A 141,162-nucleotide genomic window follows, 5' to 3' on the forward strand; every position below is an offset into this window, starting at 1 on the left:
CTTTTACTTCTACAAACAGCAACATTACTCTGATTACTCTCTCACACTCAATCAACGCTCCGTTGCCTGGCACTCTGCAGTCTTGTTTGAGACGATATGCAATTTTTTAGCAGAAAAACGAGCAGAAAACGGTTTCATGTGTACAAGTGAAAGGCCTTTTTTTGATGCCTACGGCGTTTTTAAGCAGCGGGAGAAGACCGTACGTCCAACCTAGAGATGCGTCACTCAGGAGTGATCCGGATCTTTTGAGCCGCTCTTTTTGAAGAGCGAGTGAACCGTACGTGGCTCAGTAAAAGTGAGCGGCGGTTCTTTTGGAGAAAGGGAGCCCCTTCTCGCCCGCTCAGTGATCCGTATCGAACGGGGCGAGCACAGCAAACCATGGAGGAAGAGAGTTTCATACAGGAAGAGCCGGGCTCTTTGCGCCAGCTATTGCCGGCGCGAGAAAGCAACTCCACTGCCGGGCCAGCTGGGGCTAATTTTCCAAATTCCTCCAGCGCGCCCCCTAGCTGTTGTGGGAGCAGACAATTCGAGTCAGGAGAACCGGATGCAGTTTTGACCCGTTCTTCGGCTCTTCCGGCTCTTCCGCTCAGTTACTGAGCCGAAGAGCCGAAGAACGCCTCAAAAGATCCTTGTCTTTGGGGCAAGTTTCGCGCCATCTGTTATAGGCGTAAGAAAGCAACTGCCCTGCCTGGCCGGGGCAGTTGCTCAGTGGGGCTAATTTTCCAAATTCCTCCAGCGCCTCCTGTCGTGGGAGCAGACAGTCCAGGTAAGGAGAGCTGGTTCTTTTGAGTCGTTCTTCGGCCCTTCTGACCCGCTCTTTTCGAGAGCCGCTCTTCGCGAAGCAGATCTTCTGAGGCACCATTTGGGAACAGCGGTTGAGAGACCGCGGCGGCCGTGGCGGTGAATGACAGATCGGGAAGCCGCAATGGCAGCAATGAACGAACTGCATCTGTATTTTCAAAGTAATAGGAAAATAAACTCCTGTGACCATATGATTCACCACAGCTACATTTGTGCGTTCAGCTTTTGTCCGAGTCAGGAACGAGCCGGATCTTCTCAACCGCTCAGTTCAGCGGCGATCTTGGCTCCCGGCGGTTCTTTGGCAGAGCAGCTCTCCTAAGAACCGCCGTTCAGTGGCTGCTCGCTCGATTAGAGAATCATGCTGAGCATGGCTTTGAACGAGTCGTGTCGGCACGTTCCGGTAGAGTTATTAGAGGTGTATCGGCCGACCCAGCTGGGTCTTGTGTGCAACTTTCGCGTCATCTATTATCACTGCCAAATAGCGGACCCGTCTTGATCGAATAAACTGAACAAAGTGTTGTTCACCACCACAATTTAAAAATTAGTTTCTTGTATCATGTTTTCCAGAATCATTTTTTCTGGCGTCACAGCTCACTAGTAGAGATCATATTTGTGAGGTTATAAAGTTGACAAAAAATTGCATTTTTTTCTTTTTATGTATCGACCGAGAGTGATCCTGAAATACCACTGACACATAAAAACTTTTGTAATGATGGTGAGGCCAACATATTTTCAGTACAAATGCACCGGATGTTGTTACCAAATAAATGACTCAATAATAATTTAGATTATGCATGCCTAATAATTTAGATTATGCATGCTTAACACAGGTTACAGACCTAAATGAACCGCTGAACCGTTCAAATGAACCGGTTCACTGCAGTGAACTGAGCCAACTGAGCCGTTCTGAGCCGCTCACTGAAATGAGCCGCTTTGCCCATCTCTAGTCCAACCAGCTCAAGTGCTTTCTCGGCAATTATTTTTCACCAAGGGCTGCTCAGGAAATAGAAATTCTTTTTCCCGCTTTGAAATTTTATGCTGTCAGCCAGAAGACGTAGCCGTGCATGCAGCCTAAAACTAGCCAGAACAGAAGCACGTTTTTTGGCCAGAAAGCCAGGAACTGGTTGCCCGCTTGGAGGCTACGCATCGCGCAAGCAGCGCAAGCAAGTGTAGTCTGCTTGGTGCGGAAGCTGGGGATATTGCGAAATCAACAAATTGTTGCTGGGGTTGAACCAATTACATACTAGGCTCATTTATAGTGACAGACAAGGTCACTGGTCGATGTCTGTCCCTGAAACGTGATGTGGAATGTCTGCTTTCCTGGGCGCGCGAAATATTGTAACTAAGGCTTTCTCCATCAGGCCGTGTGAATGCCTTTTTAGGGCAGCCACGGCACAAGCAATTCCGCCGCCCAATAAGCCTGTCGTCCGCGCTATTCACCTTTCAGGTACAAGAACTTTCCTAGCGGATTACTGTTGCGCTGAAATGCTGTATAGTGCTACACGAAAGCCCGCCGCTGAACAAGTGCTGCAATAGAGTCACCTAAAGCTGTTTTCTAGCCTCTTAGTTCTTTCCAAAACTTGCGCCTGGAACCGGCTGGTGACTTCAGATATTCGCTTGTGCAGCTCTATTTCGAATGGGAGACGAAAAAGACGTCAAGGACATGACTGAAAAGGACTGGCGCGACAAGCTCACACCTGATCAATTTTACATTTGTCGCCAAAGGGGCACAGAACCTGTAAGTGCGCACTTTTGACTCTTCTCGGTGCAAGGCTTTAGTACAACCTCAGCCTTAGTTTATAGAAGCACACGTTGTGTTTCTCAGCTTTTCAGTCCATTCCATCTTGGGATTTGAACGTTTTTCCCGAGTGTTAACGCTTGCTTTTAAGCCGAAAATGCGACGATGCTTGTTGGGCGTGGTTACCTCTGGCGCGCGCTGTTCTGTTGGTTCTCCATGAACGCGTCATTCACTGGGCTGCGCAAACGCTGAGCGTCTCCGATTGCTACAGCGGTTGCTTAACCTTGTGCTTGTAGGGTTGTGCTGTCGCGTGTTGTCTTGTCACTGCAGCCTTGTTTTTTTCTACACTAACTTGCAGGCCTACAGGGGCCGGTGGGTCAACCATAAAGCAAAGGGCACATACACGTGTATTGCCTGTGACGCTGACTTGTTCAGGTGGGTATTTCACCACGTTGCCCGTTGTAAAGCGATTTCTCTAGCATATCTTCTACAACTGATGTTTGTTAGCCTTGACTACAAGCGCCGAGTGCTTAAAGAACCATCAATTATCGGTTGCACAGTACAGACCTTGATGCACATGCATGTATTGCACCAGTCCTGCTGACAACTCCCCAGATGCACTAAATTGCTGATGGCAATTGCTCATCGTGGCAAACTCTTGTAACATCTCAGTAAAACAAAAACATTTTCTTGCCCCTTACTATCTCAACTACCGCACTGTAAGATGGCATGGCTTAAATTAATTGTATCGTCATCCTTGGGACAGGAAAGAAACATTTTTCACAAGAACTACTGTGATGACATACATTTGTACTGTGAATAGAAGTAAAGCTTGCTGGACGAGCGAATGGCTGTTTGATGCCATGGTTAGAGGTTCAGAAAAGGGACAACGCAGCAAAGCAGAGGGAACCGGGCTGCACCTTGCCTGCTTTCTTGTGCTTTGAATAAGTACTAATGGCCTAGCAGAGAACACACACACACGGTGTAAACCGAATGGGCAGTGTCAGCAACAAATAAACAATTGATACCGTTCACTACTTCTGGAAAAATTTGTGTCCCGCATAGTCACTAGCACTGTGGCCAGTCTATCTGCTGTGCTGTGGTTTGTACCATGTAACTTTTTTTGGTTATTTCGTTGCGCTTCTGAAATATCTGACTAGACAATCTAGAGGTTAGAGTGTACAGGCTGTGCAGAAACATTTCATCGGAGACGCCTTATTTTGACCATAGCACGAAGTAATGCACATGTTTAAAACAGGTCAGATTTATTTGTTAGGCTTGCTCTAAGTACAACTTGCACCAAGTTTGTCATTCCAGAATGATAATGATTGGTAATGCAGAAAAGACAAAAAAAAAGCCGCCACCTGCAAGTAGCCTTCACCTACAGGCACTGTGTGGATGAGTTGCTCGCTGGTTGCTACGTAAAGGGGAGAATTTTCTCAGGCACAACCATGTCATTGCTGTTCACAAGCTTGGTGTCAACTTGGTGAGCTGGCTTGCTCTGTTAACTGGTGAAGTTTTGCACTTTATCCACTCTATGGCTTTCTTGGTGACAAGGTGAACTGTCATTGTTTTTCCAACATAGTAGTGATTCTGCGGTACTGTGTACGCGAAAGTATTTAGCCTATGTGCATTGTCAGTAAAACCAGCAGTGTGTGCGTGTGTGTGCGTGTACGTGTGCGCGCGCGCGCACTGCAAACAGTTACCAATCGCCTAGCACAGTGTTTGTTATCATGCCCGAGGATGTGCTGCGAGACAGCAAAAGAATGTCTGGCACAGATGTTTACCGTCCAGCACGTTTGTCACCTCACCTAAGGGAAGTAGATTCCACGTGGCATACCAGTCGTCTACATTTCTTTAAGCCAGCCTTGTAGCAAGGAAAGCAATTTCTTCAGCTTTCTCAGGACAGTGTTTTCTAACTGCATTTCGTTACTAGAGGTGTGCAACAACAGGCACTGTGACTGCTCCTGATGGCACCTGCTGCGCTTCTTTACTACCTTTTTATTTGAACCTGCATGAGTGGGAATACTTGCTGTAGTTGTACTCTAATCTCAATTGCATGCTGTGGCGGGAAGGAGGAGTAGGTTGCCGAAGGTGTGTGAACTTGTGCGTGCTTTTTTTTTTTTTTCTCTCTCTCTCTCTTTAGCTCTGAACACAAATTTGTCTCAAATTGTGGCTGGCCATCCTTCTTCATGGCGTTGGGTACAGTCGATGGAGACGAGTCTCACTCGAACATCTTGCGGAAAGAGGACACATCACATGGCATGGTACGAACAGAAGTTTGCTGCAAAAAGGTAAATTATGGTTCCTATCCCTTTACTGAATGTTTGTGTGCGTGTGTGTGTGTGTGTGTGTCTCGATAAATGGAACACTTTAAAAATTTTTCCTGAGCGAACCGCTGCTCCGTTCACGCTCAAGCTTCACATGGAAGTCGCATTTTGTGGTCTATTTAGTTTGAAGCTGGGAGCAACGATGTTATTTGTCAGGTTAGTCTGAAAATAAATGAAAACAACTTTCACCTATTGGAAAACTGCAGCCAATTTCGATGTGCATGCTCATCTTGGAACGACGGCGCCACCTGGGAAATGCAAAACAAAACACCTGATGGCAATTCACGGTAGGAAGGAGCCAAATGAGGTAGCAGACGATCAGAAAATCATTTCTGTCGATAGTTTATGATATCCAGAAATAGTTACGTAAGAGCTCAAACGAATCATGATAGAAGTGTTCCCACAGCTCATCATTGTCAGTACTAGTCATCTGGTTTTGTCATCATTGTTAATACCAGTCATCTGGTTTCAGATTGACTGTCGTCTGCTGTGCCAGGTTACCCCGCTTTCCGAAATAAGGCTCACGATTCTTTGTTCACGTTTGTTGCCTTGTTCTTGTTTTACTTTTGTTATTCTGTGCGCGCGTGTCTGTGCTTGTGACATGGCATCACGAGATCATTCACAGCAGACGAAAAGGCAACCATGTTTGGTACTGATGCTGCATGACCTCGAATAAGGCTTTTTGGTACTTCAGAAGGACAGGTGGTACGAGGGAAGTCTTGCAGCATTATCTGCAAGTAAAAGTGCGAGTAAAACATATCAAACAGGAGCACTTGCATGTATCAAAGGAAGCAACATTCCTGGAAGGAATCCTTTTCTGCAAAAAGGAAAAGATAAAGAAGCAAGTAGGTTACGCAGGGAAAAAAAAACATTGCAAGGAAATAAAAAAATGATAACATCTGTGGAAGAGGTGACTATGTGTACGCAACTGGGTGAAAAAGAAAAAAGAAATCAAGGCACCATTTTAAAGGCCAACTGCACTCAAAATTTCGACCTCTTGAAAACCTTATTTTTGTATAGTCTGTCTGAAAAGACTCCAGGATACAGAATATGACAGCTCAAATACGCGTATCTACGCCGCTAACTACTGTCAAACCGGGTGTTGACACCACCCGATTCTCAACGATGGTGTCGACAGAGTTGTTATTAATCGCACTCACATTGGAGTCGAGGCATTACTTTGCGTTCGGCGGGCTCGAGCTTGGAATGTCCAACCCATATTATGGGCTTAGCACGGACAATTACCGCCATCCCGCGGAGCCCGACGTAACCAGACGGTGCACTCACATGGTTGCCTGCATGCGTGCCTCGCTACTGAATACAGGCTATACATTGTGGGGTTTATCCTTTATCCTGGGGTTTATCCTGGGGTTTATCCTGGGTTTATCCTGGGTTTATCCTGGGGTTTATCCTAAAAGCGGCAGCCGCTTTTCTGATGGAGGCGAAAAGCAAAAACGCCCGTGTGTACGAGATTTCGGCGCACATTAAAGATCCCCAGGTGGTCAAAATTAATCCGGAGCCCTCCACTACGGCGCACCTCATCGCCTGCGTTGCGTCGGCGCGTTAAACCCTACAATCGCATCGCATCGTTCTTTACTAGCTGCTACACTACACTACATCACTACTCTTGCACAGTACTGAACTGCGGAGAGACTGCCCACCACGGGGTCGAGCAAGCCACGGCTCTCGCCGCACATACGCCAGTCACTCCAAAGGAAAGTGATAACTTTCATAGTACAGCCCAGCCCGGCATTGGGCAGCAGTTGGCGTCCGTTTGCGTATGCCGACGCGACACTCGCTGAAGTAAGAGAAGGGGGGCTCACGATGGCCGCTATACATTGCAAGCCTCGGGGCTCGACCAGGCGGCATCGGCGCTCGTCCGCTGACCTTAGACGGCACAAGCCGTCGCCGCACGGATGCGGGTCAACCCGCCAAAGATGGATAATGCTGGGAGGCTCACTGGGCGTCCTATATAACGGACTAATGCAATTACAGCATGCACAAATCAACACAGTGGGTGCCGTGATTCTATGCATGTAGGGAACAATGGCCATTGCAACAAAGGCCAAGACTAGCCAAATGCATGGCGTACCGTGTGCTGCGCGTCCGAAGGTCTCCTGGATCGCTTGCGCACGTCCCGAGTCGCCCCCATAGGGAAAGGAGGGAGGCGTGCAGGGATCACCCTCACCCCGCTATGAAAGAGAGCATTGCCAGCACCTCCATGCCCTGAGAGGGGTGGTTCGTGCCCCCACAACTTGAAGGTGCACAAATTTTTTCATTTCCGGCAGCCACGATCTGAGTTTCAGTGAAGGGCCACAGAGCGATGCCTTTGTACCATTCCTTTCCCTCTGATGTCCAATCTGTGTCCTATGTCCATGGCAATGTCTTTATGTCTGCTTCAAGATGAGCCGATTGCTCCAGTTTTGCACATGTTTTCTCCTCGGATCTGATCAATTTTTTGGAGCATTTTTCTGCTGTTTTGGTACTGTCAGTAGCACTGACCTTATGTTAGAATGATGATGGAAGAAACAAATTATTGAAGGAACCATATTGAGTTACAATAGGTCACCACATGGGGAACACATGCGCATTTACTAGCACATTGGGCGTCAGCGTAATGCCGTATGTGTTGGCGGTACGAAAGGAATGCTGCAAAAGCATTGCCCTGCAGCACTTTACTGGCAGCCTGAGCACAGCTGCCAAAAGGGAGAAAATGTTGGTGCCTGCGAGTACACAAGGATATCCATGCGCACCGCATTAGTCTCGACAGCAGGCGCTGCACCTCCAGAGTGCGCAGCGGTGGCTTTCGCCACACGCTTGCATGGTCCGGCAAATCGCATCTCCGTCTCTACGCATATCCTCCCCATTGCTTTTCGCAATAAACACGTTTACTCTCTTTCTCTCTCTCTCTACGCATATTGATGTGGAGCATTGTTGGCAGATGTTTCAGGTCCCTAAACCACTCCTGGTTATACACTATACAATTACATTTTCTAATGGGCAGTTTGCTTCTGTTTTTTATTTTGTTTCATTGATAGAAAATTACAAGCTTTGTGTCGCATTTAATTCATTGAATTGCTTATAACTACGTCGGCTGCAGTTTGCCTGTGCTTATTTCTTGTTCTTATTTATCACTGCAGTGAACACTTGTAATTCCTGCATTGTGCGCCAGTGCTGTCTTATGTTATACATTAATAAGCAAGAAAACTTGTCGCAGCATGAATGCTGAGCTCACGGCCATGTCTAGTTCAACATGTATCTGGTAGCAGCTGTCTACTTGTTCAGACTCTGTAGTCAGTTGAAACTTGGTTTTTTTATAGCTGTCTGAAAACTTCCCCAGAAAGCAATAATAAGAGCAGCTGTAGTTGTATCCTTCCTGGTGAGTGTTACATGTATTTCTTACCAATCTTTTCAGTGCAACTCCCATCTGGGCCATGTGTTCAATGATGGACCTCTCCCAACGCGCCTTCGCTTTTGCATCAACAGCATAGCACTCAACTTCAGGCCAGCACCTAAGTGAAGACTGCTACAGTCAGCGTTAACCAAGCAATAGAAATCCACTTCACTTATAGACTGAAAGACCGCCGATTTTTAGCCAGGAATCTCTGAAGTGTCCACCATGCACCACTCTTATTTACTTGTTTACTGCTAGTACATTAGTTATGACACACGTCTGAGAGTGTTAAATTCTTTGTACAATTGCCTTTGCTCTTGTAGGCAAACTGACTAATTGTAGCAACCAGGGATCTAAATATAACACGAGATTTCAGTAAAGTATCGCACAAAATATGCAAGTGCGGGGTGTTGAAAAGGTCTTTGCATGAACTTGCCACTGGGAAGGTGAGGTATTTGGACCTTAAAGGGACACTGGAGTGAATTGTAAACATTGTCTAATTGCCTTGTAGGGCGCCCCAGCCATGTTCTGATTCATAGGCATCTTTAAAGTGAAAAACGCATTCAAAAGTGGCATTTCTCTCATTTGCCGACGTCAACCGTGACAACACACTGGCAAGACCGAGGGTATAAATTTAGTGAATTGCGGGCATGTTTAACCTGTAGAACCTGTGTGCAAATGAGCAAGAGATCAATTTTAACTATGAAACAGGTGGAAATGGAAATTTGAAGGCTTAAATAGTGTTAAAACACATTCCAAGCCTGTGTGACATCATTACAGTAGTTCGTTGTGGCAGCCGCAAGTGGCGAATGGTCTTTTTCCCTCTGCTGTTCATTACGGATAAACTACTGTACCAGATTTCCTTTCAGTAGTCAAATAATGAACTCCATGGGTTAAACTGCACAATGCAGTCACAAATAAGACTGGCAAATTCACTTCGGTGTCCCCTAAAGGATGCAGATTCAAGGTTTTAAGGTACAGATTACAGCTGTGAGTTACGGCTTTTGACAGCTGATATCGCTGCACCTCTTGTAGCTTATGCAACCTGTGGCACCATCTTTATTAAAAAGATGCCGAAACTCCTTTGAATTTATTTAAGGGGCCATGAAGACAAAATGCAACCTTCATCAATTAAAAAAAAAAACTAGCCTTTGGTAACTCACTCAGTTCTAGTCCAACCACGGAAGTCATTTTTTATAACCGAAAAAAATGCATAAAATGCAGTAAAAGTTCGTTAATTCAAACATCAATAATTTGAATTATGGATGATTTGAACTATGATTTGGTCCAGCCTGGATCTATAAAACTCTGTATAAAAAAGCTTGTTAATTCAAGTCAAGTGTAAGTGGGTTCAGTCGTGGATAGTGTAAACTACCCGCCGCGGTGGCTCAGTGGTTAAGGCGTTGCGCTGCTGACCACGAGGTCGCAGGTTCGATTCTCGGCTGCGGCGGCCGCTTTTCTGATGGAGGCGAAAAGCAAAAACGCCTGTGTGTACGAGATTTTGGCACACGTTAAAGGTCCCCAGGTGGTCCAAATTAATCCGGAGCCCTCCACTTCAGCGCGCCTCAACGCCTGCGTTGCATCGGCGCGTTAAACCCTAAAATCAAATCACCGGCGGCGTGGCGCTTGACAAGCAGCCAGAGTAATGCACCCTATGCACGAAGCTGCAATGGAAGGTAAAAATCGGGTAAAACCGATCTAGAACCTCCATGGCGTACGTTTTGGTAGGCACACACTATGTGGATTCAATCAGTGCGAGGGCAGTGTTGTATGGTGTGCTGACAGATGAGCACATCATTTCTCAGGAGAGGCGCAGAACCTGTAGCTGCCAGAGTCGGGGAGGAGGAGAGGGATGAAGCACCAGTGCGGCCATCCGCTCGTAAGTCACGGCCGGATGGGATGCTGCCCTTCTCATCTTCACTTATGTGAAGAGGAGATTTTCCATCACATTTGCTCATAATGGCAAAATGTGCTGGCTATTGCCTTCAAGGACAAAAGGCAGACTGCTATCCTGCACTTTTTCGAGCATAAAAGTATCGACATGCCCTACTACTTCCAAATTGCAGTGTACTTTTGTCATTCTTCACTTTCATTAGTTTGTACTTTCATTAATTGAACTGAAATGGCATCCCATTGCAGTCCGAATTAATGAGCTGTTGCTGTATTGAAAAACTTCGAAATTTTGCGCTATACGATGTCAGCAGTAGTGCAACAGCAGGAGCAGTGATGCATTAGAGGCCAGCAGTAAAAACATAGTGATGATTGTGCTCACTGCTTGTTAGCATTCATGTGGACAACAGTCAGACAGAATTGGAGGCCACTACAATCGAACAGGCGTGTTTTTTTGTTGGCAGCTTTGGTCGGCAGCTGCCAATCAATCGTACAAGCAAGGTTCTGTCTGTGGTGTCATGGGGACCTCGCCAAAAAGCGGCAGGGTAGATTTGTTTGAAGTTCGTGGTGAAATTGGTATCATCATAATCGAGACAGGGCAGTTGTTTTAATGAACCAGACTTGTATTTTGTCTTCATGGCCCCCTTAAAGCCTCGCATATATGTGAAAAACTTCCGTCCCCCGGTGACCAAGCTTGTCGCTTATAGGCATAGTTAGGTGTCCTATTCATGTTTCTTGTTTGTTGATTTGCTTGGTAATGCATTAGATTCTTCTCGTCTGGCCTGTGTTATTTATTGCTCTGTCAGTTGTGAGCACATCGGATGATGTGCAGCCAAGGAATGCAAGGGTAGGTAGAGTGAGCGAAAGAAGGGGTACAGGGTGGTTCAAGAAGCCCGAGACTTGTGGCACTTTCCAGTGGGGTAACAGGAGCTGAGACCGGAGACGCCAGCATGTTGACCAGTCAGGGCAAAGTATAGGCGAAACAAAAAGTAAACGGAGCAATGTTCGGATTTTGAGGGGATTTCTCCGCCATGTGCCTAACCAGCAACCTCGAAGTGACTTTCTGAGAAAGTCATTCTGAAATAAAATCTGCCCGAAAAGACTATGCTGGCAGCCGCATAAAATAGAAATTATTCTAATTTCACGAAGCCGTGCTCCGTTTACGCTTTGTTGCACCTGTACATGTTTGCCATCGCTTGCAGGAGCATCTCACTACTGCTGTGCACCCAGTGGAAAGGGCACTGCCAGTGTGTCCTTCCTGCACCGACGTCACTGGAATTTCATCAGCCCTTGCATGTATCGTTTCTTTTATTTTGTTCCTTCGACGAGAGTTCCAAGTTGAGGTGTTGTCCCCCGGTGTATGCATTTTGGTTTTGAAAACCACTGCTTTTAGATTTCCAGCCAGCTGGTACTTCGAGCTTTTAATTTATTTCGAAGCCATAATGTGCTTCCCAGAACACATTTGCGACTGCTGATGTTTAGAGGTCAGTGTCATCTACATGTGATGTACAGCTTCTTCTCAACTTCATCTATGCCAACTGAGGTGTCTCGTGGGTGTGTCTGTATATATGTGAAGAAAAAAAAAAAAAGCAATGAACCATTTATTTCATATGTCGAAAAACTTCTGCAGGCCTGCTCATGACCTGTGGTGCATTGTGATGTTTATTGCAACCTGTGCTGTAGTATCAGTCAGTGGTTTTTTTCTTTTTTGCTAGCTAAGCACTGAAGTATTGTTGGCAAAGTACCGAATTGAACTTTTCCTTTTTTTTTTTTTTAAGGAATGAAAAGGGTGGATTGCTTTCATAACAATGCAAATGCAAAGGCTCTCTATTGTATACACTTTTGATACAAGAAATCTTGCCCATGAAGACAGTGGTTTTATGCAATGTGGTTTCATCTAGTTGTGCAGTGTAGCTGACAAGTATGTCTGTTCATTCTGAATTTCTAAAGGAGCAGTGACACCAAACACAACGCCAAAAAATTGAGACAGGAATGGAATGTGTACATCAACTATGCTTTGAGCATGTCCATCTTGGAGTCGAGAGTTTAAGTAAGTTGTGAAACTTTGAGATGCATGACAATGCCACAATTGAAAAACAGTGAAACAGTAGCAGCAATTAACCTCCTGTTACCATAGAGTTTGATACACGAGGCAGAAAAGAAAAAAACATGTTTAGCAGTTACCGCTGGCATGTTGCCATCTACACAAATACACAAAAACTGGAACTCCAAAAACAAAGCTGCAAGCGACTGCATTTCAGAGTCTGTAGAACGATGGTGTCTGTCACCATCAGACTTCAGTACGCACACACACACACACACACATGTGCGCACAGAAAAACAAAACTTTTAACAACAGTTAGCAACACATCGCACCTTTGTATCACAACGCGTCTCTCCCAAGATGGCCATAATACAGCCACCTGGCTCCGAACTTGAAGAAGCGGGCACCTCTTTCGGGTGATGGCTGCATGGCCCCACCACATATAATTTCTATGCATGCCCCCTGTGGTGCTTATTGAAAGACGTGGGGAAAAAAGAAACTGAAATGGCCTTTCCCTAGCTCACTCACAATGCGGGCCTGCAGGTTCCATCCAGAGGTGAAGTGCTTACCGCACCAGACACCATACCGGCCTTCTGCCACTGTGTAGCTTGACGGGACGAGGTTTCGGGTCCCGTACGTGGAAAAATGGTGGTGTTGGTTGTGTGTAACCAAGGTTAGCCACTTATCGAAATAGAGCAAAAAAAAAAAAGGGTGCACACGGCTGGCATAAAACTAGTGACCGACCCGTACATCACAAAACTCTTCATTTGACATGTCAACTCCCACCGCGCACTTTCTTGAATTGCTTTCAACACATGCCAAGTGGGAGATGTGGGGAGCCGCTTGAAAATGGCCTATGCAATAAGGATAAGACCTGGATGCTCTAGAGTGAAAGCAGCAGCAATACACCAGGGGCAACAGGGCGCCGCCTACCTCAATAAGTGTACTAAAGTGTGCTATATCAAATATCGTCCGCAAAGAATTATCATTGAAAAATAGTGGGACATCAACAGCTCTTGCTGCAAGTGGTGTTTCCTTGGAGGACATCGCTCCGAATCCCTGCCACAGCACCTTTTTTCCAGTCAAAAAATGAGAATTCTTGTGTGTGACAAGATTCCGGTGCATGTTAAAGGGCCCCAGGTGGTATAAATTGGTACATTAGCTGTCTGCTGTGGCATGCCTCGTAGTCCTGGTGCAGCTTTGGTGCAGAAAGCAGCCCTAATTTGAATTTGAACCTAGCATCAACTTAGGGTGACTGCTCCTGAATGCTTTCAGTGTCTCCTCCGAACTATGGTAGTCAAAATCTGTTCAAAAATACATGATGCTGATAATCACTGAAAGGCATCTGCATATTGCTGAAGGGCAACAACTGCAAATCGTATTTATTTTTAGCCATTGAATTTTGGTGTCAGTGCTCCTTTAAAAATTCTCTTCATTACGGAAGAATACAAAGCTACATTTTTTTTTTTTTGTCGCTGCAACGTATGAAAAAACTAACAAAAGCAAGGATACTGCAAAACTTGTGGCACATAGTTTATTTGGATTAAAAATGTGTTCTGTTTTTTTAAATACGATAATGTGGCATGAGTTAAAGGTGGTAAGCATCAAAGGCAAAATGTTTCTGAACTTGCTGTGAAAAAGAATAAAGGTATTGTTCCGTGGCACATACTGTACAGCTACCATTGTGATGTCTTCTTGCACTCACTTAAAAAGGCTGTCATCGTATCGAAGCGAAAAAAAATAGTCTTTATTCTCGTGCATGAAATGCAAGGTATTTGGATGCAGAGGCATGTGCCAAGAGAGGAGAAGCCACAACATGCAATGGTATGGCAATGCCTCTAATAGTCTACAGTGTCTGTAGAGATGAAAAGGCTGCTCAAAACCACAGTTTACTTTCCTGTTTCGGAGATGCCACCGTAGAAACGTATTTGTCTAATGTGCTGGTTTTCAGTTGCCTGTAGCCTAGAGCACCATGGGGGAGTGCGGGTGGCAGAATAAATACTAATTATTACCACCGTGACACAAACTTGCCCACTTTTATATACAGAAGAAACATTAGAAAATTGAAGTGGAATATTGCTGCATTTGCCAAATTTGTCAGTCTCACTTCACTTATGAATGATTCATTTGTAAGCACTCTTGGAACAGTTTGATTCGTACTGGTTTTAAAAATAACGGGAACACACTTTCGAAGCTGTAATTTCTGCCCATTGCATGTCTTGTATGAACCGTGTGGTTGGCCAAATTTGCGACCACCAAGTAGCATTATGTTGTTTATAATTGCGTGATGTTGCTCAAAGCTTGGATAAAGCCTTGCTGGCTTTTGGTTACAGCAAGAAAGAAATTTCACTGCACGTCTGCTACGGAACTACGGGCACGAGATAACAGAGTGAACCATGCACTAGAACAAACTGACGTCTGATTTTATTGTTTCTCACTCATGGCAGATAATGCAATGAAACGAATGCAAGCTACAAAGTGCAGTGGTGACAAGGCAGAAGTTAAAGGGACACTGAAGGCAGAAGGACTTCTTGGTTTGCACCCTTGAAAGCTGTTTGGCTTTTGTTTGCTTTGTTTGTTTAGAAATAATAATTAAAGCTGTCAACTTTCTCTTTGTTTTCTTCCCCATTTTGCGTGACACAAAAGATCACATTGCACATCATGAAGACGGACTGCCTACAAAGTCATCAGGCATTTCCAGCAGGGGAATCTTGAACCCAGGAGAAGCAATAAAAACCACTCATGCGATTTTCTAGCGCAGCAGCTGGTGGTTAGCTGATTGTGCCAGTAATCACAAGAGATTTTCCCCTGGTTGTCATATATAAACACGGACTATGAAAAGGGACTATAGCGCTAGCAGCATTCACTCGCAGTCTTACCGACTAGTTACAACTACGCAAAACATGGTACTGAAACAAATCTTGCCAGCAGTTCTAGTAAAAAACAAACTTTTTTTTTAATTACTGGAGCTTAAGTCTGCTCGTGTGATTTAAATGTGAATGTATTATGGCAATGGGGATTGGTTAGTCGGTCGTGAGCAGGGTTCTCCCCGTAAATTTTCGAGAAGTGGACATATTGAGAACGGCGGAAGGCAGGGCAAAAAAAATTTAAGAATTTAAAATTTTCATCTCAAAAACTGAGCACCTCTTGTCAAATACCAGTCAAATATTTTGATGCCGCAGCGTGGTGAAAAGTGAATGCTCATAAAAGAATGCGGCAAGAGCCAGCATCGACTTCGAGATTTGCATACAGCTGGCAATCTGAGACTTCAAAGCCACTTGCTCAGACTCCGTTTCATGTAACCAGGTGGCGGGGAAGGCGGCCACTGGCATTGCCTTTGCGCAGTGGCCATTCTTAGTTCCTCAGGCCCACATTTCAAACGGGTGGGTCAGCAGTGGGCGGCCTCCAAAAGGTCGCCCACTGCTGGTTGGGTAAGCGGAGTAGTGAGCGGCATTTCCACCGTCACCCACCATGAAGAGAATCCTGGCCGTGAGCAACTGATGGTAGCCGCAGTCTTCGCTGGCCAATCTGTCTGAGTGTACATCTGTGGGTGGGTGCGTTGTGGTTGCAGCCAGATGACAGTTGGTGGATCAGACAGCAATGCTTCGGTTCCTAGATGGGTACAAACCCGGCACTTCCGGTGTGATGCAGAATGTTAAACGTGTTGATGTGTCGTGCAAGTGGAAACATTCTTCCCGCAGATGTCATACGTCCGATAATTGTACTTTTTAGGAGTCACTTGCTCACTCTTATGGCCAGGATTTATTAATGTTTCTACATGCGTGGTGTTCCCATGTCCTTTATCTTTTTTGCTTGTACTACTGCACCTTTAATAAAGGCCTGCAAATAACCAAAATAAGAGGCCAATATGAAACAAATCATACAGTTGATACGTATGTAATTTTTGTGCTCATCAAATTATGACAATGCACAACAAAAATTGAAGCATCCTACACAACGCTGAAACAGAGATGCAATGGAGATATTACAGTTCATTGTGTTGCTGCAGCGGTTTCACACTTTCTAAGAAACTAACGAGCAAAGACTCTTAGGAAGCATCAATTAGGCTTTCTTTTCACCTTGAAATATTTATTAGAAAGATAACTCTGAGCTTCTACTTACAATTATATTTGAATTAAACCTCTTTATAAATAAGGCTCTGAAGCTAGCAAAGCTTTTGAATAACACAACAGCAGAAAAATTAAACTGATCTCTTAATGTTTCCTAAGATCAGTAAGATTCCACCATTACGAGTTTATACCAACTGCAGGACAAATGCCCACCACTCCTAAATATATTCTTTGTGCATGAATTTTTTTTTTATCTGACATCTCCATCAAGTTACCTGCCTTCCCCACTTCCAGTACCATAGTTTGATAGCCCTTCTGTTACTTGTTTGGTTCGCCTGATGATCAGTCCTCCACATTACATGCGCAGCCCAAGTCCACTTCTCTCCTTTGATTTGAGCTAGGGTGTCTGCCACCCGAGTTTGTTCCTCCACAACGCTGTTTTCTGTCCCCAAGTGTCACTCAGTCATAGCATCCTTTTTTAAACATAGCATATTTGACCTGGGAGTGCGCATTGGTTGTACACCTTACTGTTATGTGACAAAGGTAGCCTACTGGCCATAACTTGAGAGTGCTTTGTTGAATACACCCCAGCCTTATTTATGACTTAGTTCTTTCTCATGATTAGGTTCAGCACTGACAATGGCTAGCTATATTTATCCAGCTATTCTTTATTTTATTACTTAGGCGGCAGGGGAGGCTTTGTGCGATACCTGTTTACGTATATGTTTAACTGTAATATGTTTAACTGCACTTTCCGAGTTTCATTCCTAAAGCAGTCCTTGCAGGTCTTCTCCAGACTTGCTAAACAAGACAAGGTTGCCCGGAAATTCCAAGTAGCTCAAACATTCTCCATTTACTTGTATCCCCTACTTAACTCCCTCTGGGCAGGCTGTAAATTTTGGAGGGATGGTGTCTCCTTGGCTAAATCTTTTCCTTAGACGGGCCCTTGCACTCTTGTGAAGGAAAGCACTGTACGGCTTCTGCATACATCCTTCAAGAGCCTCATAAAAGTATCTACTCCCTATTATGGTGGTGGTGTCCACAAATTTTAATGGCTGCATAAATTATGCTTACCATAAATTTTTGTACCAAATTTTCTTCTCGTGTCCTTCGGGTGCAGTGCAATAGCTGCATGTCGAAGCTGAGTTAAATGTGTATGCATTGCAAAGGCAAATATTACTTTGGGACTCCTGCATTTTTTTTTTGTACATCCATCTAAGATGAAAAAAATTCACCACATTGTTCGTTCTAAGCCAATGGCACTGTGCTACTTTAGATTACTACTCTACTGTTTGGGGAACATTTCACTCTAGTACCCGAAACAAAGAGTTATGCATATTCATCGTAATGAAGGGAAAAGGTGCACTGATAACAAATTATATATACACTTTTGGACTTTCACAAAGTCAAGTGTAGCTAGAGACTACAGGAAAACATCGAAGCTGACTTGGTGGCCTGAAACGGCCAAGGGGCCAAACTGGTTTGCGAGGGCCGGGGCCAGTTGCAATAAGGTATCCAGAGACTTGATTTGGCCTACTGCCCTGAGTTGAAGATACCTGACCTTAATTTTCTCTCCAAATTAAAAGCAGGAGTTTAAAGACCCAGACATGCTATGGAAGCAAAGGCAGTTCAATCTGCGCAAGAAAATGCCCAATCGAGGAGAAAAGGAAAGGAGCCCTTTTTTTTTTTGTCATATACATTGTACTCGCGGCAGTAAAAGCGGCTAGACATATCACACAACTATTGTAACAGCTGAACAGCCACTCAAGCTAGCACAATGAACTCGATAGCTTGTCATGCCGGTGCCATTAGATGCCTTCACTATGCTTAGACTAATGTGCCTACACCAGTTAAGGGTTTCATCCAACGTGTAAGACCAGGCTGCCTTGCAACAGCTTTTCAGAGTGTGGCATTTCAAAGATGTGGCTAGGGAAGGATTAACCAGCTGTTTGCATATTCTACATTACAGAGAAAGCTCATCAATTACACATCATTTGTTTGTAATTTGGATAATTCCAAGTGACCACCCCAATCTGGTCACTCCTTTGTGTTGATAAGCCCATAATCTCTGATGAAAACAGGTGATCGTAATTGAGCATCACTGTGCATGGGTGCATTTCTTTTACCATGGCACCAGGAAACGTTACAATCACCTGCAGATATCACATGCATAAAAGAATGGTCCAGCACAAAGAGAACGAGAACTGCTGTTTCATGAACTGCTGTCTCCTCTTCTGTGTCCCGTTTCAAGCGCTACTTACGATGAATCAAAACCAACTAGCCCGGCTGTCAATTTTACGGAATATTGTTAGCCTGGAATCAAATCACGGTGGCAACTGCATGGCTTGTGCATCGGGATGAAAATCTGGTACTCCTGTGATTATGTAATCAGAGGCTTCTGAGATTAGAAACATAAACCCAGAAGTTGCTCGAATTTAAAGCGCAAAAATTTAGACGGTACGAACGGGACAAGGACAGGCGCTGCCCAGAAAGGACAAGTTGCTGCCAAGAAACCAGTGGAAGCATTTAACGACAATAGTGAATAAAAGGAAAAAATTCCCATTTGAACCTCGACCACCCCCACTAAAAGTTGAATATTTGACTGCTTTATGCCAAACAAGCATTTTTGCTCTGCTTTCATTATTGTGAATGTTATTTAATGCAAGCTCTTTTTGCACCTCATGGGTATTGATTAACAAGCTTTTACTGTACAATTATAGCACAGCTGAAAACACAGGCAATGTGCGTATCAAGTGCATTTTATTTATAATGCCTGTAGGTATTGCAACATCGCTACTGCAGCCATCTAAAGCTAACACTATGCATTTCATCAAATTGTAAAGTTGTGCGATTCAGTTGCAGACTGTGGATGGTGAGCAATGTGACCCAATTCTCAGCATTTCCCCCAAAAATTCAAATACGTGATACCAGTTTTTTAGGAGCACAGTACCAATCCACACTAGGGCGATGGGGCATTCATAGAAAGAAAAACTGGCACACTGTCACCATGTCACCACAAACAATTCTTTTCGATAAGTGGGAGCTCGTATTGTGGCTAGGTAGTTCCTGCACCTGGCTGAGGAGAATGTTTCTTAGACCCTCACCTTGCAGGGGTCCATGAGATGCATATTGCTCGACTCATTGCATCAACCTACAGTGCACCAACTTTGACCAGTGCAATTTCAATGGAGCCGTGTAGATGCAGCTGTACCCCTGGCAGCCCAGTCTTTGATCCTGCTGTAAAGCTTATCTGTCAACACAGCCTTTGGAACGGCCACCACACTGGTTTATTAAATTAAGTTTCACGGGGTATCTGCCTAGTCTTACCACCAGTGGTTAACAGTGCGCGGCTTCAACCAGTGTCCTAGCAGAGTCGCACTAATTTCCATCACCTGTACTCTCAATTCACTGTTTAGGCTCAGGCCAGGGCCTGCTTTAGATGGGCAAAGCTTAGCAGTTACGACATTTGCAGAAGTTTGAAACAATGGGGATATCCTGGCTTGCACTGCAAAGTTTTCAAAGTTTTCATAAGGATCTCCAAGATGCAAATGAGCGGGTGCACATTTTAAGTGTGATGAGAATAATTTCTTGTTCGCACTCGGAATGCACCTAAATAGGATTATCCACCACCACCACCTCCCTCCACCCCCCAAGCCCCCACTTCTGAAATTTTGAGTGCCTGAGTCATGACGGAAAAATTCCCTGGCTCGAGTACAGGTAACTAGAACACTAAAAGATCAGTATATAAAAACTGGTTGTTGATCATAAACTGTTAGTCGACATGCACAGTGAAACGCCCGTTGTAGCATCAGAACAGTATTTGCCATTCACATCACACCAATATTGGTTAGGAAAAATGTAGACCAAAGTTTCTCACTCAGAAGCCAAAGTAATATGCACGAAACAATTTCCTCCCAATATATAATCATAGGGCAACTGCATATGCTGTGTGTTAGCTAATCTCAAACATGGCACCTTTCTGTTATAATTTACGAAATGCAATGAAAGCCTCACTCTGTTCATTGGCTAATGTTATATCTATTTTCCACATGGTGGAAGAGGCTTTATTGGAAAAGAGCTCACACATGCCTTGAGCAGACTGTCTTTTCTTTTGTCTTTTTTTCAGACAGACGTGGCAAAAAAAGGCCTGCTGAATTGTGCACGTTTTCAGCTTAGCTGGACACAATGTCATAGGTCCTCTGTGAAGGCACGTGGAAAACGAAGGACATATGTGGATCTAGGGTAGATAATTTTCCGACAGCTGGCGCAGACCGGATATTAGAAAAACCTTCATACACCCAGCAGGTATATCTCTGGCACCGACGATTGACTGCTGTGAAATGCCAGCTTTGCTTTCAATGTCACTGTGTTGCCTAGTGCTGTCATGTACATCACATGTGGAAAATACGGTCGAGAGAGTGGAAAAATTAGACCACAAACTAGTTTTAGATGTCCAATGGGTAAAGGTGTCCCCACCATGTGAAGCCTCTGCTGTGCCATCATCCTGACACGTTAAACTGCCTGGATACTGTTTACATTTTAGCTCATCATCGCAGCGTGGTGCGTACAGGGCTAAGGAATGGGAGAACAGGATGAGTGCTGAACTTCAACTCAAAGCTTTATTGGAGCAGCACAAAATACATAGCCAGCTTACCTAAACAGCAAAAGAAAAAATTCAACAGCAAAAACCACCTACGAGGAGCACAGTCTTACGAAGCACTCACATCAAAATAGGCAACCTCTGCAACCAGAATGGATAGGAATGGTGCGGTAACGCACGAGTCCACATGTTTTGTACGTGGTAGGCTTCAACCACCTCCCGTCATCTTTCAGCACCCTGTCGGAACAATATTGTGGTGTCACTGAAGGCCGGAGCACAGCCTCTAGGCTGACACCAAGTCAGAGCAAGGCTCGCCTTCTGTCTTTGCGCAGTGTGGCAAAAAAGAAAGCCAGAGCAGGGTGTGCACATTGGGCCCAGCCTTAAGTTGGCAAGGGAAAGGGACAAGATGCTAGTGTATTTTAAAAGATCTACAAACAGATATTCAATTGATTCTTGGGGGTTTCATAAACAGCCTACGATTCCAACCTTGTGACCCCTTATGACATTTTTACAGACATTTATCATGTACTTACTTACCTTGCAAGTAAACTTCCAACTTAATGTGTTGCTTGCTGCATATACACACACCACACACGTCTTTTTTTTTTTTTCCTTATGCTGTAGCCTTTTAAATTCCCTGCGCCCAAGCAACCAGGTCGAAAAACCATGTTCGACTTATATGCCCAAGGAAGGCGGCAAGATGTGACTAATGTGTCTACTGGAAGTACTCAAGTGGAGAAGCGTAGTTGCCAACTACTTTTTCACTCAGACGTGCACTGTATGCACTCACTGGTTAGCCAGAGCCCCTGGAGCAAGTTTCATTCTCTGGTTCACCCGCTTGAAAGCACCAGAAGAAAAATCAATCCTAAAGCCTACTATGTCTAATAAAATATGCATCCGACATATATTCACACATTGCTTTTTAACAAGATGAGAAAAGGGGGCACGTGGCTGCATGTAAGAGGCGCACACCTGGTTAAGGGGGCAGACTGGTCTTAGAGCTATATTTTTTATTTACCAACCAATTTTAATGAAACTGCACTGCATTATAGAGTTTTTTGTGCTGATTTCAAATCTCCTATTAGATTTTTTGTAAGCTTATTATATTTTTAGTTAATTAATGATTAATTGCCATTATTTTGGGACACAGTTGCAAAATAACCACTCCATGCAGAATGGCAATTACCACGTGGCTAGGCAGACAAATGACTAAAGAATACAACATAGGAAGAACTTTTTTGATTTAGCTATTTTTGGTCGTTTTACAACACAGGGAACTTCGCTTCTCCCGCGCTCTGCCAGAAATGGCTCGCAGGTGGTGCCAATTGAACACAATAATAATTTTCCAAAGCCTCCATTTAAAAAAATTGTTTCCTATATTGTATTCTCCACACATTTTGGTATCAGAAGCAAAAAGAACTAAAGTTGTACCTGCTCTGTGTGCCAAGATATCTGAGGATGAAATGCTAGCTTTGCATTGCAAGAAAAGTGCCATTTCACCATCGAATTCTGCGCCAACTGAGCTGTAGAGTGCACTTTAAAATGCTATTATAATATAATAACAACAAAATATGATGCCTTTTGATGAGGAAATTTACAGGCTGTTAGAAAAATGGCCGTGGAGGCCAAAAATTCCATTTTTGAGAAAACGCTTTTTTTGACCGTTTGTCGGCCCCAAAGACCCAACTGCCCCCTTAAGACGGCAAAAATATTAACTTCCCTTAGAGGTCTGCAGTTGAATTTGCTAAATATGCAGTCACGAGATAGAAAAGGAAACAATAAATGCCTGCACTGCACTGATTACAGACCGGATTTTAGGCAAATGCCTATTTTGTTCCTTGCATTCCTATCGCAGCAATTTAATATTTGAGCATGAGTTAGAGGTTAAGACGGGCTTTTATGGTGTTTTTATGGTGCCTTAAATGCCTATTTTCAAAATGGGCACCTACATGAACACTATTTCGCCTCAATTTTCATTTTCGAGCGCAGTCTGAGACGTTACCGGGCAACATTGACGTCTAAACTCTGTGGGATGCAATTTAGTCCCCTAGTTCAACCAACTCCCTGAAAACAACCGCAGAGAGCCATCACGGGAAGGAAAAGTGAAGAGCCAAAGAAATAAAAAATGTGATGTTCACGCTGTTGTTGTGTTGTTTGTAATTTACTTTTGTGCCTCATTCAAGAAGTTGCCGTACCCCTTTCGTCAGAGCCTATCGTCACACATTGGGGAACATGGCAAGTAACTGTTCAGCATTAACTGCTATTTTTTTAACATCAAGGCCGTGATCAACGGCTTTTCAGGTGACGAGAATGCTGCAGTCGGGAGGACTCAAGCTGTCCTCTCTCTGGGTAGCCTCCAAGGAGACCTCACATACTTTTGCATCAACTTTACATTCCTCGTAAACACTATCAAGAAACTTGAAAGTTCAGGAGAAACACTACATATGAATATTGCATAAAATCTTCATGCACAGTACAGAATCACTGCCGTTTCTGAAGGACCAAAAACCAAAAAAGCATGTGCGATGTTACAACAGGTCTGGGACAAGAATGACGGATTTTCTGTCCTTAAAGAAGTTTCAGGAGTCTTTGCTTGTGAGAACTCTAGGATTCTAGTGTTGATCAAGCCATCGAATGTTCCCAAGTACAACAATGCTCCCAAGTGATTCTTAGACAGTGATTCTTAGACGACATTCCGCATGCTCTCCGCCAAACAGATTTCTTCAAACGTGCAGCCGCATCCTCATTTCTCCATCGTGTGCATAGCAAATGCAATTCTATTTCCAATGCAACAGTTCAGCATCCAATACGCTCTTGAATGCAGACCATCTCTATATTTTATAGTGCTTATATTTATGACATAGGAGGCCGAAACCGTTGTTTTTTGTGCCTATTTTTGGCACCTAAAACGCTTTTTTAATGCCTAAAAATCCTACCTCTAGTAATGATGCAAGCCAGCGAGTGAGAACTCCACACAGTTGGCATGTCCCAGTCACACAATTTTTAACTCATTATTTTACACTTGATGCAACTAAATTTTTTCCTGCCACAATATTCACACGAACCGCATGATACCAGGGAAGGAATAAGTCAACACCTTCACTCCCCTTCTCCGCCCTACAAGAATCAGAGTTGTCACACTTGTGGGGGCAGAATCTGTGAAGCAGGATTATAAAGTACAGTGAAACCTCGTTAAACTGTACCTAACAGGGACGCGAAGAAAGTACGTACTAACCGGCACTACAGTTTATCCGAATGCATTAGGTTAAAGAGAAACTGAACCGGGGATTCGGCTTAACAATGTATAAAAAGAAACTACAGCTTATTAGGGTATGGTTTAACAAGATTGCACTGTAAATAAAGAATGGGTGACAATTTACGAGCCGATTCTGGTGGCTCTTCCCAAGCTCCAAAGTCAGTTTATAGCATCAAATTGTTGCAGGTTCCGATCACAACACGTGGCAGGCTTACTGGTGATGACTTGGACAGCTTTGCTGAAGTTATCAGGTTTGATGGTTGTGGGAACGAACCTTCTTGAAATGTGAAAGCGATTAAACTGCATTTGTTTATTTTTCCATGTGGGCTACAAGTTGGCTTTTCTTTAAAGTTTGCTTCAGTTTATATGGCAGCTACTCGCACATATTAAGACAGCCACAGCGGTTCAATGATGAAAAATAATGTATCTGGCTTGTGCTCACGCGCATCTGGCATTGACAGACAAGCAGTTTTACCACCTCAGAAATGTGTGACTAGTATGATCGCCACACGATGGAGTTAAATGCATTTTACCGAACCAATCCAGTGAAAACTCTAGACTGGTCTGAAAGCTGTCCTGCGGGGGTTTCATGTCATTGCTCTCAAAACTTTTTCAGCATTTGGGAATAAAGCATGCAACTCGTTTAACTGTAATGACACTTAGCCAACACTATTTCAGCAATGCAAAATGCTATTAAAATGCAAAAATTTTCACAAAATTTTCACACTGGGAAGGTCGGCTTATATACCAGAAAATATGGTACTCGCGTCACACAAACGTCTTACGAATTCAGCTTCGATGCTTGAGCTCTCCTAAGCTCTTGAACTCTTAAACGCATAACGCCACTGAACATCACATAGCACAAGGGTCTCCCAGCTAACCAAACATGAATGACACGAAGAAAACATTTCTGTCTTCATTCGATGAACTTTTTCTTTTCCCTACGTAACAACGGGCACAAGCGTACATCTGAGTCCTTCTCACAGGTAGCTTTCTCAAGCCACTATCTTGCTCACCTCCTTCCTGCCTGGGGAAGACTTTTCGAACACGTCATCCACACTCGACTGCCTGCACACCTTGAAGAACACTCTCTTTCCCCCCAACCTCATAGCATAGCTCATAGCCCATAGGCTTCCGCCCAGGGCCGTAATCACGGAGGAAAGAAACTTGCAGCGCTTGTAGCACTTGTAGCGTTGTAGCCGTTGTAGCTGCTTGGAAAAATAGCCCAAGACCCCGCACTCATGAAAAAAAGTAGCAAACGTTTACGAAGCATTTAATAAAAACAGGGTTTTTCACAATTCCACACTTTGTTCATGAAAATAACAACCAAAATAAAGATGGTTTCGGCAAATACAAAGCGTTTGACCACAGGTGACGCCAGCGTCCTGCCGCCGCTTACCCAGACGCGATGGCGCTTGAATGGCTAGGGGCGCTTGGTGTTTACAGCATTATTGGCCACTGCAAGGAAAATTTGTGTGATGCAGCCGCGAAAGACATGACCGCGTGACTCGGACGGACTGTGCGTGAGGAAGGCGGCCAGGCGCAATCAGGCATTATGATCACCCTGTCGAAGAAACTGAAGCAGAGCTCGCAAAATAACAATACCGAAGCTGTGCAGAGCTTGGTGCCCGAGGCTGCCGGAGCCGTGCGCCGTGCCTCGGTCAGGGACAAGTTGCTTGTGCGCGAAGTGCAGGAGATGGAAGCCAATCTGCCGAGCACGTGTGCGCTCAAGTTTGAAGACCCGGACGTGCTTCACCGCTTCGATCTCGTCATCACGCCCGAAGAGGGCTACTGGCAGGGCGGACGCTTCGTTTTTCTAGTGGAGGTTCCCGAAGACTACAACATGGTTCCCCCCAAGGTGAAGTGCATGACCCGGCTCTGGCACCCGAACATTAACGAGGAAGGCAACGTCTGCCTGAGCCTTCTGCGCGAAAGCTCCATCGATGGCATGGGCTGGGCGCCGACGCGGACTCTCAAGGAAATCGTTTGGGGCTTGAACGCGCTTTTCACTGACTTGCTCAATTTCGACGACCCTCTGGACAACGAGGCTGCCGAACACTACCAGAGGGACAAAGAAGGCTTCAAAGCCAAAGTGCGCGAATACGTACTGAGCTACGCCAAGCGGTAAAGCGCTCGTGACGGCGCGCACTGCGATCTGGTTGCCGTGGCCGTAGCCAGGCTGTTCGCCGCTGCGCTGATGCTGTTCTGAGCTACGCCAAGCGTTTGTGGTGACACCCGGTCCTGGGCACGAGCCCGTGGCCGCGATTGTGGCATCGGGCTCGTCCCCCTCCCCCTCGCCCCGTGCTGTGCGTTTAGACCTGCATCAATCCGCCTATGGACTTCTCGAGAAAGTACAAACGAAGTCTGCACCAGCACGGCCTCAAGAATAAAGCTATCTTATAATTGTCTGCTGTTTCAAGTATGGCTTGGAACTGTGGGCACAGCCCTACGCTTAAGCGGCATAAATGGCTTTCCGGGATTTTTTTTTTCTTTTTTTTTTTCCACTTGTGTGATAAAAGAAATTGTGCATATTCGTTGGTCCGTGTGTTTTTCAGGGGGTGGAGGGGCTGGCGGGTTCAAGCATCTGCCAGTTTGCAGCTCGAATGCGGATCCAATGAACTGTAGAGCAGTAGCGTCATCGATTGGCCTAGTTGGTATTCCATGGTTCGTACAGTTCAGCGCAAAAAATGGACAGGGACTGCGAAAAGACAGGCTATTATCACCAGGGATTTATACACACCCCCCTAACACCCCCCCAAAATCTAAATTCTGCATAAACCCCTGATGATCACCCTGTAAAGCGCGCTCGTGTCGTGTGTTTTCGCAGTCCTTGTTTAGCAGTAGCGCGAAGCACGATATGGCAAGTGCCACTGCAGTGAAGAATGAACTTTATTTTGCCAAAGATTGGGGGTTAGGGAAGGTGGGAGCACTCCTCAGTTCTCCCTGTCAGACGGCGGCCAGGAGTCCTTGGGTTCTGGCGACGTCTTCGGCCATCTGGGCTGTGCAGTGACGGCGATTGAATGCTGACGGTACCATAATGGCTTGAGAGACAAAAGGATATGCGACCGTAGCAATCAACAAGCGATTTCACACACAGTTTGGTCTTTCGTTTAGCCGTGCTTGTGCCAACACAACAGTGGCGTAGCCTGGGGGGGGGTTGGGGGATAAATCCACCCTTCCCGACGTTGCTTTTTTTATGAAGAATGCTTTGGGTAAACGTGTTTAAAATGTACTGATGACTTCCTGGAATATATATATATATATATATATATATATATATATATATATATATATATAGTCTGAAAAGATAAAAACTCACACAGAGCGCGAAAAAAATCAGGTTAGTAGAGACAGACAAACGAGAAAGACGTAGAAAATAGAAATAAGTTTACTGACGTTCGTCAGTAAACTTATTTCTATTTTCTACGTCTTTCTCGTTTGTCTCTGTCTCTACTAACCTTATATATATATATCCCCACACACACAACAAAATAAATTTCGGGCTACGCCACTGCAACACAACTATGACCGTAAGACGATTTCATCCACGGATGCATTGATACAGGTCATCCCACCTCATCTAGTCCAGTGTTCACTTTACGACAACGGTCGATTTTTTCTTCGTTGCTGACCGCCGGCCTAGTGCAAGACATACGGCACAGTGCAAAGTAGAGCCACTAAATAAGCTACGCTGGTTCTAGTGCAAAGCTAACTGGGACAACACCGAGCAGAACGGCAGCGCCACCGTATCTCTACAAACTGCGAAATCTGAATCGTGATTTGTGACGTACGGTTATAGTGCCTTATTCTAGGCACTATAGTATGGTAGGGTTGGGTTTTTTGCATCATGCATTGAAATTTCAGTGCACGTAGAGTCGTGCATTGAGCCCGCAATCTCGAAAGGCCCGAACTAGAGCCACTATATAATCTAGTAGTTCTAACTTGGACATCGACCCACATACTGGCCCATGCCCAAAAGGGGTGATTGGCCCGTTCGCATGACTTTCTCATTTTTCTTTTCTACCTTCGTTTTTCTTTTTCTGTTCCCTGACAGCAACAGCAATCCAGCTTTGCCTCTATGTGATTGTTGCATCTGTAACAGAATTAGCTTATGTGAGGACTAGGGCTCGTCGTAAATGCAATATTCCGCGCGCATTTGGGCATTCAGTACCACGCGAGATTTGGAGGCGAAGGTTGGATCGCGCACCTCCAGGTGCCGCCACCGGTTCTGAGTGCTTACCACGGTGCTTACACATTGAATATAGTGTACTATATACATTGAAGCATAGAGTTAATACTACTGACATAGAAGAAATAGTTTCTGGACTTGTTTTACAAAAACCACAAAAGACAGACAAAAACTGACATGGTGAAATGCTCTTTGCGCAATTAGTCCATTCTTGCAGAAGGACGGTTCCCGCCCGAGACGCGAAATGAAGTTACGTTTTTTTTTAATTGCTCTGCGAGGTCCAATTTACTCTCTCTAGCGGCAAAGCAAACTCGCAAAAAAAGCGGGAAAAATAAAATAGAACCGGTAAAAACTCTGTAAAAAGACTGGCCTTCCGTCATTTATTGCGTAAGCGATATTTCTTTACTCGAAGAGGAAATCCGTCCGTCCATCCATCACGTATGAAGAATCGCTATAAACAAATTAATGTGGTATTCAATAAAGACGTATATTTAAGAAATTTTGCGGGTACGTACGACGTACCTTTAGACACAACGTTCAATAAAAGGCGCTGGGAGTTCATACTTTCAGTATAGTGTACTAGAATTCTAGTACACTATACTTTCAGACTGCTCATACTGCCCTTAGAAAATGTCTTTCCATCAATACATATGTGTATAATAGTAAAGCCGACTTTAAAGGTGAAGAAATTTAATAAAATGTCTTATAGGACCTTCCCACTTGAATTTCAGGCACCGTATATATTAAAAAGCGTCGAAACTTAGGCTGGGTGCGTTACTGAAGGCATGAAAACAGCGCGACGGACGCACGCACGTTCGCACTTCTTTTTTGTGTGTGTTTCCACTAGCCTGCATTCTCTTGCTTTCATTTGGGTGGTTCTGAAAAAGGCCGCAGCGGCTGCGTTCACTATTTTCCAGCCCAGTCCAGTCCAGTCCAATCCAGAGGCGTAAAATCAAAACGACATATCTTTGCGCTGTTTGCCCCAGTTGGCCTTGCGCCATTATAATACCATCATCATTAAAACAATATATTAAGGTCACATAAGGTCTTTATACTTCCGCCACAGCGCTTCGTCACGTCTCTGGCGCAAAAAAAGAAAAAGGATCGGAAATTACTAGGCCCAGCGTGCGACTTCACTAAAAATATATGATGCGATTTTTTTTTTTGCCATGCAAGACGTCCGGCGTGCTCCAGCTCGACTGTCTACAGTTAAAGATACCCTGCAACACTGCTGATAAACGCTTTCACTTCTTCCTTCGGGCCTGGGCGCACTTCGAAAGCTGTAGTCATCGCCAGCGCAGACTGATTGTCACGGCGGCGGAATTCGCTCATCGCAGCAGACGCGTCTAGTTCCTGTTTTACTTTTGTTGCGATTTTTCTAAGTGGCCATCAGATGCGTTTGTTGCTGCAACTGCTAGAATGAAGCCAGCCAATACCCGTGATATGTAGTGAGTGACGTCACTCAAGCTCGCAAATAATGCCAGATCGAGAAAGAGAGAAAAAAAAATTTCGAGCCAGTTTTTGAGTTATCTGGTGGGCGTACGGTAGTAACATTCGGCTTTAATACTTTGGGGACACTTAACGCAAAGTACGGTGCGTGCTTGTTGACTTCGTTCTGAAAGCACCGCAGATTTCGAAAAAAAAAAAAAAAGTTGAACGAATGTTGCTGGTGGTAGACACCTTCGCTTATTTGTTATAATCGCAACTGCATGGTTGTTGCTTAGATATGTTTACCCGGAACCCGGAGCAAGAATATATATATACAGGAGGCGAAACGGCCCATTGCGGCGAGCGGGCGAGCGACCAGATAAAGGTCACAATAAAGAATAACGCAGACTGCGAAGCTTCGTAGCTGCGACATGCTGCGACGGCGAAGGAGTGGGTAGCGGCATCCGATAAACGAAATGATAGCGGACGCAATTCATTCCGGGGCTGTGCAGTGAAATGCCGATCGCGGCGGCCGCGTAGTTTCTTCTCCCGTGACATATCACCATCATCATCAACAGCCTATTTAGATCCACTGCAGGACTATAGTGCCTAGAATATTCTAGGCACTATAGCAGGACGAAGGCTTTACCCATTGACCTCCATCCGCTTCTGTCCCGCGCTGCCCGAGTCCATTCTTTGCCTCCGAATTTTCTTATTTCGTCTCTCCATCGAGTTAAGGGCCCTCCCCGTCTTCTATAGTCCCGTCTTTCGGTGTCCATTGTGTTGCCTTTATAATCCACCTGTTGTCAGTTCATTGCTCTACATGGCCAGCCCAAGTCCATTTTCTTAACTTGAACTATGATATCTTCTATTCGAGTTTGCTCCCCAACCCAGGTTGCTCGTTTTCTGTCCCTAAGCGTTACTCCTGACATTATTCGCTCCATATGGCACGTTGGGAGGACCTAAGTTTGCTTTCTAGTTGCTTAGTAACGCGCCAAGTTTCTGCTCCGTATGTCATCGTCGGCAGAATGCATTGGTTGAATGCCTTTCTTTTTAGGGAAAGAAGTAGCTTACTTTTCATTAGTTGCGAGTGCTTGCCGAATGCACTCCAACCCATTCCTATTCTGCGCCATATTTATTTCTCGCGGTCGGGATCAGCACTGACCGTCTGGCCAAGGTAGTTACATTGTTCTACTTGTTCCAGTTGTTCTACTTGTTGACCTATGCTGAAAAAGACGCGTTCAGCATGTTTATTTATCATTACTTTAGTTTTATACCCACCCGCCGCGGAGGCTCAGTGGCTAAGTCGTTGTGCTGCTGAGCACGAGGTCGCGAGTTCGATTCCCGGCCGCGGCGGCCGCTTTTCTTATGGAGGCGAAAAGCGAAAACGCCCGTGTGTTCGTGATATCGGCGCGCGTTAAAGATCCCCAGCTAGTCAAAATTAATCCGGAGCCTTCCACTACGGCGCTTCTCGTCGCCTGTGTAGCATCGGTGCGTTAACTCATAATCAGTCGATCACTGTAATTTTTATTCATATTTATCTTTAGCCCCACAGTGAAGCTCTCTGGTTGTAGTTCTCCAATTGTAGTTCTCCAAGATTGCAGTTCTCCAAGAGAGAGAGAGAGAAATAAGGGTGAGCAGTCAAGAAAACCTCGGAAAGCAAAGGGGAGGATGTGGTAGGTCATTGAAACAGATCAAGAATTTGGAAAGAAAGAAAGAAAGGGGAGAAAAAATGCCCGCCGGGTGGGACCCAAACCCACGACCCCCAGAATACCGGTCTGGTGCGATGACCACTATGCTACCGCCGGGGCTATTTTCCCCTCCACTTTCTGGGGTATTTATGTTCAGGTATTTTTGTTTCCTGCGTTTGGGGGTGGTAGCCAGCGCCACTCGGACTACTCGGGGTGAAGGGGACCTTCTTTTTAGCCCCCGGGCCGTGACTCGAGTGTCTACGACATGTCGAGAGTGGTCGACCAGCGTTGAACCCTCTTAAGATCCCTATGGTCCCTATGGCACCAAGACTGCAAGAACAGAGGCCCTCGCTGTGCATGTAGCGAATCAGAATGGGAAATGAGGGACTCGTTTAATTAAGACAAAAATAAGGGTTGGCAGTCAAGTTCTGGCAGTCTTGGTGCCATATCATTTTTGGTGCCATTTTGCTATCAGATGCCGAGTTTGCTTTCTTGGATAAGGGCTGATAAAATGTACCGTGCTTCTTTCGGAGTATGAACACGTGCGGTTTGGTTGTATGCAGTGTTTTTGGTGGTTGTTCCCCGTGACTGTACAAGATATTGTAGATTGTACCGTACGTTTGTGTTGGCGGTGGCTTAGATTGTGTGTATATATTTGTGTGTTTTGACGATTAAACGTTTCAGTTGCTAGTAGCGCTTCGTCCCGTTGTCTTTCTTGTCCAAGTTTTGTTTTTGCGCTTGTCCAAGTTTTGTTTTTACTTAACTTAATATATATATATATATATATATATATATATATATATATATATATATATATATTAAGGTAAGTAAAGACAGAGACACACGAGAAAAACATTAACAAAATGAAGTTTACTGACGATTCATCCGGAGGACCAGTCTTCATCGGAGTATATATTCTTACTGAAGGAATATTTATGGGGAACACATGGCAGCGCTCGTCGTCGTCATTGTGAGCCATACCGTTGGAAGCCACTGGCCTACGCAACCGCAAACCACAAACCTAGTCCTGCGGGGTCCGCTGTGCGACCCACTCGTCGCATACAGCGAGTCAGCGCTCAGAAGTCTCTCTTATTGTCTATCAGAACAGATGACTCAACAGCAGCGTGATGTCACTCAAAATATCTCGGGTTACGATTCAACTAAGAAATCGAACGCGCCGCCGCGGAAAGCGGCACCCACAATTGCACCGTACAGCCGGCAACGGCAAAGAAGTAACTCTCCGATTTTGGGGCTATTCTTTTTTTTTTTTTTTCCTGAGCAGAAATCACGCGTCTGCTATCATCGACGATTTGTTTAATGCTTAAATACAGTTATTTGGCTGCAAGCACACTTTGGTCCGGGAAAAAAAGTATCGGACCTATTAGGCACGACTGAAGCCATTGCCCGATTAAATAATCAATCACGAAATTGCGATTGAAGTGCAACTGGCGGCACTAATTTACTACCGCCGCGTTTACTGCATATGCGTGAGATACTATACGCCCACAACTCGCTAGCACCCCGCTATTTGACATTGGAACAACCGACATGTATGCATTTGGCGCTGCCATTTTTTCTCCGTAACTTTGTGCTTATTACTTACAAAATCGCAGTTATTTGTTGACCTTCGACATGCTTGCTTTCACATCCGTGAGTGTGCCTGCCCAGATTAATCGATGAAATATAGGCCTGTGATTTGACAGAGTTCGACGCTGGGAACAGTACCACGCTGGCCCGGATACCTATGCCAAGAACGCTCTTTCGCACCGAAAAGAGGCTCCTGCCATCTTCAGATATATAAGGTACGTATAGCTGCTTGTTTCTCAATGCCGGCGCTGACGATGCTGCACTGCCACCCTCGCAGCGCGTACGTCGGACGAAAAGCTTCCCGGTCTTTACCCTCCTCGTCTGGCGAGCGCGGGAGAAGCCCATCGACGTGTCCAGCGATGAGTCAGACGTAAAGGGCGGGCCGTCTGCCCGCGGCGCCGACGGGGCGCGCGCAGTTTGAATCGATTCATGAGGGCCGGTTGAGCGGCCTTTGGAGACGCGCGGTCGACTGAGGTCAGCCTCCCGCCGGCACCAACCGGGCTGAACCCGACATGCGAGTGTGCAGTTACGTTGCGCAGGCTGTACAAACCGGGATAGTACGAGGAGCAGTTGACTCCTCCGTGCAGTTAATTCGTATTGGACATACCGAAATTCAACGTATACTGAAACATTTCAGTGACGTGAAATACAAATCAAGGGAGTTACAACTCTGAAAAATAAAAGTTACAGCGTCCTTTTTAATCCCACCACGTGCAAAATAAAAGTTTCTGCTGCTACTACTACTACAGCGTCCAATCTCAGTGCACCAAAGTGCCGCTCGGAAGCCAGCTGGATTGTTCAAAATTTCACAGCAAAAATAGCGTTTGTCGTCACCTGGTGCCCGAGACCGGCACCCACCGCCTGTTATGAACAGCCGCTTTACCATTTGATAACCAGACAGATAGCCGCTGGAAGCGGGAGAGCGAATTTTCTATTAGAAACGAGAACCGTGGTTATACACGAATAAAATCAGGAAAAATTCCGGAGGTGCATGGATCAAAATTTCGGAAAAAAAAAAAAATTATAACGCCAGTTGAGTGCTATCAAATGCCGCACGCATTCAAATTTTCGCGTGCAGAGAAAAAGCTATTCTCGCCCGGTACTCGATAGTCTCAATTAGAAGGACAAATCTTGGGCAGTGAGATTAGATATGCTTCCGGCTCTTATACGGCTTTTACGGCTTTATTGGACTGCGCGTGCTTGGTGGTGGTGAAACATCTTCATTAAGCTATCAAGGGAAGTTGAAAGGGATGTGGTCAGCCTCCTGTGTCCAGGAAGCCGCGAGCCTGCGCCGAACCTAGGGCTCGTTGCACCGGGGCGAGCTGATGCTCCGGCGCCGAGCTGGTCAGCGCAGACTCCCACTGCTCAAGGGAAGGGGAGTGAACGGGGCGGGGGACATGAACACACGACTTGGTAGGAGGTTGTGAGAGGGGTGTCACATTGGGGGCAGCTGTGGGGAAGAAGGGACGGAGATATGTGGGAGAGGATAGCATGGTTGTAGAAAGTTTCTGTTTGTAGACGCCGATATATGTGCGCTTGGTGGTTGGAGAGACCGAGGTGTGGGGGAGGGTATGTTCTTCTGGTGTATGTGTGTAGTGCGCGAGGAGAGAGCTGTTGGTACAATCCGGTGTCCTTAACATACATGTCCTTAAAACGCTTATACTCTTACACTCTTTACAAAACGCCGAGTTCCACACTTCAGTGGGACTAAATTGAGCCACGCCAAGCTGTCTCTTTTCCGGAGTTCGATATAGCTCTTATCAGACGTCATATCTTATCAGTGCTTTACGCGGGTGGACCGCTTATGAGCGAGTACGCACATTGTAGCTCACGTGCAGGTTGAACTCATTCATATTATCCTTTATTGAATTATTTATTTTAAAGAATCTGTTAAAATTAAAGCTGTAACTCTTACGCAATGCGATGCCTGCGTCACTTGCAGGTCTTGGAAGCCTTAGAAACGCGTACACTCGCAGTAATTATTTGCGCAGTTATTTAAAATGTGGGCGTAGGAGCTCTAATAATGATACTTATCAAATATTTCAAAACGCAAGAACAGCCATCATGCTTGTCAGTCCTTTGAAAGAGCATAATTGAAAAGTGCAAATCATATCACTTTCCGGGAATCAAAATGTAGCGAACAAAAGTGGGGGGTGGGTGGATAGGGGGAGGAGAAAGACAGAAAAGGGGAAAAAGGACCTATTGATCCGCGAATACTATATCTTTTTTTTTTACCTTACAAGCCATACTGGGAAATTGATAGGGACGTGCCTCTTGACGTATGGCGTGGGCGGTCTTTTTTCATCCACGTGTAATGGTTATGGCAGTGGGCATTCAGCGCATGCCGCTCTTCTACAGCGTGTCTGCTGCGTGTGCGACAGCATGTTGCGGTAGTAGCGTTTTCGACAGACGTGGAATGCAGTAGCATATCTACGGGCACGTTATGCAGGCATCACTAAAAAAACATCTGTAGGTGCAATTTAGTCCAGAGCCTGCAGGCGCACATCGTACTGGCTATAGCCGTTTCTCCAAGTCGTAAAACTCCAAATTCGATTGCTACTTCCGTATTCCCGGCGGAGAAAAAGAATTTATTATACAGATCCAAGGTCCCCACGCGAGCTGCACAGCAAAGCCAGGTAGTAATTAACGTAATTGCGCTATCACGCGGGCCTGAAAGTTCGCGAACGGCAGCCTGCCGTCGCTTCTTGTTCGCCGCGGCTGGTCATCCTGTTTGAAACTTTCAGTCGCGGGACTTGCGATGCGAGCTCGTGACTTGTCTCTGGCGACCGTGTAAACGGCACTCACGTGTCGGATTCGATGCGGGTGGCTCATACGTAGAAAAATTTTCGTCTCGCTTTCTTTCTCGCTCCCACTCCCCCGTTCCTAAACGCGGATAAAGGCGAAGTAATTATGGCGACCTTTCGCAGCGCTGAACGCGCGGGAAACCTTGCGCATGCTGCAGCTCTCCTCCTTTCCGAGTCGGTGGGTGGGGATAGCAACATGCCATCTGTGCGTGCCAATTTCAGGCGTGCACGCAGAGCTCTGAGCGAGCGGAACTACGAGAACTACAGAGCCTTTGTAGACTCCGCATTAGGTGTATTATGAAGAACAAGAGAACGAGAGGACTCAAGGCGGGTCGCCAACAAAAAGTCACTCGCGATCTTCCCAATGCTCCACTCACAAAAAAGTTTGGGGCCTCCTATCATCGTGGGTTTATCGCCTCAATGGATGGCCACATTGTGTGAGCATGTAAACCGAGATCCAATGAAAGAAGAGATGAACCTGTTCATTGTTCGCATAATTTGTTTACAGCGACAGTTGTCGGTATTTTTATGAGGGGGTACCTACACCGGCCGTTACATTGTCATCGGTCTGAACCGGTCACGCATACCTGTAGGTCTCGCAGTGAACAACACAGGTATATCCATACCACGCTTGCCAAACTGCATCACCAAGCAGAACCGGGGACGTGGGCATTTACAGCGACGCAACTATAACCAACACAGCCATATTAGGAAGCGTTTATGATGAGTTTTACCCAACACTCTGGGGAGCATTCACTGTCACCACTATACAACCGAAACGGGATCCACCAGAGCTAAGCTACACCTCTCACGCTATAATCTGTAGGGACATTAGCTGAACACAGTCCGAACACAAACCGAAGTTAAAATATACGGTGATAACGCACCCGCATTACAATACACACGCAACCACAATCCAGCAAGCCTCTTGACCCGCACCATTCACACTGGTGGCAGAAGCTGACCGATCTCTGCGGAATCCTCATCTTCACAAAATGCACCCTGCACAACAGCTCCGACAACGAGGCAGCTCGTGACATGGCATCTGCAGTCAATCAATCCCTGATGATGATGAACAACTTTATTTTGTGCGGAACTAAGAAAGGGAGGGCATGGAGTGAGAGATTCCAGAAGCGCCTCCCACCCTCTGATAGTGACCCGTAGCATTTAGCTCAGGCGGCGTCTGAGGCTAGACAATCCATCCTTCCAGGAACCCGTTGCCTCTTTGGGTGCCAACGCATATACTATAGGGAGGAGAACTCATTGAAAAAGTTGGCAATGAAAACTTAAAGGAAGCACCGCTTGATCAGAACAACACATCCCTTTGGACATCCCGCAGAGCCTGCAGTCCTCTACAAATCGACGACTGGCTACGCCAACACCCCATACATTAAGACACATGGGAGCAGGTCCGGCGCATTTGAAAAAAGAAAAAAGGACGGACGGCACTACTCTCACCCACCAACTTTCGCCGTCGCCGTCGCTCGAGGACTCACGATCCGAGCGGACCCCAGCCTCGTCCTCTACCACGGGGACAGATCCCCCAGGGATAGACTGATAATGTTCAATGATTTCGCCACTTATTACCGCCTCTTCCGCCGTAAATATCTCCCCACACATCTTGGGCTGACTCATGCACAAGAAAGCACCTGGCGACATCTGCAAATCCACACTCTCCTTTGCAGGGCGGTACTTTACCACATTCACCCCTCCCTGTATACCCTTCACTTGTCCCGCATGTAGTATCCGTGCCACAGTCACCCACTCCGTGTGGGGCTGCCCTCTTGACCCCTTCCTTTCATCACCTCTGACGAGCAGTGGGAGGGAGCGCTGGGTAGCTTTGACCCGGGAGTTCAAGCCTCCCGCGAGGCCGCTATCGTCGCCGCCAGGCTTTCGCCGGCGGCCACCCCGTTACCGGAACTCATTCAGTCTCAATAAAAGTTTTTTTTTTCTCTCTCTCTCTCTCCCCTGCAAGGATGTCTGACGAGAGAATGAACTCACTCTGCCGGTCACCATGTGACGAGGAGTACGCGTCTGATGCTCAGCTTTTTCCTGAAGCAGTGAATAGAACAATGCAAGTTACAATACAAAATAGAAATACACTAACAATTAAGTGCGAGGGGCAACCTTAATGAAAATAATGCGACCTAGGAGGGTAGAACGACGTGAGAGATACAATTTATTATGATTCATATGATATTAAACGATCTGGGCCGCTAATGCACCACTGTCTCGGAAACGCAGAGTGTACACTCTTGAAGAATATCCCTTGAGAATGCTGTGGCGTTCTGACGACGCTCTTTTAGGTCTTGGCATATATCATCCCGCAGGCGATATTCCGAGGCGATATTCCGGCGCTTCCGGTGCGATGCAAAACGTTAATTAAACATGTTGATACGCCCCCCACTACCACCTATTAACCGACCTAAAAGATACCAAACCACTTTTATTTACGAAGACATGCGCATAATTGAGCTAAGAAAACATTTTACAATATAAAAAATGGCTCCGGCTTAGCTCAGCTAACCCTGGATATGCAAAGCGAAAGCTTGGCTTGGTCCAGCTTTGGTTCAAATTGGTTAACTTATTTAGCTATAATTATTATACTATTAGTCTAAAGCCGGCCTTTGTCCATGGTTGTGGTCCCGCTTCCGGCGTTATCTGAGTCGAACGGCCTGCCTGGCGATATCCGCGGGTTGGTCAGACACCGCTTGGCAAACTACGGCTCAAAGCCTCCAGCTCCCGAGCAACTCTCAGAGAAGACGGCCCGGCATCGCTCTAATTCTTGGCCAAGCTCGCATGCACGAAACGAGTCACGTGGTCAGGCGTGAACCAGCTGCGGAGAGCGCATGCGCCAAACCGGCAGCGGGGACGGCAGTGGCGAACGCGGCTGTTTCTTTAATATTTATTGGGCTAACGCGGCCGTCGGCGGAGCTCAGTTGGTGGAGCTCGGCCCGGCGAGTCACATGATGCGTTGTCAAGGGTACGGGGTTGCGGCGGTCAAATGAAGGTCAAATCTACCTCACGACGAAACCGCCCGACGAGACTAGTAAAGCTTCGCTTTAAAATCACAGGTTTTAGAAAAACATACTACCATGCCGGGGATTCTTACCCGAGACTGCTGAGGTAGAACATAGTTCTAGTATTAGCGGTTGCACAAAAAAAATAGAAGCAGTGTTCCAAACGAAGTAGTCAATAGCCCCGGATACATGGACCCGACGACGGAGGGTCGAGTCAACTGGCGGGTTCAGCTACCTCGACCACTCACGCGTATATATGAGCTTCGTTGAAAGAGTCGAGGCGAGGGGGCCGGGGGATTGCCGGAGAAGGAGCTACCGTATTTTTGCGATTCTAGCGCGCACCTTCTTTTGCTAAAAGCTAGCCTTCGGGCTCAAAACTGAAACAGGTTTTAAATCGGTCAGAAACATTGCCATAGGCACGAGGTCCTCTCAAACTCCAACTCAATTCAATAAAAAAATCCGTCAATATCACGTGAGTGAATTTCGGCGCACTCATTCCTGAATGACATACCTTGGTCAGCTGTTGCACATTTTTCTACTGTTGCAATTATCCCGTCACACGTACAATTACGAAGGTCAAGACACTTGAAATCGCTTCAATGTTTCCCACTGTAGTTTTTTCCCTGCAGGAGCTGGATAAGCAAGTTTACGAAGCACAATTTATTTTTTGCTGCCGCAGTTGCACTCGCAAAATAGAATCTCCTTCTTCTAGGTAAGTAGTGTAATGTATTTTACACCTGTGCGGTAAAGCCGACGTCCAATTATTTTTTCGGATTTTCCTGCGCGAACCTACCAGCGCGGTACAATCGGTGGCGCGTTATAATCGTGCAAATACGGTATTCAGCTCCCCACGGCCCGCCGACTCAGCCTGACGAGCGCGTCAACCCACCCCCTGCCTGCGAGTCGAACGGACTCGCCCCGACGGCTTTTCGACTCACCGCGTCCGTCGAGTCCAAAAAACCTGTTTATTTCAGCTCAACGCGCCCTCGTCGGGTCAATGTAAATGGGGCTAATGGCGCTAGGTGCGCGCGGGAAATGCCGGGCTTGTACTGTCGTGCCAGAGCTCCCGGCCCAAATTCGTTGCACGGGGCGACGCGCCGACAGCGGGGCCGATTCACGCCTCGACCAAACTAGACCAAACCACCCGCGGCCGACAGGACCAAACTTGCATGGCCGCAGAGTCGCCTCTCCTTTTCCCGTCGTGGCGGCTCGGCCGAATCATGCAACGGGCGAACGGCCGCGGCCGACATGCCGCTGCATGCGTGGAGACGGCTCCGCTGAGACGGCGACGGCGTCGCCTTCCCTTTCCCCGTCGGGGCGGCTCGGCTGGCGCAACCGCTTCGCCTCCATTCGACGTATTTCAAACTTCGGCCAGCGAGAGTCCTGATTGGAGCGATTCAAATTTCTCGCGTCTGCAACGGACTCCCGGGGGTATAAAATCCGCCCAAAAGCGCAGCGAGGGCGGCACTTTTCGGAGGCACCGAGTGGAGAGGTGCTGTCCGCCTTCGCGCAAGCCATGTAACGCCTTTGTTACCCTTGTACATATACTGAATAAAACAGTTGCTTCAACTTTTCGTCGGCTCGAGAACTTCATCGCTCTGCTCTGCGCCGCGTCGATAGCGGACGGAGCTCGGATGGCCAGTCGCAGCAGTACCCACAAGGGAACGGAATTTCGCCATCTGGAGTATACAGACACATGCTGTAAGAGAGGATACAAGAAAAGAAATGTCTGGTGCTGTCTGTTCCTCCACCCTTCTCATTTAAATTACCATGAAGATCTAATGCCCTTAGTGTTGTCGTAGTTTTTTATTTATTTATTTATTTATTTATTTATTTATTGAAAATACCTCACAGGCCCGAGGGCATTGAGTGAGGGGAATTACATGAAAACGCATAAAAAGAGCAAGCAGCTCACGCAAGGCATAACAGATAATCAAAGGAATTAGAACTTCGATACACACAAACTTAACTAAAGCAAAAAAATCCAGGTAGGCATACTGTGAGAAATTAACGTAAAGATGCATCATGGTTCCATACAGACAAATCAAATCAAAGAAGACATACAAAGCTTGCAGTAAAATTTGAGAAGAGAAAAAGTGTGAATTAATTAACATAGTTTGGGCATCGTTTGGGTATACTACTACACTCTTAATAAAAAAGGTCGTAAAATGGTAGTAACGGCCGTATTTAATAAATCCTCACGAACCTTACTACCCCGCGGTACGGTACGTAGGCTCTGCCACTAGCAACTGCATGGCCAAGAAATTAAGTGGGTGTAGGAAGTAGCATACACTAGATTAAGGTCGTGCTTATGACTAGGTTATGCATGGTCAGAAGGGTGTTATCGCTAGGACTTTACTAGTGAAGGTAGTGGTGCTTACTGCCTGCTTCAGTTAGCAACCCTGACTGCTGAATTTGCTACCTCCAGTTACTAAGTACCTGTAAATGCAAGTACCTTGTTAGTGTTCCGTTAGTGAATGCCACAACTTTTTTTTTAAGAGTGCACGTTCTGGGTGCTTTTACATTTCCCTAGTCGCCGGTATGGGGAGTCCTTTTGTTGTGTTTACTTGGGCGCGATTCGCGGAATAAGTGAGACAAGACGGTAGTGCGACATGGGGAAGTCTTTCTTTAATCGGCATCAGCATCTGCCGTATAGAAAGTTCTAGGCTGTTCGTCTTGGGTCCAAACTCAGGAGATGACGCTTCTCTTAGGCGTTGGTGGGTAGGTACGGGCGAGTTCTTGACACCGACCCGACGTTGAAGGGGTCATGAACACAAAATAAAATTTTGTTCAGTTTGAAAAAGCTGCCCTTGGTAACTCCCACAATTCTATTCCAGCAACGAAAGACGTTTTTAACTAAAAAAAAACAACAACGGAAGAAGTATACAAAAACTCAAATTTTGTGCTACCTGCAGACGTCATCAGTGATGCAATAGAAAGAAACACTAAAACAATAATAATCAGTGCGTGTCAGCATTCAAGCGATGCTATCAAACGGAACTGAATGCCCTACTAGAATATCCAACTCATGTTTCTTGGTGGTGACCACTTTGGTAGACGGCTACCAATCGCACCAACAAGACTCTGACGTAATAAATGCCTCTCTCGAGAAAGCGGCTGGCGAGGTGACATAAACACATCGTGAATTCGGCCGATGGCCCTCTTGTATCATTTATTTCCCCCTCAACGCAAGGCTAACACCATCTCCGTTTCGCCAATAAACTCATTCATTCATGGTTCTCAGCCATGGATGTGTCGGAGACCCCAGACCGGTGGAAGCGACGGGGGACCCCTCACAGCTGAGGAGGGGAGGGGGAGGAATACGTAAGTAGATTAACATTCCATTTCTGCAGTTCCAACCAAAATGCCTGCAGGCTGCCAGTGGCAAACGTTGCCTTTATCACTGTTTCTTCCGAAACTCCATCAATTTTCAGCGTCGATACGTTCATGTACAGGGTAATTTCCCTCCGCTTCAAATGTGACCACAAGCTATGGGCCTGGGGCAGATTCTCGGGAGTAGTCCTTGATGCGGCAACCTATACATAGTGTGCACATATTGACCATGATTATGGTTCTGTTACTCGCAGGAACTACCCCAGAGCCTACGAGATTACTGAGCAGCTTAAAGGGAGATTAGCCGTCCCCACTCTTCGGGCTCAACCAAGTTTAAAGCTTAAAAAAAAAAAGAAAAACCTTACTGGTTATGTGGAAGAGGGAAAGAGGTTGGCTGAAACAATCTTCGCTTGGCTTCTGTGGAACTGTGACTGTGTGGAAGAGGGAAAGAGGCTGGCTGAAACAATCTTCGCTTGGCTTCTGTGGAATTGTGACTGTGTGACGGGTGGAATGACTCTCCGAATGGCGTATGAGTTACACAAAAAAATCTTTTTTTTTTTCGGCAGCGAGTTGCTCGCGGAACCCAGAAATAGGGTGCCTCGATATGTGCCTGGCATCGAGGCACCCTACTATGGCGCCTTGAAGCCACCACAACCCTACCCAGAAATGGATTCGCAGATCCCCTGGTGTCCGCGGACCGCCATTCGAGAACCACTGCATTCCTTGTAAAATATTTGAACATGTCATATTCTCTAACCTCGTTAATTTTCTTGATTCAAACTCATTTTTTACTGAACCACAACACGAATTTCGTAAGCACTACTCGTGTGAAACGCAGCTTGTATCTCTTACACACAAAATACACGCCATTCTTGATAACCATTCCACTGTAGATTGCATTTTTTTGGACTTTTCAAAGGCGTTCGACAAAGTATGTCATAAATTACTATTCCATAAACTCAGTTGCCTTAATATAAATCACCCCCTTTTAAAATGGATCGAATGCTTCTTACTTATTCGACAGCAGTTTGTTACCGTTAACAACTATGACTCAGCCTTAATTACTGTCATTTCTGGAGTTCCCCAAGGCTCCGTGCTTGGCCCATTATTATTCCTCATATATGTTAACGACATTCCCAACTGCGTTAAATCCAGTATTCATTTGTACGCTGATGACTGCGTTCTTTTTCGAGAAGTTACCAATACAATGACATGCATGCACTACAATCAGGCCTAGATAACATTTCCACTTGGTGCGAAAATCGGCTCATGAATTTAAATATCGCGAAATGTAAGGCAATGAGGATAACACGTACATCGATCACCATACCTTCTTACTTCATTAAAGGACTACAATTTGGAGTAGTAAACAATTATAGATATCTTGGAGTCCACATATCCGACAATTTAACTTGGAATGTCCACATTGATCACATTATTAATAACGCTAACCGGACCTTAGGATACATTAGGCGAATCTTCGCTCTGGCCCCCTCCTCCTTAATGTTACTTCTTTATAAAACACTAGTTAGAACCAAACTTGAATACGGAGCCGCAATATGGGACCGAGACCAAACATACTTAATCAATAGACTTGAAATGGTTCAGGTTAACTCTGCTCGTTGTATTTTCTCCAACTTCCATCGCACCGCCAGTATATCATCCATGAAAGCCAGCCTCAATTTGCCTGATTTAGTTACCCGTCGCAAAATAAAACGACTTTGCTTATTCCACAAAATATTTTATAATCCCACATTAAGCAACAACCTAATTTCTCCAACAAACTACGTATCATCACGTTGTGATCATGTCCACAAAGTTGCCATCCCTATGAGTCACACGCGTTCGTACGCATGTTCATTCATTCCACGAACATCACGCGACTGGAACGGCCTTCCGCGGCAGCAACTGCGACAACCATCGTAAGCAATGACGCTTCCCGATCAGTTATCAGCAATCAAAACCACTCCAATGACTATGAATGATTATTAAGTGCGAATGCACTTCTTAAGCGAGCCTGAAGCGTCCGCCGCCGTCCGCATTCCGCCGCCGTCCGCATAGCAACAGCTGCGGGTGCGCGCGCTCCTCGTCTTCCTTGGCAACGGGGGGAGATGTGCGCGCGCTGCCTGGCCGCTGACATGGCACATACCCACGTGGGGGATTGGCCAGGAATCTCCTCGTCTTCCTTGGCAACGGGGGGAGATGGGCGCGCGCTGCCTGGCCGCTGACATGGCACATACCCACGTGGGGGATTGGCCAGGAATCGGGCGTGAGAAGGGCTAATGCACCCGCTTAAAGGAGTACTGACACGAAATTTCAAAGCTGAGATCCGCTCTAGCAATCAAGTACAACGACAACACAAATAGGTGTCTGTGCATGGCACATACCCACGTGGGGGATTGGCCAGGAATCGGGCGTGAGAAGGGCTAATGCACCCGCTTAAAGGAGTACTGACACGAAATTTCAAAGCTGAGATCCACTCTAGCAATCAAGTACAACGACAACACAAATAGGTGTCTGTGAATAAATGCATCTTTCTTTCTTTGTAGTTGTGTGTGTGTGTGTGATCTCTCTTTCGCGAACATTACCGAACCGCGCAAATTCAACTCCTGCATTCGCACTTTCACATTCTTCCCCTCGGGGAAATGCGGGGAATTTTTTTTCTCTTGTGTTGGCTTGATCATTCTCGTAAAAGCAATGTTGGCTTCTTCTTGTAGTTCTTGACCCTTTGTGCACAGAACTTGTGAACTTTTTTAAGTGCGAATGCACTTCTTAAGCGAGCCTGAAGCGTCCGCCGCCGTCCGCATTCCGCCGCCGTCCGCATAGCAACAGCTGCGGGTGCGCGCGCTCCTCGTCTTCCTTGGCAACGGGGGGAGATGGGCGCGCGCTGCCTGGCCGCTGACATGGCACATACCCACGTGGGGGATTGGCCAGGCATCTCCTCATCTTCCTTGGCAACGGGGGGAGATGGGCGCGCGCTGCCTGGCCGCTGACATAGCACATACCCACGTGGGGGTTGGCCAGGAATCGGGCGTGAGAAGGGCTAATGCACCCGCTTAAAGGAGTACTGACACGAAATTTCAAAGCTGAGATCCGCTCTAGCAATCAAGTACAACGACAACACAAATAGGTGTCTGTGAATAAATGCATCTTTCTTTCTTTGTAGTTGTGTGTGTGTGTGTGATCTCTCTTTCGCGAACATTACCGAACCGCGCAAATTCAACTAGAATGTGAAAGTGCGAATGCACTTTCACATTCTTCCTCTCGGGGAAATGCGGGTCAATTTTTTTATTGTGTGTTCTCGCGCAACTCTCCCTTTTTGTATGTTTGCTTGATATGCAATGTAAGCTGTACTTGTTCGTGAATCCGAAAACCCACTCCCCTCTATAATGCTTCGGCCCTGAGGGTACCTGTAAATAAATAAATAAATTAATTAATTCAATCTCCCAGCTTCGCTTGCTGCATCTTTCTTTCCTCCTCAGTGCCGGTGCTCCCATTCGGTGCTTCTGAACTGGAGTTCTTCCTTTAATATTGATTTCCCAATGACGTTTTCGAATTATTCGGAGAAAGCGCTGAGTGCCCAATTCTGTGAAAAATCGTCGTTTACCGGCCAAGAAAATTACCGCCACTGTAAAGAGTAAATAAAAAAAAATTGACCCGCATTTCCCCGAGAGGGAGAATGTGAAAGTGCGAATGCACGAGTTGAATTTGCGCGGTTCGGTAATGTTCGCGAAAGAGAGATCACACACACACACACACAACTACAAAGAAAGAAAGATGCATTTATTCACAGACACCTATTTGTGTTGTCGTTGTACTTGATTGCTAGAGCGGATCTCAGCTTTGAAATTTCGTGTCAGTACTCCTTTAAGCGGGTGCATTAGCCCTTCTCACGCCCGATTCCTGGCCAATCCCCCCCGTGGGTATGTGCCATGCACAGACACCTATTTGTGTTGTCGTTGTACTTGATTGCTAGAGCGGATCTCAGCTTTGAAATTTCGTGTCAGTACTCCTTTAAGCGGGTGCATTAGCCCTTCTCACGCCCGATTCCTGGCCAATCCCCCACGTGGGTATGTGCCATGTCAGCGGCCAGGCAGCGCGCGCCCATCTCCCCCCGTTGCCAAGGAAGACGAGGAGATGCCTGGCCAATCCCCCACGTGGGTATGTGCCATGTCAGCGGCCAGGCAGCGCGCGCCCATCTCCCCCCGTTGCCAAGGAAGACGAGGAGCGCGCGCACCCGCAGCTGTTGCTATGCGGACGGCGGCGGAATGCGGACGGCGGCGGACGCTTCAGGCTCGCTTAAGAAGTGCATTCGCACTTAAAACACATGTGATTCGATGAGATTTGAACCCGAGTTTCCACGGTAGTATCCCAATGCCCCACCACTGCGCATTTTTTCCCCTTTAATACATGGGAAATTTAGGCACACTCACGGTCACACATAGCGAGTAATGCACAATACAAAAGCTAACAGGCATCGAAGAAGGAGCACATAAGTCCGTCTGTGGTTTGTCAACGTTCAAAACCCAGGCAAGCAGACACAAACGTCCAAAAAATACAGCCATCCCGGTGGATCACTCCGCGCCGCATAAACACTACTCACTACCGCAGCCAGTTCACGAAAAACGGGCTTAGTTAAGACCGGGGGATTGCGCATGCCGGTCAGTCATGCGGCTATTCCACAAGCTGTGCAAACCCACAAAAACGTCGTAAGGCACCCGCTGAACTCCAAGAAAAGGCAGGAAACGAACTGTGTAATGAGTAATTTCGATGTCCTTTTTGAGAGCACGCTGCAAAACGTCCCAGAAGAACACTGCGTCATGGCACCCCACAAAACAATGATCGATTGTCTCTGGTTGATTGCATAGCAGACAATTGTCCGACCAAGGAACAGGCATTCACTTTTCGCGCAGCCATGTTTTAACTGGGAGTGTGGAAGGATGAAGCTTGAAAAAAAAAAAAAACGTTTTCGCATGACACGTTTTTCGCATGACACTCATGACACATTTTAAAACATCAATTTTATGGTGAATTAAGTAAGGGTGGCGATAAATAGGCACCGGGAATGAACTTTCAATTAGTATTAGTAGTAGTAGTAGTAGTAGTAGTAGTAGTAGTAGTAGTAGTAGTAGTAGTAGTGGTGGTGGTGGTGGTGGTGGTGGTGGTGGTGGTGGTGGTTAGCTATATTTGATAAAAGTGGGAGGGGAAAGGGGAGAGATCAAGGGTGCCTACCCTGATTAAACTGATTAGCACTCTGGTCTAGTTTCTGGCTAAAAACAAAGACACGAAATTGAAAAATCATGCACCCCTCCGTCAAACGACGATGATGGTTGAACGTGAAGCTTTCTCGTGACGTATTCTTTGGTTGTCGTCTAAGTTTTCCAAATCGTTCCGACCACGTCTAAATGGCGTTCAAGAAGCCCTTAATCTGACCAGGAGGTTTTGTGCCGTCTGGAGCGGCTGTGAATATGGAAAAAAAACAAAGGGATTTTGGTCTGGTGAATGGGGTACGAAACCCTCCTTATTTGCTGTCATTACTTGGGATAAGGACGCACTTCAATACCTGGGTATGCCTTTGCACCAAATACGAAACACCGGGCCGCACTGGTCATTGGCACTCCAAAAAGTCAAGCGATGCATGGCATGCATGGGGCGAGAACTTTCTGTGTTTGCGCGTGCGCAGATTTGTAATTTCTTCCTTGTCGCAAAGCTTGTTTATGTGCTGCAAGTACTTCATTGTGCGCGTTCTGAAGTACAAGCTCTACATAGAGTTTTTGCGACTTTTGTGTGGGGGTCTCAATGAGAACCTATATATAATGCGTGGACAATTTGTTTCTTCCATTAGTGTCTGGGGGTGCTGGGCCGACAGATTGTTTGTACACCAGCTTGTTTCTCGGTTTTTCTTCTATAAAGTGACGCATCATCCACTTCTGTTAAACGTTATTCAACAGCGAATAAGTTTTCATTTACCTTTTCTGCCTGTCTGCACGGGTGAAGTTAGTACGAAGCCGCCACGGAGCTTTTTAAACGAGGTGGTCGACACCTCTCACTTTCTTACTGTGAGGTTTTCCCCGCAATATCTGTTTACCCTTTCCCAGGAAGGCTTTTACGAACACTTTATTATAGAGTCTGTTCCCAGTGCCGGTTTATCGCCAGTCTTTTATTGGCCACCACAAGGACAGTGTTTTGAAGCGCGTCACACGTATACGTCTTCCGCCAAATGCAAAAGCGTTTTTCTTTAAGCTGCATACATCAACACTCCCAGTGAAAACGTGGTTGTGCGAGGAAGGAGTGTCTATTCCTTGGTGTGATAATTGCCGCTTATGTAATCAACCTGAAACTATTGATCATCGTTTTGTTTTGTGCCCGGATGCGGTGTTTTTTCTGGGATATGCAACGAACTGTTAAAAAGGACACGGACATTACCCCTTATATAATTCGGTCCTTGCCTTTTCGAGATACTACTGGAGTGCCCTATGATATATTTGTTGTGATGGGATTGTATAGCTTAAGGAAGTGCCGCATGACTGACAAGCACGCGGAACCCTCTGGCCCAACGAAGTCCATTTTTCGGGAGCAGGCTGCGTTGGTGCGGAGCATTGGGACCCACCAGAATGGCTGCATCTGTTGGACGCGTGTGTCTGCTTGCCGGAGTTCTGACGGACGGCTTATTTTAGCTGCAGTGATGTGCATCTTCTTGGATGACTGATAACTTTTGTAGGCTGTAATAAGTGCAGTTTGTTCTTTCCACGCAGTAAAGGACAAAAATGACGAAGTGGAGCAGTCGGATAGAGGCCGGCTTCGTAAGACGCGGGGCTCAGGTTCGATTCCGGCCATGGGAAGCGTTTTGCTTTATTTCACTTCGGCGTTTTCCCGTTACAGACGAAATCAATGAGAACACTAAAGCTGCTTTAAAAATCTGCAGTTGCCGGAACCAGCGCAGCGCTCAAGGTACATTCAAACATTTTTTTAAGTGCGAATGCACTTTATAAGCGACCCTGAATTCCGGCGACCGCCGTCCGTCCACATAGCAACAGCTGCGGGTGCGCGCGCTCCTCGTCTTCCTTGGCAACGGGGGGAGATGGGCGCGCGCTGCCTGGCCGCTGACATGGCACATACCCACGTGGGGGATTGGCCAGGAATCTCCTCGTCTTCCTTGGCAACGGGGGGAGATGGGCGCGTGCTGCCTGGCCGCTGACATGGCACATACCCACGTGGGGGATTGGCCAGGAATCGGGCGTGAGAAGGGCTAATGCACCCGCTTAAAGGAGTACTGACACGAAATTTCAAAGCTGAGATCCGCTCTAGCAATCAAGTACAACGACAACACAAATAGGTGTCTGTGAATAAATGCATCTTTCTTTCTTTGTAGTTGTGTGTGTGTGTGTGATCTCTCTTTCGCGAACATTACCGAACCGCGCAAAATCAACTCGTGCATTCGCACTTTCACATTCTTCCCCTCGGGGAAATGCGGGGAAATTTTTCTCTGGAATGACGGACGTAGAAACAAGAAGAAAACAAACTTCATCTTCGGGGTCTTCCATAATGCGCACATACATCATAAAAAAACCAGAAAGGATAAAAAATGGTCGTGTACACGCATGTTCGTTCTCCCGTGGAATCACCCTGGGATCCAAATTCCAGGACCCCAGAAGCTGTTTGGCCAGCCATGGCCATACTAAGCAGCGCAAGCTGTTGTGCAGGGTTCGAGCTGGGCAGGGCTTCCTCCCAAGATTCTAATGAAATTTCGTAGCTGTTTTTGTTTGCCAGCGGCAGAACAAAGTTGTCGTTCTTGTTCCTTTCCTCGTGGCGCATACCCACTTGGGGGTGGCCAGGAGCTCTGAGGGGGCTAATGTGCCTGCTTCACAAAATTCTCAAAACTATGAATGGAAACGTAAAAGTTGTAAAATAGTGCGTGCCGCGTGGCACTTGATGGCATGTGTGTAAAACAGGTCACACCGGCCGCGCAGGTATAACCCTGATTCTATAGGGAAGCGGTGGCGTGTGCCAGTACTGCTTGCTGGCGCAGTTCGCGCCGTAAGACGAAGAAACGGAACCGGAGAAAGGGAGGGAAGAGCAGTGAAGCAGAAACGAAGCTGGTCGAAGTCATTTGTGCCAAAATACAAAGAAATGAAAGCGAAGAAAAAGACGCAAATACGATTTATCAGTAAAGGAGTTATTATTAACTACCGCTAAGCTTTCGCCTACAGACACGTACGCATTAAGTGCCCCGAGGAATTTTTGCTTGCACTGAATTTATTTGTATTCAACATTTTGTTCGCATTCATGTTCCACTCTTACTGTAAATTTTCTTTTTTCTTCCCTCTTGCTCATTTGTCACATATATGTGCCTACCGTCTTTGTCCTTCTCAGATTATGTCCGTCTAGCATGAAGTCGAGTCTTCTAGCCTTTAATAATTTTACCTTTGAAGCTTTATGAACCAGTCAAAAAGTGCCCCACTTCTTGGCCGAACCCAATAATCTGATGCGCGTCATCATCATCATCCACCGACTGTTAGCTGTGCTACGCAGCAGCGGATAGAAGTGAGGAAGACGAAGCGTAGAACCCGTAGGTGTGCAAGTAAGCGTGTCTAACGAGTCTGACGAGTCTGAGAAGGTGATGCCCGTGGGTAAACGTGCCCGGTTGAGCCTGCAGCCGGACGACCCCAATACCAAGCAACATTTGCTCCCGGACACCTTGTCGCCTCCGATAGAGTGGATGGAGCATCACGATAGGCCCCGGGAGTCCCAGGCGGAGGCTATGTTGTCCACGCTGCCCGGGGAGGACGGTCGGCGGTTTCAGCAAGAGCACTCCATTGAGGACGACCCGCTTGATGAGATCGACATAGTGGACGTGGAGACCGATCAGGCAGAGCTGCACACCAGCGATCTCCGCAAAAGGCATCCAGACGACGTGGCTGACGTTGAGGATTCCCAGGACATACCCGCCATGAATCATAGAGGTATTTCAGAGGTTGTCTACGCAGAAAACAAGGAAAAAACGCGCATTGCTTATGCCGTTCTCGACACGTCGGGCCCAGTTGAGCCAGTGTACCATCAACCTTCTGACACTGCCATTCATCGCGAAAACAAGAAAAATTATCTGGAATTTAGGGAAACTTTGACGCCAAATTTTAATGCAAAAGCACGAGAACGACAAGGCAGGGCAGAACACTTGTCGAGTGCCTGCAATGAGTGGCAGGAGCAACTGCGTCTCAGCCTCCAAGAGCAATTGAGGGAGGAGCGCAGGAAACGTAGTTCCGCGATAATTCCACCTCTGCTGACGGATGACGAGCGGTCCTCGTGCGATGTGGACCTCCAAAGCCTGGTGGAGGACCCGTTGGCGGAGCTGAAGAAGAGCTACTTGACCAACGTGTGGGACGACCAAGAGAAGACGATCTTTCGCGAAAAGTTCATCGAGCACCCGAAAAAATTTGGCATCATTGCCTCCTACCTGGACAGGAAGAGCGTGGCAGACTGCGTCCAGTATTACTACCTTTCCAAGAAGAGTGAGAACTACAAGCAGCTCACGCGCAAGCAAAGGACCAAGAAGCGCCCCCGACACCACAGAGCCCGTGTTCGGCGTGCTTCTCAGCGCAAGGCCTTGCAGAGCTCGGTTCCTAAACGCGACTCCGTCTCTTCGAGTGGAAGCTCAAGCCTCGGTGCCGTATAACTGCCACCGCAGCGAGTGCTCCCGCCATGGGTGTACGGCCATGTCAGAGACAGTGATGATCCCATCTACGACTGACTATACCTCTTGTGGCGCATCTACTTCCAGCTGTGACGAAGGCTTTGCGCAGGAGGAGGTTGCTCCTACGCAGCATCCGGGCGTCCAGTCTCCGCGTCACCGCCTGAGGCTCCAACGCCGCCTTCGCCCCAGGATTAGTCCCGCAGGTTGCACTCGCGATGACAAGCTGGCCTAGTGGGATGTTGTTTTTTCGCGTGCTCATTCACTTGACTTGCCCCTGAGGGGCTGCTGGGATATTAAAAAGTTAACTCAACGTGAAAGCTGTCAAGTGCGGAGCAGTTATTCACCAGAGTGGCTGCAGCGCCCTCTCTTGACTAGTTTCAGTATCAGCCTGGCGTTGGTACCAAAGGTAGTCAAGAGAAGGCGTCGCAGCCCCTGAAGAGAGAGAGAGAGAGAGAGAGAGAGAGAGAGAGAGAGAGAGAGAGAGAACAGACTTTATTGTCATCCCTTTTAAGACGAATGCACCGTGTGGAAATGTCCGGTATCATCGTCTCACCAGACGGCGGTCAGGAACCCTTGGTCTCTGGCGGCGTCCTCTGCCAGTTGGATGACAGCAGCTTGTATCTCGGCAAGAGAGCGGAGCAATGCGGCCTCCCACTGTTCACTACTTCTTATATGTATTACTTGTTCAAAGGCCCGTTGTTTATTGGGGCATTGCCAGACCATATGTTGTAGTGTGGCTGCTGCAATGTTGCACCACTTGCATCTGTCCGCAGGGGCGTCGGAACAGGGGGTGCAGGGGGAGCGGCGGCTCCACCCTAATGTACAAACGGGGGTCACGGCTACCCCAGTCAAGGGGCACCTGAAGACTTCTGCTAAGCCTCAGACGGCTTCAGCAAAGTTAGGTGTATTTATTTATGGCAAAATGGCTAAGGATCAGACGATATTTTTCGTCCTTATGAGTGGCCTCAAATCTGAAAAAAAATAGTGAGTTTGGCGTTACCCTTTTTCAGAAGATTTATAGTTGAAAGGCCTTCATATGAAACATTCGAAAAGCTACTCTTCCCGCCCAAATATTCGATGCCTGCGGTATCAATCAAAGGATCGATGGTATTTTAGCTTTGCATTTTGTATTCGGCTCGTACAATCATGATACTAGCCAGCTCCACTCGACAGTATGACTAATAATTTTTTACGCTAACTAGTTTAGATTTGTTAGAAAACCGTGGTTCCCTAAGCGGCTTGCCCCAATAGCATAAAAACTCGCAGTTTAACAAGTTCTCAGGAGAGATATCAGCAGTGCGACTATATATTACCAAATATGAATGCATCCGTATCCTACTACTGAAATTTTCCTAATTAATTGTGCACCAGACAATCAGAAATACTCGGAACCAAATTAAAACAAATTATCCGTTGTGTATGCGCGTACTCTGATAATAAAACGCACATGGTTCAATGTACATGTACATGTTAACGCATAGCATAACTTTTTTCTTCAACTGACTTGTATATTTAACTCACTGGCTTTGTCAATATTCTTCGTGTAAGCCTTCATTTTGTAGCAGGAATGTGCAAGTCTCGTAGTATATTCGCGGTTAGGACGCATGTATATGAATGTGCTGTATGTGTTTCTTTTGTAATTTTTTTATTTATTTAGATGTACAGCTCTTTTGCATTGATAAATAAAAAGGTACGGAATCCTGGGTGCTACTGTTACCTCGTGTAGAGGGATCAATCGTCGTGACTCAGTCAATATTTGACTGGGTTTGATTTGGTGTTATGTTGATGGGTCGATTGCGATTATTTATGCATACTAGTCATTGTAGCAGCATTGTACAGATCCTGCAGAAGTAGTACTCAAAGAAAATCAATTACTAGGTATTTAAAAAAACAACCATAATGTTAATATAACTGATGATGATGATGATGATGATGATGATGATATTTAAGGTAGCATAATTTTGGCTCCCCCTGGGAAAAAATAGTTCCGACGCCACTGTCTGTCCGTGTACCTATCCGGATAGCTGCGGTGACACAGGGCGGGGTGAGGGAACGTATTTGATTGCAACCTGCGCCAAGCAACTGTTTGCCATTTGTTTAGCGCAGTGTGGGCAGCAGGAAATTTCAGTCGGCTCAGCCTATAGTGTTGAGTAATCTCTCGGTAAGTTGTCAGTCTGTCCCTCCCTCCCGTCACAGACGGCACGTTGTCGGATTCGAAGTTAGCCTGGCTCGTGTATCCTCGGGCGGCTTCAAGTGCCATCTCGTTCCCCGGGAGAGATGAGTGAGCTGGCTTCCATACCAGGCGGATGTGCCTTGAAACTGGGGTCACGCTGTTCGTAAGAATTTTGGCGGCTGTGGTGGAGATCCTACCGCGCGCATAGTTGCGCAGGGCGGCCTTGGAGTCCGAGATGATGGTATACTCGGTTACAACTCAAGAACGGCACCACCTCGTGTAGTGTATCACTCCGCCAAAGCACCGGACCCGTGACGCCAGTGCGCGCGCGTTTTGAAAGGGGTTTGCTATGAATGCGTGATATCGTCTGCCTTGTCTCACGCAGTTTGTTTTGTCGTCACTGGAGTCGTCTATAAGCATATTAAGTCCAAAAAATTACGGGAACGGCTCACGCCATGTTCAAAATATTCCCAGTAACGCCCTACTTGCGCCGCGCGGAGAAACATCCGGCTACGGTGATAAGGCACAGCGGCAACTTCCGGTGCCGTTCTTAAGTTGTCACAGAGTATAGTAGCCTGCGTGCACGTAATTGCAAGAGCTATGACCACCTCTTCACCCGTTTCTGGGTTGGACGTAGGGACTGAGCAAGATGAGGTTGCATTACCCTGCTGATCTACCACCACGGTCACTACCAAATGTTGGCCAGGGTAGTCCGCCGTGTCGACGTAGCATACCGCTGGGTTTGAACTGTACTGCTTGTGGAGCGCCTTCGCACGGGCAAGCCGTCGGTCTTGATGGTACTCCGAATGCAACGTTTCTAGGCAGTGGGGCCACACTTTTGTCTCTTAGGCCCGCTTCAATGACGTCTTTGGTTCCATTCTGGTCCGCGAAAGGTATATGTGCAGCGACTCCAAATGGCCCGCTCAGTTGGGGTCCCCGCCAGCCTGTTGCACTGGGCAATGCGTTGTGCTTCTATAAGTTCATCCAGCGTGTTGTGAATTCCCATCTCCAGTCATTTTTCTGTGGAGGCAGCCATTGGAATGCCTACAGCCGCGTTGGTGGCTTTGCGAATAATTTGGTCTATTTAAAACGTCTATAAAAAGACACTAGATTGAGTTTCATTAATTTGGGTTACTGATACGTTAATTCATGATTTCTTCCTTATTTTATGTTATTGTGCACGTATTTGCGGCCTAGCAGCGGCAGCCTACGTGGCAACGGCACAGCGCAAAGATCACCCGCAACACTTTGCTTATAAGGAACGTGCGCCTCTGTGGCGCAATGAGATTGACATCAGTTTCGTAATGAGAGGCACCCAGGTTCGATCCAGACCAGGGGTAGCGGTGATCTTTTCGAAGCCTCCGTTGACGGCGTGTTTGCTTGCTTTCTGCAAATTTCGTCGAAAGACGATGGTCGTCTGCCGCCTGTGACACGTAACCCGTTCTCCGCTACCATCTCTCTCTCTCTCTCTCTCTCTCTCTCTCTCTCTCTCTCTCTCTCTCTCTCTCTCTCTCTCTCTCTCTCTCTCTCTCTCTCTCTCTCTCTCTCTCTCCTCCCGTTTCACTCCTCTAGATGAACTTAGCGGAGGTTTGTTCAATGCAAGTCAATTTTCCCACCTTCGCAGTGCTCGCGCGCCTTGTCCTGGGGCAGCTCGCATCTTTTTTTTATCTTTTGTCTCCTTTACCGCCCTCCCCATCCCTGAGACCTTGAGTTTCCCTTCCGAATAAATAATAATAATAATAATAATAATAATAATAATAATAATAATAATAATAATAATAATAATAATAATAATAATAATCTTTTGTTTCTGGTTCTGTCCGGAACAGCGTGAGCGGGAGTTCTGTTCTTTTTGTGCTTGCTTTCTTCTCGCACGTACTGGAATCCTTCTGTGCAATTTTGAACGCGTCAGTTTTTCTTCCGCGTCCACTTTTTTTTTTTCGCTTGCTATCGCAAAAATTAATACAACGAGACGAGCGTTCCTAACTAAATGGACACAGGGACTGCCAGTTAATTGCATATATTTTGCCTCAAATGTACCTGCAGCTTTCCGTGCGCTAAATAATGGGGACATGTATGACCAGTTGCCGCGGTTCCAGAAGTTTCGAACAGTTGTCTAAATAAACCTCTTGTTCAAGTATCCTCTTAACTTTTGGCCGGAAGGCTGAATCGAGGGACAAGCGGGTATATTTTCGACGCCTCTGTTTGGGTTAGCGGCCGCCCCGTGACTGCGATGGCTAAATACCGTGACAACGACCCAGCTACGTCGTCAAGCCGGGCCCCCAGAGTGATCTGCATTTGAAACAAGACAAAAAAAGGAAGTAAAGGCAGGGAAACGGGGAAAACGAGGTCCTGGGCAGTTGCGTATACGAGGGCCCCCGGCACCATTGTGCCACTGCGGAAGTCTTCCTATGTATCCCTCAGGCGGTATGCCCGAGGGCGAGGACCCTGTTTCCAGTGGACGGAGCAGCTGGATCCAGAAGAAGCTGGTCCAGTGCGTATACCAAAGCTCGACGGCTGTCGCTGTTTGTATAGATGGGTCCGGGCAGGCCTGTCGGACCTCGTCCGACAGGCCTGCCCGGACTTATCTACTCTACCACAGGGTGGCCAGGGCTCGAGTCCGGGGCACTGAGTAGAGCGGACATACCCAAAGTCCGCTCGAACTATGCTCGCGAAAGTGCCCAAGCTGTGAAGGGATGAACCTGTGTTTTGGGGTCTTTGGAAAAGCTCCAGAAGGAATGGGGTTAAAAGGCCACTGGGCGGTACGTACGCAAGCCCTTTCCGATCCGGCCAAAACAATCTGCCAGGCGCTCCGCCCGGCCATCCGGCATAAGAATTTGCTTCCGCCCAAAGAATGGTGTGCCAGACTGGACTTGTCGGATCGAGACTTGCTGCCGATGACTGAAAAGATGGCTAGGAAGAGGAGGGATGCCCAAGGCGTTGTAGACATTCGTTAAGTATGTCCTACAGTACTTCTTAGCTTGAATGACGGTTTCTCTTGGGTTCGTAATAGTTGGTGATGTCTCAGTTTCGTGCTCGATGTCGACCTCCGAATTAGGGCGCCCCGACTACGCGGATTGCGTTGAGCGCACTCAAGTCTGTTTGAATTTTCGTTACCCGATATGCCCGAGTGCCCAGGTAACCAGTGAACTGCGAACTCATAAGCACAGGTACGCCATCTGCTCCTCCTGGCCCCATGCTGCCGACGTGAGGTCTCCCGTGACGTGGCCAACGCGCTGGCTGCGGTTGGCGCGCGCTGTTCCGCCGTGTGTACACGTCACGGTTGGCGCGCGCTGTTCCGCCGTGTGTACACGTCACGGTTTTGGAACTGACGTCATGCTGCCTGGCGCGTGGAGATGGTGGAAACCACGGCCGGTCTGGGCGCGCGAGCGAGCGTGAGCGCGCGCGCGTCCACGCCGGCAGTGGTGCGACGAGAATGGTGACGTCAAGAGCGCCCCCCCCCCCCCCCCCCCCCCTGTCATGGCGGCCTCCTCGGTGTTCGTTTAGTCGAAACCGAAACTGACACGAATAAACGAGCCTGTTAATAATTATTTACGCTGCTATCGACCATCTAATGTGTCATTCTATGATTAGTGGGCTGGTAGGCACACCGATAGCAGCGAAAAAACTTTACACGAAAATGTCGTGTCAGTACTCCTCTGGAATAGTGGAAAAGAGTTCTCTTTGTGGAACTACCTTCCAATTATTTTCTCTAATGCTAAGAATGAGATTTCCCGGTTTTATTTACAAGCCTTCAGTCGTGAGGAGGCGGAGTTAACCATGGTTCGAAGAATTTCACCTAACTGAAGGCCATACACGGCGAGAATACGGGCCGTTGCCAGACAAATCCTGGGGTTCACCTGGCGTTAAAAAAAAAAAAAAATCGGCAGAAACGACGCAGCTCGCCGGCAGAATTCAACGTACAGCGGGAGCTTTGTGCGCTGCCAAGACGTTTCATGCAATCCGATAAACCGCATACACAGGGTAAACGGGTCCGTACTCAACGAGCATGTGATGACAGGTGTATTCATAAACACGCCAAACACACCTGTAGCTCGGTCAATCGCTCTCGCGTTGTTCGCCGCAGGAGCGAGAATGAAAATGCGCCTGGCGAGGTTACCATGACCGCCGAGCAGAGAACTGACACGCGACGGGGCACGACACACAGCGCCGACTCCATATACCCTAATTCACGTCACACCAGCCCGTTATGGACCGTGGCCGGATCGCCGTGAAGGTCTGGGGCCAGTCGTGGGTCGGGGTTTCACTACCCTTGCTCTAAACGTAAAATTCGCCCCGTTTAATTCATACATCGGCTCAAGCCGTGGCTCGCGGCTGTATGGTCTAAGAAAGCCACCCACTTTGATGCTCACTAAACGTTTTTCGCTCAATCAAGTATGATTCTCTAGACCGGAATTAACGCCGCCAGCCGTTCTCCTCCCGCAACAATATAGTTGAATAGAACAAAACATTTTAAAATGAATGGACCGAAAGTGTTTTCAAGTTAGCCGCGGTTCCAAAATTGAAAACGTACAGGCCAAACAAATGCTTGCGATTTGTTTGAATTAACTGTATACGAATTAACCGAGTTTTAATTATTGCGAACTGGCCCTATAGTGGCCGGGGCCGCTGGTCCACCAAGGCGAAATTTGGCCAAGATGCCCCCACCCCCCTTCCCCCAGGCGAACGTTGTTGGACAAATCCTTGCGAAAATTCGGGCCCGGCGAAAAAGAAAAAGAAAAAAAACAAACAAAAGAGAACAACAGTAGAAAAATTAGGACCGAGATTATATAGTTTTCATCAGAGAAATGCAATCCAAAACAAATAGCCAGCACAATGATAGTAATTTAATTACGCGTTCTTTCAACAAAAAAATTCCCCCGCATTTCCTCGAGGGGGAGAATGTGAAAGTGCGAATGCACGGTTGTCGGCCCGCTTGCGGCGCTTGCGCTCGGCCCCCGCAGCCCACCGCCTCGCCGCCTTCTCTTCCATCTCTTCCATCGGGTTTGTAGTATCACGTGTACACCACGCAGTTATCAAGCCGCTATAACGCCGCTGAGTCGCCAACGCACGCCGCTGACGACGTAGTTTGAATGCGTTAAAGATATAAGGCGCGTTACTCACACTGACATCAGCATGGCGTCCGTGGCTTAGTCGGTAGAGCGTCGCGCTGCGGCCGCAAAGTCCTCGGATCGAAACCTGGCGCCGGATGCTGTTTCTTTTTTAAATATAGAGGAGCACTGCGGACGCCGCCGACGCCGCCGACGCCGCCGCCGCCGGCGGTGGATGGTTTGGGGTCGCTTATAAAGTGCATTCGCACTTAATAAATAAAACTGGTAGGCCCGAGGACATCTAAGACCTTTTTATGGATTGTGAATGCGAAAGCACAAATATCCGCTTGAACGCCGGAGACGCCTTGCTATCGTGTTGCTTTTATTTAGCCGTGTAGACTCGCTCTTCTGGCAGTGACCGCACTTGAAAACGCGGTCCGCCCATTGCCGCGGCACAAGAGGGAACAGGTGGAAAGGATAGAAAGCGCGGTGCAGTGGACGTTTGCGACTGCGACGCTTTCCTCCCAAGCATCCGCTATAAAAATGGCATTTTGGGAGAAAAAGACAGCACAGAGGCCCTAAACTGCATGCAGAAAGCAAAACATTTTTACAGGCGTCGAAATTGCGGGCCCACATTGAGAGCTATATAAAGCGCAAAGAGGATGAGCGTAAAAAGCATGCGACTTCTTTATTCGGCTTACAAACTTTTCTCTGTAGACCATTGAGTCACTACAAGAGAATGATACGAAAAACACATGCAAAAGAGAAATTAACTAAAGGAAAGTTTGTACTTTGGGTTACTAATTAACAACTAGCTACGGCCGAAAAATTGCTTTAGGTTAAAGTGGACTTTAACTTGGGGTGATAACTATGCTGGCGGGCCGTATATATTTTACGTTGAAAATTTTAAACCAAAATAATCAAATTAATAGCCCTTTTTTTAGCTGTTCAGGTCACTGTTCGGGTAAAAACCACGTCAGAGAAGTTTTCGGCGGCAAGCCCCCCCAAAAAAACCGCACACACTCTTAGGCAAATAGGACTAAAATAGGGACTGAAATACGGCTGTTAGTCTTCGCGGGCAACAGTTCATCTTCAAGGGGAGTGTCTGTAGCAGGGTGTGTGCCGTGTGCACAAATGCGGACTAACTGTTCGTCCCCGCCGATATAAGGAGTAACGGGAAGACGAAACGCATGCATTTAGTCTCTTTGCTGCGTCATTAATCCCCTGTAATGGCGTCGTCGTTGCCATTTCGCGCATATGTGTTTGGATAGTTTCAGATTTCGAAAACGCAAGTCATTGCAGTCAATGGGTCCTTTACATGGTGCCACGGGAGAAAATATCGATGTTAATTATAAGAAAAGCACCTACCGTCAATCGAGCGTCGGGTAATCGCAAGGAGCGGCGAAGCGCGATCGACAGAGCTACTTGGTGAGGTTATGTTGATACAATGTGTTGCATACGATTCGGGCGGGGTAATAACGGCCTATGAAAGATTTCAAGCCCATCAACAATAACACAAATATTAGTGACAATAGCAAACGTTGATCCCCAAGCGTAATGAATATGTATATGTTTAACAGGCGAGAAAAAAGCGCATTAGTTGCTGATGACAACAACTGCAAAATAAAAATGCTCGCTATACAGGTAAGGCGCGTGCCAACACTGGGAGCTAGCCTCCGAATGTGAGCGGACGGCGGTGATTTTGCAATATCATGGCAGCAAAAGATTGCAGTTTCCTGGTGGCAGATGCCACAGAGATTACATCTCCACGTCACGTTGAGGAGCAAGGAGATTTACGTCCAGACTGGCTGTTCAGGATTCTGGGGGTTTAACGCGCCGGAGCTACGCCTCGGCTGTGAGGCGGGCAACAGCGGGGGGCTACGGATTAATTTAGACAACCCGGGGACCTTTTACATGCTCTGAAAGCGTACTAGGTATTTGAATGCATGCGCTACGTCGCACATCCCTGGGATAAAACAATGACAGCGGGCAGTGTGGAGCGAAATTAGCTGATGGGGAGTCCCGGTATATGATACTCATGACTCGAAGGTGGTCGGTCATTTGTGTACAGTTTCAACCTCGCAGTGGCAGAATTGTATACGTTGTGTACTGCACAATGTTACAGCGCAGACTGCATTTTTTGCATTGGGATGGCTGGAGCGGTAAGCGGAATTGAACTCGTCATTTTTCAAGTACACACCGCTGGTCGTAGGGATCGATCATTCGGGAGCACTGTGGTAAATAAAAAAAGCGTGATTCCCTAATTCACGCCTCAACGATGTAGCTGCTCATATCGGGACAGCGGGCACCTTTGACGCTTGTCCAACTTCAAGTACCTCTTCCACAATTCCAAGCACTAAAGAAATGACATATGACGCTGCGGAACAAACTTAGGTAAGAATGGAACTGTGAACTACCCCGCGTACGTTGGGTGCTGGTTCGCTCATATATGACCTTGTGCACACTCCGCATGGCCAGGCCCTTTGTTTGGGGCGGGACTGCGAGTGGCCGCTCCAGCGGTCGCGAAAACTATCGCGAAGAAAGCAACTTCGCAATGAGAGGCCTTTGTGTGTGCACTGCGTGGGCAGATCCAGCGCGTGAGCTGCGTCCTCGTGTACGCTTAGTGTGTCCCGGGGCAGTCAACGGGCAGGAGTTCGAGCCACGTCCATGTATTTCTCTCACTCGCGGCAAGAAGACTGAGAAAAAAGGAGACAATAGAAGCTCACGTTGACATGCTGGCCACCAGACTGGCTTCCCTCCCCACCCTTGAATACCAATCAGTACACGGGGTCTGCGGGGAACGAGAGAGATGGTCGGGGTGGGCACAGCCCCATCACGGTGCCGCTTTTCCATCTCCGCTGTGCCAAAAGTTTGTTCTTCCCGCCTTCAGTCAGCAACCTTTTGGCTCTTCGTCTGTGCGCTGTTGCTGAAATCGCTGCATCGTCCCTGTTCATCCCGTGTCCGTAGCCCCGCAGTTACGGCGAGCACGGCAGGAGGGGCGGGCTCACTAGCCGTCGCCGCGATTGTAACGGAGCGCTCCAGTTCGCCGCGCGGCGGTCCGACCTGATTGCGCCGGCCTGTTTTGTCTTCGTCCTGGGCCACGGCGTCTCGATGGCCGCTCACAGATGTAATTTCAAGGAGGTGAAAAATAGCCGGTGATCAATATCGTCGCCGCGCGTAGCCTGCGGCAGCAGCCGCGTGCTGCACAATCGCCAAACCGGACCAGTCTCCTCCCACTCGCGGATTCTCGCCCGTCTTTTAAGTGCACTGGGCACTACACAAATGGAAGCCACGGGGATGCCCGCTGGCTGCGGTGACCCGATTGACACGGGTGCTTTGTGAGCCGAGACAAATCTGCTAACCCATCTAGCTGAAGGAATCTTAAAACAGTCCCATATGTTTCCAAAATCCCCGACACGTCTGTTTGCAGGCTTAGGTGTTCGCCAGATGAAAGGGAGTAACATATCTTGTCTTGACCGGTGTTCTTGTTTTCGTTCCAATGCTTGGCTCTAATTTGTCTAAAACAGAGAACACACATCACTTCTTACGCATGTCTCAAATTTTAGACACGCATAAGAAGTGATGTGTGTTCTCTAATCTCTGTTTTTTTATATATATTACATTGCATTTGAATAACAGCATCGGGACTAAATATTCTAGCTTTAGCTCTAGGTGGCCCTAAGCGGCGCTAAAGCCTCGTAGTATACCTCTCTCAGCAGTCGTGTAAACACTTTTCAAACGTACGTATACACGTCACAACGTCTCGGATCATCAATCACAGACCACTGACGAGACCAGTCAGGATTGCGTGGGCACCAGCTCACAGCGGCACCCCCGGCAACGAGATCGCCAACCTCGCCTGAAGATTTGACCCGCCGAGCCAGTGCTGGTGAGGCTGAACCAACGCACACGCATCCTCTAGTCCCATATGAAAAGATCAAGGCTCTCCCGTGAGACATATCATCCCGCCCACAAATCGCGACCCATGGACTAGGAAAGAATATTCCTCGCTCTGCACGTTAATAGTTTTCCTCACCTTACCAGAATGCACATCTTTGAACCCACACAATTTCCTCCGCTTTGCCGCTTCTGTGGAGAACCAGGGACCCTGAAATGCATAGTGGCTGAGTGCAACGAAACCTCCACCTTTACAAACAGCTTAAGGAGAACGCCAGCTCCGCCCTCGAAGCCTCGAAGGTCAGCTCGAAAGGGCTGTCGACATGGCCCGCGGGCTCAAGGCATCCTTTGGAATAAGGACGCCTCTCTGAAGCATTTCCTTGATTGATTGATTGATTGATTGATTGATTGATTGATTGATTGATTGATTGATTGATTGTTGATTGATTGATTGATTGATTGATTGATTGATTGATTGATTGATTGATTGATTGATTGATTGATTGATTGATTGATTGATTGATTGATTGATTGATTGATTGCGGGATTTAACGGCGCCGACGCAACGCAGGCGACGAGGCGCGCCGTAGTGGAGGTCTCCGGATTAATTTTGAGCACCGGAGGATCTTTAGCGTGCGCAGAAATCTCAGACACACGGGCGTTTTCGCTTTTCGCCTCCATCAGAAAGGCGGGTGCCGCGGCTGAAGCATCTCCTCAGTTTCCGTGAAAATTTTGAGGCAGTAATACTACCCTCGTGGGAAACTTGAGTACAACCCATCTGTTCGTTATTATACATATTTTGTTAAGGTAAGAGAGCACAATAACTACTGTGTGTGCATTTACAAAAGTATAATAGATATAAAGTCTAGCTACTTCAAGTTACTTTGTATATAGTGTACGACTGCGCAGTTTTAAAAGGTGGAGCCACCTGAAAATTAGCCACCGACTGCTGCCTGTTTTTTATCGAGAATTCGCTATTTTGTATACGCCGCGAGAGCAACCTCTCACAGTTCAACCAGCACTTTCACATTCACGATTCTCTTTCGAATTCGTCTAATGAATTATCCGCCAAAGACGTCGGCCCGTATTTCCATTGAAGTAAACGCCAGCATATATGTAGAATTTCTAGCAATTGTCTATAATAACTCGACGGGGACGGAAGCAAGGACAAAAGGACAGCGTGGTGTCGCTCCCTGTTTCTTTTGTCCATGTTTCTGTCGGCTGTTAAAGATGTAGTGTTCCTAAACCACACGCCTGTCCATGTTACCGACAGCTTACCCTTCTTTAGCTGTCGCTTTGCAGTAATCCTTGCAACGGTGATCTTTGCAATCTTTGCAGTAACCTTTGCAATGACATGCGCTTGGTACTCGCATAGGCAGCTTCCATCTGTGTTCAACGTTGTTGGTGCTTAAAATTTCCGTCTAGGATAAGGGGGACGAGCATAGTTACTAGCAGGCAGCGGCTGTGAGGTCGCGTTGTTGGCGCTGCCTTGCAGCTCAGTTGCAGTACTATGGGTCTGACGTCTGGTTTCCGGGACGTTTCAGCGTTTCTTCAGCTCCTGCCTCAGCGGAGGGTACAGGCAGGCAGCTGGAGTCATACGACACAAGTTCCACAACGATTTGTGCGTTTGCTAAGGGTCGTCGGCCATGGACGGGGAATGTGAGACTCGTTTAGTGTGAACGCTTCATTCATATTCGTTAGTAGCTCTTTTCTCTTGTGTGAGTGATACGGTGTAACAGGCGGAATAAAATCTGGCGTATGTCATAAGTGCTGCACGTAATTACCCGTTTGGTTATGTAGGCTTTGATTCGTTTTTACCATTCCTAAGGGCGAAGGTTTACAGAATTGGAAGTTGGGGGGAGGGGGGGATGAAAGCGAGAGATCTGACTGTTCCTGCTGCAACTCAAGCTGCGTGGGTATGCGACTCTATTCATAGCAGATTAGACACTACACACAGCACGTGCTAGGCATTCCTATTTTTGTGTCTGTCAATGCACATCAACGTGCAGATTCGTATTCGCTGCGGCGAGTTTTGTTCGCCTCCCTTTGGCGCGCGTTCTGCGCAGACATGCGACTGCTGCGGCCCAGCCGGCGGCACGCACCGGCGCAGCGCAGCGCAGTGCAGCAGCAGCCCGCAGTGCAGGAGCGTGGCATTGCTCCGCCCGGCGGGCACGCGGCGCTTCCCGGAGGACGCGGTGCCGGAAAGGCCGTTGCCCTCCGCTGGCACAGACGAGACCCGCTGCACACTTTGTTGCGCCGGCGTTATTTCTGGAGAATCCACGGACGGCCGGCCTGCGCGCCGACGGCCGGTTCGCCGTCTGCCGCCCATTCCGGCCGTCAAGCCTGTGACGGGCGCGATCGCGCAAGCCGTAGCGCCCACCGAGCACGCATACTCGATCAGCCTCTTCGACGGCGCTCGGTGCTGCTCTGCGCTTGAGAGCAAGCATGCGCAAAAAGCGCCGCAAGCACGAGCTTTCGGCGGCCATCCGCGCAAAGCATGAGTGAGCAGGATGGAGCGAGCGGAGCAGTGTGCGAGCGTAAACGCACGCATGTACGCAAGCATTCATGCGTGCGTGTGGGTTGGGTCACACGCTGGGAGGGCACGTTGACGCTCGTCAGGGCGCCCTGCATTTGTGGGCAGAAGTTCGCAACGAACTACCTGCGGCATGCGTTATCTCACACTGGCTAGTTAGGATGCTGTGCATGGTGGCTCGACACGTGCCGTCCTGTAACTGCGCGTGTTGCCATTGTGGCATGCTTTACCTTGGAGTCCTGCGACCAGACTGCTGCTGTAATTCATTGAACTGCTTTGTGTCGAGGCTATATAACTGGATGACCTACAAATGCAGACTATGGAATATTGATCCAGAGGCTCTCGTGTGAGACAATTCTCGTTTCAGCCTTCGTGTCGTCGGCTTCTCCTCTGCTTCTCCTCGAGCGCATGCACGGCAATAGAAGGGAGTCGACTCCTCAAGCTACACCGGCTGAAGCACCTTCGATCGATCTGTCTATTATATTGGACATGCGTCCCTCATATCAGATGTCTGAACGCCGTTAAAGGGGACTGAACTTTAAATTTCTGGAACAAACTATGCCCGGAAAGCTTTCCCCAGAGACTGAACACCGCCCTGCATGACGCTTTCACGTTTTTGTTCGTGATAGAAGCTTAGGTAAAACTGCGTAGTTATCGCCAACATTGATATAGTTATCGCCACCATTATCGCGATTCTCTTTACGGCGGCTATCTAAATGCGGTTATTGCTGTGACTGAAAGGGATCCGGCCAGCAGCCGCAATACCGCTTGAATGACATCGTCAGAGCACGCAAACAATGCTTAAACGGATTAAGGGGAAGAAATCTTTAGAGCTATGTTCCAAGATATCTGATGAGCGTAGAGCAGTAAAATTTGGTTGGGGTACTTTGTCACCCCTAATTTACATACTGGTTGCGCTTAATGACTGCGTTCTTAAAGCATTTCATATTTTGAAAAAAAAAATAATTAAAGAAGTGCTGCAAGCTCTCTGCAAGTGCTCTACAAGAGTACTTGCAAGAGTACTAGTAAAATTCCCGTCCTTCCTGTGGCGGGCCAACCCCATGCAGGGCACCCCCGCTTGCGTTGGCAGCACGGTTTAGCCCATTTTGCGGGCAAGACAAAACTGCACATTTAGTGCCCTCTTTTACGGGTCAGATGTTCACGCGCACTCACACAAAACGCTGTCCTGCTCCCACCCTTTTTATCCCTCCGAGCTAACTGCTACGTGAGCACAGTGATTACAACTGGACATTTCATTAAAGAGCCTCTCGCAGAATTACCCTTTCTCTTGCTAGGCTGCTGGACGCGCACTCCAAAGGCAGCCGAAGGGGCCTCGGCAATTTCGGCGCAGAAAGCCTGCGGCGGTGCAGATGCGCGTGCCGATTGCGGCAGCCCGCGGTGTTAGCCCCCACCCTTCCCTAGCTTTGCATTTCGGGCGGCGTATCGGCGGTGCGTGTACGGGCGGCCCGAGCGATGAGCGGCGGTACGCCCTTGGCAACCCGCGGCTGACGCGCCGGCGGAACCGGCTGGCGTGCTCGCCCGTGCGTGGCTCCGGCTCGCCGCACTTCCCCCACGTTCGCGGGGCGCCAACCGTTCCGACGTCGCCCGCGCTGACCGCGACCGGCCTAATGAGCGGACCAACGATGGGCAGGCAGCGCTTCCCCAGCGAGCGAGAACAGCCGCCCGCGGCGTTTCGTGAACGGGTAAAAAAGCGCGCCTTAAAGAAAGTGGGCAACGTGTCCAGCGAGCGCACTACGTGCAGTGCATATCTTGCCATGTTTACCGACCAGCCAGACGTTCTCATAATTCCCACGTCGCCCGCGCTTGGGCGGCTCCCAGCGTCAAGGTCGCGTGATGTCACTTCCAGGGAAGAAAAAAAATCGATGCCACGCGCGCGTCTGACTCACGCAGCAGCCGTCTTCGCCCACAGTTTATTCCTGATGGCAAACACACCGCCAACTGCGCCGAGAGAACGCTCACAAATCGATACGCGTACGCTCCGGGCTCGAACGTCAGGGATTCATGGTTTTACACCGCGGAAATTCGCAACACAAAACCGCTTTAGTGCTGGTCTAGGCTCCATGCTTGGATTATACCCAGTCTATTTGGGGGGTGGCGGCGAATACTGTCGGAATTCCAAAACTCGGATTCATTACCATGCCATTATGTTATGGGGAACAGATCAGTACCAGTTTAAATGTACCATCATAACCATATAGCTACGAACGTGAGCCTAAATAATGTTGTTCTTTGCTAAGTGGGACACCTTATGTGTCCGCGTACTGCGAACCAGCAATCCGTGACGAAATACCAACGTCGGAAGTACTATTCGCATTTGTGGAAGATTTTGCTGCTGAGCAATTTAAAGGTCGCGTGTTCGATATCCGCTGACTGCATTTCGGACGCAGACTAGGCGCAAAAACAAGCCCTTGTGCATAACATTTGGTTCTCGTTGAGGGGGTCTAAGCTGACATAAAGCGGAACCTCATAGCCCGGGTTCAGTTTTGGTGCTCTAAATCGGTCCTCAAACAGCTGACCGAAAGCTCTTTCCGTTTCCCTTACGCCTGAAGCACTCGAAAAGCTATAGCAGCCAACATGACAGCGGTGCTCCGCTATTGGCTCAGCAAAGCAGCTATATCACCCACATAAAAAAAAAAATCTCAGTTTTGTTCTTGCTGAGCTGTTCCTTAAATGCTTTCACGGCATGCAACCAAACCGAAGCAAGGCATTAGCAGCGGCACTTTCAGTGATGACACACTGGGTAATAAAAATTGTCCGGTATCGGAAGGACGCTGAAGAGAAAATACAGACTTTCTGGCGAGATTCACTGTTCCCTGTTGAGTACAAAGCGGTAAAAAAAAATTCAGCCACCTTCGCAATTGAGATGCGAAGAGTGAGGAAACAGCGGAGCTGGTGGTCTTCACTAGCTTAACTTGGCTTTTCTTAGGTCTGCGCAACTCGTCGGTACATCGGACGTTGCTGCCGCCGAGCAGGAGGACACCGGCACGTCAGAGCTTACGTCATCACTAAGCGCAGCCAATCCCCGACGCACGCCTCCCCACCCGAACATCTGTCCACTTTAACTCAGCCAAAGTACAAAGGCCAACACCCGCGCTACGAACCCAAAGGAAATTCTGAGCGTCCCGAATGCGATGACAGCGCAATCGCCTCCAGGATGCTCGAGAAAGAAAACAAAGCAATGAAAGCGCAATAGGATAGACGCCGGTTTTATAACGCGACGGACCCAGGTTTGATTCCGATCGCGGGAAGCGCTTTTTTTTAAAGTCGAAAGTGTTTTATTCCGGGATACACAGATTTCACTGACGTCATATCCGTCACGGAACTGATGCCAGTACAACGAAACAAGCGGCCTGTAAAGGGTGCACCCCTGCACACAGGGTCTTCTTGCGGCGAAGCAACCCTTAGTTCTAAAGAATACGTTATACTTAGGGTTGTTCGTTTTCGGTTTTATATTTTAACACGAAAGTGTTTTATGCCGGGATACACCAAGACTTCACTGACGTCATATCCGTCACGGATATGACGCCAGTACTTTGCCGAAGCGACCCGGCAGCAGGACGTCGATCGCCAAGTACACCCGCAAGACAGCCGCCGACCCGCAAATCATGCTCAGCTGAAGATTTCGCTGTACATTTCACTTTCGTGTTTTACCAATTCCTATGACAGAGGAATCAACAACAGTTTTTCCTGAGGCGCGTGCTGCCCATACAGCCGGTCGCGCCCCATACCTGCTCGTCGGCTCCTTGCCTCCGCGCCACTTTCCCACGCACTTCTTGGCAACATTTTCTTCTTCTCCATCTCACTCAGTTTTGATCGACGCCAGACACGAATGGAACTCAAGCTTAAACAGCTTCGCAGTTAACATTGCTCCTATGATTCTTGGCGACATACCCTAACGAATAGACAGGTCCCTTCGCCATGTCCCAAAAACATTGAAGATGTCAAAATAAACTGCTTTGGGGATCTTCCGACCGTCTGCGATGCCGACTGGCAAACCCAGACAACTTTCACGAGGCGTAGTTGGCGCATTACTGCAGCAGCTTATATGCGGTTTTACGTAACCTTGTGTGCTTTGTGTGTAAGAGAGTACATTGCGGGCAAATGTTATAGACAGTGGCGTAAATCCAGAAAAATCACAAGGGGGGACACACATCTTGCCAAGGCGGCCATTTTGTTTTGTGCTTTACTTTCATGTATATACAAATTACTATCGTGATTTGAATTAAAATAAGAAAAACGAGCATGCTTTCATACCTCACGTAATTGCACTGTGCTATTGCAGACGTTAAAAAAAGATCAATAAGAAATACTCTGTACAATATGAGTACTGATCACCTATGACATGTTTCCTAGCTTTCGACACTTCTAGAGGGTCCAAAAACGAGAGCGCGGTTTTTGCACGCACTGACAAAGTTTTTCAACAACCCTGGCAACGTTATGAGGTCTATAATGTCTTGATGAACGTGTGCAAAGCCATGCAGTTGAGCCGTTCCGCCCCCATCGTACTACGCAGCCATGTTTTCAGTCTTCTCAAGGCACTGAACGATCTCTCTGCTTCACAGGAAGAGACCGGCATCACTAAGATAATCCTGAGAAAACTCTCCACTTCCTTGAAATACTGGCGGGTGGACGTGTGCATGTTCCGGAGTACTGCTGCCACGTCGTCGACGGACTTGAGGTTGCAGTGTTCTTCGTGCAACAAGCGCACGCGAGACACGACTTTACCGATATCGATGCTCTTGTATCGTCGGATCACGTCCAAATCTGCTTCTGATGACCGGTTCAGAAGGACAAGTTCCAGTGCCCTGTACGTCACGATTCCCTGAGAATCTGGATTAAACCTCTTCTCAATGCCCGCTACAGCTGCATCTATTATTGAAAAAAATATTCGTCGAAAGTAGGCACTTGCTTCAACTGGGGCGTCACTGGCACTCCCGTTTTCGTACCTCGCTGGGCGCCGTCGGGACCTCGGCGGTTCCACAGGATGCACTTTTCCATCTTCGGCAGCGGAATCCTCGAAGATGGACGCCTCACATTCGGACGCTGAGGCCAAGTCCGTTGATTCTGTTTTTAGAGTCTTCTTTGAAAAGTAGGTTAGTAACGTATTTGACTGACGCTTCAATAAGGTAACGTTGGTCATGCGGCTCATTTCCACGTAATCAAGCGTGGGCACGGCACCACTGCATCGTTGCCTAAAACGTGTCGAAATCTCCGATCGCAAAGAAAATCGGGCAGCAGCGAGCACAACTTCACCGGTCACCCCAAAGTAAGTGAATGAACACCGAGACGGTGTTTTCAGTGTTGCCAAATGTTGACGAGCAAAAGTAGCTAGATGGCAACGTGAAAGTAGCTAGAAGTAGCTAAGAAATCCAGCAAGGAGCTAAAAGTAGCTAACTATTTCCAAGTGCTTCTTTAACATATTCCGGGTGTTTAAAGTATTTATTGGCAGCTGTATTTTCTTAAAGGGACAGACAACCGATTTTTGTCGCGTATATGTTCTCTAGCTCATATGAAAGCCAGCGTTTTATATAGCACGGTAACCGCAAGCAATTTCAAAACAAATTGGCGGAAATAATTTTAATTTATTTCGGCGAACCACAGCGGAAACAGGTTTTACCTGCTTTCAGTGATTCCGCTTGCACCTTGTGCACGTCGCCGATTGTGCAAAACGAACCTTCTTTTTATTTAGCGGGAACGGGATGGTTATTTCAGCTCGTGCAGTACTTATTAGTGACAAAAACAACAGTTGTTTTAGCTTTCAAAGGTAAATGAAAGATGAATCTCAAGGGGGGGACACTTGCAAGGGGTGTCCCCCCCAGCCCGAACACAAGGGGGGTCAGGACCCCCATGACCCCCCCATGATTTACGCCACTGGATAGATGTGCCACCTTTTTTTTTTAATGGGTCACAATACTTCCTTATCAGAACGTAGAAAATCACTACTCTGATAGTCTAAAAAACCTAGCCGAAAAAAAATATTCCTTACGAAAGATAAAGTGCCATCTGCAAATCTATTCGCAGCTTTCTGCAAGTGTACACAGCACACCCCTCGAATATTGCGGCAATATTTGCCGAGTTCTTTCGCGCACTGGGAAGAGCTAGCTACTGCTGATCGAAACTGCAAAAGCAAGGTATCCCCGAAAATATGTGGAACAATGAAGGTGCATACATGAATGTTTGAATGTGCGGACTTTCGCCCCGATCGTTCAAAATTGAACCGAACGTTTCCGCTATTCCATTCTAGCGCATCGAACACATGTTTTTCGGTTTCGTTGCCCTGATCCAGTACGGGCCACCGCGGCGTACAGCGGGCGAAACCGTGAGCGCACGACCGGCTGTCCGCCCGCAGGCTCTTCTTCGGGCTTCCTCGCGAAGGGGGAAGGGGCTGCCCGTTCCGTCAGCCACGCAGCGTGGCCTTCTGCTGTTTCAGCGGCGTGTTTGCCGACGGTGATATTTCCTCCGGAAGCGAGGAGGACAAGAAAAAGGGAGCAGCAGAGTCGGCTGCCGCCGGTCTGGTGTGAAGAAGCGGATGGAGAGAAGCGGCGAGAACGAAGTCAGCCCAGTGCACTTCCCCGTCCAGACCGGGGAGACTGCCACCACTGGAAGGGACGTCTGACGATGGCGCAAACAAAAAGTGCCCGAGGGCCTGGCCGCGGGAAACTTGCCGTTTTTGCACCCGAGCTCCGCTCAAAGCGTGTCTATAGCTAGAAAGATCATCAAATTGGGCTGCGAATATAGAAAGCCGCATGCAAAATGATCCCGTGATATACTTGGGAGTTGCTCTGCTCAGTCAGAAACTGACGACCGGCGACAGCGGCTTCCCGTGGCTCGTTCATAACGTCACTAAGACAGAATTTGCAGAGGTCTACTCTGCAGGCTTCTTGTTCTCGAGCTCTGGGAGAGTTTCGGGGCACATATAAATCATACGGGCAGGCTTTTCTGGAGTTGGAGCGCAGTTAGGGCGGCTGAACGCTTATCATCTCTAGTGTGTATAAAGTGAAGCACGATTTGCGCTGTTCCGACTCCGAGTTACACGGCTGCGCAGAAGTGTCCTAAGTGGGCCTGTTTCTCCCCAAGAAAGCGAGCACTGGTCGAAGCGAGCACTGCGATAAAGAGCGTTGAGTGGCGATAGCATGCACCGTCTTCGGAGCAGTGTACTCAAGCTTGGGTACCGGCTCTTCACAGCATGTGGCACAACTTTCTTTCCTCCTTCGCATTGCTAGCCACAGGATTGAGAGCGAGGTATAATACCGTACTTAAGGACAGAAATCTCGAGCAGTACAGGCTGCAGCTCGGCGCCTACCGTACGGCGAACACGCGAAAATAGCGGCCGCCGTTCACACCGCCTACCACGGTGTAAGAATTCTTACACCGTGCCGTCTACACCGTGCCGTCTACACAGCGCACAGAGCGAGAGGCAGCTCCGTTTGGGCGCCATGCTCTCGCCTCTCTGCCCGGGCAGCCAGACTGCGATGCCGTCTGCCTCCCGGATGGCTTGCTATAAAAGGCAATGCTCTCTCGAGACGACACGGCGCTGGAAAGACGGGGAGAGAAAAAAAGTACGCGAAGGGCAGAAAACTGCGGCAGCCTTTCAGCGGCGCGTAGCTTGCATGCGCTCCATTGCGTCCGCGATAGCGCAACGGCGACGGGCCGGCGAACGCCATCTTCGCCCGCCAAGGCTGCTCCGGTGTTGCGTCGTTCCGTGCTGATACTCTGGAGACGGTTCTGGAAGCGACATTTGTAACAAGCACGCTACGTGCGCGCAGTGTTCTCGGCGCTTATATAGAATTGTGGGAAAATATCGCGAGGAACGTTCTCTCTTCTCCCTGTCCACGCACACGCATTCTTTACATATTTCTATGTATGTACCTGTATCCCACCCCAGTTACATACACACAGACACAGAGTGTGGAGGGGAGAATGCCCATTAGCGCAATTGTACAGTGGCTAGATAGCCACTGTAGTAATTGGTAAAGCAGATCCGCTGCGGTGGCTCAGTGGCTGTAGCGTGGTGCTTGCTGAGCCAAGGAACGCGACTTCTATTCCTGCCGTGGTGGAGGCGAAGAGCGAAGATTCCCGTGTGTCGAGATGTCGGCGCGCGTTAAAGATCCCTAAGTGGTCACAATTAATCCGTAGCCCTTCACTACGGTGCGCCTCTCAGCCATATATTAGCTTCGGTGCATAAACACCCCCCCCCCCCAAAAAAAAAAAAATGTTTTTGAATAAAACATTTATTTGGTAAAGTATCGGACGCGTCCTGAGCCGAAGGTTATTGGCTTGAGTCCCACAATCCCACAAGGGGTGCATGTTTCTTCCGCTTTGTTATATAGAAACATCTTTATCAATGGAAATTTATGCCATATCATAAACGTTGAGGTTTCCTAACGTAAACTTTGTTCTCCTTTTAGTCTCAGTTTCGCGACAGCAGCGCTGGAAATTGTGGCTTCATGCGCCGACTGAAGGTGATTGTACCGCGAGCACCGGGCGCGATGTGGCAAGGGGAGAAAAGCGCGAGAGCCACGTCAAGCGTATGTGATCGCATATAAAGAGGCGGTCATTTGAGGCCGCGTCGCGAAGGCGGCATAGACCACTAGCAAGAGCGAGGACTGTGATAAGCAATGCAGCATCACCATAGCGGCTCCTGGACGGCAGCGGCTAAGCAATGGTCAGACTCAGCAACTGGCGAAGGAGTGATTACGTGACGGCTGGAAAAAAATTATGGGCCATATATTATGGGTCATATATTGATCCCATCCCCCTTACACCACTCCTGCACTGAAATAGAGTGTCATGGCTAGCCGCACATATTGCACTGGGTCAAGTCACAGGCTTTTTCTCAAATTTCCGTTTCGAGATCAGACACAAGGTCCACAGTCACTGTCGCGCCGAGAACTTGTCAATTCGACGGTAAGCAGAAGGCCGACGTTAAGCAGGAAGTCACCACCAGGTTGAAGATCTGTGAAGGAGAACCTGGACGGTGTGGCAAGGCCAGCTCGACGCAATATATTAAAGCGAAGCTTTAGTGTTCTCACTTATGGCGTCTGTAACGCGAAAACGCCCTGCAGAAAACCCGACTTCCTCTGACGATGTTGGTGAATGATCGTGGGTGATGAAAAGAAAAAAAAAAAAAAAAACGCCTCCCCTGGCCGCAAGCGAACCTCGGTCCCTCGCATTCTGAAGCCGGCGTCTATCCGATTGGTTCATTTCGACATGGTCGAAACTCAGCCCGAATTCCGACGACAACCGAAGAATTCGGGATCAGAAAGTTTCGCGTTCAACCATAGTCGTCGCTAGACGGAGGGGTGCATGATTTTTTTTACGTGCTTATAACGACGTCATGCCGCAGTAATTTGCTTGCTAGTTGGTACATGGTCTTTAGAGAAAAAAAAATGAGTGCGCAGCTGAGTGACGGACGACAAGAGGGTGCCAAAAACCTGCCTTCAATTTCACAACTGAATGCTTCGGTCGCGTTTCACCACAGGCTTCCACATACGTTTGAATAAACAGAAACTGCGTTACTTGCGCTGCACTGAAACCGCTGTCACAAGTTGTAGGACCAAACAAAGCCCACTCCGGCGCGCCGACATTTGTGTATTCCACCTCCATATAAATATAGCCGTGCTTTGTATTGTAGTTTATTGATTGGTTATGAGTTTTAACGCGGCGATGCCACACAGGCGATGAGGCAGCGCGCTGTAGTAGAGGGATCCGGATTAATTTTGACCACCTGGGGATCTTTAACGTGCGGCGAAATATCGAACAAACAGGCGTTTTCGCCTTCCGTCTCAACCAGAAAAGCGGCCACCACGGCCGGGCATCGAACCCGCGTCCCCGTGCTCAGCAGCACAACGCCTTAGCCACTGAGCCACCACGGCGGATTGTATTGTAGTTCACGTAAATAACACAACGTTTCGAAAATTGGCACGCCAACGGGTTCACTTGGTTGCTGTTGTCCTCACTAAATATGCTTTAAGGATGTTATCGCCACAAACAGAAAGAACCACGTCTTCGATGGTATGAAGTGAAGCATGAGTTGCCAAAGAATAACGGCGATAGCCCCTGCCAAAAACAGCTCATTTGATGATACCCACGCTTGGAAGTTATCCGTAATCCCTGATGGCGTTTCGTGATGTTAAAAAGACTTTCACGATGGTTATCCCCTAATTGCTTCAGCCGTGATGGCTAAGGCGTTATTGGTTCAGCTTCTGATCGGAGCGTACACAGACGAGGGTGGGCATTTTATCTTAACCTGCCCCTCGGCAGCCAGCCAGACCACTTCAATGCCGATTAGTCCGAGTCGATCGAGCTGATGGACCGTGACGGGAAAAATGCCTAGAAAATACGACCGAGCGGCAACAAGTTTTCAGTTTTGTTATTCCGCGGCTTCCTCCTCTCTTTCCCTGTAGAACAACCGAAACGAGTCGAGCAGTCCGGCCGTTGCCCACGCGCAGACACCAACGCATGCGCAGCCTGCCCGCTGCCGTGACGTCACGGCTAATTTTATTTGTATTTTTACAATACCGAGGAGTTCCTTTAAACGAGTTCGTCAAGAAAGCAGCTAATTGAGCCGATGGCGGAAGGGAGGTGCCATCGCCGAGGCAAGGCGCCCGCCGCCTGTGTCGTGTCGTTCCTGCAGGCCACTCTGGCGAGCACTTTTTCCTCTGGTATCTTCTTGTTATGAATCGCTCGGGCCAGACGTTCTTCGTGGGCTCGTCTCGTGGCAGTATCGCACGTCTTCATTACAGCGGGCTGCACCGAGTCACTCGTCCCGCCTTCCTCGTGGGCCGACTTGTGCCTTTCTCGCTTTGGGCTCTGCGCTCGCAGTGAGGGCGTAATTACAGCCATTAAAGCGACGTCCCTCTCGATGTACACTGCGATGGGCAATCCAGCTGCCAGTTTAGAAAAAAGAAACGATGGAGTACCACAAATGCATCTCATTATGGTATGCCGAAATTATATTGGACACCATGAGACGTGTGGCAAGTAGGGGATCATGAGGTTTAGGTACCGCGTCAATCGCAACCTCAGCCTCATCAATGAACCCGCTTTTAAACACGGGACTTGCAGAAAAACACCCCTAACACTGAAACACGCCGTCTCACTTTTATTCTTCATTTCTTCTTTATTTCCTTCTTTCCATCATCTCTATTGCATTTAAATTCGCTTTCAAATCCAACGCCACTGGGACAACACGAACACATTGCCCGAATCGTGCTAGTTAAATTTAAATTCATAGGGAACGCTACGGTTTTCACTTGGCGCCACAAAGTAAGAAGCTGACCAACAACATGTGCTGTACGAGTTCACTATATATTTATATATATATATATATATATATATATATATATATATATATATATATATATATATATATATATATATATATATATATATATATATATATATATAACGTCGCCCACGGGATACTTCTCCTGCTTTTTCCTCTGGCTCTCTGTGCCCAACCCATGCAGGTGCTGCCTGCTCCGGAGGTAACCATCATCCCGTAAATGTCGAAAAAAAACGCCTCATGAGGCATTTTTTTTCGACATGAGCCAAATCCACCTAAACAGAATTTGAGAAAAAAGCGCAAGTTTGTTACCGGACCTAAATCCTGCTGTGCCACGGATCAACATGAGCCACATCCATTTGCTCTTGCTTTTGGCGTGCATATATATATATATATATATATATATATATATATATATATATATATATATATATATATATATATATATATATATATATATATATATATATATATATATAAGAGTTGGCAGTCAAGAAAACCTTCGGAAAGCAAAGGGGAGGATGTGGTAGGTTGATTGAAAGAGATAAAGAATTTGGAAAGAAAGAAAGTGGAGAAAAAATTCCCGCCAGGTGGGATCCGAACCCACGACCTCCAGAATACCGGTCTGGTGCGATAACCACTACGCTACCGGCGGGGCGATTTTCCCCTCCACTTTCTGGGGTATTTATGTTATGGTATTTTTTGGTTTCCTGTGCATGGGGTGGTAGCCAGCGCCACTCGGACTACTCGGGGTGAAGGGGGCCTTCTTTTTAACCCCCGGGCCGTGACTCGAGGGTCTGCGACATGTAGAGAGTGGTCGACCAGCGTTGAACCCTCTTAAGCTTCCTATGGCACCAAGACTGCCAGAACAGAGGCCCTCGCTATGCATGTAGCGAATCAGAATAGGAAATGAGGGGCTCGCTGAAAATAACACAGAAAATAAGGGTTGGCAGTCAAGAAAACCTTGGAAAGCAAAGGAGAGGATGAGGTAGATCATTGAAGCAGATAAAGAATTTGGAAAGAAAGAAAGAAAGTGGATAAAAACAATGCCCGCCAGGTGGGATCCGAACCCACTGGAGGAGCAAGTCTTGACGTATAATTTGAAATTTACCCTTAGCCCTCATTCACACAGCCGTCACCATCTCCGTCACGGCACCATCACGTCAAGAAACCGCGACGGAGACGTAAACGGAGTGGCGTTCGTACTGGAGCTCTCCGTCAGAGTACAGGGTCGTCTGCCTTGTGATCAGTTTAGCCTAGAATTGAGCGTGCTTAATCTGAAAAGTAAAGAAAATGGCTTAGATTTTTACGTGTGCTCACTTTTCGCTAAATTTAGCCGTAAAATTTCTTTCCTGATTGGCTGGTTTACCATGTGCGTGGTCCCGTCGCGTTAACGGAACGGAAACGTACAGCTCGGCTTCCCGTCACCGTCGCACCATTTTCGGCGAGAAATCTCCCGAGAAACCATCGCCCATGACGGAAGACGGTGACGTGACGGGGTGAAAAACGGCTGTGTGAATGAGGGCTTACGGACTACGAGTTTATGCATCGGTATTCCCCCATGCTTTTACTGCCGTTCGTGTCTGTTGGCGTACTGCTTATCAGCTGCAGAGTCGCGTAGGACCCTGCTTATCTTTCAACGAGATGCCTTCTCCGATGTCCTTTTTTAGGAATGACTTACCAAGCACCTGAGATAGATGAGCTAACGCCGTATCAGCGAGAAAGCAGTGTAATTAACGCCCACCGAGTTATTCGCATGCATACACGCCTATTTTAGCTGCCGTACGCCAGGGGCGGGTAGCTGACAGAAATCGTCACGGTGGGAATATTGCAGGCTTTTTGACATTGCTTTATACTGTAATGGGGTCGCTTCCAAGCAAAATACCACACACCGGGACAGATAAATGGACCGCGTGCACACTCGAGCAAAAAAAAAAAAAGAGAGAAAACAAGAGAAAAGGAAAACTCAGCCCTTGATTTTGGCCGTCAACTGTAGAGCCCAATTTTGTCCTCAATTCAAGTGAGTTGGAGGTTAAAAATAACTGAACAGGCATGCACGTCGTGGGCCTTCCACTTGTCCCCAACCTCATAATTGAGGTGAGGCCTTATGTAGTGATCGCAGCGCCGGTGAGCCCCCAAGGGGCGATGTTTCTTCTCCTATCCGTTTTGGTGCTCCTGCAGTCGTGTAGCTTTGCCTCCCTCCGTCGATAGGGATGTGGTGGCTGCCGCCAGCGTGTTGCAAACTTTTCTTCTTTGAGCAACGCCCGCCTTGCTTTCATGATGGTCAGGCGAAAGCAGGACAAGAGAATGGACGACACAAGCGCTTCTTGTCCTGTTTTCGTCTGCGCTGACCGTCATGAACATACTCCAACTCGCCCAATTCGCTACATTACTGCCTTGCCTTGTTCCCGCCAAGGACGGAGGAGGGAGGAGATCAGTCTTCAAATACTTAGAGCGCTGATTTGGGGTAGAGCTGGTCGAAGGAGTCAGCCCGGCGACTGATTGTCCTGAGCTGCGGCTGTGAGCGGCCACTTGCAGAGCCGCTCCCGCGGTGGATTCTGGGCGCCAGATCTCACAGTGACGCTTTGTACCTCGCCAACCGCGCAGCGGTTCGGCATCTTTTGGGCCTTTGGTCCCCATATCAGGGATCGTGACGCGATACACTCGTGCGCTGCGTCGCATTTTAATTGTAATCCAGTCATCCCTTTGTTTTGTGTCGTCTTCAATGTCTTCAATGTAAAGTCCTTGTAAATACGTGTAAATAGACTTTCTCCTCCATCATCTACCTCCCTGCGCCTCGTCTTCGGGTACTTCACACCCCTCCATGGCGACACTACTCAACCTCACCAACAAACCAAACTTTACTCGTTATGTCCCCTCACTTACCTCACATTCAGGTTCATTTGGGCTCCTCATTGCGTGGTCGCAACCTGTAAATTATCTGACAAGCCACGTTTAGCAGCACAGTGGGGGATACATTGTTCGCAACAATCCACCCACATGAGCGCGTCTCACTCACCGTCACGTTGTACGGCAACCGGGTGAAGATAGCTACAATCGCCTCCGCCATTCAACCGCTGTTTAGCTGAGCTGGCTATTGGCAGGGCGAGCCAGTCAACGTGTCGAAGCGAGGGACCTGTGTAAGTTGAAAGCATTCACTCAATTCTGAAATGAAAAATTTATCCATACACTCTAAAAATATTCGCTGCTTAGTTTCAATGCACCTGATCTACTGATCGCTACGTCCGAAGGAGCTATATCTGATGAATAACGCGGTCAAACGTACGAGTTAATTTACTCAAAAAAGTGACTGCACCGTGACGACACGCAATGGAAAACGCCCTTGTTGTATTGCGCAGTGTCAAGTAGAATCGTATGCTCATCAGCTTTGTCGCAGTGCCATCGTCACTGATTTACTTAGCCGTAAGTTTAACGCAATGATTGGCCATTCAGGAGAACTGTATGGAGTCAGATCCATGCGTGCGTGTTTTTAGCGTGTGTGACTGTATTTAGCGTGTCGCCTTTCTACCCACCACCGCAGTTTCGTGTAAATGACACGTGGTTACATTTACATCTCCTTCAAAAACGATGCTCCTTTTACGTTACAATGCGATCGCAATGTCGCCGTATTATTTATTTATTTACAGATACTGCTGTCTCGATACACGAGACATAGCAGGAGTGGGTACATCAGGAAAAGAAAAGAACATACATTAAGCTACACCACATAAACATACAAAGCATTTAAAACATATTACAAAATATGGTTAGGCAGTTCTTTCAAAAACAGTTCAATTGGTTTTTCGCGCAGGGAACCATCTAGGTTGTTCCAAATCTCAACAACGGCTGGGAAAAAGGAATGCTTAAAGCAATTTACAAATGGCTGGAAGGGAACAATGTTGAGTGGGTGAGATCGGCGCGTGGCTCGTCGTGCTGAATGACAGAAAGTAATCGGTGCTTCAATGCAACTGCGGCTGTGTACAATCTTATGTAGCAGAGTGATACGATCAAGTGTGCGTCGAAAAGCAAGGGGTTCCAACGACAATGAGCATTCGTGAGATGAGGGAGAAAAATTGCGGTCATACCGGCCAAAAATAAACCGTATTGCTTTTTTCTGTATGCCCTCGAGCATATTTATGTCAAGTGCAGTATAGGGTGACCATACCGCTGAGGCGTACTCTAGCAATGGTCGGACGAGCGATTTGTACGCGGTTAATTTGCAGTCCTTGGTAGAGTGCTTGAGTGTTCGTTTTATGTATCCCAGTTTTCTAAGTGCCCTAGCGCAAATTGTTTCGATGTGATGGTGCTACTTTAGGTTTTGAGTGTATACGTAACACCAAGATATTTGAATGTATTCACAGAGTTTAGGTATATTCGTCATAGCTAGTGAGAGTGTTCCCGTATAAATTCCAGGACTCAAATACAGGACAGGGCAAATCTGCTGGTCAAGACAACTACACGAGGTGCTCTGTGCACACGCTTGACTCAAGTTAATGCGCGCGGATGGACCACTGCTGGGGTCGAAACTGTATACGTACATCCGTACACCATGCACAAGGTCTGTTCGGCGCCTTGCTCTGCGTGCCTGCATTACGCGTCCATGGCATATTTTGAAGTCGACCATGATTTGTGCCACTCCCGCAAGTTTCGTGAGCGCGACCACTGCTTGTAATACATAGGAATGATCCGTACGAGGAATTACGGAGTCGCTCCTGCATGAAAAGAAATGTCAATCAATGCTGTGCTGCAAAATTAAAAAAAAAACTACAGTTCAGTGTCTATAGGCTCAAAAAGGTGATTAACAGATAGGGTGGAGATGTGCTTTTGAATCCCATCTGGCTTCTTCGTAGAGATATGTCAGAAGAAAAAGGGAAGCGCCCACCTCCCCCATCCTCCTTCGGTAAATGGTCCGTCCAACTCTTATCGTAACTTGTCTTGGTCTGTAAACGTGTTTTCGACCAGCTTCTTTCATCTCAGCGCGGGAGAGCATCATTGTCGGCGTGGACCCGGAAGGAACGCTGGTAGGTTCGCGTGTGCTAGCTTTGTTTTTGTGTCCTTGGACCGCTCCACGCCCGCAACGCCTGGCTATTCCGGTCAACTTAGCCTGTCTTTGAGGCGCACTATGTTGCTGAATCGGCCGACGCAGGCGGCTTTATCTGCCTTCTGCAAGTGTGCGTTTTCGGAAGGGGGTGTCCGGTTAGCTTGCCCATTCCGGTCGACAGCGCTTGCTCCTTCGGCCGCCTGCAGCCAAGATGAATGGCGGCACAACATTGGGACAACCAAGACAACCAATTAAAATAGCAAAAATAAAAACACAGCGTTTTAACTGTTTCCTAAGTGATCGCGGTGTTCACCGAGCAGATACCCTCAATAAATCTCCAAACGAGGAAACAGCTCGGGAAGTGTATAAAAGGAAGAGGGGGGGGGGGGGGCGGTGATCTCTTGGGATAGCACACTGCTTCCGGCGCTAACAATCATGCAGTAAAGCATAGCAGAGGCACTCCAGCATTCGCTGGACGTCGAAAACCCCCGCGCATGGCGTACACAGGATTTTGCTTCGGGGGGGGGGGGGGGGGGGGCATAAGAAGTGGAGAAAACAATAACGTGCAAAAATTACCAAATACTACTAATAATAACAAACAAACATGAATAAATAATAACAAAAAAGAAAAACAAACAAATTCAACAACAATAAATGGCTCGTGGTTGATCCATGCAGCCTCGGAAATCTCCCCCCGTCCCAAAAATTTCGGGAAGGGGGGGGGGGCGTGGCGCCCCCCCCCCCTTCCCCCCCTGCGTACGCCAGTGTGGAAGCTTAGTGTCTGTGCCACGGGGAATTTAAAAAAAAATGGCTGGAGATTACGATACTCCCTTATGTGGTATTTGGGCGCAGCTGTTTTGACTGTGCAAAATATGTTGAGGCAAATAATTTCAGACGGACATATATGTATGGTTACAGACAACTTGTATTTGCCGTGACTGACGAAGGCCGGGTTCAGACTGTTGCCGCAACTGCCGGAATAACTTTAAATAATGACGTCATTTCACGTCTCAGCCAACCGAACTGCGTGACACGCCGTTTTTTTTTTTACGTCCATAGATCGCGATATGGCTTTTGCGTCGGTAGTCTGAACATAGCAGAAGCACACGCATCGGTTGCCTCGCTCATTGTTCAGATACCTCATGTGCACTCGGGGTTCTGGCGTTGGCGGTGTTGAGCCTCCGCTCTGGCAGCTCGTTTAGCTGCAGCAGCTGACAAAGCCCATGACCGGTTGCGTCACGCGCAGCGGGGCCGATTCGCGCCTCGGCCAAAACGCCCGCGGCAGGCGTGACCGAACTTGCATGCGCCGCAGAGGCGCAGAGTCGCCTTTCCTTTTCCTCTCATCGGCTGGGCCGAATCATGCCTCGGACGAATGGCCCGCGGCAGACACGCAGCTACATGCCTGGAGGAGGCGGCTTTGGCTGACGCAATCGCTTCACCTCCATTCGTCGGGTTCAAACTTCGGCCAGAGAGGGTCTTGACTGGAGCGATTCAAACCGCTCGCGGCTGCAACGGAATCCCGGGGGTACAAAACCCGTCCGGAAGCACAGCGAGGGCGGCACTTTTTGGAGACACCGAGTTGAGACGTGTTGTCGCCTTTGTGCGAGCCATATAACGCTGCTGTTACCCTTGTACGTACGGTATATAAATGTTGCTTCAACTTTTCGTCGGCTCGAGAACTTCATCGCTCTGCTCTGCGCCGCGTCAATAGCGGACGGAACAAGGCAACGTCGCGACACCGGTGACTACGCTCGGATGGCCAGTCCCAACAGTGATGGCTGCGGTGAGAGGATCGAGTCCCAACAGAAGCGAGCGCACATCACCATCACGCGCACGCCGCCGCTCACGTTTTCGCCAAGCATCGCGCAGGCGAGCGTCTCGTGCGGGCACAGCATACTGCCCCCTCCACCCCGCACACTTTCGAAAAAGCGTCTCGCGCCGCCACGGCGAACCACCCTCCCCTCCCAATTTCACGACAGTCTCGTCCTCTGCTTTCTGTCACTCTTCGGACTTGCCATCGTTCGCTCGATGACACCGACGGCGACGCCCCTCGGCCCACGAACGGGCGCCAAAGGGCTGCGCCCTAAAAAACCGTTACAGATGCGCTGTGCGCCGACACATTCAAAAGGGGACACAACGAAAGCGAATGCGGTAGGTGTTTTACTGGTGGTCAGATAAACCGGACAGCCGCCGCAGCGGCCAGTTACTGGCCGATCACCATCGAAACAATGGCGCATTTTGTAAGAACGAATGTCAGCCTTAACCTTCAGCGAGCTCATCGTTTGTCGCCTTGATGAAACCTGCTCGTTTGCGCGCTAAGTTTGGCCATGTGTTCTCCCGTGCAATCCTTGACATAATGGGAGCAAATTTCGCCCTATAGGGCGAAATTTGCTCCCATTATGGCTGTATATAATATACAGCCAACGCCCTAGACTTCAAAAGAGGGGTGGTTCTTCGTAGTAGCTCTTCGCGCCTGGCTTCGGTGCCGGGCCGTGGCAACATGAATGCCTCGAAGTGCATCTGCATTGCAAGATTTTTCTAAAATGGCGTGACCTTAAATAACGGTTGGCGTCGGTTCCACAGTATTGAACGGTCCACTAAGAAAGTTAATCGGCGCATTCTAGGTGGTATGGAAATCACGTACTGCGTCGAAAAAAATTCCCGCAATCTACCTGCAAAAACATCTTTAATGCTCTTGCAGACCTTTTTAAAACTTAAATTCGATTATATCTTCGTGCACATTTAAGTATATAGAAGATTATTCACGTGTGCCTACCTGTGGAATAACTAGAAGCGTACTTACGTGTGAAAGCGTAAAAGTAGGTTGAAAAGTTGAAGCTCTTCGACTGTTTTCGCACACTCATATTTAGTATTTGTACCATAAACAATTAAACAGCTTTTCGACACCCACACATCGCGTCAATTAAAACAGAGTCTTAGTTGTCAAAACGATGATGCCGTGGTGGTGTCCGCGTACAATATTTGGTCAGAAATATTAACATTACATGCCGAGAGTTGAAGGCTCGAACTCCGGGAACACCATGGTGAGTGGGTTTACAAAAAAAAAAAAAAAAAAAAAAAACTGGCTGCACCAACCTGCATAGACGAGTACTACCATCCGTTTTTTTTTTTTTTTTTTAATCAATACTTCATGCCAGCTAGTTTTAGACCGCTGCTCTTATATGCAGGACTGCCCTGCTACGGCTGCACGCGGCCGATCAACCCACCAACAGCAGCGGCTACCCGGAGCGCTCCCTTGCAATCAAGCTGCGCACTGTGGCCTCCCGAGGCTGCGACCTGCGGCTCCATTGGCTGCCGGGCCACAGTGGCATCCGGGGCAACGAAGACGCCGACGCCCGCGCCAGGGAGGCCCACCAGGAGGGCACCCCAGTCTCCGAAGACATCACCGCGTTCGGCGAGGCCCGCACTGCCCTGGCCCACATGGTGCAGACGATGCACCCCGACCCTCGGGTCGTGAGCGGCCTGGCGCCCAGACCGTTGCCCGCACGCATCAGCAGGGACGCCCGCTGCCTGCTTCTCCGCATGCGGCTGAACTGCTGCAATGTGGCGGAGCGTCTGCACCGACACGGCCGCAAGGACTCCCCTACATGTGCGGACTGTTCCGAACTGGAGACGCTCGAGCACCTACTCTGCTTCTGACCCCACCACGCGGGCACGAGAGCAGAGCTCCACCGAGCGCTCCAGCGTCGATGCCTTCCCAGCGCCGACATGGAGGACCTTCTGTTCCCGAAGGGACCTGCGGCAACCCAACGGGAAGTCTTCACTTATCTGCTTCATTTCCTGGAGACGACCGGCCTTACGCAGCGGCTGTAGCCCGGAGTGCAGTGATTGACTGGTGTGCCCGGACTGACAGCGTTCTAGGACTGACAGCTCTCTTTATACCTTTCTCTCTCCCTCTCTCTCTCTCTCTTTCTACGTTATCATATCACTCCCCCTCTACTTCCCTTCCCCTGCACTGGGTTGTATGCAGGTGAGCTCCCTGCCGAGCTCAAAATATCCCCAGTGAATTTCCTTTCATTTTCCCGTCGCAAACCACAACCCCCCCCCCCCCCCTTTCCATTCGTGCGTTTGGCATTGGCGCAACGGGGCGAACGATTTACGGCACGGGGTAGGGTGAAGGGGGTTAGCGCACCGGATAACGAATGATGGAAGCACGAGGAGGAAAGCGGGAGAGAAAATTGCCGAAAAGTGATGCTGAAAGCGAAGGACCCGTACACGAAGGACCCGTTACTCGTACACTTTTTTTTCCTGCTCGTGCGGTCTCCGAGTCGACCGCTATACAAAAGCGTTTAGTAAAAATGGTTACGAGTAGAGAGCGCTGCAGAGGAAGCACAGCGCTTCCCTGCATAAACGGAGATCTGTCTGCAGCGGCTAAGAGATGGCGCGTAGCTATGCATCAGCTGCCAAGACGCCTTGCGGACGTACCGGGCCTGAAACACGCGGTGTATGCTGACGATGTCACTGTGTGGACGCATCAAGGATCCATCGGTGAGAAGGAGGACGTCTTACAAAGAGCCCTCAACCTTATTCACGACTACGCGACGGAAACAGGTTTACACACCGCCCCAAACAAAACCGAGTTCGTCGTCATTCATGGTGGCCGACACACCCCTCTCAAACAAGAAGAAAAACGGTCTTTTAAACTTTACATCGGTGATCGACCCATAACTGGGAAATCTACTATCCGAATACTCGGTATGCACCTTGACGGGAACTGCACAGCGAGCACTTGGTTCCAACGGGTTACGAGGACCAGCAAACAAATCCTGCACGCTTTACGCAGAATCTCTAACCGCACTCGTGGAGTAAACGAACGGCGGATGGCGGCGTTCCTCAGGGGATTATCAACGACTCCCTCGTTGCCTTGTGTATGTGTATGTGCTGCCCGCCTGGCGAAATGGTTTGACCACTCCGCGCGGTCAGTGACTCTATGTCTATGAGTGCTATGAGTGCATGAGAGTGAGTGTTGGGTGACGTGACCGCGGGTGGGGACATGTGTGGGATTGATTGGTTCATGTGGCAAATCAATGGCTCATATTAATTATTTTGAAAGGGGTCATTGCTCCTTATTTTTATTGTTACAGTTACTTTAGGTACATATGTATATATATTTGCTGTGTTGCTGCCATTTCTTTATGAATCTGCCTAACTTCTACGCCTGTACCATCGACCATCACCTGCTGTGGAATTTCTGTACTTGCTCCCCCCTTATGTAATGTCCCGCAAGGGGCCCTTGAGGGTATAATAAATTATGATGATGATGATGATGATGAAATGCGACAGTTTGCTCAAGCTTTTCTCGTTTCCCGTATCATGTATGGACTGCCGTATCATCTGGTCAACCGCACGCAAATGCTCGCGCTCGATCGGCTACTTAACGAGGCCAAACGCATTGTTACTGGCCTTCCAAGGTACACACGCCTCGATGCGCTCAAGAGCTGTAGCAAGCTCAACAACCTTTCTGAGCTCGTCGACATGCACATCCGCGCACAGGAGACAAGGCTTCGCGCGACAAATGCCGGGCGGTACACGCTCATGCTCCTCGGGTATGGCATCCACACATTGCCCACTCTGCCCAACAAAACACCGCCGTGGGAAGTCACTGCACTCACCGATGGCAAGCCACTTCCGCTGAATATGGACCCCACTCAGCGAGTGCGGCGCCTTGCCTATGCCAAGAGGCATGCTAAGGCTACGAGCTCCCTCCCCTCGACTGAACGCATCGTATACACGGACGCTGCACTTCCGGTAGATGGTACCAGCAACACTTGCTATGCCAGTGCGTGGTACGACCAGACAAATGGGTGCCAGAACCGACGCCATCATGTATCAACAGAGGTGATGTACAGCACCCGCGCAGAGTTAATGGCCGTTCTAGATTATTTGGAGTGGGCCCTCGAAACTTCATCTGAAACTGACCCCGTTCACCATTGTGTGTACACTGATTCTCAGGCTGCCCATCGAGCATGCGCTAATGTTCTTTACACAGATCATGTGCTGCAGAAGATCCGACACCAGGCGTGCCTAATCCGTGAACGCGGTGACGATGTTGCCATCCTCTGGGTTCCCGCGCATTGTGGTATCCCCGGAAACGAGAAGGCTCATAGATTAGCGCGCGCTCACCTTTACACCGCGCTAGCCAGAGCCTCCGATACTCCTTTTCCTCTCCTAGCTACCCCACGCGAGCTAGCAGATCCGATGGCAGACAAGTATTTGACAAAACAACAACGTGAGGCCTACCTCACAGCAGTTGGCAATCCACTCTTGATACCACCGCTCCCCTCGAAGGTATTCACACGGCGAGAGTCTGTCCTGCTTCGAAGAATTGAGACAGGCACACTCCTTACTCCTGTTTTGCTGAACCGTTTCAACAGAGGTGACACACCACCGTCTGTAACTGGCACCTGCTCCACGTGCAACTGCCACGCTGATCTCGACCACCCGTGTTGGGAGTGCCCCCTCTACATTCCGGCTAGACTTGGTGCCCTGGACACCATAAAGCGGGGACCCTGGCCTTCTCTCCGGACATGGGCCTGTCCGGATCCCAAGCCTCCGGATCGCGCCACCGAGCTCTGGCGAGCACTCCTCCTGTTTCTTCAAGACCCGGCGGCGCCACCGGTTACTGATCGGCTCCTCGACAGCCACAAGATTCAAGCGGCCCCCACTTAGCTGCCTCCAATGCGTCCGTTAAAAAAACAGAGGCAGCCCAACCCTTTCCCTCTTCTATAACACCGTAGTCCTTTCCACCGCAGTGCCCTCGGCAAATTATAATGTGGAATAAACGTGGTTTCATTCATTCATACCGCCTCACGAGTTCGCCGTGTTCTGTTTGCGGCGACTGCTTTGAAACGCACCCACGCATTACCAGCGCGCTCCCCTCGTGCACGGTCTTCCGATTGGCGAGGCAATCGTGCCACACTCCGCTCAGATTGCGATGTGCCGCACAACACCCTGTCCGCGCCAGCCGCACTGCTCAAAGCCTTCCCTTAGTCATAATATAAAATTTTTGCTTCAATATTTGACAAAAGTCAAACACCTAGATAGCTGCGCTCAAATTTTGCATTAGGATTGATTCATTGATTGTATTCTAACGCGCCGACGCTACACAGGTGATGAGGCGTGCCGTAGTGGAGGGCTTCGGATTAATTTTGACCTCCTGGGGATCATTAACGTGCGCCGAAATCGCGGACACACGCGCGTTTTTGCTTTTCGCCTCCATCAGAAAAGCGGCCGCCGCGGCCGGGAATCGAACCCGCGTCCTTGTGCTCAGCAGCGCAACGCCATAGCTGCCATAGCTGGCCATAGCCACTGAGCCACCGCGGCGGGTAAATTTTGCATTAGGGACTATCGTAAATGAGTGATGTTAGTGGTAGCAGTACATAGCAGACGACGAAATGTGACGTCATGCATGGCGTGGAAATTGGAAATTGGAAATGGAATAAATTGGAAATTGGCGTGGCGGCGTTGGCGTCAGCAAGGGGAAGGGGATTTTACGTGGTGGAAAGCGCATCTTTAATGTTTTGAAAATTGTTGGCCTGGCTTTGAGAAGTCCCGTCTCAGTATATTGAGTGTGAACGTGCAGATTAATTGGCGATATTTTTTTTTCCGGGTTGAAAGGCGCTAAAAGCGAGGAAGTGAGTCAGTGAGCGAATAAACTGTATTTCGACGAGCTTCAGGCACTGACAATTGGGCGCCCACTGGTGGGGACCTCCTATAGTCCGGGAAGCCCTGGTCCGCATCGGTTGCCCAGGCCCCATCCACCAGGCTACGAGAAATATAAATCCGACGTTGTTGGAGGACAGCGCCCGGCGGTCCGCGTATCCTGACATCTCCATCTGATATCTTACTTATTTACAAGCATGTAGTCTGTGTATAAAGCCGCTTTTTAGAATTTCATAGTCATCATTTGAAGGTGTTACTTTACAACCGGCCAATCACTGCTTGAGTTCCACAATTTTATGAATTGCACTCCGTAAACAGACAGGTGGAGAACACGCATATGGATGATTTAATTACTCATTGGGTTTTTCTGGGTGCGTGTTAAATGGTGGTCAAAATTAGAAATTGGAAGAACGATAGTAAGTACCAAGTAATATCTATTCGGACTCCGTGAATAAATCAATGAGAGGAGTTTCTAATGGTATCAGAATACGAGATTTTACAGCTTTAAAGTGTTTGAATTTTATTTTAAATATAAAGTATACATTTAATGCTGACGTCATAAATTTGTTTTTGCTAGGAAAGCTACTTGAACCTAAAAATCCTTGAGCACTAGAATGTTGCTGGCAGGCGCTCTGTGTACAGGTTTGCATCCATCTGCTCAGCGTAGCCCGTCACCCGCGGTTGCATCTCTCCGCCCCCACCCGCCCTTTCCCTTTTTGTTTTTTAATGTTTATTGTGCAAAGGAAGGTGATACTTATTATTTACCTCAAGCACAGACCAGAGTGTTATGAAATCACGGGATAATTTTTTCCCTTGATTCTTTTACAAATGCCTGCCGATGGCACTAATGAGGAAAGCTAAATACAATTACCGTGTAGGATTATTACGCCCGACTTCCGCCGCGTACCCCCTCCATCGCCCCCCACCACAACGGAGTACAGAATGGGCGAAGCCGAAGCCCACGACGGCGACGAATGTCAAAAATCGTTGAAGCACCAACATTCTGTCAGTCTACGCTAAAAGAAATAGTTCCTACTGTGCTTTATACCATTTTCACATAAACTAAAAGTTAACTATTTTAAAACCTTCCAACCATCTTTGTAAGTTTATTTGGTTGTGTAACTTACAGTATTTTGCTTTTATACTCAAAATAAAAGAACCACGCCTACGCGTAGGAACACGCGTGCGGCGCCGGCGGTCATCCTATAAATGCTCCTTGCCTGCACGCGGCCGTCAGTTACCGCTCCGGCTCTTCTTTGGGTGTGTGTACGTACTATCCGAAACCAACATGCGCGAGATTGTTCACATTCAGGCCGGCCAGTGCGGCAACCAGATTGGAGCTAAGGTAAGTCATCTTTTATCTCAGAACGCGGCAGAAATGTTAGCGTGTTCTTGCTGATATAAAGTATGGTTTAAAGCACAAACCCATGTTCTTACGTGTCAAACGGTAGACAGTTATAGCAGATCGGAAAACCGGTGCCGGTACGGTACCCGGTACACCTGCGCATGCGCTCAACCAGTTTTTCCCCCTCTGCGCACACGCAGTAACGGTGGTCGCCTACCGGGTACCGTACCGGGACCGGTTCTCCGATCTGCTATGACTCTGTTAACGGTCATGAATCCGACTGGATTCGTGCTTGTGGCATAGGCAATACGATTTCCTGTCCGCCTACTGTCAAAGCGGTCGTGTCCTGCCCACTAATTGCACGCTTCATGACATGATTTCCGTGTTGCTTTGTAAATATTAACTGAAATAGTTAACATTGTTGCTGACTTAACTCGACAGGGTGTGGCATAGCACGAGTGCCCATTCAACGACGAACAGTAGAGATACCGAGCGTAATATTGCTGGCGAACTGGACAAAATGTTGCTATTGAACTACATTCCTTCCCCTTGTGTGGGGTGAAACGCTTGCTGCTGAAGTGTCCATTCATGACAACCCGAAAAGCCGGACGGGGCTCAATCGAAGGCAACGTTCCCTTGTTTGCTGCCGGTAGCCGCCATATTTGCAAAAGCCGCTGACAAAGCGCGCCATTTCAAATTTGCCCGATTCGTAAATGTCTAGGTATGTGATGTGATTTTTATCGTTGTAATGTAATTGTTACAGTTCTTACTGTATCATTTTCTGGATAATTTATCATTTTTGTAATGATTGCAGTTCTGGGAGGTCATATCTGATGAGCACGGCATCGATCCTACCGGAACCTACCATGGCGACTCGGATCTGCAGTTAGAGCGGATCAATGTGTACTACAATGAAGCCTCTGGTATTCGGTCATTTATTGTTCTCTACATCATTTCGCTGTGTGTTTTTCGTTAGGCGTGCCACGCCGCTGCGTTCCCCGAGGTGTCTGACCGATATAGAAAACAGCGAACTGGCGCGCCTATATTGGTCGTAGTTCTCGGCACACAGCTTCTGCTCACTGGCTAGCCAGTCACTATTAACAATTAGCAGTGACCGCCTGGTCAGTGCGCGGAAGCGGTTTGACCGGTTGGATGAAAAGTAAGACAGACTGCACCCTTGCAGATGCGTAACGACACCAGCGAGGGCGGAGAACGTGGAACGCCTTTAAGACCGTAGCTGTTGTGCTAATGTCCTAAACCGATGATGCCTTCTTCTGCTTTGTGGGACGAAGTGCTGTTGTGACAAAACGTGATTGCAAGGCTCGTGTATTTGACTGGAAATTCGTGCGCATCACCTCGCATTTGCAGAATATGTTAAGAGTGGTTAACACGCAACAGCGTGAAGGGTGGATGAAGACAAACGGGGCAGGACAAGACAAGCGGTGTCCTAACCTGTTTTTCATCCAGGTCTTTGTCCACCTCTCGTGCTGTTATGTGTTCTGCGCCACGCATTACTTTCTTTTCTTAAAAAAAATTTTTGTTTAATACATCTACTTGCATATTTTTTTTCTCACATGGCATAGCAAGCTAGGGGCAATGACTTTGCTAACCTCGCCTTTGCCGTTATGCTATTTGTTGTGATTAGCGTTAGTCGAACAATAACATTCCAATAAAAACTGTTTAAATAAGAATTTTTTTTAGCTTGATGTATGTATAGTACGACTGGCATAAGGACTAATTGATGGCTGACAAAATCACTGGGAATGAAGCCCATCAGTGAACTTAGCCTAACCCAACACAAAAATTCATATCAATGCAAACACTGTTCCCCAAATAAAACATTTAGGTTCGATTTGTACGAAGTAATTGTGGCGCTGACATTTGAGCCCGCTGTGCAATGAGTCCGTCTGGGCGTGATAATGCTAGACACTTGCGTTAATATTTGATTTACTGCCTCTAAGTGTCGTGCTTTCTTTTTTGTTTGAGGAGGTAAATACGTGCCTCGTGCCATCCTGGTTGATCTTGAGCCTGGAACCATGGACTCGGTGCGATCTGGACCCTTTGGGCAGCTCTTCAGGCCTGACAACTTTGTGTTTGGTAAGCGATTTTCCATTGCATGCAAAATGTAGAAATGTATGTTAACTGATCTTTATAGGAACAGCAGTTTCTGGGGTCGCTCACTGTGAATCAATCTTGGGATAAAACTTTTGGGGTACTGGGTTTGCCATAGGACATGGTCCACACTTGTATCTTTTACACCTCTTTGCCTGTTATGCGTTTATACTAGTAACTATGCACCAACTACCTGGAGTGCTATCAATGCCTACATGCTGGGCACATGCAATAGTTTATTTCTGGTGACAACCCCTGCCACTCTGATCTTTCAGGCCTGCTTTTATCCTGGTAGCTTTTGTGGCTATGAATGTGTATTCAATGTTTGAGTGCCATGCCATTCATGTTTTAATGCTAATTCTGTGCTGTGTCCCTTGTTTGCCACCTTAGGCCAGAGTGGTGCTGGCAACAACTGGGCTAAGGGCCACTACACGGAGGGCGCCGAGCTCGTGGACTCTGTGCTCGATGTTGTCCGCAAGGAGGCCGAAAGCTGCGACTGCCTCCAGGGTTTCCAGCTCACCCACTCTCTCGGTGGTGGCACCGGCTCCGGCATGGGCACGCTGCTCATCTCCAAGATCCGCGAGGAGTACCCAGACCGCATCATGAACACTTTCAGCGTGGTGCCCTCTCCCAAGGTTGGTAATGACTCCGCAAAAGGCCTACCTGTGGGACTACCGCTGTTCTCGTTTGCTTTCAGCAACCCCATTGTTCTGTTTCTTTTTTATTATTATTACTTCGACATTCCTCTTCCTTCGCCCTGATCGACTGTCGTTGTTTTGCAGGTCTCTGACACCGTGGTCGAGCCCTACAACGCCACCTTATCGGTGCACCAGCTTGTGGAAAACACCGATGAAACTTACTGCATCGACAACGAGGCCCTCTACGACATCTGCTTCCGTACCCTCAAGCTCACCACCCCGACCTATGGAGACCTCAACCACTTGGTATCGGCCACAATGTCTGGTGTCACAACGTGTCTCAGGTGTGTAAATTTCCTCATTTTTTGGTTCCTTGGTATCCACCTACATTAATCAATGTTTGGTGGTGGGCAAGACCTCCCTTGCCTTCGCACTTTCTCGCACTTTCTGGATTCTGCTGGATGGGAAACTGTTCACTTTGTATGGTGGACTCTCGTATAAAACATTTTCTCCCTCTGCTCAGGTTCCCTGGCCAGCTCAACGCTGACCTCCGCAAACTGGCGGTGAACATGGTGCCCTTCCCCCGTCTCCACTTCTTCATGCCTGGCTTTGCCCCCCTCACGTCTCGAGGAAGCCAGCAGTACCGGGCCCTGACCGTGCCAGAGCTGACGCAGCAGATGTTTGATGCCAAGAACATGATGGCTGCCTGTGATCCTCGCCACGGCCGCTACCTCACAGTCGCTGCCGTTTTCAGGGGCCGTATGAGTATGCGGGAAGTCGATGAGCAAATGCTGAACGTGCAGAACAAGAACTCCAGCTACTTTGTTGAGTGGATTCCGAACAACGTCAAGACCGCAGTCTGCGACATCCCACCCCGTGGCCTCAAGATGTCTGCAACATTCATCGGGAACAGCACAGCCATCCAGGAGCTGTTCAAGCGGATCTCTGAGCAATTCACTGGTTAGTTTCTCTACCAATATCATCCGAAGCTGTGTGCTGTGCTGAAGCTTCGTTTTACACAGGGCTTTCACTGCAAAGCCTGTTGTCTTGCAGCATTTGTTGGCAATTGCTTTTGTTGTACCCCATTCACCATTGTGATTGCATGTGTTTTCCTTTTGTTCTTTTTCCAGCCATGTTCCGGCGCAAGGCCTTCCTTCACTGGTACACCGGCGAGGGCATGGATGAGATGGAGTTCACCGAGGCTGAGTCCAACATGAACGACCTGGTGTCGGAGTACCAGCAGTACCAGGAGGCAACAGCCGATGAGGAGGGAGAGTTTGAAGATGAAGAGGAAGCCCAGGCAGAGGCCTAAGATCTTTTTTTGTTGCTAGATATCTATTACATTGGCTTTTTTTTTGTACTATTGTTTTTCTGCCAATAAAGGTTTTTCTATTTATGAAGTCTGTTCTATGTAGCTTCTCTTTCCCCCCCCTTTTAAGGGGGGACACTGGTCTTGAGGACCGAAAATTTGCCAAAAAATCAATTTTCTGTATTAATTTTATTTGCAGTCTACAGGTCCCAAAGAATGTACCTGCAAAATATCATAGCTGTATTAAAAGTATTCACAAAGCTGTCGCCCTTTGAAGTCACCTAAATGACCATTTTTGCCTGTGTTTGCAAACTTCGTGCCCTGTTTTCTCGGAACCAATTTTTTTCCTACATCGTCAGCTGTCTGGTACAATATTTGGGGATGTACTGGTTCGATTTACATCATTTTTGCTGCATTTGAAAGCTTATGAACTGAACAGTGAAATAAAGCCCCAAAAGTACAGAATTTCTTTTTGCTGGCACAATATTTTATGCAGTTAGTTTTGCAAAAACATTGTAAATTGATGACCTGACATTTACGAATTTTACAGCGTTTGCAGAAGCCATGCTAAAACTACTGCAGTGGTATAGTTGCACTCCCTGGTCCTTCTAGAGCACAAAGGGATAAAAGCTATTTGAGTATTTCATGGGTACATAATGAAACAATTTCCCGAAACGGAGTGACATAACGTGTTGCAGAACTCTAAACGTACACCCCATAGACGAAAACTGACTTTATATTTGTGCTCAGGATGTTGAAATACACTCAATGTGTAAATCTCAAGCACGTAGGTTAAAAAATAACAAAAATGTCCTCAAGACCAATGTCCCCCCTTAACAATGCTGCTTAGCATAAAATAATTTCCTGCTTTAAGATGTACTAATACTAATAATTAATAGAGGCTTGTACACGAGTCTTGCAAACCATACAATGCGCGCTACTGACCTCCCTGTGCTCACCCTTGCTGCTAATTAGCTTCGATAATGTTGCAGCGCAACTGCAGGCCAGCTCACTGGTGGATCTATGGTTCATTCCACAAGCTACATGCAGCACTGTGGAGGCTACATTGTTGTCAGCAGTCCACCCGCTGAGCATGCCTAACTGCATGAAGGGGGAGCCTTGATAAGATATTAGCTTCAACCGCGAGGTCCCGGTGCCTTTAGTCGCTTCCTTCACATTGAGTTGGGCGCCCTCAGTGGGTGGAGTGTTAACGATGTAGCCTCCACAGGGCTGTACGGCATTTCTGTCTTGACTAAGTTGTGCCGAAGCTGCATGCTCTCCTTAATTAAAAGGGCTTCTTTCACTGTGGTAATGCAGTTGTGCTGTAGGGGCCAATTGGATTTTGGGAAAGGAAAATTCAAATTTTATGCTGAAAGGCTGTGTAACTTCAGAGTTGCACTGGGAAGTGTTTTACTAAATTGGGTGCTATGGCTAATTGTACTGATGAATGCTGATGTGGTGGTTGAGCGATAAGGAATATGTGCAGTGCATGGAAGGGCATAGAATTCTTTTGTGTTTGAATCTTTAATATTTTAACATTTTCTTTAGTTGACCTACTTTCCTTTACCAGGCCTAATTTCATAAGTTTATCTGCTGCCAGGCTTCTGATGCAAGGTAGCTGTGCTGTGTGGCTTGGTTCCCTTGAGTGTTGGGCCAGATATATTCATCTTGAATTTTATAAATGCATCTGCTGCTTCTGGCCTAGTTTGGCGAGTGACTGAAGCACAGATACCTGCTTAGATTCCTCTGCCGTCGTTTATTCTGATGCTGTTTCTCTCCCCTTAGGATTTTGTAATGCTTGTCAGCATTGTGAATCTAGCAGGTGCACCTCTTGGGTATAGTCCAGTCTGCAACATGTACCAGTCCCAATTCTGAAGGTTCTTTACGTGAAGTGTTGCATGACAGTCTTTGCCTTGCGATGCACTGACGGTGCAAAAGGCATCTTTGAGTGGGATTGCTAGTGAGATGGTGTTGCCCATAAGCACTGATGGCACATATCCTCCCACACGAACTAGGCACTTTATTGTGAGAGTGCAAATCAACTTGTTAATATAGTGGTCCTCTTATAGCAGCTAATTTGTGAGAGTTGTAACAAGACAATGGCATTGTATGTCATTCAGCATTCTGGGCAGTGGTGGTCATCCAAGCATGTGCCATGCAAGAAAATGATCAATTACATGCTCTAATTCGAAATTTGAGCACAGCTGTTTTGGTGTTCTGATTTTGCTACATATTGAGGGGGATAGTTTTGTGTTATGACTAAAAGGAAGCTGTGAGTAGTGTGGCTATCGTGGACAATGTGTTTTGCGACACATTGCAAACTGGGGAGGGTGTGGCATGACTGCCGTGGTAACTGGGATGGTAAGGAGCGTGTTGGTGATGCGTGGGCACGTTTTCACAGCAGTCGCGCCAGGTGTACCACCCCGCTGCAGTGGTGCAATCTCTTAGCCGCCGAAGATAGACCTCTGTTCCTGCAGCGCCGTGAAGGAGTGTACGAATAGCTACGCTCCTTGTGCTTCCGTCGTTCATTTCCCGCATTCTTTCCTTCATCCTTCCCTCTGCCAACAGATAGTTTGCTTGATTACGCCAATGCAAAACTCGTAAATAGGTGCTTTTAAAGCTGCACTCCAAAAACGTGTGAAAAAAAGGTTTTTTTTAGCAGAATTTTCAAAAGAAGCTAACCTTGGAAATGGTTGGGAGGATTTTTACACCAAAAGCTTGCCCATCTCTAAGTGACAGATTTGTAAGATTTCTTTCACATTGTGCTTCCTTTTTGTTGCCGATGCATCAGAGAATACGAATTGCATGAGCCAAAAGTCTGGCACTGTACAGAAATTCATTCTGAAGTTCAGTTTACACAAGGAGATTCGCACCTTAAGATGATGGCGTAGACACGGCAGAATAACAACCCGACTACAATAATCTGAATTGCCTGTAGCTGTAGGAGGAAAAAGCACCTATAAATTAGACATTAGAAACTCCGAGGTGCAGGACATCATTGAGAAACCCAGGAATGTCACTCTCAAGCATGAGGAAGCAAAACAATTGCAGAGTTGTCTGAATTCAATAACTGAAGCAAAGTTAGTGACATTGTGCCTACAACATGCCAATGGTTGAGAAAAATGAGGAAGCATAAATGAACAAGGGAGAAGCTAGCAGGAGAACATTTCTGCTAAAACCAAATTGGTATTCGATTTGGGAATTGACTACGTGGCAGCACTTGGCTGGTCGAATACTTCGTATGTTCAACAGACGGCCCTTTGTTGGAATGTAAACTAGCAATTGGGGCCCTTTTTTGTCTTTCTGAGTTTTTCATGTAGCTCCTGGTAAGTCAAACAGGAGCTCACCCTGTTGCTCGGTTCACTTCCTGTCTGCAGGAAGTGAACCGATGCCATAACGTGGGCTGCATTTAATCGTGACTCAGCTGAAGTGTGAACTACCAAAGAGGACTGTGCAGCACTGTGTAAGGTGTGTATAGGCCACAATTGGTCAACTACAAAAAAAAAATTGAAAAACCACATCTACTTTCTTTGAAGCACTTGAGCCAATGGCAACTAATGACCCCAGTGGCTGAAGGAACAGTCTGTCAAAATTTTCTAGGTCAAGCCGAAAGTGCGCAGGCCGCAAAAAATTCTATGTGCAAGCTTACGTCCCGCGCGAGGCTGAAATATTATATGCCGGAACACTAGAGAAAACACCTTTCTTTTTTAGTGTCATAAAATATTTTTGTCGCATTGAAAAGTAAAGCTTATTCTTTGAATTCTTTGTGGTCGAGAAGGCTTAGGACTGGCCTAGAAAATTTTGACAAAGGTCGTACATTCCATTGTCATCTATGTAGAGCTCACAGCAGGTGAAAACCCAATAAAACAGCCCTGAAATATCGTAATAGAAACGCACTCATTTTTCGTGAAGCTGCGTTTTTTTGTTTCCACCAACTGGGAGAAAACTATCTGGAGAAAACTGTCTCCACAGAGTTACTTTTCACAAAACTCACCCATATTTTGAAGAACTACTGTGGGAATATTGCCATGATTTTTTTTTAATTTTTACTCTAAAAGTCTGAACCCTATATATCACCAATGTGTACTTCAGTGCTAACTTATGGGGCAAAAACTTGTGGTCTTACTGTACGCACTATGAAACAACACTCGGGTCATTCTGAAGTGAAGTGGAAAGTAATGATCAGTGTAATGCTCATAGGAAGTAAGCCTCATGGATGAAGGAATAAACCATTGTGTAGGAGACATGGGAGCTTGAATTACAGGAAAAAAATTATGAGGAATGTGTAGAACTTTTTGAGAATGTGAAGCCAAAAGACCAGACGGACATTCTGTTGATCTGTCGTTGAACTTCCTGTGGAACTTTGCGGCTGTGCCCATCACCACTTGACCAGTACCTCCCTCCGAAGCTCGGTCCGCTCACTTGCCATGGCCAGGAGCCTCCTGTTCACTCCCATCGGTACCTGCACCTCCCAAGGCGACTTGTATTGCACGTGTGGCAGTGGCCTACCCTCATCGAGCACTGTTGTTCCCCTTTCCTGGCATGCGATCCCCGGCTTGCACCTTGTGGTGCTCTGATTTTCGTGGCGCTTCAGTGTACCTCGCTGCCGCGTACACCTTTACACAGGGCAGTTTGTGACATCACAAATCGGATTGGCAGAGCTCGTTAACAGCATTGTTATGGAAAGTGCAGTGAGATATAGTGCATGAAAACTTAAAGCAAGTGTTATGCAGGTGAACACGAGACCTATCGTACCCCCTTTCTTTGCCAAACACACATCTATATATACATATATACAGCAGCGAGCCACCAAGGTCGCAGATTAAAAGCACAATGGACTGCAGGACGCAGATGGTCATCAACTTTTCCACTGGCTACTTTAAAGTATTTTTTTGTATGTTTTCCAATGTGCAGCACTACACGGGCCTTTTTGTTTCGTGCGACACTGGTACTGAATCTGCTCGGGACTCCCTTGGCTCTATGGAGAAAAGACAGTGGAATATTGCGATGTCCTCATTTGTCACATAAAAAAAAATCAGGAGAGAGAATTACTACGTTTCAATATTTCTAAGCAAATGTAGAATGGTTTGTCATCAAGCAAAATCCAAAAAAGCTACGTATAATCTTTCAGTTAAAACTAAAGGTTTACGGCCTAGTGTCCCAAAAAATTAACAGGTACGGCCAGTAGTGCACCCTGCATTAAAAGTCAACGTGACTAAAGTCCTGTACATCAGAGGTGGCGTTAGCTCAGCTCGGGAAGCATGGAACTGCCTAGTAGTTTGGGGATTGTTGTCTCTTGGTCACACCTACAATTATGTGCTGGTAGTGTTTTTACGAGAAGTTAAGTACTCTTTGTAGCACATGTGCACCTACAAACGCCGAGAGAAATGATAAAATGGTGTTGTTATGCCCGTCTCTGCTGCAACATTAAACAGGTGCATCAACTCTGGTTATTTTTCATTTAGTGTGACAAAAATTGTCTACAAAAAGTGAGAAACTTCACGTACAACAAGGTACTGAAGTGCAACAAGTTTTAAGCAACTCCCAACTTTATGACTGGAGGTTCGACAAACATTTTATCCTATGGCAGACTAAGTACTTACAGTGAAAGGTTGGTAACAAAATTAGTGTGGGCCAGTGATAGCTGGACAGCCGGCTGAATGACTCAAGATGAGTTTATTAAGGCTGAAAGATGGGTATTTTTTACAAATATAAATGCCCAAGAGCAATGTTAAACTAGCTGTTGCATAATTAGTACACATGGTGGCAGCTGCAGAAGCTAGAAAGATGTCATAGAAATGAACGTTACTGCAAACCATTTTTATGTCTGCTCAAGTAAATGGCTTTTTGTGGCTCTGACCAAGCATCTGAGTGGCCACCTGTACGTTAGAAGGATGTTCAATGACAACAAGGCAGGTACTATATCCTTTAGAGTTTTAGCAGTTGATAATACATTGTTTTCTACCACTAGGGTGTGCTTCACAGTTCAAAGTACTAGGAGTAGCTAAGTTACATTTAATATGCTTAGTTATAGTGAAAAATTGCTCAGGAAATCGTTTTTTTTTTGGGGGGGGGGAGGGAGGTGAACTATATGAACTGACCAGTTTAGCTTGATCCAAAGTTTGGTGTAACAGAATTATGTCAGTTCAGGATGAAAAAAAAAGGACCTTTAAGGACTTTTCTAGCATGTTTCCTGCTCTGAAAGAAGTAGAATGTGAAATAGTTGCCTACATATATATCCTTGTACTTATTTTAATTATCTTGTCTCATGCCATCAGAATTTTGCGCTCGCCAATCCTTTTCCAGTCAATGCTTCAATGTGTCTCTGAAGTGCGATTAAGTGGCAAATGATGTTCCGTACAGGGGATCAGACACTCAATATAAATTGTTCGTCCAAGCAGGTTTGCTATGTTGTAACAGGCATCCAAGCCCACTGTGGGGAGAAGGCATGCTCGAGTCTTTGAACAAGGCATGCCCCAGCTGAGATGAAAAAAGGCAGCGGCGAATTAAAGAAATAGCTGCACCTCTCTAGGTCAAATTTGAAAAGCAATTGAAAACATAATTCAGTGCAATCATAAGCAAAGCAGAACGTAACCGAAACATAATTGCCAAATGGGTCTAAGTCTCAAGCTCGTATGATCAAATGTTCTGATTACATTCTCAACGTGTTCTGCGTGCAGTGGGAGTGAGGCCAATGGAGAGAAGGGGTCTCTTGGTAGGACCAAGAAGTGGCCTGTGACAGACAGTTAAAGGACACATTAAGCCTGCATATTGATAGCTGAGTGCCTCATGGACGCTTGTTGGCTGCAAGGTAATTCGAACTCTGAATGGAGCAAGCAGCAACACGGAGTGGTAGCCGGCGCTGCAGAATGAAATTGCCGAAAGCCCATCGTGACAACAAGCAGTAGGCGGAAACCCAGGGTCAGTTCAGCCCTGAAGTCTAATGAGCAATGTCTTGCTGGAGCCACTCAGGGCCATGACTCCAGCTGCTCTTTACCGTGACTTACAACAAACTCACCTATTCCAGGGTGCACTCTCCTCCTGTCCCATTGTGACATGCCATCACAGGCTGGCTGGGCCTCTACTTCACAGCCATCTGCCAGTTTCCAGGCCATTCCTCCGTCATGAGATGACATGCTGAGCCCTTGGTTGGTGGCGTCAGTGCCACAGTGAAAATGGTGCGTATCCACTCGTCCCTTTTCCCAGCCTGTCTTGATGTTGTTTTTATTCCCCTTTTCTTGATGCATTTATTACTCACACCAATCTTATTCTAAATACGTGTGTGCTGCTGCTCTCTCAGCACACTTGCATCTGGTGCGCTGTGGGAAAAGAGGAAACTCTCTGCATGAATGCGTGCAGCTTGGAAATGCCAACATCCGGAGCAGTACATGCACTGTAGCAGTGTGACACATGTTAACTTTCATTTCATGGCTGTTTAGGCTGACGAAAGTATTCTCCTTCACAAGAACCAAATTTATGCCTTACAGCTGTGACCACTGGAAGCAGGCATTGATTGTGCACTCATGTTTTACCGATAGAGGTTCATTCATGCTGCAAGGTCATTTAGAATTCTAATCACTGCACAGTGGATTTCTGCCAGAGTTCTTGTTTTCAAGCACACACATAGTGCATGGATACTGTATCTGTGCCAAAACGTAGATTAGCAGAAACTGCATTAAGTTGCTTGAGTGACTGTGGTTACAGTTGCTCAGCATGGTGCTCATGGTGCACTCGTACTACTATGTGCATGCACAGCACATGGTAAGGACAATCAAATATGCTACTAATTGGTCACCTCCTTGTACTTTCTATTCATTACACAGTCACAACATGCACAGACTGACATGATGGCATTTGGACTGCATCATTCCGAATGTGGCCACCATCATCGACATTTGTAATGCCTTTTTTTTTTCTTTTCTCTCTCACCCTTGATTGTGAATGCAGTGGCTATACTTCTGTGCCAGCATACTGAGTTTGCGTTGGTGATTACGAATACTTTTTAAAACCACGTGCCTGCAGGCATAAAAAAATGAGAACACTGACAAATAACGGAACTTAGCTCGGGCCATTAACTTGGGCCATGTAGTTTCTTTGGCTTTGGATTCCTAATGCGAAACGTGTATGGCTCTGGCCACCAATACATAGTTTTCCCTGCAAGCCCATGTCACAAGGTTCTGCTCTACATGATTCCTCTCTTTCTCTGGGAATCCAGCCGTACTTATGATGTGCTGCAAAATCTTACAAAAAAGGGGGACAAAAAGAAACAGAGTAGAGGGTCTCTGGTGAGCAGCATGCTTCTCCCCACGCATCATCCAATATTGTCCAGCATCTCACTTGTGCTGTACTTGTGCAGTGATATACAGAAAGCACCTGTTGTCAGGTTCTTCTTTTGTCTCTACTGTGGTGCTTGGACCTAGGGACACACTGGCTTCGAAACACCTCAAGAACTGCACAAGTAATGTCTTTCCTTCCCCAGAAGCGTACTCTTGGCACCAGAGACACTTAAGCCCTTTACTGGCATGTTGCTGCTTGTCATCTGCCTGGATGCCAGAGCCTGACCCAACCAGTGGCAAGATTAGTTTTATGCCTTGAGAAGGAAGGTCTGCAGTCAAGCTGTTCTCCACTGCCAAGGTGTACATTTACTAAGTTGTTGGTGTAGTTTGTCTCCTATACATGAAAGCCTTTCTGATATATCGCCCAGCCTGTTCGTACTGATACAGTTCAGGCTTCTAACAATGTGACAAGCAGATATGTGGTGTTCTTTGTGGGTTCCAAATGCCCAGAACTTGACTTCACAAGATTAGACTGTACTCAGTTCCCAGAAAAAGGGTGTAATACACTGCCCCTGGCTGATAGCACTCAAATAATACGCTACAACAGAAGATGATAAGGGCAAGGAAAGTGAACGCAACCAGAGGAGTGCATGCGCACCAAATTTGAGAATGCGAATTTAATATGAATAGTAAAACCTGACTCGAATTGAATATTTTTAGATACGAATATTTTTGCTTCTAAAACATAGCTATGCACACACAAGGAAGATAATGACTTAACACATCTGAGTGTTCATGTTGATGAGAATGTGGTATAAAAAATTTTAAGGACAAGATGGCAGAGCAGTGCAACAAAAATTTGGCACACAGCCATGAAGAAATGCGGGTTCCTCGATATGCTGTGAATACAGGCAGTGTATACGACTGGTCCCTCCTGTCATTTAAAGGGGCTAGTGGCCGGTAAAACGTTACTGCCAGCCAGCAAGTAACAACTCTCAATTCCTCACTCATGCCACTATATTGACAGAAAACTTATATTTGGCTTATCTGTTTTGCAAGTCACGTTTCACTTCACCTAACAAACACCAGAGGTTAGCACATACTTGTTTAGTGCAACGCTTAAACGCGTTAGTCTTTTTCGCACAGCTTTGACGTCGTGCAAAAAAAGTAACCCAAAGGGGCACGATGTGTGGTGAAGCTTGCATGTCGGGGAGCAGAGCCAACTTTTATTGCTCTATGGTAATGTAGTGGGCAGCATTGGACATAGGCAAGCTTTTCAGTGGGACAGGATTCACTTCAGCGCCAGGCTAGGAAACAAGGCAGGGTGGCGTTTAGGTGGGAGAGCAGTAGCTTTTTTAGGGGGCCCCGCGCAGCTAAGGAAGGCAAACTAGGAGACAAAGGGGAAGCGAGGGACACATGCACTCTCAATGCTGGGAGGCAGCCAGGCCTAGAGCTAAACCGAGAACATACAGACATAACTGAGAACGTTGACAGAAGCGATTTAAGTGGAAACAATAGAGTGAACAATTTTGTAAAAGACAAAAAGTGGAAAGGGAAGAACAAATGCAATAAATATTTAATCAGCTACATAAATATGCAGGTAGGCAGAAAGCCTGATAAGTGGGTAGAAATTCAAAGCCAACTTGAACGGGAAGAAATAAGCATGTATGCTTTAGCCAAGACTCACCTCCGAGACCTAGAAGCCCCACCTGTCACAGACAATTATGTCTGGGAAGGTTGCAACAGGACCACAGGGATGAAGACAGGGGGAGGGGTTGGCATGCTCATTAAACAAGGGACCGACTGACAGAGAGTGCATAAAAGCTGTAAAGAGCATCTATGGTTTAGAGGCACCATAGCGGGGAAAAATACATGGTTAGGAGTTGTGTATCTGTGGACCGGAAGCCGTGGTAGGTAGGAAAATGAGGAAATGGTAAACTGTTTGAGAAGTTATATAAACGAGTTCAAAGATTCGGGTGAAATAATTTTAGTTGGAGATATGAATGCCCACATAGAAGATTTGGATGGATACACAGACCACAACAGTCTTCTAGTGATAGATCTATGTCAGGAAAACCGGATCTATGTCAGGTAAACACGGAAAACAAGTGTGACGGACAAATAACGTGGGATAGCAGTAACAGGCAGTCCAGCACAGACTATAGTCTAGTCTCCGAGGCAGTATACGAAAGGTTGCAGGAAATGAGGATAGATAAAAATGGAACAAACAGCTTAGGAAGTGACCACAAGCGGCTTACCTTGCACTTTGGAGGCGCAACCCGGACAAATTTAGAAATAGTTATGACCGGAGGAACTAATTTGAACAATGAGTAGTTAAAGAGTATTGCTGATAGGATGGAAGATGAAATCAATAAATACCCAGACAAAAATTGGGACGAAATGATTGCATTCATAAAGTTTAAGATGAATGAAGCAAAGCAACGAAACCGATGGAAAGGAAAGAGAAAGCCGGGAAGCTGGTGGAATATGGAAATAAAAGAGGCTATTGACCAGCGAAGAAAGGCGTCGAGAGAACACAGAGAAGCAAAAAGAACTGGTATGGAACCGGAGGTAGTGAAGGAAAAATGGGATATCTACTAGGGAAAAAAACTAGAAGTGCAGAAAAAGGCGAGCAATGGATAGCAGAAATACGGAAGAAGGACAAAATCGCATCCAAGAAGTTTTGGAACCATGTAAAATTACTAAGCTCAAAGAACGATATTCATCAAAAATTTTTGATTGATGAGGAGGGGAAACATTTAGAAGGAGAGCACGCGTTGGCACATATTCATCGAGTGATTAGTGAGAAGTTTAGGGCAACAGAGGTAGGGAAGCCTGCACCGATAACATCAGAGCCACAGAAGAATGAGAAAGGGAAATGAATTTGAGCAACCTGGATTGGAAAAAAGCAGAGCAAAAGGTTTCCCCCCAGACAGCAGTGGGCCCGGATGGAATACCATTGCAGCTGATAAAGCTGCTTGGACCTAAAAGTAAGGCATCCTTTATGAGGGCAATAGATAAGGTGATACAAACCAAACAAATACTGGAGGACTGTCTAGAAAGTAGTATGAATTTAATATATAAAGGCAGAGGCAACAAAGCCAGTATTGATTCATACAGACCACTCACAGTAACGTCAGTGGTGTATAGATTCGTATTGCAGGCGATAAAATCTGAAATTCAAGCATGGATGGAAGAAAATGAAATTATGGGGGAATTGCAGAATGGATTTGGACAAGCCAGGAGATTTGATGATAATTTGTTCATCATAACGCAATGCATTGAAATTGCGAAAGTGCAGAATAGACCATTATGGATTACGTTCTCGAATATTAAAGGGGCATATGACAACGTAGACAGAGAACTGCTGTGGAGAATTCTGAAACTCCACTGATTAGATGACGAGTTAATACAGTTCCTTATAGCAATCTATAAAGATAATAGAGTGCACCTAACATAGGAAGGACAGAAATGCACCCAGCAGGTCAGCACCCATAGGAGACTGAAACGGGATGCCCTTTGAGCCCAATACTGTTAATGCTTTACATGGCAGGGTTAGAAAAAAAACTGGAAAAAAGTCAAGTAGGGTTCAACCTAATGCATATGCTGCAAGGTGAAGTGGTACAACAGCGTATTCCGGGAATGTTATACGCAGACGACATTGTTCTTTTAGCTGATAACCAGACCGATATGCAACGGCTCATAAATATTAGCGGCCAGGAAGCCACCGACCTAGGGTTACATTTTAGCGCAGAAAAATCTGGAATAATGGTTTTCAATGACACACACTATCACTGACGCAGTGTCTATCCAGCATGGCGAATTACCCAGAGTGAAGGAATATAAATATTTGGGAGTGTGGATAAACGAAGGGGATAACTATTTAAGAGCTCACGAGGAGCAACTTAAGGTTAAGGGAAAGCAAAACGCAGCTATAATGAAGCATACAGCTTTGTGGTGGTATAACAAATATGAAGTAGTGAGAGGAATGTGGAAAGGAGTAATGGTTCCGGGTCTCACATTTGCGAATGCTGTACTCTGCTAAAAATCAGACGTTCTATCAGGCCTTGAAGTGAACCAGAGAAGAGCACATGGAAAAACAACTAACGAAGCTGTGCAAGGAGATTGGGCTGGGCGTCATTTGAAGTTGTAGAAGTGCCGAGTAAAATGTATTTTGAGAGGAGGTTGAGAGCAATGGATCAACGTAGGTGGGCAGCTAAGGTTTTTAGGTACCTATACTTGAAAAGTGTGGGCACGCAGTGGTTAAGGAAGACTAGAAGGCTAACGATGAAATACGGGAAGAACGGTGGAGAATCCAAAACAGCCAAGGTAACCAAAAGAGAGGTGAGGCAGATAGAAACGAATAAATGGAGGGAAAAAAATGGAGGCTAAAACGTCGTTATAGATGTACAGGGCTGAGTAATTGGACATCAGAAAGGAAAATTTCTATGATAATTCCCACGGCAGTGCTTCGCTTTTTGAGGCTAGAGCAGGTTGCTTGCGAACTAAAAGCTTTCTGAGGAAGTATTCACAAAATGATGGGGTATGCGTGGTCTGCGGAAAAGAAACAGAAACTATGCGGCATATTGTGTTAGAATGCAAGGGTATCCATCCAAATCTACATGAGGGAAATATTCGGCTTCCAGAAGCCCTAGGGCAGCACAGGGGAAGTTAACTTCAAGGCTGTCGAGACGACGAAAAGAAGATTAAAATGCTGGTGTATGAAAAGCAGAGAGGGGAATATTGCCTAGGGCAGATACCACCTGTAACAGGAAAAAAAAGCATTTTGTGCCTAATAATTTTGTTGCGCCTGCCCTAAGCAGCGTTAGTATTAAAACAAGAGTATAAAACATAGGTATATTAGTCCTTTTTGGTAAGATGACACGTCATCAACCCGCTACAAAGGGGAAACCAATAGCAATCACCATCATCATCATGGTGAATTTTTATTATTCCAAAACTTCGGATACTTCAAATGGTAAATCTGCGCTGTGAATAAAGTCGTATAACAAGCAACTATTTGCGGAGTGTTCGATGTTTCGAATATTTGTACATGTCTAAATACAACGCATGCATTTTCATTATTTGAGGCATCGCATAGCCTACAAACATGCTCTAGTGGAATACGTGCACAGTATACATAGGGTTGTTTGTTTTCAGGTAAAACCCGATTGTACCATATTTTAGATGCGACGCATCTCTTGCTCTCGGGTATGTCCCTCCGGCGTCGCGGCGTTGTCCGCACGTTCACTGCACATGCGCAACTCTCCTCCATTCTTCTCTCCGACAGCTGTGCGCAACACTCTCACTCCGTCTCATTATCATAACAACAGTTGCACGTGTGCGCTTCGCTGCTCTGGGTGCACGCATGTATGCGCACTCTCACTCCGTCTCATTATCATAACAACAGCTGAGCATGTGCGCTTTGCTGCTGTGGGTGTGCGCATGCGCGCGACTCTCCCCCCCGGCTCCTCTCCTTTCAAAAGCGGGAATATAAGCGGGGGAGCCCACGGCGCCGGATCAGTCCAGCGCTCGCTCTCGCACTTGACTTGACTTTGCTTGACGATACCTCCGTGCAAGATCTTCCGATGAAAACGTGATGGAAGCGACAGTCCCTTAAGCGAGCGGACTGACGCAATCCAATACCAGCGTCAGTCCAAACGCTCTCCCCTGATGCGTCGCATCACATCAGGGTTCCCTCGCGGGAAGATGGGCGTAATTTTTTACACCCCGGACATGTTTCACGAGAATCGGGCCTGATTAGAGCTTTTTGGAGCAGCGATCTGCACAATCGTGGTCTAATTTTCCACCGTTCTCAACCAGTACTCACTGGAAGCAAGCCCCACAAACACCGCTTTCAAAATCATTGAGTATTGGCATAACGCTACCGCTAGCTACCCCAGGCTGGTAAGTGCTGCGCTGACACTGTTGTGCCTAAATAATGCAAGCTGAACCTTCTCCCAGCTGAGACACGTTCAGACATGTTGCTCATGCAGATAGTAATGTACGTAAACAAGGATGCGTAAAAAATCGGGGATGAGCTTTTCGTGAATAAAATTTTAAATTTCTCTATACTCTTTACTGTCATCATTACTGATCCATTTCCAAACAAATGCCAAATTTCGGATAGCGTTTGCTAGAAAACCCTGATACCCCCACGATTACCAGCTTGAAACAAACACCAATTTTAACTCATTAGAGTTAAGAAGTTCGTGATACCTACTTATGAAATAAACTGAGTGTATTGCATAGTAAGTCTGTAGGTGTAAACAAAAAAAAATATGAATTTTGGAATGCTTTTCCGAAAAAAACCCGATTTCTTCCTGATTATCAGTTCGAAAAATAGCACCTAATTTTTACCCCCGGATTTTCAAAAAATATACAACCCAAAAACGAACAACCCTAAGTATACACAATAGGCTTTACAAAATGCATGGGGCAAGAACAATAACAAACATGTACAGTAGACAGAATTTTTGTGACAGATATGTAGCTCACCCATTTCGACGAAATGGCATGCCATTCGGTCAGCATGACAGGAGAATGCCCCCCAGTGGTCAGCTTATTAGTGTGAGCCTATGACGGCTGCTGTGAGTTGAGATGTTTCAGTACGAAATATTTTGCAGGTGAGCCCTTGTCCTGTGGAAATAATTTACGCCACTATAAGGGCAAATAAAGTTTTTGTTTTAGCACAAATTGTGCCTTTTATAGTGCTATCAGTGTATTTGACAAATAAAAGGCGTTTTCACTGCTTTAAAATCAAAATTGCCCGTGAAACTTTCTCTAAATTTCTTCACCTTTCTTGCGATGCCAAGATGTCACAGCAGCAGTTGCTCTCCATGAAAAATAGCTGATACTGCATCTCATGCAGCCTTTGGATAACTAACTTTTACGATGTTCTGGAAAATCTACGCCAACACCAAACGGCGTACATCAGCGAAGGTCAGAAAATCATTGATTAATGGTTGCCGAAAACAAGTTTCCTAAATTCTAATTCTTCTCTGCATGATGTGTTCATTTATGAAGTGCTCATTGGGTCAGGTCATGAAGGCATGATGTCCTTGTTTGCTCATGGGTAGTTTAAGCCATGGTTGATAAAAATGGCACAAATGGTGCTGACAGAGACGAGAGGACACAACGCTAGCACTGACAGCACTCGTGGCTCTCTCCTTGCCATTAGTGCTTTTTATATTCTTTAGGGACAGCAATTATCTGTGCATGTGTGTTGAAAAGGTTAAACTCTGCTACGGGATTTAGAGGCATTTGTTTAATAAGCAGCACGTCTTTATGTTCGTGCAAGCTTATAAACAGGAGCCAGGTGCTCTGGATTCTTCATGACAAGAAGCTTGGTTTCAGCTTAGTATGATGTAATGGGGGTGCTGAAAAAAATAAAAGAAAAAGATCATACTCACTCTGGGCAATTATAGACAACAAATGGCTGCACAAAGGGCCCACATAGAAAAATTGAGAAGCAAAAAACATTTTTTTAAAGGAAAGGAAGGGGTTTGGGAGCCAATAACAAAAATTAAAGGAAGGTGCTTGTAATTAAAAGGGCTATCCAAATATATCCATGCTGACGAGGAGAGAATCACTGGCAGGGAAGCAAGCAGTGCTCCACTGATTCTTTAAATTTAAATTCAAGACGCGACAATCGTCTCACAAACCCACGACTGCTATGGGTGGTGTGGAACACTGTCATCAGGTTTGGAGATGCTCAATTTTAGATGGCCCATTGTAACTGCACAATGTTTTAAAGGAGGCAGTGCATGCACAATCGTGCCAAACTTGTGTGTTGCTCAAATATTAGAGGTGTACAAGAGAATAAGCATATTTTTTTTGATAGAGCAAATAGCGGTGCTTGGACCATCACTCAGTAAGATCAGATGGCCTCAGTGCAGGTGCCCTTGGGCCTGAGCTACAACCCCGACAAAGGTGGCGAGAGTGATCTGTGTGGTCAGAGTTGCTCAGCAGGCCCTCCCTCTGCTCGGTAAATGGTTGAGAATGGGGACGAGCGATGGGGTGTGTTGGCAGGGGCAGGTGTGTTGCTCCTCTCCTAATACCGCCGAACAACAATGTGTTCGGCGGTGTTAGGAGAGGGGAGGAGTAACTACTAACAGTTGAGGGGGCAGGTAGAGAGGACAGGTGCATTGTGTTTATTTGTAAGAGATGCCAGACGAGGGCTGGCATCTCTTACAAATATGGTTAGTTCTTGGTTAGTCGAGGCTGGGGTTGAGGCAGAAGGTTGCAATAATGGTGGAGGGTGTCATGGTGGCGTGATGGAACAGCAGAGGTGGGGGAGACTGCAGGCTGTGGGTACTGAACCTGTGGGAATTGAATTCCTGGTGTGAGAGAGTGCAAGCAGCAGTGTGAGCCGCCTGATTCTCCTTGAGGTACGAGCAGCCTGGAGTCCAGATGACACAAAGGTTGGGAAGGGGTTAGAGTGATGCGATTATCCGTAAGATGGGAAGTGAGATCCATACACATTGAATGTTGTGACAGCTAGGCTTGCTGTGAGTCCATAATTTTGGTGTGATGTGATAGTATGGCAAAATCAAAAGTGTATGGCCAATCCACAGTGGAAGCGGTGTGTGGCACCACGAAGGCAATGCTGGTTGAGCGTCATCATCATGAGCCGGGAAAAAAAGGAGGACGAAGATGGTCCGAATGGGACTGCCCTGCGTATTCCCGGTTAGTGGGTGTGTCTACTGGTTCTGTGGCCTGTCGACTGGACAAGCAGGCACCAGATCCCTATCATCTACAAGGGCCAAGGTTTCACCATCGTGCCACCGTTATTTGTATCCGCTGCTGGCCTGAACCACAGCCCTGATGGGACAATGCCAATGTGTTCATCGTGCCTTCAACTGCCTTCTATTCCCTGCCTCTGTGACCACGGCCAGACGTTCAACCTGCAAGACTGAACCACCTTTCATATGCATTATTTAATTTAACCTGAACTCTTCCATTATCCCATCATTTCTGCAACCTGAACATTTCAATTTTTATGTTCGTTTGTGTTGTGCCTCTCACCATCATTATCGTCTCACATAAATGTTCTTTCATGTATAACTACAAACCCCGTATTGCTGTCTCTAATCTGTGCTTCCAAGTACTTCGTCTTAAGTCCCCGTAACCTCATAACATCAGAAATGGAAATGTATTTGGAGTCAGTGGTAGCAGTGAGGGCTGTGGCAGTTTATTCAGACATGGATAGTGTGGTAAGGGAAATAAAGAGTGTGCCTTGCTAATTTACAACAACCAGTGCATTACGTAAAGGGTAGGAGGTGGAATTCATGTAGCGAGTGTTGGGCTGAGAGTGGAATCTGGCGTGAAGATGTTTAACCCAGGAGAGTCTTGTGTCGTGGTTGAACTCTGATTGCATATTACTGGGGAGTGGTGATACAGTGATGTGGGCCAAGATTGAGGACAGAATGTGTTGTAGTGCTTGTGAACTTGCTGAGGTCGAGCTGAGAATCTGGAAAGGGTGACAACCGGTGACAGTCCATAGGAGCTGTTGCATTGGACTTTGATGAGCTCTCTGAGAGTGTTATTAATTTTGATTTGAAGGAAATGAGATGTAGAGGTTTGAAAAAATATTTTCTTTAGTCTGAATTAAATACAAATAATAAAAACTGACAGTGTATTAAATAACATTGAATAGAAGCATTTTATTGAATGTGCATGGAACTTATGCTCAGTAAAGTTTTTATACACATATCACACACACACAAAAAATAAAATGAGAGGTGCGGGAATTTGTTAGGTGCTTGTTTATGAATTTATGGTTGGTAAAAAGACAGTTAGAAAAAGGTGATAAAATGAATGCAAAAGAAAAACTAATTTTAATAAAGAAAAGGAGCAAGAACCTATAGCATGAAATTGAAGCAAAATTGACAAAGCAACGTGACACCAAGATGTTCTGGATTTCTTCGCATTCCGGAATTGCCACACACGTTTCGTAAACTATTTAGGTATGCAGATTTGGCTTTGTTGCACAGTCGCAACGCCACGCTGAAAAGCCACGCTGTCAGTGAAGTCGGAAGGGTACGCATGCTTCACATGTACCCCTTTAAATAAACGAAAATAAAAATATTAAAGTTGAAATAAAACATGAATAAAAGCCAATGTTGAATGTTTGACAAGCTTGGAATACTATGAACGATAAAACTTTATTGCAGATCGAATATAATGACAAGCAATATCTACGTTCGAAGTTTTAAATATTTGGGTGCATGTATTAAATATAGGAAAACCTCTACCATATGCCATAACAACAATTCCACTGTTTCATATGAAAAGCTGCACATCTTGACATGTTGAACAAATGAAGTTTTGGTACACAGGAGAACATGATAGAAAATAAGGGAAAGAAGAGGACATGTGAAATGAGGTGTTTTGCATTCCCGTTTCTGCACCCAAATCCTGCATAAGATGGGCTCAGTGAGAGATGGTGTGCCACGAAGTAATGGCCGTGTAGCTGAAATCTTTTTGTTCAATTGAAGCTATCGTTTCTCTTTGCGAGCACTGGCTAAATTCAATAATGCTCTCTTTTAGGACATAGCTGCGCATTGTCGACAGTGTGCTCTTGTGTGCGCACACAGCATTGAGCAGCTGACTTGCTGCTCTCCAAACTATATATACCTATATCACCAGCATTTACAGCACTGCAGGAGCTAGTTTGAGTGTTTCGGCCTGAAAATGTAGACGTATAAATTTCGATTCCCAATAGATAAGCACAACCTGCAAATACTATTGCAATCACAGACTCAGAAGGAGCTTAAGATGCCGGAACAACACGACTGCACAGAAAGACTGAGGTGACACTAACCTTCAAGAAGTTTTAGAACATATGGCAGCTCAAGACATGTAGTGATAACAGCACCTACCAAAATTTTTGAACAGGCAAGATGTGGATTGGACAATGGCATTCATGGCACCAATCCAAGCAGGCAATAATAGCTGCAATGCACTATTTCTCAGAAGAGCTTCACCTCTGCAATCTTCTTAAAATGGGAAGCGCAGCTCTTAAGTCATCCTGACTGGACTGTACATTGTTCAGACATACGGACCCATCATTGGTATGCAGAGCCACAGAAATCCTGTATGAAAAAAGAAGCCAACGAGGGGGAACCGACATTCATCGGGCAGGTTGGCTCCCTACATCTTCTCCGCTCAAACTGAGGCAAGATTGAAAAACAGTGAAGTATGTTACGTCAGTTCTCTTTCGATGACACCCTCTGCATTGGCCTGCTCTGCTACAGCCTCCCAGCCCTTACTTCTCTCTCAAAAAAAAAAAAAGTTAAAGTCTCAGAGGGACTGCAGACCAAAACACTACCAGTCCGTCTGGTGTTCTGAAGCCTACCGCCCTACAGTAGGAACCACGGCAGAGGGTGACGACCTCTGCCTTTTGCATTGCAGGCAATGGAACTAATTAATAACCATCCTCTAGCTGCCGGTCATGTCTCCGAGGTGCAGCAGGTCTTGTCTCTACATTACCAGGCTCCAGCCTCTTTTTCATGCCCACCCAGCATGTTTCCATCAATGAAGACCACAACTGCTGTGCCTCGTTTCAAGTGCAAGTCACAAATGCAGTCCCTGCTCTATAGCTCTTTGCCTTGAAGCACATTAGCAACAATTCTAGAGCCCATGCTCGTGTTTGCACTGCTGGTTTGGTAACAGCTACAACATCGGTGATACAGATCAAAATACTTTTGTCGCATGCTACCATCTGCACCCCACTTTGGTGCAAGACATCTACAATGGTTACTGGGCTGGCTGCACTGTATGCTGCATTTCAATATGCTTTAAAGCAGCCAGCCAGTAAATGGGCGGCCTTTACTGATTCCTGGTCAGCAACCAAGTGTGTAGCAGCGGTACCGAAAGGACAGTTGGCTTGCGAAGTAGATCTCCTGTACCTACAAGCAACATAGATGTGATACGTGGAACTGCAGTGGCTACCTGCACAGTGCAGAGTTTCTGGCAACGTTGCCGCTACCAAAGCGGCCTAATTGGCTCAGAGGCTCTTTTTTTTTCCCGTGCTGTCAGTTACATTCACAAGAAAGCATATGGCAATCCTCACATCCTCAATAGTCTGAAAAATGCAGCTATTCATCTGGGCTGAACAAGACAGCAGTACGTGCCCCTGCGCCTAACTGACCGACACTGTACCTCTATGACACTACCTGGGTTTTAAGCAAGCGTGTGAAAGCTACCTCACGTTGGCTGCTGCGGAATGTTGTCTTCAGAAGGCATTTCCTCTTCAAAATCTGATGGGCCTCTTCACCACTTTGCTCCACATGTGGCATACGGGAAGACATCAGGCATGTAATCTGCTTATTTTCAAAGTTCACGGTGTCTGGGCAGACTTTGGGGCTCTTCAAAATCAGTCCCAGGCTCGCCGTAGACTCCCCTAGAAGCCATCAATCATTCGTTTTTTGCGTATATTAAAATGGCGTGGGGAGTCCTCGAACTACTTGTGGTCTATTCAAAGCGAATCTGATATATTGTAAACTGAAAAGGCCCACTGATTACATTTGTGTGTAGGCTGCATGACATGGAACTTAAACTACGGGCCGTTTTGGGTCCTTGGTCAAGTGCAAGCACAGGCTACCAAACCTCTCTTGGTGATCGTGTTCCTGAAAAGCACAGGTCTGGACCAAGTTCTGTGAAAACCATTAGTGCACGGCATGTTTGTCTGAGATTTGTGTGCACGTGATCCCTCATCTTCATTTTTGTTATCTTTTCTTATTCAGTTTTTTTCTTCTTATCTGGTATAGCAAGCTGTGCGCAACGGCTTGGCTAACATTGCCTCCACCATTAAACATATTACCTCTCTCTTTCTCTTTGCTTGTATCAAAAGAAGACAATGATAAGGTGACATCCCCTCGAAGCCTTCCCACTCTCACCAACTGAAGGCACCGTGTGAAGCCACCAACTGTACGAATAGGCTCGTGCTGTAAACCACCGGTAAATATAGTCAATCCATGTGCTGTCAAAATAGGAATAAATACCAAGAACTCAGGTTGGAGTGCCCATTTTCTCATCGCAACACTGAAAGTTCAGTTATACGCAAGTCGTCCATTTATAGCCAAATATAAACCTAAGTTTGAGGCTCATTGCCTGAAGCACACATGGAAACTATGGTCTAATAGGTTAAACCACTCATGGCCTGATTTCTGCTTCTTGCCGGACTGCGTCCATTCGCATGTAGTCAGTGTGCTGAATGCCGGGCTGGCCATTACCTCATTCGGCGTCCCTGTGTGAACTACTGCCAAGGCCCCCATCCCCGTCAAACTCATTTTTACAGCGAAACTGTCTATGGCTAGGATTCAGCAGACCGTTTCTCAGAGCAATGTAAACAATAATCGCACGCAAGCGTAGCGCCATCTGGCGGCACCCGCTTGAATCCCCAGTATCGTAAAACTGTGTGCTACATGTACACCTTAAGCGTATGGAAAAAAATAATAAAAAATAATAAAAACATCCTGGGTTCTTCATATTTTGATCTTACATGGCTTATATTGTCCCTGAAAAAGTGGCTTCCCAGCAAAGAATTTGTGTTTAGAGGTGAAGCCGACTTTAAAGGGGTCAGTTTACGCCTGGTCTTTAATTGTAAGTTGGATTTTCCACATTGTGTGTTGCACACTGCAGCATGTCCATCTACGGAGGGAGTGTGATGACAGAAAACGTCTCTAACTCTTGTTCCAGTGAAACTATCCAAAAATCAATTACATGACAATTATAGCTGCTAAGACAACTCTAACATTATGCCAAATTTCATTTATGTTTCGAAATTACATATTTCGCAGGGAAGTTGTAAATATTGGGCAATTCCCGTCTGCTGTCAATGCATGTGCTTCTACAAGAGGGAAGCGGACAGCTCCATGTTTGTCCACTGGAATAAAACTCTACTTCATTCAAGTTTCATTCAGGTAATTAACTATAGAAGTGTCAATCGTAAATTACAAACAAACATGTTTTGTGTTGTGCACTCCTTGGGCTACGACCTGGTCAAAGCATATTGTCACTCACGTTGAGGGTCTGCACCACGCCTCCTCTGGTCATCCTCCTTCCCCGAGTGGAAGGACACTGCATTTTTTTTACAATTACCTACCTTTTCGCCATTGATACTGTTGATTTTTTTTTCAGGAGGATGTCTAATGATAAAATAAAATTGTGTTTGACAGTTAATTCACGCAAGCTATGTATTTCGATGGCTGAATACATTGTACTAGCACTAAGCACGGAACACAAGAGGAAGAAAACCACAGGACGAATGCTAGACTTCAACTGTCCTGTTCGTCTGGTGGTTTTCTTCCTCCTGTGTTCCGTGCTTAGTGCTAGTACAATGTACCCACTATACTTAAACCAACTAGCCAAACTTTCCGTCCTTAATTCATTAACGGAAGCTTGCAACGGAGACCGTAAATCAACAGCCCAGCCAAAATTAAGCTGGCACGATGGCACCACCTAAGGTCACAGTAGTCACTGACAATTTACATTACAAGCAGATGATACGGCTTAAAAAGCCCAAAAAGAGGTTTGCCAGTAAAAATCAAGTTTAGTTGTAGTAACCGAAATGCCAGACAACTGCAGTTATTGATGAAGAAGCTAGCACGCACTTGCGAAGCCCCAATATTGACTGTCTCATTTTAAACCTTCACAAGCAACCAACCAGTTTTGTTTTTCATAGAATACACCTGTAAAATTAAGGATTTTTTGCAGTGTAACGTACATGCGCCTCCTCACTGGTTAAGTGTGCTGTGCAGAGTTGACAGAAGGACAAGATTTCAGCATTAAACTTGGTGACAGTGGAGTTGGGGCCTACAGTAAAGCCCGCTTATATCAAACAGCGCGAGGATTGTAAAATAGTTCGATATAGCAAAAATTCGACATAGAAAGTGAAGCAAAAAAAGCTTATATGAGAGCAATCTTGTCGACGGAGTCACGAGCTAACGCTGAGCTCTTACCACCCTGCGGTTCACTATTGATATGACGCTTTCTCGGAAAGAAAACAATAATTTATTGGGCGGAAGAACTGCGTGAGTGTAGCCTGCTTCTTGGAGCGCAACGCGTTGCTGGTGACTGCTTGCTCCACGGTATCTAAACAGTCGACAAGCGCAAGACCGCTGCCCTCAATGGCACTGCAGTATCGCCGTAGCAGGGCCACGGCAGTGACGGCTTCGCTCGTGCTCGGAAGCGGTACGGAGTCCTCGGCGTCTCCGACAGAGCGGAGACAAGCATGGATGCAAGCGAATAACGGCGAACCCAGCTAATCGAGCACGTGCACGCAGCGAGTGGCGCGGACTTGCAGTTCGGTGACACCGTAGCCCACAGCGCCCAATGTGGCGCTTTCGGCTCCAACGGCATGCATGCGTGGAGCTGGTCCACTCTGCCACGGCCGGTTTGGACGCGCCCGAGCTCGCGCGAGAGTCGCAAGCGACACCCAGGCCACCACTGCGCATTGATGCATTGCGGAAAAGCCTGCCGCATGCCTAATGAGAGCGAAAAATCCCGCGCAGGAGAGTTTGATATATCCATTGTGAGCAAAATCGCGTTCGATATAGAAAGTTTTAAATGCATGTAATTCTTACTAGAATTATACAAGGGTTCGATATAGGCAAGAATTCGATATATGCGTGTTCGATATAAGCGGGCTTTACTGTATTTGAATTTTTACAGGGAAAATGCTGAAATATTACTTTTACAGTCATGAATTTATTCGGTACTGAATAAGAGTGTCTTTGCTCTGTTCTGGGGTGAAGAAAGTTTGACGCATCACTTTCCCTCACACACACGGGCAAAAGTCTCACGGGACGAAATTGTTGTTGTCAATATGAGCACAACCTGCTCGAGTAATGTTGTAGACCATGCCAGGTTTACCAGGATACATCATGTGAGTTAGCCTATACGAAAATTCAGCTTTCTCTTGTACTTTAAAAGGCATTCTTCGGTCTTTTCTGTTTCTTTTTAAAACTTTCAACACCTTCTAGTCATTTTAGCGTATCTGTCTTTCTGTTCTTTAAGAAACAGCCTTGTTTAGAATTTTTTTTGCGTAGGAGGAGACAGCTGCAGCCACTTCTCTTTCTCGCTCTTAAAATAAAACCAACCCGGGCTTTAAAATAATGCCAGACACAAGAAATGCAACCTGTCTTTCCAAAGTAGCCAGACCACTGTACGAAATTTTGTTCATATATTTACGCACACAGCAGCAATCGTAGCAATAAAATTGTTCTTTACTGAAAAATAAGAGCAATTTAATTCTGTGCTTTACATTTTCTACCTTAAACTTTTCAGGCTGATAACTTCACGACAATGCGCCCTTTCAGACATAGAGTTAATACTCTTTCAGCATAAGTTTTGTTCTTGCAACGCGTTAAGGCGCCGAAAAGTGTGTCGGAAGGCAAAATTTATACTTAAGTTTAAGTTGAGTTTGTGAATATGGCTGCCACGTCCTGAAGCCTCATCAGGCGATTTTTAAGAACCTTGGCCAATTCCACCTTCACACCCTCATTTTGGGTGTGATTAAGTTTAAGTTGAGTTTGTGAATATGGCTGCCACGTCCTGAAGCCTCATCAGGCGATTTTTAAGAACCTTGGCCAATTCCACCTTCACACCCTCATTTTGGGTGGGAAATTGTAGGTCCATGTTTTGGGTATGGGCTTGATAATTTGGAATGACTTGGACATACGCGTTTTTCTCCCTCACTTCAATGTGCACCGCCAAAGTCTTTTTTTGATGACCGGAAGACAGCGAGGGGGCTGGGTGGAGACGACCGGGAGGGGGAGGGGAAGGGGGCGATCAGTGCAGGTCAGCACCCCCTCCTCGCCAGCCCCTTAAGACTGGCACTGAATAAATGACTGCTTCTGGTATGGCCTGCAAATTACATCATGACACTTTGCAAAAGGAAAATCTTTTTTTTTCGGACCAGGACGAATTTTTCTTCAACTGCGAAGTTTTTAAGAAAGCTGTATAGCTTTCCTTTGTAGCTGTTGATGTCGAATTCTCTCTTTGCAGGAAGTTAATGCACCTTGGGGGATTCCCCTTGATTGGTTGTCTATCATGAGACTTTTGGTACATCATGAGGCTACTATTTAGGAAGCGGATATAAATGCAAATTCCTTTGTAATGAAACATCGTTTTGCATCAAACAATACTGTAGTGAGTTATGAACTGCTTAATATTTTAAATAAAGAAGATTTGTATGTTATCTTCATTGTTCCTTTTATGGCTAGTGTGACAACGAAACCAACCATCACACAAGTTTTCAGCATCTAAGGCCAAAATATTCGCTGCTGTCAATGTTTGCAAAATTAGGTTACATGTTGCATCAGGAGTCATCTTGTGCCATTATCGCAGTTATTCGAAAAAATTCCTCGAGGTACGTAAGCCTGCTTATGTGCTATAAAGGCAAAAGCCTGGCGATACTTATTAAGAACTTTCTTACTTTTACATCGTATTTGCATTTCTTTGTCTTGTGGCAGAAATTACTTAGACCTGCTTCTTTTCTGCCACACTGTGTATGCGTCTCTTCCTTCACTTTTGTTTCTTCATCTTACAGCACAAATTATGGCACATCAGCAAGCAGACCGGCACATGCCACAGCTTCCCTAAAATCAGGGCTCTGTGTGGCTGATGTACAGGTGTTGTACTCACATGCCATCATGTTCTGGTGTCAAGTGGCGTGCACTATTCTACAACTGTTACGTCTGCGAACAATAGTTTTGTAAATACTGTGAAGCGGGCACATTAGCCCCTAAAGCTCTCAATTCCTGGCCAATCTCACAAGTGGGCATGCGTCGCAAAGAAAGGAACACCAACAATGACAACTTTTGTTCTACGCTGGCGACGTGCAGAGATAGCACACATGGTAGAGCACTAGGCTGATACTGTGTGGATTTAGGATCAAATCCGTGGAATCACATGCGTTTTATATTTACTCTCTACAGCAGCAGCCATTTCTTGACCGGACAACAACTTGCATAGTAAAATGGTATAGTAAACCTGTTATAAGAACTTTCTCAGCATGGCAAAAACCATGATTATAAGAAATTATGGTCAACCCCGAGGACTTGTACTCTGATGATTGCCTGATTGATTTGTTCCCAGGTCACAAAATAATTAAGCTCGTTAGCTTGTTTGGTAATGGCCAAACAAGTTAAACCACTCCATGATCTTCAGACCTTGGGCAGACTGTGCATCTGGTGCACAAAGTGCAGTGTGGTCAAATATTCTGGGAATAAAATGTTAAGAAATTATAAACCAAGCGCAAGTAATGCTGTATTTTAATCGTACTGTGGAAGGCTTGGCATAAGCATTGGAATTTATGTGCTAGTGTACCTGATGAAAATAAAACAACCATAAATTAAACGAGGAATGTGGGCTTGCAAAACAAACTGTGGTTGCAATTAAAAAGAGCAGTTTTCTTTTTTCATGTGCTGCAACTAACAAATGGCCGCTGTAGAAAAATTTTCATTAGACGAACAATACTTCAATGGAATTTTTAAAGCAGCCTAAAACGCTTGCAGCCAAGGATGTGGTACATACGTACTACTACCACCTTTGAGTAGTCCATGTGACTGCCGAACTGCAGCCACCCATCCTCTAAGAAGCATTGTGCGCTCAGTTGAGCTTAAGTTTTCAAATTATAGCCAAGTAGTCTTCTAATAGAGCTTTATTATGTGAGGGACCAAAGCAATGGCCATGTTGGATCACAGGTGGTATGTGCTAAATTGCTGTTAGCTGTAGTTTTGGCTCCAGCTGGACCGCACCTTTTAGTGTGGAATCAGCCTACTGACTGTCTTTTTTTGGCTGTTTATCCGAATTACATCACGAATCATAAGGAGGAAAGCTAAAATCAGCTTTTATTCAAACTTACTTCCTCCACATCATTCCCCATCGTACAGTAGTGAAGTATGGCAAACACTTAAACTCACTGCTACAAAAAAGATGAATCTTGAATTGAAACATTACCAGATGATAACTAGTGGCTGCCCCTTTACAATGTGGTATTTGTGCACAGAAACCTTACCGGTAACACAGCTGCACATTCACCTGACCTTTTTTCATTAAAAAAAAAAGAAATGCTTACATTTTGTTGTACTCCTAGGCTAGTTGATTTATTACGTAAACGTTTCTTTCTTATTTCTTCTTCCCCTCCCCCCCCTTGCCCACACATTCTAACCTTCTTTCACGAACTTCTACTGGTTTTCAATTCACTTTCTACTGCTTTTCAATTCACTATGGCTTCCGCAAGCTGGCCGTATCAGTCATTGAAGACTTGAAGTACCTTTGCACTCACAAAATGTCGCATGGTTTCTGGTCCTTTTCCATAACATACGCACAGTCCTTCCTGTGCCTACTCAGAAATAAGTGTCCTTGTTTGCAGGCAGCCCACCCAGGTTCCAAAAAGCATTGCACTCCCTTTAATATTATAGTAAAACCTTGTTACAAGAGACACTTAAGGCAACTGGGAAGCATGTCTTTTGTAACCAAGGTCTCTCGTATGCAATGTACCTAGCTAACATGGCGAACATAGGAAAACCAACCAAGCTGTTCTCGTTCAAATGTCTCTAACAACCAAGTGTCTCTCGTAACGAGGTTTTACTGTATTTCTTGCTTCCCGATTCTAAACATTTTGATTCCCTTCTTTTCATCCTTTTCTCCCAGATGATTGTTGGATTCTTTCACGTTTTTTAAATTTCCATGAGCATTTATCCTTCACTTCTAGGTTTTATATAGTACTCCATTCTAAGCCTTCTGGTTCTTTTTATCCACTGTGTGTCCACACTTTTCATGTAGATACTGTAACACAGTTGTCACCCATTTTTGGTTATCCATGCATCTAAGCTGCTCTTTGAAGCATATGTTGTACTGCCCTTTCTGGAGCCTGAATTCAAGGGAGGTCCACCCCAAGTCTCCCAGCACCACCTCATTTGTTGTTTCATTGTGCGCTCCCAAGGCCAATCGACCTACTGCCCCCTGGTTCACTTCTAACCCCGATTGAATGTCTGATTGGACACACAATATGTGTTTGAATGAGCAATTACAGTTACCATTTGTGACAGCAAGTGCCAGTAAATGTATATGCAGGCCCCCTGCTAAAAAAGGGAGAAAATGTGCGTTTTGTCATTCTCTTATTTGTACAGCATTTTTATTTCTTATCTGTGAAAATAAACTTTTATTTGTGTTTTTACTGTGCTTTAGGTGTTTTTGCTCTCACAAGAACATTACAAGCCAAGTCAATTCTGAAGGTAATGCAAATTTATATTCTTCCTATAACTTCATGATGGCATGGACAGCTCCGAGCGAGTCGCATTGATGCTAGCACCAGCTTCTCTCTAGTAGATGTACAAAAACTCTAAGCATGCATCATCACCTGCGCTAAGAAGTACAATTTCACAGGGTAATCATTAAATAACAAAAAAAAAAAACCCACATACACAGCTACTAAACACAAAGTTTCTTAGTTCATTGCTGTAAATCATATTAGGCTACGTGTATACCACGGTACAGGCGATCATTTACTTCCCAGTAATTTCGAATGTGCTGTAACCTGTAATAAAGATGGAATATCAACAGTCATTCTTGATTCTTTATTTCTGTCAGTCTCTATTAGGCTTTTTTCACGACCAACTTAAGGGAGACGTCAGACCTGAAGGTTGCGGCAAGATCCTGCCGCGACTCAGCTGCAATTTCTTTTATCGTTTTGCCGCCTTCACCAAGGATATGCCTGACATGTCGGGAATGTTGCCCAATAATCTCTATAACGATGTGCAGCACTCCAGCCGTGTCCAAATCCCACATGGCCACTTTCACATCCACATTGTAAGGTATCTCACGAGACAGGTGGTTCAGAATTTTTTCCTGCACAATCAAAGTTGCAATTTCATGAGGGTTTTGGTCAGTGACCATTTCAAATGGATACATCCATTCTGAAGGCTTTGCTGACTGGAGAAAGAAGTTTCGGATGTCCTTCACTCCGTCGTTGTTCAGCGCAGATATCATGAACACAGAGGAAAAATGGGGCCAGCAGCCTGCGTTTTCATCTTGGCCTTGTTTCTTCATTTCACCTTCGGCCACGTCAGAAGTTCGTTCTTTCGAGCTCGCGGTTCCCACTGCGATTAGCTCTTCCGCTTTTAAGAACAACTTCTCACGGCTCAGGGTTTTCTTCGTTGGCTGCCGGTGGTGGTTTATTGGTACGCCGCCAACAACTCCTCCCGTCAACGAGTGCGTGAATTCAAGGATTTGTCTTTTTGACTTCAAGAGGTCAACCTTGTTCACAATCAAAATTGAAGTCAAATCAACGTGAAATTTAAGTAATCTTAGAGTCTCCTTATCGAGTGTGTTACGGCGCCAATGATCGGATGCGTCGATCATCACCGCGACAAGGTCGGCGCTGAGCAGAGCATGCTCTGGATCCACTATCATCGATGCTTCCAGGTGGTGCTTCCGACCGTGATCGATGTCGACGATTCCTGGGGTATCCAGAAACACAACCTGGGTCTCACCGTCGACAAGGACAGCTCTAGCATTGTGTCTAGTTGTGTGCACTTTCCGAGACACGGAACAGACTTTCCACTCCATAAGCTTGTTGATAAGCGTTGATTTACCAACATTTGGCTGTCCAATGATGGCTACGCGTAGGAGCTTGGGATTGCTCGGTTGAGCGGGGACGAGAGACTTCAGGTGATTGTACTCAACGAGCGTTCTGGGGACAGTCCTCTCAGCTGGCCATGTGAAGTTTCTGGCATTTGCTGACAGTTGCGAACTTCGAGGCAAGCTCAGGATGTGCCTCACTGGAATCAATCTCATGGTTATGCAGGATAAAAGAATTGACAACTGCGCATGAACAGTACACTATGAATCAACTTGCCAAGCGTTTTCACTGTTTCGTCAATTGTCTTCCAAGGACCACTCAAAGCACGGCATCGCAGTTGCTCGAATGCATGAGCCACACACGTACGGCACATCAATGCAAGGGCGCGGCCATCTTAGAGCTGGCCAAAAATATCTCCTGATGGTGGTTGGCGTCACAGTCAATAGAAATAATTTCCTACAAACGCTTAGCCAGTGCATATGAATTAAAATCAGTTATTTGCTATGATTTTGATAACATGAGCAGGTATTTTAATTAATATAATGTGTAGAGGCTAGCGTAAAAGTCAAGACAGAACGAGCCAATCCAGTCAGCGTAAAGCCGTGAAGCGAAGACACCGTAAACACGTGTACGGGGATGCTTGTGGAACAGTGCTGAGATTTGCCTTGGCTTGTGGAGTGCGACAGTAGTATCTCGTAAAATGTCGCGAAGGCCTGAATACTCAGCTCCTCCCGAGCTGTTTTACAATGAGCAAGAAGCAGAAAAGTACACCTCCAACTCGCGCATCATGGAAATTCAAACGTCCATGTCGGAGCGTGCCGTGGAGCTCCTGGCGCTGCCCGATGATCAGACATGCCTTATCCTGGACCTTGGATGTGGAAGTGGCCTGAGCGGCGACGTTCTAGAAGAACAGGGTCACGTCTGGGTCGGCGTCGATATCAGCCGTGCCATGCTGAATGTAGCGCAGGAACGGGAAGCTGCAGGTGACATGCTTTTGGGTGACCTGGGCCAGGGCCTGTGCTTCCGCGCGGGAGCGTTCGACGGCGCGATTAGTATCTCCGCATTGCAGTGGTTATGCAATGCGGATAAGAAAAGTCACAATCCTGTCCAGCGGCTGAGCGCGTTCTTCTCATCTCTCTACGCTTGCTTGGGACGCGGCCGACGTGCTGTGCTTCAGTTCTATCCGGAGAACGCCGATCAGGTGGAGCTGCTCACTCACCAGGCCATGCGCGCGGGCTTCACTGGTGGACTGGTGGTGGACTATCCGAACAGTACGAAGGCCAAGAAAATGTTTCTCGTGCTGTTTACCGGTGGTCCTCAGGCCCTGCCCGCTGCTCTAGGCACCGCCGCGGAACAGCCCGACCAAATTGAATGCACTGGGCGAAAACAGCGGCTTAAGAAGCTACGAGGGAAGGGCCCCAAGAGCGCCGCAGCCTGGATCCAAGAAAAAAAGGAGCGGCGCCGCAGGCAAGGCAAAGAGACGCGGCCCGACTCGAAGTACACTGGCAGGAGGCGTTGCGGGAAATTCTGAACTGTGGACTACTGTAACTGCTTGGTACTGTACGTTGGGATCCTTATAAAGCGGAGTGTGTGCATCTTTTCTGCTGTCTACCCTGTTTCATACCTTTTGTTTAGCAGGAATAGACAACTTATTTGTTTTACGCCATGTCTAAAAGCACGTCGGACATACCCTGATCCCAGAATCTAAAGGTATGTCGGATATGTCCCGATACCAAGAGGATAAGGATATGTTGGATGTACGCCGACCCCCAAAATTTTACGGTACATCGGACTAAATACCCTTCTCCGCTGAAGGGACTTTACGTCGGATGTACCCGATACCCAGAGGCTAAAATAGGTATGGTGGACTTGTCCGGTGGATGCCAGAACAGGGCTATCGGACACACCCACAGTTGTATTCTGAGCCACGTGTACCAATTTGTGCTGTTGTAGGATGCAATGGGGATTTGCATGCGTCTGACTGACAAGGAGCGAGCATGCACTTCGGAGCAGCCTTGTGGTACCCTCTGGAAATGCAAATCCGGTGTCACAGAGGAAGAGCCTCCTGTGTGATCCCATGCGATTTACACTGGACGAGATTACCGTAATGCAGGGGTGCCTAATGTAGAATATGTTCCCATTGGGATATTGCTCGCAAGGCGATGGTCGCACGATTGTTCATCTTGTTGGGTGTCAGATAATTATGAGAGGCGATGGTTAGGAGTGCAGTTCTGCCTGGCTTCGTGGCGATGAGGCACTTCTTCGATCTCGTGAACAAAAATCCTAGGTTCGAATCTCCCTGCCACGTGTTCCATTTTTTTTTAGACAACCAGTATTGCTACGCTTTTTTTCATCATTTTTAAGAGATGAACATTCCAAGGTGCCTGCTGCAACTCTCATAAGTTGTCTCCCAATCGTGGCGCGAAATAAGAGGACCCATCTGTAGCTTGTGAGCTATGTCTGTGCTACTTTTATCAAGTCTGCACTCAGCCAAAACAAGGAAGGTTTCTGGTTTTGTCAAAAGTGTTGCAGTGACACTACCCACAACTGCGAAAAATCACTCTGTGCACTGTAATAATGTCCAATTCAGTAAGGTGTGTTGCTTGTCACTTGTCTTAAAAGGCAGCACAGAAACATTGCATTATGGAATTGAAAGGCCAACTGCACTCAAATTTCACCTCGGCCAAATTTACTTTGAATGTACAGTGTGGACCTCCAAACCACCTGGGACATGATTGGTAGCCTGTGGAATGAGTTGTGAATTAGTTAGAAGTGTTTAAAATATCTTTGTTGCAGGTGACGCTGCACCTGCGGGCAGATCGCGCAAACAGCCATGAAGCTGAAGTGACATTGCGGCCGGCCCTACGCTTTTCCTTCTGCCAGACAGAAGAACCAATCGAGCCTTGCTAGGCGAGCTTCTCCTAGGGCTGCAGTGAGAGTGAAGCGTGGCGCGCAGGTTTGCTCCGGCTGGCCGGCCGCACGCAGCTGCTTGTTCACTGGCTGGGCCGGCTGGAACGTTGCTTCATCTTGGCCGTGATGGTCGCGCTCTCCTCAATTTCGGTTTCAAAATCTCCTTTTTTCGATGGTCGGTTGCGTGCCATGGATACGTGTAATTCAGCTGCCATATTTTGTACCTTGCAGTCTCTTTAGACATGCTATACGGAAATAACGTTTTCAAGGGGTTGAAATTTTGAATGCAGTTGGCCTTTAATGAATGAATGAATGCATTTATTGTTAAAATGGAAAGGAAAGACCACCAGCAGACGTAGTTTGTCTCACCTAAGGGTAGACACCGGAACGCCTGCTGGTGTGGGGGTGTGGGAAATGGGGAACACAGGTGTACAGGAAAGGGAGAAGAGGAGGATACATATATAAAGGACTAAGAAGGACATAAATGTAAAATATATACAAGCTAAAAGTTAGGAAAACTAAGAAAAAAAAAAGCCCCCACACACACACACACAAGAAAAAAAAAACACTGGTGCCCCGACAGCAACGTTTGACAATCCTGCGCCGCTGTGTGGGGTGCATCGTGCCAGCACTGCCAGGCGGCTGTCCAGGCCCTGCCGCATCTGGACCTGGAGTGTTCCCAGTTTGTGGGACTGAACTGTTGGCTGCCTTCGGGGGAAGGGTTCGGCCCCTCGAATAGTTTCTGTGGCAATCGAGCAGCGCCAGAGAGCGGGACAGAGTCAATGAGGCCCTGGGGTCCTACCTGGACGCCTCAGGGCTCCTTCCAGCTCTCTGGTTTCGCCTTTAACTGCTGTGTGCCAAAAGCTGCAAGTTGAAATCAAAAGAAAAAAGAGGAAGGTGAAGTGACAGGATGCTGTTTGATCAGTTGTAACTCTTGCACACAGTAGCACTGATTTAAGGAAACTGCTAATGCTGACAAGGTTATTCTACAGCTTCCTTTTGCGGTCTATAATTTTGGCTGAGTGTTTCAACATTTACATTTTTCGTTTTAGGACATCTTGCTAACAATAAACAGTTATATGACGTGTACCTGCCAACCCTCCCAAATTTTCTGTAAAGTGTAGTTTTGGCTTCAAACTACGATTTATGAATTTTTCCAAAGATTTTATGAAATGTCTCAAAATGTTTAGTGCAGTAAAACCTCGATTATACAATTATGGCCGATATAAATTTTGAGGTGATATAAATGTAAAAAATTCCCTGATCGAGGTGATTCCATAAAATGAGATAAAGTTCGAGTACTACGAATGCATTCTTGCACCACTATGAATGATAAGAGGGGGAGAGAGAGTCATTTTAGTAAATGAGAAGCAAGGGGTCGACCTGAGATGAAAATTGGTGAAGTTTAATATATGGCCTTAGAAAATGACTCGGACCTGTTTTAAAATTATCCTACATTTTACCAACAACTCGGGACTGTGCTTAGTTTCATTTGATTCACTACCGTAAATAATTGGCAATCACAGTTTAGTTTTAAACTATTATTAAACATAAGGCCCGCCTCTTCCGTAGTTGGTTGGAAGGGGCACGGAAAAACAGCTGTAAAACTAGTTATAACGTGAATTTTCTAAAACACCCTAGGGTATGCATGCCTGTAAGGATGAAGCAATAACTCTAGAAAATTTGCGTCGAAGTATGTTCAATTGAAATACGAAAACAATTGTATTTATCATCGCACCTATTTAGTCACTACTGTGACTCCATGCCAGTTATTGGAGTTGGAGTGCCCCCCCCCCCCCCCCCCCCCCCACTTGGTCCTTTTACTTTCTGACACGTTTATCCTACTGCTGGTGTGCGGGCTTACCATTGGCAGTGCAGACTACATAAACTGAAAAGAGCTCCGCCACTCCCACTGCCTTCTTCATCCACCCTTCCCACACTTCACATGACGTCAAGCCGAAACTGTCTGCTGAGTAACATTTTCTGTCATCGTATACTCAATTGCCAAGGCCTCCCGTGCCATGAGGTATGTTGCGATTACCTCAAGGTTCAACACACATATGGGTCCTGTCCTTGAGCTACTCATTCACCACATTACCTCTGCCCCCGACAGCTACACATTGTCCCTGATGCTTGGGGAGCTGGGTCACCCTATCTGCAAACCTCCGTGCGATGTTACGGTCTCACCTCGTGAGACTCATAACTTCTGTGTTGGACAGACAGCTGCCTGCCAGCACCACACCTTCATGTCTTAGCCCGAACTTCACTGTTTCTCTCTAAGGAACAAAGTTCCCATGGTACGGATGAGTCGTGCAATAACGTTACATCTCTATTTTTGTCAGCATGTTATCTGTTATCTGATCACCATTGAACAGCGGGGGAGGGCTTGCAACGAAGATGAATATAGTATATACGAACTCCACAGAAACTTGATAGGTGATTGTAGGGTTTAGCGCGCCGACGCAATGCAGGCGATGAGGGGCGCCGTAGTGGAGGGCTCCGGATTCATTTTGACCACCTGGGGATCTTTAACGTGCGCCGAAATCTCGTACACACGGGCGTTTTTGCTTATCGCCTCCATCAGAAAAGCGGCGGCCGCGGCCGGGAATCGAACCCGCGTCCTCGTGCTCAGCAGCACAACGCCTTAGCCACTGAGCCTCTGCGGCGGGTAACTCCACAGAAACTTAACAAATACATTTATAATATGGCAGTGGAAATGCCACAAGCTCCAGGTTGTTATACACAAAAAAGCCACGTTTCACCAAACCGCAGAGGAAAAGAGACTTTGCAAGTGGAGAGAGGGCTGATGGAGTTCCAGGAATGTGCTCCAGCCAACATAAACACCACTAACCAGATGATTAGATAAGCTCCAGCTGTGTGTTTGTAAGCGGTTCACCAGGGAGCATGCACGGTGGCAACAGTAAGTGGAGAGTACTGATGAGGTGGCCGTCGCAGTGTGCAAAGAAGTTTGCCAGTTGCATTTCTCGAGTGGTGCCAGCGTGGTGTCTCATCACAGGTGAGTTGCCCAGCCCAGCGACCTTTGGTAGGTAATTTCAAACAATGTTAAAATCTCCAACCACTGTGAAATACAGTTCACATCAACGTCATCATTTGCTGAAACTTAAGGCTTCTTGTGGGTTACTAAATTAAAAGGAGGAGGGTAATTAGGGGGGGGGGGGAGGCTTATGCAACAATCAGTAGTGGCACGTGATGGTCTATGGTATGATGATAAATGATCATAAGACAAATGCATGAACATAGGCAAGAAATAAATAATACATACATAAAGGTAACTGGAATTGTAGAGAGAAATAAATAATACAAACATGAAAGGTAACTGGAATCGTAGAGAGAGAGAGAGAGAAAGACTTTATTTCGGATCAGATTAAGACCTATTCGTACTCTTCCACAAGAAGAACCATGGCCAGCTGGTTAACGAGGGCCACCGATAAAAGCTGTGAACAAGTGAGGTGATGCGTGATATAACCACTTAATAGAGTTTGAGCTAATAGTTACAAAAATAGGACTGCGAATCAAACGCGAATGAAATTATTGCGGATCAAGTACTTTTGAATATGATTAGTCGAACGGGCTGCGGATTGAATCAGATATTGTTAAATACAACAATCTTTGCTTTGGTGGGTACACAGGTTCTAAAAAATATGTAAAAAGACAAAACAAAAATGGCGTTCATTAAAAAGACTGCTTTGTCTGAACAATGATCGATACTGATTTTATCACAAACTTTAAATAAATACAGTTAAAAACCGATCTAACGAAGTCACCGGGAACCGCGAATTATTCCGAGAACGTCGTAAAATCGGGACTGTCATTTTACAAGCAGTTTATTCCATAAATTAGATGTCTAAAGCTAGACGCATCCCAGCAGCTACCATGACATCATTACTGCGGCGGCACTCGCCTGCCGATAACTTAGCAATAAGCAAGAAGTCCATGGTAAAAGTAATAATAAACCGCTATAGGCGGGGAAAACGAATTTATTTCCTGCAAAAAAGCCTGTGATTTCTGCTTGCGTGCGCTTCATCAGCATTGGGCGGACAGATCGAGTCTCCGTGGCATGCAAGGGGGTTGAACGGGTCCTGGGTTCCTTTGTAAGCCCCAGCAAAGTGGGATAACTGATGTTTCCCAGTGTCAAAAAAAAAAAAAAAAAAAAACTCGAACATCGAGAAGATTACGGACGGGACAGGTGCTCCATTTTGCCCGGAACCAACTTTCCGCGCCAGCAAAGCACCTGAGCGTCCATCACTTGTCCTGGAGCGGGCACGGGAGCTTCAGCAGTTTCTGGGTCATCAGCAGACACCACTAGGATCTCCGTAAAAACGAAAGTAGAGGCTTCGTTCTTTGATGTGCCGCAATAATCTTCGTGGCGTTCTGACGAAACACATTCACAGTTGCTCTTTTTTTCGAGGTGTCTGTTGGTCGAAATACTTCATTAAATCGAGAAGGGCGCTGAATCTACTTCGTTATTTCGAGTTTGTAAAAGCATTGAGCCGTATAGGCACCTGCGGGAGAATCACAATTTCTTCGTTAGATCAAAAAATTCGTAAGATCGGGTTTCGTTAAAACTCGCTTTGACTGTAATCGAGAATTAAAGATATCAAGATGTCACCAGCCATTTCCTGGTGATTTCTGTGTGATTGCACAGGACCTTGTATGTGCGGCTGCGGCCACTGACCTCTGCCAAGAATAATGACTGGCTGACTGTAGTGGGGCCTCTAGTTCTGTTTGATCATAATTATTTTTTTTGCTGTTATTCATCATCATCGAGTTGACGAAAATACATAACACAAACTGTTGGGCCAATAGCCGATGCAAACGGGGAGTTAGCCCACCGGTAACTATGTTTTGTAGTGTTTGCCCATATGTCACTACTGCCCACATTACGTCACTGTAGCAGTAAATTTGAAAGTTTTTTAATGTTTCTTTTTTAGGGGGGTTAATTCCAGCCACAAAAGATGTTTAAAAAACATCTTTTGTGGCTGGAATTGAGCTGACCTACCATAGGCTATTTTTTTGAAATTGAATAAAGTTGTATTTTGTCTTCATGGCCCCTTTAACACATCTGAGTATTATGTACAAGTGCTTGATAAGAAAATGGTACAAAAAATTTAAAACATTAAGAGACGATGGCAAGGCATGCAGTGAAACAAGCATTAGGCATACATTGCCGTTTAGGATTGTGCGTTCCTCATTATGCTGTGAATACGGGAAGTAATTTACTAGACCCTCTTGTTTTGAAAAGAGGTTAGGCATGCTTGTTAGTGGCTTGCATGATACTTACTGCAAGCCAACGTGTAAAAATGTTTGATTCGTCACTCTTATATGTATTCGTTTCGCGCAGGCTTATGCGTGGTAGGCTTTTTTGCACGGCTTTGGCGTCGTGCAAAGAAGTAACTCAAAGGGGCAAGCCTTGCGGCGAATGTCGTGCGGCAGAGCCAACTTTTATAAATCTATTGTTGGTGAATTTCGAATGTTCGAAAACATCGCACGGTAGAGCTGCGCTGCGAATCGAATTTAATCAGTTTAAATTTCTTTGTCTTCAATGGTGGTGAGACAGAAAAAATTGTTAGAGGCGTTTAACTGAGCTAGCTGTGTAAGCGTTGTATGCTTGGCGAGTTAAGGGGACGCGAGGTTCGGGCAGGAGCTATAATAACTGCATTATTTAAGCCTGAGAAGTTGTAGTATAATTTAAGTTGAAGACCAATCCGAGGGATAGCCAGCGGAAAAAAAAAAACATTGGAGGTCCAGTTGGATCTGTCCAAAACACGATCAAAAGCTTTTGAGAAGTCAAGGAGGATTATATCAGTTTGAAAGGGAAAGTCTTTATAATATAAAGGTCAGTAACGAATTCAGAAGGCCGAGTCTCATGAGGGTCACACCAGAATACGTGCTGACTAGGAAAAAAAATTCATGCCTAGATGCGACGTGATTTGCAAGTACTAGGTCATATGTGATCTAGCAGCTTATGGGTGATGCATGCTAATGAAATGCGCCAATGTTTTGTTGGATCTGTATGGTTGTAGTGTTCTTATATTCAAGTCACTGGAAATTGAACAAGTAGTGATAGATAAAGATTTCGGAGAAAAAGTTTCGGATTAAGGAAAATTCTACAAAGTAAATTTTGTTTCCACTTAGCGCAACTTTTACCCGCCTGTAAAACGTGTATAGAGAACTGTGCAGAAATACTCCAGGAAGGAGTCGCAGTAATACTCGCTTCGGAAGCAGTGGGGATGAATTCTATTTCCAGGACTGACGAATTCACTTTTTTACCTGCTTTAAGCACGTTCATGCAAGCATTCATCAAGAATTGAAGATGGGTCAGGTACTACTAAGCGCATTTAACGCCTAAACAAGTTTGCGACTCCTCGTGTTACCATCTGAGAGAGACGCAATAGTGATCGCCAATCGTCTCTTCGTGCAATTCTGCTCTCGTGCAATCGAGCCATCTCGAACCATCGCGTAATTATGCTCTCAGATATCCAGGCTGAAAATTTTCATTAACATGGGGTGAGTTACTTTGTGTGGACGCTTTACCACTTAAAGGGCTTTGCGTTCTTCTGTAGCGTTTGCCGAGTGAGCGGTGCGTTGGACGAATGTAACACCTTCTTCCCAAGATAATGTTGGATCAACACCCTCTGAAGAACATAAAGCCTTCTGGTTGTTCTTTTCCCCTGGAGTATGTCATGCAAAAGAGGCCTACGTAGAAGTTTCATGCAGTGTGTCCTGAAGCTACGAGCAGCGCGTAAGTACGTGTTGAAAACGAGCCAAGGCATATATGCTTGCGTGCAAGCGTATGCTTCGCATTCACTTTCACCAACATTTTTTTTCTGGACGATGGCTTGGTATGTTGTCTCTTGCGCTATTGTTGTTTGTTGATTATGTGCTCACTGACCTCATGCTTGTGGGTTCTTTGGAATGCAACGTAGATTGTGTGTATGCAATTGCCTGACAAATTCTGCATGCAATTACAAACTGAATGAATGAATGAATTTATTGTCAAGAAAAAGGAAAGGAAAGACCGCCAGCAGGCGTAAACTGTCACACCTAGGGGTGGACACCGGAACGCCTGCTGGTGTGGAAGTTGGGGCAGAGGATGACATATTCAGAGAGAGGAGAGACAGATGATAGCGGTGACATATTTACAGAACACAGGGGAGAGAGGGGCATATTTACAAGTTAACACACACTCACACACCCACACAAAGTCTGGTCCAGAAAAAAAAAAAAAAAAACCCGGAAAAGTCCACACAGTCACTGGGCCAGGGAGTCCAGTGCCAGGCGGAGCCCTGAGGCATCCAGGTAGCCGCCCAGCGCCTCGTGGACGCTGTCCCTCTCCCTGGTGTTGCCCGGCGGCCATAGCAGCTCGTCTAGCGGCCGAGCCCTTCCCCCCAGGGCGGCCAGCAGTTCCGGCCTCCCTGCCGCATACTCGGGGCACTCGAAGAGCAGGTGCGGCAGGGACTGGACAGGTGCGCGGCAGTGCCGGCAGGCAGGGCTGCCGGCCAGCCCCAGGCGGTGCTTTCGTTCCGCCGTCCCCACAGCCCCCACGCGGAGGCGCAGGATTGCCGAACGCTGCTGTCGGGGCAGCCGTGCGGCCCGCACAGGTGGTGGGGCCTCTCCAGCGGCCAGCCGTGGGTCCGGGTGCTGTGCCCGCACATGCCGCTGTATAAGCAGGCGGGAGTCGTCCGCCGCTGCCTGGGCATCCGTGGCCGAGGGCGTCAGCTTGTGGGCCTCCGCGGCCAGCTCGTCCGCCCGCTCGTTGCCCTCGAGCCCGATGTGGCCGGGCACCCCTGTCTGCCAGCCGCTCCGCCTTCTCGCTCACGCCCCGAACCAGAGGGGAGTGCGGGTCGCCCCTCCCGGATGCGCAGCAGAGCCACCCGGGAGTCGCACAGCAGGGCGCAGCGCTCGGGTGCGGGCTCCAGCTCCAGCAGCAGGTCCAGGCCCAGCTGGACCCCCACAAGCTCTGCCGTGGCCGAGGATGCGGCGTAGTGCAGCCGGGCCTGCCGGGTGTCCTCCCCCAGCACGGCGGCCGCTGTAGCCAAGCCCTGCCGCTGCCGCACAGAGCCATCCGAGTAGGTCAGGGTGTGGCCCTCCAGGTCTGTCCAGACGACGGCCCGGGCCAGCTGCAGCAACCCGCAGTGGGGCGTTCGCCGCTTGCTGCGCAGACCCGGAATCTCCAGGTGCAGCTCGGCCGCCAGTTCCGGAGGGCGGCTGGAGGACCCCAAGTCTGTGGTGCCCACCACCTGCTCGTACCGGGCCAGCATACGCCCCATGCGCGAGTGCTGGTGGGTGCGCAGCCGCTGCAGCAGGGGGCCGCCCCCTTCGGCTCGGCGCAGCCGGTCAATGTGGCCCAGGGCCCTCTGCTCGGCCGTCATCTCCAGCGTCGAGACCCCCGCCTCAGCCAGCGTCCTGTCGCACTGCGAGTTTCGGGGCAGGCCCAGGCAGGCGCGGACGCCCTTTCGATGGTCGCCCTCCAGCTGCCGCCAGTTGGGTCTCCGCAGGGTGACCAGCGGCAGCGCGTACATCAGTAGCCCCACGGCCGATGCGCTGTACAGCCGCAGGGCTGTCTGCTGGGAGCAGCCTTTGTCTCGGGCGACCATCTTCCGCACAGCCGAGGTGGCCAGCTGTGCCCTGGCACGTAGCTCCTTCGCGGCCTGGCGGAAGTCCACCCTGTGGTCCAGGGTGAGCCCCAGGTAGCGCACCCTGGTCTTCCACTCGAGCTCCTCGCCGTCTATGTGGAGTTTCCTCGTCCGTCCGCGGGCGGCTGCACTCGGGTGCACAAGCATGGCCTCTGTCTTTGCAGCCGACAGCTGCAGGCCGCCACCTTCGAGCTTGTACCGCACCGCATCCATGGCTGCCTGCAGCTGCTGCACGACCGCCCTGCCGTCTCCTTTCGGTCCCAGCACCCACAGGGCAATGTCGTCGGCGTACACCGACATGTGTACCCTGTGCCCCCCCCCACCCCCTCTGGGCAGGCAGCCTGGCAGGGCTGCCATTACCAGGTTGAAGAGGAAGGGGCTGATGACGGAGCCCTGTTGGGTGCCGACATCCACTGGCCGAGGTGCCGACAAGACGTTCCCCACCTGCACCTGCGCCGTTCAGCCCGTCAGGAACGCCTCGACAAAGCCCCGCAGCTTCCTCCTCCATGGTAAAGGAGATGGCGGGGCGCTGCAGGTTGTCGAAAGCGCCCTCATGTGCAGCTTTCCCGCTCATGGCAGTCCGTTCAACAGCGATTAATCTGCAGTTATTTAGCGTAATGTAAAGTTCTTTCGCGCTGCTAATATTGGGGGTGAAAACTTGCTTTGAAATCCAGCTTTTTTAGGTCTAACCATTTTATCAACTTACACCTGGTACTTTAACAAAAGCTTAGATATTTCAAGTTTCATATAAACTTCCCTTTATGCATGTATGCATCGGTATCTTTTAGATATTTTAATATATTTTATCTCTTGTGTGCGATAAGATAATTTGCAGCTGTGTAGCTAGCAGAGTGTGTTTAGTCTTTCTTTATTGTTGTCCTCCATTAGCTAGATAATAAGTAGAAAACTAAGACAGGAAAAGTGGACATACGTAAGTACACTATTTGAGGTCAGGGTTTCCCAAACAACAAATTCATCGAGGAAGACGAGAAAGCACAACTGTACAAAAGAGGTACGCGAATATAGGAAAATTTCGCATACCGGAGCAAATAACGCAATATTCGATTCGGCTTCGAATCAAATAGCACTACTCGAAAATTTCAAATAAATTTTCTAAGTATTTCGAAGTTCAAAAACATGAGCGGGCGCTCTCCGCTGCCGGTGACGTGCGACTAAACGGAAAGAGCAGTTTAACCGTTTTGGGCAGCGCCTCTTATCTCCTTGGAATCGGGTCAACTCCGCCCTCGCACTTCTCTTTCCGCATCCTGAAAACGTGGTCACGCTAAAGCTGTCCCTGTCAAGGCTGTCCAGATAAGAAAGCCCCGCTTCGTGCTGTCATAGTCTCCGAGTGCTCGGTTTTTCTTCTGATCGAGGGAGACGAAGATCTGTTTTTTGCCATGACTACGTAAATGTATCTTTTTTTTAAATCCTGTAATGTTCCTCTTTATTTTAAATGGTACATAAAAAATAAACTATGAGCATTTTTGACAAGCAGGCGTCGACACTGCGGCAATCCCGAAGCTGGTTTGCCATGCACAAATGCACACTTACGTTTGTAATCACGCACTTGCGCTAATTTTGCGCTCAAGTCTTTTATACGTTTATATTAGGCATGGCATGTTCTTCTCGGAACCTATGTCTAAGATTCTTGTGGGTGCGTGAAATGACATGCGCTAAATGTTTGGGAAATGTTTAGTACTGGGGAAAGAAGCCGAGATCAAGGGCAAAGCGCGGGGATGATACCGCCACGGCTCGAAGGCATGCAGAGGCGGGTTCACGAATCCGGCTCATTTCTCATGCCTTACATTGCCCCATACAGGGGCTGGGGGTCTTTTGTTAGAGCTAATATGAAGGTCCATAAAGCTGGTGTTTACATTTCTTGTATATAAGAGAATCATGCTAATCATTGTGAAAGTATACCCCAATTACACTAATAAACGCGCGGTTGAACTCACCACAAGAGAATAGGCTACTGCCATGTAAAATCTAATGTCACTAAAACTAACAGCAGCAAGATAGCTTCTTTGTGCTTGTTTTATGTCACATGAAATGTTTGCGAAACGTAATACACGAACATTTTATTTTTTCTTCAGGCTAGTAACTAGGGATGTGCGAATTTTCAAAACTTCGAGTAAAGCAACATTATATTCGGCTTCTAATAGAATAGCACTATTAAAAGATTTCAAATAATTTTTCGAGGTATTTTGAGGTTCGAAAACATGTAACGGCGTCTCCCGCTAGCGGCACTACGCTTTCCCGCATTACTTTGGTGACGTGTGGCGAAACGACAAAGGTGCGTTTGAGGAGCGCCTCTTACCTCTTTGGTATTGGTTCCTTCTTTCTATACGAAACAAAAAAAAAAATGGCTGGCAATTACGATGCGCCCTAATGCGAAACTGGAGGGCAGCGCGAACTACAGAGTCTTCTCAGTGACGGCGCATAGCTGCTGCTTCGGCGGCGTGCACTTCTGAATTCTGGCGTCAGCGGCGCTGAGCCTCTGCTAGTGCAGCGTCTGTGTTTAGATGCAGGGGCAGACGACGCACTTCCTTCTTTTCAGGAAGTGATCGTGTCATCGGCGAACGTACGGCGGCGCGCACTACTCTGGCGTTATCTCGTAGCAGGTTTCCGCCGCGGAGCACGTCCCCCCGCGGCGTGGCACCCACAGCATACCGCATCCTCCTCACACTTTCGCCATTCTCTCCTTCTCCACTTTCCTCTTCGCTGTCCCTTCGGTGGCCTCCTCGTCCTCTCGGTTACATCGACGGACGACGACGAGGGACGACGCGAAATGACAGGAACTGCGCTCCAGAGACCCCAGATGGATCTAGTACAGTCATGACTTCAGCCACTTCACGCAGACCTTTTTCGGCTCCCCTCTACTTGTATTAGTGTGTCATCTGTTGAAATAAACTTTGATAATATCTTCCCCCGAATGCAAAGATGTTGCCGGCCCGAATTCTCAATGGATTGCTGGAGGATCATTTGTCAACCCTTCATTCCCATATCGTCATTGCTACCGATGCCTCACAAGTTGATGAGAAAGCTGGAGTCGGAATATTCTCCCAGTACCTCGATTGGTCCTTTTTGATCAGGTTACCTGATTACACACCTATTTTCCAGGCGGAATTATTGGCAATAATTTTGGCTCTTCAAAAACCTCAGCATAGATTTTCCCATGTTGTTATACTTTCTGATTGATTAACATCCGAAAAAGATTCTCCAATTATCCGCACATTCCGATCATTTGTTCCTCATCAGCTTTGTGAGGTTCGGCTAGTGTGGGTTCCAGGACATGCAGGAATCTCATACAATGAAGTGGCTGATCAATTAGCCAGCATGTCTCTTGGTGGCTTTGTGGTCATGCAATGTCCAAATGATAGTTTTCTATTGGGGGCGAGATTTAAGCGTCTACAGCTACTCCAGGCTTATAAGCAAGACGCCCTTCTATCTTCTAGAGATTGTAGCCACCTTCGTCATGCATGGAAGCCGATGTTTTGTGAAACAAGGATATGCGAGGTAGCAATCACTAAACTTCGGTGCGAAATTCCCCCACTAAATTTTTATCTTTATAAATCTCGTCTGGCTCCATCTCCGCAATGCCCTTTCTGCGACGAACTGGAAAATATAGAACATTTTTTATTTAATTGCCGCAGCTTCTCCCCAATGCGACGCACGCATCTGGAGTCAACCTTTAGACGCCTTCACCTCCCGCTATCTAGTTCCGAGGTCTTGTCACTAGGCGCTTCCGCCCTAGGAGTCTGCCACAGGGATGTTGTGTCTGCCCTTCATTCTTATGTTGCGGCGACAGGCCGGTTTTCCTGCTAGCCAGCAAAACGTTCACACTTATCTCATTTTTCTTCCTGAATCTACTTTCATATTATACATATTTAAAAAATTCTGTTCGGTATTTCCTTTTCTAAATTTTGGGATCTAAAATAATATAGGTCACATCCTCATTAGGTACAAAACTTCTTGGCCAATCCCCCGCGTGGGTATGTGCCATGGTCTGAGGCAACCAACCAACCAACCAACTAAAAAACGGTGAACTTGGCTAGCTTCGAGCTCCTATATAGACACCAAAACAAACCCGCCGCGGTGGCTCAGTGGCTAAGGCGTTGCGCTGCTGAGCACGAGGTCGCGGGTTTGATTCCCGGCCGCGGCGGCCGCTTTTCTGATGGAGGCGAAAAGCAAAAACACCCGTGTGTACGAGATTTCGGCGCACGTTAAAGATCCCCAGGTGATCAAAATTAATCCGGAGCCCTCCACTACGGCGCGCCTCATCGCCTGCGTTGCGTCGGCGCGTTAAACCCTACAATCAATCAATCAAATCAACACCAAAACAAAGCTTTCTTGACAGAAGGTATGGACACCACCGTACTCGTAAAGAGGCTTGCAGGGCAAGTTTGTTACATGCCCTTCAAGGGGAACCCACTAAGATTCTTGTGAGTAGGGGGACGTTCGGTGTGCAAGTGCTTTCTTCAAATCAATTTCCTTCGTTGTTATACTGGGAAGGGGAACCACGAGCAAGTGCAAAGCGGGGTGTTAACACCACGCCATGAAGGCATGATGACGAGGGTTTAATAATTTGTTAATTTTTTCTGCCTTGCGCTACCCTGTACACCGAATTTCCAGCGAAGTGAGTAGATACGAGGCCATAATTTTTTTTCTCTTTCATCGTGGATTGTGTTTTTTGTAAATTCTTAAGTTTCCCGAACACACAATTTTTTGCAGTGTCAGCTGTTAGAGCCGGGACTGTTGCGTGTGCATT

The 141,162-nt window shown here is 47.0% G+C and overlaps 6 protein-coding genes and 1 long non-coding RNA gene across 25 annotated transcripts; 6 read left to right on the forward strand and 1 right to left on the reverse strand.

The window, feature by feature from the left end:
• Positions 1-1,910: 1,910 nt before the first annotated feature.
• On the forward strand, positions 1,911-14,807 carry LOC144155438 (peptide methionine sulfoxide reductase MsrB-like). Of its 18 annotated transcripts, XM_077686865.1 has the most exons (8): positions 1,912-2,248; positions 2,427-2,539; positions 2,898-2,974; positions 4,686-4,833; positions 8,285-8,385; positions 11,356-11,445; positions 12,104-12,203; positions 14,645-14,807. In XM_077686865.1, exons 1-7 carry the CDS (start codon positions 2,110-2,112, stop codon positions 12,201-12,203), a joined length of 768 nt encoding a protein of 255 aa, XP_077542991.1. In that variant the 5' UTR covers positions 1,912-2,109; the 3' UTR covers positions 14,645-14,807. The 18 variants fall into 18 exon arrangements, with proteins under 18 accessions (XP_077542999.1, XP_077542991.1, XP_077542994.1 ...); XM_077686868.1 differs by having other exon boundaries at positions 11,356-11,449; positions 12,104-14,807; XM_077686867.1 differs by lacking the exon at positions 12,104-12,203 and having other exon boundaries at positions 11,356-11,449.
• Positions 14,808-25,505: 10,698 nt separating this feature from the next.
• On the forward strand, positions 25,506-26,654 carry LOC144155441 (NEDD8-conjugating enzyme UBE2F-like). The gene has a single exon (XM_077686883.1). It carries the CDS (start codon positions 25,679-25,681, stop codon positions 26,249-26,251), a length of 573 nt encoding a protein of 190 aa, XP_077543009.1. The 5' UTR covers positions 25,506-25,678; the 3' UTR covers positions 26,252-26,654.
• A 6,156-nt stretch (positions 26,655-32,810) lies between these two features.
• On the forward strand, positions 32,811-86,314 carry LOC144155444 (uncharacterized). Its single transcript, XR_013319574.1, has 2 exons — positions 32,811-33,233; positions 85,058-86,314. It is a non-coding gene; the product is annotated as an uncharacterized LOC144155444 (long non-coding RNA).
• A 250-nt stretch (positions 86,315-86,564) lies between these two features.
• Positions 86,565-88,572, forward strand: LOC144155442 (uncharacterized). Its single transcript, XM_077686884.1, has one exon. The coding sequence runs from the start codon at positions 87,165-87,167 to the stop codon at positions 88,557-88,559; it is 1,395 nt and encodes a 464-aa protein (XP_077543010.1). The 5' UTR covers positions 86,565-87,164; the 3' UTR covers positions 88,560-88,572.
• A 2,167-nt stretch (positions 88,573-90,739) lies between these two features.
• Positions 90,740-95,047, forward strand: LOC144155443 (tubulin beta chain). 2 transcript variants are annotated; one of them, XM_077686885.1, is made up of 7 exons: positions 90,740-90,897; positions 91,712-91,820; positions 92,884-92,994; positions 93,400-93,644; positions 93,792-93,991; positions 94,171-94,607; positions 94,778-95,047. In XM_077686885.1, exons 1-7 carry the CDS (start codon positions 90,841-90,843, stop codon positions 94,957-94,959), a joined length of 1,341 nt encoding a protein of 446 aa, XP_077543011.1. In that variant the 5' UTR covers positions 90,740-90,840; the 3' UTR covers positions 94,960-95,047. The 2 variants fall into 2 exon arrangements, with proteins under 2 accessions (XP_077543011.1, XP_077543013.1); XM_077686887.1 differs by having other exon boundaries at positions 92,887-92,994.
• Positions 95,048-123,809: 28,762 nt separating this feature from the next.
• On the reverse strand, positions 123,810-125,243 carry LOC144155445 (GTPase Era, mitochondrial). The gene has a single exon (XM_077686888.1). The coding sequence runs from the start codon at positions 125,040-125,042 to the stop codon at positions 123,843-123,845; it is 1,200 nt and encodes a 399-aa protein (XP_077543014.1). The 5' UTR covers positions 125,043-125,243; the 3' UTR covers positions 123,810-123,842.
• A 157-nt stretch (positions 125,244-125,400) lies between these two features.
• LOC144155446 (18S rRNA (guanine-N(7))-methyltransferase) lies at positions 125,401-126,438 on the forward strand. The gene has a single exon (XM_077686889.1). It carries the CDS (start codon positions 125,528-125,530, stop codon positions 126,356-126,358), a length of 831 nt encoding a protein of 276 aa, XP_077543015.1. The 5' UTR covers positions 125,401-125,527; the 3' UTR covers positions 126,359-126,438.
• The last annotated feature ends 14,724 nt before the right edge of the window (positions 126,439-141,162 follow it).

This window comes from Haemaphysalis longicornis, unplaced genomic scaffold (assembly GCF_048455015.1).
Source record: "Haemaphysalis longicornis isolate Haplotype H1 unplaced genomic scaffold, Haemaphysalis longicornis Haplotype H1 scaffold_1, whole genome shotgun sequence".
NCBI lineage: Eukaryota > Metazoa > Arthropoda > Arachnida > Ixodida > Ixodidae > Haemaphysalis > Haemaphysalis longicornis.

What these genes read in the sequence shown, in the direction of transcription:
- LOC144155438 (XM_077686864.1), top strand. Translation starts at nt 2,110, where the DNA reads ATGTCTGCTTTCCTGGGCGCGCGAAATATTGTAACTAAGGCTTTCTCC. An exon ending in GCCAAAGGGGCACAGAACCT is followed by an intron (nt 2,540 to 2,897) that starts GTAAGTGCGCAC and finishes ACTAACTTGCAG; the next exon opens with GCCTACAGGGGCCGGTGGGT. An exon ending in AACTTCAGGCCAGCACCTAA is followed by an intron (nt 8,386 to 11,355) that starts GTGAAGACTGCT and finishes CATCGCTTGCAG; the next exon opens with GAGCATCTCACTACTGCTGT.
- LOC144155441 (XM_077686883.1), top strand. Translation starts at nt 25,679, where the DNA reads ATGATCACCCTGTCGAAGAAACTGAAGCAGAGCTCGCAAAATAACAAT.
- LOC144155442 (XM_077686884.1), top strand. Translation starts at nt 87,165, where the DNA reads ATGCGACAGTTTGCTCAAGCTTTTCTCGTTTCCCGTATCATGTATGGA.
- LOC144155443 (XM_077686885.1), top strand. Translation starts at nt 90,841, where the DNA reads ATGCGCGAGATTGTTCACATTCAGGCCGGCCAGTGCGGCAACCAGATT. An exon ending in GCAACCAGATTGGAGCTAAG is followed by an intron (nt 90,898 to 91,711) that starts GTAAGTCATCTT and finishes TAATGATTGCAG; the next exon opens with TTCTGGGAGGTCATATCTGA. An exon ending in GATCTCTGAGCAATTCACTG is followed by an intron (nt 94,608 to 94,777) that starts GTTAGTTTCTCT and finishes TTCTTTTTCCAG; the next exon opens with CCATGTTCCGGCGCAAGGCC.
- LOC144155445 (XM_077686888.1), bottom strand. Translation starts at nt 125,042, where the DNA reads ATGAGATTGATTCCAGTGAGGCACATCCTGAGCTTGCCTCGAAGTTCG.
- LOC144155446 (XM_077686889.1), top strand. Translation starts at nt 125,528, where the DNA reads ATGTCGCGAAGGCCTGAATACTCAGCTCCTCCCGAGCTGTTTTACAAT.